At 45.9% G+C, this 141,942-nt stretch overlaps 6 protein-coding genes across 17 annotated transcripts; 2 read left to right on the plus strand and 4 right to left on the minus strand.

The window, feature by feature from the left end:
* Nucleotides 1-690: 690 nt before the first annotated feature.
* On the minus strand, nt 691-20,214 carry NFYA (nuclear transcription factor Y subunit alpha). Of its 7 annotated transcripts, none has more exons than XM_032768464.2 (10): nt 20,089-20,197; nt 15,900-16,021; nt 13,992-14,078; nt 11,417-11,563; nt 8,804-8,935; nt 7,886-7,991; nt 6,516-6,664; nt 5,020-5,193; nt 4,499-4,591; nt 691-2,805 (listed from the first exon to the last, which is right to left on the minus strand). In XM_032768464.2, exons 2-10 carry the CDS (start codon nt 15,972-15,974, stop codon nt 2,752-2,754), a joined length of 1,017 nt encoding a protein of 338 aa, XP_032624355.1. In that variant the 5' UTR covers nt 15,975-16,021; nt 20,089-20,197; the 3' UTR covers nt 691-2,751. The 7 variants fall into 7 exon arrangements, with proteins under 7 accessions (XP_032624355.1, XP_032624338.1, XP_032624349.1 ...); XM_032768447.2 differs by having other exon boundaries at nt 6,516-6,682; nt 13,992-14,075; nt 20,089-20,196; XM_032768458.2 differs by having other exon boundaries at nt 6,516-6,682; nt 13,995-14,078; nt 20,089-20,196.
* A 66-nt stretch (nt 20,215-20,280) lies between these two features.
* OARD1 (O-acyl-ADP-ribose deacylase 1) lies at nt 20,281-29,633 on the plus strand. Of its 5 annotated transcripts, none has more exons than XM_032768522.2 (6): nt 20,281-20,406; nt 21,135-21,203; nt 22,346-22,490; nt 24,074-24,132; nt 25,237-25,349; nt 27,673-29,633. In XM_032768522.2, the coding sequence occupies exons 2-6, from the start codon at nt 21,168-21,170 to the stop codon at nt 27,773-27,775; spliced, it is 456 nt and encodes a 151-aa protein (XP_032624413.1). In that variant the 5' UTR covers nt 20,281-20,406; nt 21,135-21,167; the 3' UTR covers nt 27,776-29,633. The 5 variants fall into 5 exon arrangements, with proteins under 5 accessions (XP_032624413.1, XP_032624404.1, XP_074921016.1 ...); XM_032768513.1 differs by having other exon boundaries at nt 20,402-20,487; XM_075064915.1 differs by lacking the exon at nt 20,281-20,406 and adding an exon at nt 20,473-20,637.
* An 828-nt stretch (nt 29,634-30,461) lies between these two features.
* Nucleotides 30,462-38,966, minus strand: APOBEC2 (apolipoprotein B mRNA editing enzyme catalytic subunit 2). Its single transcript, XM_032768496.2, has 2 exons — nt 38,655-38,966; nt 30,462-31,861 (listed from the first exon to the last, which is right to left on the minus strand). Exons 1-2 carry the CDS (start codon nt 38,780-38,782, stop codon nt 31,324-31,326), a joined length of 666 nt encoding a protein of 221 aa, XP_032624387.1. The 5' UTR covers nt 38,783-38,966; the 3' UTR covers nt 30,462-31,323.
* Nucleotides 38,967-46,265: 7,299 nt separating this feature from the next.
* Nucleotides 46,266-52,288, minus strand: TSPO2 (translocator protein 2). The gene is made up of 4 exons (XM_032768566.2): nt 52,032-52,288; nt 50,222-50,448; nt 49,693-49,831; nt 46,266-49,193 (listed from the first exon to the last, which is right to left on the minus strand). The coding sequence occupies exons 2-4, from the start codon at nt 50,392-50,394 to the stop codon at nt 49,011-49,013; spliced, it is 495 nt and encodes a 164-aa protein (XP_032624457.1). The 5' UTR covers nt 50,395-50,448; nt 52,032-52,288; the 3' UTR covers nt 46,266-49,010.
* A 6,607-nt stretch (nt 52,289-58,895) lies between these two features.
* Nucleotides 58,896-98,547, minus strand: BAK1 (BCL2 antagonist/killer 1). Of its 2 annotated transcripts, XM_075064917.1 has the most exons (9): nt 98,376-98,547; nt 87,120-87,227; nt 73,748-73,883; nt 73,450-73,593; nt 70,123-70,303; nt 66,715-68,288; nt 63,348-66,677; nt 61,111-61,681; nt 58,896-59,068 (listed from the first exon to the last, which is right to left on the minus strand). In XM_075064917.1, exons 2-6 carry the CDS (start codon nt 87,187-87,189, stop codon nt 68,184-68,186), a joined length of 636 nt encoding a protein of 211 aa, XP_074921018.1. In that variant the 5' UTR covers nt 87,190-87,227; nt 98,376-98,547; the 3' UTR covers nt 58,896-59,068; nt 61,111-61,681; nt 63,348-66,677; nt 66,715-68,183. The 2 variants fall into 2 exon arrangements, with proteins under 2 accessions (XP_074921018.1, XP_074921017.1); XM_075064916.1 differs by lacking the exons at nt 58,896-59,068; nt 61,111-61,681 and having other exon boundaries at nt 61,896-66,677.
* Nucleotides 98,548-102,017: 3,470 nt separating this feature from the next.
* Nucleotides 102,018-117,045, plus strand: LOC116818118 (uncharacterized). Its single transcript, XM_032768796.2, has 8 exons — nt 102,018-102,043; nt 103,224-103,736; nt 106,209-106,676; nt 107,412-107,530; nt 108,131-108,225; nt 110,176-110,297; nt 113,540-113,637; nt 116,641-117,045. Exons 1-7 carry the CDS (start codon nt 102,018-102,020, stop codon nt 113,634-113,636), a joined length of 1,440 nt encoding a protein of 479 aa, XP_032624687.1. The 3' UTR covers nt 113,637; nt 116,641-117,045.
* The last annotated feature ends 24,897 nt before the right edge of the window (nt 117,046-141,942 follow it).

Below are 141,942 nucleotides of genomic sequence, written 5' to 3' on the forward strand. Positions count from 1 at the left end.
GCTGTCAAATTGAAATAAATCATTTCCACCTTTTCTGTTTCTCTCTTTGATCCTCTCTCACCTGTTTTTACTATTTTAGGTTTAGTATCCTTTTATCCAAAGGAAAGGCGTCTTCTGGTGGCATTGTTCACCCCTCCCTTACCTCGTTTGCCACTCAATTTTCTTCCTCCAGTTTACACAACTAAATTGTTGCTTTGAGCATTCTTCCTGTTCATGATTTGAGGAGATGGTATAGGGCATATTCTCCAAACAACTGCGCTTGCTGTGGTACTTTAAGACAGACCCGCCCCCCGAAATTTAACTAGCCTTTCCAAATCACCTTCTTCACTACTTCACCCATGAAGACTCTCCTCTCCACTGCTTTCATCAGTCAGGCTCACCCATCACACTTAATTCTGGTGACCCAATAGAGTCTTAAGATTTAAAACACAGAGCATGCAAAAATTGGAAACAGCAGCAGCACCTTAGATGTGCAAAGGGGATCAGCTTAAGTGCGGATGAGGTAAGGGTGGAAATAGGCAGCTAAATATGAAACCTCAGATCCCATTGCCAAATGTCAAAGCCAGGATGATGGACCAAGTTCAGAATCCGATAGTGGCTAACCACAAGGTATTCAACAGATGCCCATATAAAGAAGTCACAAAAAAAGGGATCCTACTAAAAAAAAAAAANCATGTTAAAGTTGGTGGGGAGCGGGAGACATTGAACTAGGCAGGAAAGATGATCATCTTTAATTACAGAATATAGTCTACATGCCCAAGGACAAATCCTAACATAGCAATTCCCTTCCTGTATTTTCATTGGCTGAAATTTGGGAACCTTCCTAGATGGCTGACCCAAGTTGTCCAGTTCTCTTGGCATCTGATCAGGCAGTCTCTCACTCCAGGCTGACTGCTGTCAAATTGAAATAAATCATTTCCACCTTTTCTGTTTCTCTCTTTGATCCTCTCTCACCTGTTTTTACTATTTTAGGTTTAGTATCCTTTTATCCAAAGGAAAGGCGTCTTCTGGTGGCATTGTTCACCCCTCCCTTACCTCGTTTGCCACTCAATTTTCTTCCTCCAGTTTACACAACTAAATTGTTGCTTTGAGCATTCTTCCTGTTCATGATTTGAGGAGATGGTATAGGGCATATTCTCCAAACAACTGCGCTTGCTGTGGTACTTTAAGACAGACCCGCCCCCCGAAATTTAACTAGCCTTTCCAAATCACCTTCTTCACTACTTCACCCATGAAGACTCTCCTCTCCACTGCTTTCATCAGTCAGGCTCACCCATCACACTTAATTCTGGTGACCCAATAGAGTCTTAAGATTTAAAACACAGAGCATGCAAAAATTGGAAACAGCAGCAGCACCTTAGATGTGCAAAGGGGATCAGCTTAAGTGCGGATGAGGTAAGGGTGGAAATAGGCAGCTAAATATGAAACCTCAGATCCCATTGCCAAATGTCAAAGCCAGGATGATGGACCAAGTTCAGAATCCGATAGTGGCTAACCACAAGGTATTCAACAGATGCCCATATAAAGAAGTCACAAAAAAAGGGATCCTACTAAAAAAAAAAAAGGCAAACATTCCTCCTTCCTTCTCTAAGTGCCATGTTTATAAAAGAGGACATTTCATAAAAAGCTTGAAGGGATCATCAATGTTTGCCCTCCCTACATAAATAGTCTTTGAGCTAGACCAGGATGCACCAAACTGAGCTGGCCTCTGCTCCAGTTGTGATGGAGCCATCCTTTGCCTTGAATAAGGTCAAAGCTCTGTACAGAACCATCTGCAATTTAAAACATACTCAGTCAGCCACACTGGGAGATAGTCAATCTCTCCATTCTGAGGTTCCAGATTTCATCTCTTTTGGAGCAACCAAGTTTTCTGCACTGGCAGAGTAAAAACAGACACTGAACTTCTTTTAGAAGAGAATCTCAAACCTTTTTATCATTTTCCCAACAGCCGGACTTCTCCTTTCAATGCATCCACTGCTAGCAACATGCCACCAGCACCAAGGTTGTTTTCCCTACTTAACTCTGAGCTCTGTCAATGAGCCACACCCATCTTACTCCTTGGAACAGATATACAATATTTCAATTCTTGTAAAGGTCTTGCAATATTCACAACAACTTGACAAGATGGTTGAACTTTTCCCAGAATGAGCTTGCTGTTTACTTTTACAGGATGGAGCTTAGAGAATCTCTTTCTGTTCTGTTACACAGTTCCAGAAGGGCAAATGCAACTACACGTGAACAGTTCAGCTGTCAATAAATGAAGTCCAAAGCTGTGAGGAGTGCCTATAAACAACAAAACTCCACTGGGAAATCAAAGCACTGTGGTGTAGCCATGGTAGTTCTAGTTGCTACAAACTGGATTACTCCTCTGTAGAAGGGCCATGGCTCTCTATGGTCTCAGTTAGCCCTGCTTCAGCATGCCAGAGTTATTGCTAATCACTGTGTCAGTTGGCCAACCTTAATTCAAGAAATGTAAAAGGCATGAGCTCTCAGACTTTCAAACCCCTGCACTGAATTACACGGATATACCGAGAAGGTCCCTACAATTTCTATTTGCTGAGTCCACTGCAGTTAAAATCTCAAACAAACCACTTACTGGAAAGGTGGTTTTTGTTGTATAGAAAAGGGTAGGCTAAGATATGGTGATTGTCCATTGTCTCACTGGAAGGTTTGCTTGATACACTGGTAAGATAGGACACGCTTGCAGAGGGACAGGAAACTTGTTCAGTTACTTTTTCCTTCAGACAGTGGTTAGGATACTCTGATCATCTGTGTCATTGCTTCTTCATTTGCCTGAGTTGGATCCTGTAGATACAAAAGACAAACAATAGTGTGACCCTGAAGTATTTTCCTTACAGCAAAGTACTTCTACTACAGCAGCCAATCCTTGAGGGCAAATATCTCCCTTTGTCCAAAAGGAAAAAAATCATATACAAAGAGTTACTGAGCCAGAAAGTCAGCTTAGCATAAACCAGTGTTGTTTCACTGACTTCAGCGGAGCTAACCCAGTTTACACCAGCTGAGGCGCTGGTACATAAAACCTATAGGTTAAGAAACTAACTCTACAAGACTCTTCCAATCAAACAGCACATCTCCGGTAACAAATGCAAGACTACATGATTGGGAAAAGATAAGTAACCTTGGAAGACAAAAGTAGCTTTGCCAAACAACCTTTTATTGCCATAGTTAGACAGGTTTGAGAGCTGCCAATATCTTCAATAATCAAAGCCAAGTAATGCTGTACCTTCAAACTCCTTTAGAAAGCTGGTGAACACAAATGCAGCATGTAGATAGAACAGTGGTTTTCAAACTTTTTCCATTTGTGGACCCCTAAAAAAATGTCAAACGGAGGTGCAGAACCCTTTGGAAATCTTAGTCTGCAGACCCCCAGGGGTCCACGGACCACAGGTTGAAATCCATGGAGTTAGAATGTGGGATTCTAATTCACAGGAACAAGTGAAGTTTTAGTTCCTGGGAGTAAAGAGATAATTTAAGACTCTCCTTCCTTAAGGAATAACAGCTTAAATCATCTCTTTCCTCTCCCTTAAGGAGTATCATCTACAGCCCTTTAAGTTTAAAATGTTGACAGCATTACTCATTCCACCCCAGGAAAATTTATCCTCTCTCTACTACAAACATTTTCCCCACATTTGCAGGGGACACCAGGATAGAAGAGGCATAAATTTACAGATGACAAGAATGCTGTATCACACATCATAGAGAATTATGACTTTTAAACAGTACATTCCAGACTACAGCGCTAAATTAAATGAATTTCAAGCAAACCAGCTCTGTTCTTTGACAACAGCTCACAACTCAAGCCAATCATATACTAGACATAGCTGGGAATCTTTACTTGGGAGGAGTTGATATGGACTAAAGAAAGAAGTATCTTATCCCTAAAGAGAACGGATCTCTTAGGTTAAAGATACACTGCTACCTCAATGTTGTAAAAGGCAACGGTGTTTTCTATCCCATTATATTCACTTCTCTGAAAGCTTCTCCTGGTTCCTTTCACTTCATTTAAAACACTGTGAAATATTAAAGCTACTTTTAAAAATAAAAAGATCCAAGCATGCCCACTTCTGAATTTCAAACTGCGTGTGCTCGCTGACTTTCATCCATCTTTCACTACCATCTTGAGGCAGCAGACAAAGAGGAGCAGCTGACTGCACCTTTCTGTACAGGCAAACAAACAGAGCTATTACATTTCTCTCCATTTATAAAACAAAGCTGAATACAGGTTTATATTAAAATTACTATGGCCTAGCTACTTGAGGGCCTGTTCAATACAGTAAGCAAGGTAGGAGACTTTCCACATAAAGCCTGAAATAAGGGTTGGGGAAAGAGGACAAAGGCCAGGGGCTTAGCCCAACAAGGTCAGGAAAGCTGCAGAAAAATTAGAGCCCTTAAATGTGTTTTTCTGAGGGCTACTAGGAAGGCGTGTGCAAATTTCAGCCACACAAAGAACATAGCTGGAAGCAAAGGTTTTGCTCACCTGCATATCTTTTTCCTTCGGTGAGAAAAAACGTCCACCTTCTCCCCGTTTCCTAGCCATGGCATGACGATGTCTAGACTCATGTAAGTATTTCTGTAACAATAGGAAAAAGAATAGTCACAAGTCATTCGATACTTTCTAGCTCGGTATTATTACTGCAGCTAATTGAGCACTCAGAACCAATTCCTTCTAATGAAAAACAAAGAATGCCTTTGAGGAAAGTCAGCGTACTCGCCAGTTACAATACAACCACATATACTTTCAACAATTAAGAGCCAAGGAAGTAAGTAGGATTTCAACACATGGACTCAAAAATGGCTCCGATGTCTGTCAAAAGATAAAATGTGACGAGAAATACCCATCAGTGAGACAGACATAAGTATGTTGCACAAGGTAGGAAGAAGTCTATTAGAATCAATTCCAATTATCTACATGTCACCCAAAATGTCTTCTATACCATTATAATGCAATGTCCTTCCTCCACACTATGCCTAAAAAGTAACCTTGGGTTATACACTCACTCTCCTCTCTTTGGGGATTTTCCCCTCAGCTTCCAGCTTGGCTCGTGCCTGCCTCCTCTTCAGGATTCGGTGGTACTGCTTGGCATTTACATAGAGGGGCTCCTCTTCAAGCATCTCTGCCCCTGGCAATGGAATCCTCTGAATAGCTGGTACTGATCCAGCCCCTGGTACCATCTGTGTGAAGAAGAACACACTCAGATGCATATGGTTCACAGCAGATGCTACATTCACAAAAGGAGATACAATCAGTCCAAAAATATTAATGCAGAAGTAACTGAAAAGATGTATTGTCTGAACAACTGCGTCTGCTTCCAAGTGATGGAGTATCAAAGTCAACTGCACACAATTCAACAAACTGTCAGTTACATATTGCCAATGTTTCTGATATTTTGTTTGTATAAAAAGCTAAATGTAAATAAATTATATTACTGTGTAAAGTTTCTCTAAACAAATGTTCACTTTTGTATTGATTGTTTTATATCAGACATTTACACGACAATGATATGAAAACCTGTTCAAATTCCTAAATAACCAGATTTAAAAAAGGAAAAAAAAAAAAGCTACACAATACCTAGTGCTCCAAGCAATTGATATTCCTGTACAACGTACTGTATTATATACTCATCTCTTCTACTGGTATTTTGTTAGTGCATGTTCTACTTGTCTATTTCAGTATGTTTATTAAACAGGTGTTATTCATAAAATGTATGCTGCCATCTAATGGAGTTGAACAGTAAAACAAAAGCCAAGAGGGAATCTCAGTACAAATGTAGTGTGAACATGAGCAGAACAAAGCCCTTATTTACCAGAAAAAAACATCTACGGGATACTGACGAATAGCAAGTTTTTGCTTGAACCCTTCAAATTTGTAAGTATCTCTAATAAAAGTTCCTTTAAATTAAAATTTTGAAATTCTTTGAATTTGATAATAAAATTATGGGGGAGAGGAAGCATAACCTATGTAATAACACCCCACAGAGATTAAACCAGGGCTGGTTCTACAGCCAGATGAGTAAGGTGGCCAACTTCTAGGGGACCCCATACCTCTTGTGTGTGTGCACGCGGGCATGCATGCTATCTTCTGATTGGCTGGCTGGCAGTTTTTTGGGGGTTGGCTTTGGGGTTTGTATTTTCTTGTTCAGCCACTCAGGCAGGTGCGGGCAATGAAAATGTTTTCTGCCCTGGCCAACAAAATGGCTAGGACTACTCCTGGATTAAACATTACAATTTATTTATTCCGGTTTTTTAAAGAGAGAGTTATCAGAAAAGGAAGCATGACCTATGTAATAATCTACCACACAAATTCAACAGTACAATTATTTACTCCAATTTTAACTCCATATTAAACCAATAGAAAGTCCTAATTACAACAAATTTCTGAGGAGACTGAACATATTAGGTGAAACTAAAATCTCAAACTGCAGTCTTCAGATAGTAAACTTAAAATAACTTGTAAAAAGTGAAAAAGTGAAAAAATTTGGAAATTTCATACATACCATAACCATTCCACCTGAATTGACCACATTTCCAGCAACTGGTAGCGTCACAGTTACAGTCCCTTGCCCACTGCTAGTTGTATTGGTGTTGGCTCCCGCCTGGACAATTTGTGCTCCTGCCAAACTGGCTGCTGGGATGGTGATCATGCCTGTAACAGGGACTGTAACTTTAAGAAAATAAAACACAAAACAAAAAACAAAAACGCACACAAAGAATGAAGGGAATACAATTAGTCCCACTTCTATTTTCGTTCACTCACTCTTGGATAACATACAAAAGGATGGCAAAAAAAAATGTTACAAGCAACCATTAACCAAATCCCATCATCTGTTCTTAATACACAAATGTACTCAACTTTTCAAAGTGCTCATTTGTCATATACATGGGAATCACAGCCCAAATGCGAAGCCATTTCTCCAAAACCTCGAAAATGAAATGTAAATGCTTGCACTCTCCATTGACTATTTGTCAGGAACCCAAAGCTCGTATTTTATTTAAACATTAAACCTGAAAGTGAAGAACTGATTCTTATTCCGTAATCCCGTTTGCACTTTCCAGACCAAAGAGCTTTTGTCCTATTTGCAGGCACATTTATATTTGCAGATTCCTAGTAACCAACCCTGTAAAAAAGGGATGTGTTGGGGGGTTAATTTATCTGCTTCACTGTGGTCTGGGAAAAAGGATTTCTGTAGCTATTTAAAAAGTTAGTTCTACAAATGTGAATCTATATCAGGGGTAGGCAACCTATGGCACACGAGCCGAAGGTGGCACACAAGCTGATTTTCAGTGGCACTCACACTACCTGGGTCCTGGCCACTGGTCCGGGGGCTCTGCATTTTATTTTAATTTTAAATGAAGCTGTTTAAACATTTTAAAAACTTTATTTACTTTACATACAACAATAATTTAGTTCTGTATTACAGACTTATAGAAAGAGACTTTCTAAAAATGTTAATGTATTACTGGCACACAAAACCTAAAATTAGAGTAAATTAATGAAGACTCGGCACACCGCTTCTGAAAGGTTGCTGATCCCTGATCTATATGATGAATATGAAAAAAATCTCCTGCACTTATTTGTACATTTAAAACTGTTTGTACCTGTACAGCTGTTACAGCACATTGTTACCAGCAATATAAGGCATATCAGAAAAAAACAATCTTACTGATGTCAAGAGTAGTGAAAACCTATAATTCCAGCTCTAAAGACAGACAGAAGGAAGAGTAACAAAAACTTTTGCTCTTCCAATCGTGATGGTGTTCCTCAACACTAAGGTGCCAAGAAGAAATTAAATGATATGCGTCTCTCTGGAAACTTTCAACTATAACTTAAGAGAATGTGCTGTCCTTTATATGCCAAAGTTCATACCTTGTTGAAGAATGGTTCCATCAGCATTAACAGGCTGATAGACAATGGTCTGACCTTCTGCTGTCTGTGCCACCTGCTGCCCTTGAACTGCTATCTGCTGCTGGGTCTAAATGGAACAAAGAACATCAAAAATTACAAACTGCCGAAAAGTTGAAGATTTCCATCCCTGTTAATGTCTATATTGAACCTGAGGACGTGAGTCTCCTTTATTACTAATAGTCAGAATAGAATTGTGCATTTACACGCCAATTTCAATTGGAGATTAAAAGATACTTAAAATATATACAAAACTTTTACTTAAATTTGTTGTAAGGAACAAAAGAACTGGGGAGCTAAATTAAATGACCAAATCCGTAGATACATCAAGCACTTCTCGTAATATTATTGCATAATAGTAGTAGCAACCACAAGTTTTTCAGAGTTCTTCACGAGAGACATCTCAGAGTTTAAAAGCGTCAGTTCTACATACACAAATATGTTTAATATACTGGAAGTATTTTTTTTTTTAAGATCTAGATCTCATATTTCATAAATCGACATGTTAAACGGATACTCAAGTAAGAATAACAAAAAAATTGTTCCTAAATAAATAAGATTTCACAAAAGTTTACATTTAACTATAACTGTTTACAATTTTTTGGGGTGGGGAATGTTAAATTCAACAGTATTTTTCATTTTAAACATTCCCATTCAGGGAATCCCAAATCAATAATGTACAAATAAGAACCAGTTGGTGAAACTAAGTGACACATACAGTTATTCTGCCCCAGCAAAGCGATTTGCAAAAAAGAACAGCATAAAAGCTGATGTGTTACAAATTTATTTATTTTACCATCAGATGGTTCTGGATACTAACTTTCTAACATTTTCTCCCTTATTATAAGCCCATTACAATCCCTTTCATGCTGGTGAAATTACCTGTGTCTGGCCAGCGGTAACTGCAGTCTGTGGCTGCTGAATAATGATCTGCTGGGTTTGACCCTGTTGACCCTGTACCTGCACAGCCTGCCCACCTTGAATCTGAATCTGGCCTGGCTGGACCAACTGAATCTGTGGAAGAAAGAGTCAGAAAGGAACATTAACTAAACCTGTTAGATTCTTCCCTTTGGTCTCAGCATTATCAAAGCATCTTCCAACAGTCATCTACTGCGGCCATTGGGGAAAACCCCCCACTAACTTTCCTCTTTTAATGGAGACAGTTTGTTTTAATTTATTCCTGTCCTGTGACACAGTAATCACTGATGCAAGGGAGGATAAGACTAAGCAGAAAGGAGCAAATATAATACATGCTCATGTCATCATTCCCCATCAGTTTTCCACTGTTTACTAAATACAGCATAATGAGAGAGAGAGAAACACACTAGCCTTGAGCATGAGACTAAGGATAATACTCACCCAAATTACAGGAGGAATGGGACTTCAAGGGTTAATTAAGATAGCTGTAAAGTATCACAAGTGCTAATTATCAAGCACATAAAAAGTACCCTGGTATTTACAAAAGCGTAAGACTAATCTTGCAGAGAAGAGATACTTTCCACACACCCCCACCCCCCACCACTTGGTACACCTCTCAGGATAAATTGGAATACTGTCAGCCCTCATTGCTGAACATTCCAATTACACACTTACGCTATACAGCCTGTATATTAGAAGAAGAATGGTACACTGAGGAATGATAATCATGTTTTCCTAATATATAGTGCCTTTCAGCCAAGTATACTGAACTATTTCACAAGTCACTAAATAAGCCCATCAACACAGCAAGTTAGTGGCACAGCACAGACAAAAATTATTTGACACCAGACACAATCCCTATGCCCTAACCACCAGACCACACATACAGAGGTGAACATCTTTTGCATGAGTTGCTTAACTTTTCCACCCTTTGTTCTTGAGGAACACTTATCAAAGGTTTGCCTAAAACCAAATACTATCTTTTAAATAGACAGTTCTATCCAACGTGTATTACTGAAAAATAATCCTATCCCACCCAGCGCTATTACTCTCTGTGAAGCCAGAGGTTTTAAATTCTCCTCAGGCCTTCATACATTGGAATAACTGAACTTCATGTTAGTCCTGAAGCATTTTCAAGGAATTCCATATTTTTATGGGACAAGCACATAAGCAGGCATGGAACTGCTGTGTGTTACAGCTGCCAAGAACCAGAAAAAGCTCCGGCTGCATTTCAGGTGACTGTGCTGAGTATATCTGCAGCATCCATTGGGAATAAACTTGAAATACAGAATAAGCTTCACTTTAAATATATCGTTGTGACACAGAGGCTCATGGGCTACAGTTGGCAAAGAGTTCACTATCATGTATTAGCAAAGCCTGACAAAATGCACTATACCTAGCACCTGCTTTCACAGTATGTATCCATAAAGAATGGCATGTGAGGTCTCTAATAAAAAGTTTGTGTCATACTGCTCCTCATAACCATTGCATGACATATGTACGAATGATATTTAAGGAGTTGTGTACACATACTGAAAATATGTTTTGAAGTCTGTCACTGATCAAAGAGAAAAATTGGTTTATTCAAGATAGGAAGTAATAGTATCTCTCTGTCAAATATAAATTAACCATTGGAAGCCAACACAATGGAAATGCCTTTTATATATGAAGTTAACAGGGGAATGGAAAGTCAACAGGGACACAAGACACTGAAGACAGAACCACAGGGGGCTGTCCTGTCTCTGGGAGCAGACAATGAACTTTGGGACATACAAAGGAAGGCAAAAAGACTTTATCTTGCACCTGAGGAAGTAAACAGACAGAGCATCTACATTCATGAAAATGGGATCTCAACCAGGCTTGGTTGAAATGCTGCAGAAGACATCTGGGGTGAGAAACTCTCTTAGACAGAACCTTTGCTTGCTAAATTAAGTTTAATCTCTAGTAAATGAGTGATGACTTGGTTTTATACATAATCTGTTTCCATGATGTTTACTCACTATCTCTAAAATTCAATCCTTGATAATAAATTCATGCATTGTCATTGCTACAAATACAACTCCGTGCTGTAGCATTATACAAAGAGCTGACACTGGGTCGAATCATTCAAGCCGTACACAATTGCCTTTCAGGAACAGCTTACCTGGAACAACTATCAGGGTTCAGTGGATAAGGGGCTGCACACTATAGGGGGAACACTTCAAAATGGCTCAGAGATTGGGGTGCACCTATTGTTAACCTGTAAGGCAAAGTAAGGACTGGCATAGCCCTGAGGAAAATATTTAGAGGCTAACAGACTTGAGCCTCAGGTAGCTGACACAAGTTAAGCACATTCAATTCTTCCTCCCACTGGAGGGACAGAGTGTTAACAAGGTGACACTCAGTTCTGGGCACCTCAAGAACTGTCATGGTAGTTCATATAATGCTCACTGGGGCAGATCCTCAGCTGGTATAAGTTGTCATGGCTCCCTTGACTTCAAGTAAGCAATGACAATTTACAGTAGCTTATGATCTTCCCTGTGACAGTCATAGTTCATTCCTTGACCATTATGATTAATGAAATTGGAGCATACTGACCTGCTGCAATCCTTGCGAACCAGAAACTGGGACTTGCATGATGGTCTGACCCTGACCCCCAGGCACAGCTTGCACCATGATCGGCTGGCCAGTTGATGTGATTAGCTGACCTCCGCTTACTTGTACCATTAATGGCTGACCCTGGACCTACAGAACAGAAGAAACAACAAACAGAACAATGAAACAAAGACAGATGATAAAAAACCTCAAGTGAAATTGATAAATATTAATGGCTAAATGTTTATTTCAGTGGAAGGGCCATGAAAACTAAATAATAGTTGCTAAATTGTTTTTATCCACAACTTCCAACAAACAACATTTCTAAACGTGTCTCCATCTTGTGCTGCTGAATTCAGTAAGTTGTCCTTTTCTGCTTCTTCCTAATCAAAACCATAAAGTCCAGATACAATAAAGCATGAACAATATTTACATAGTACATATGGCTCAATTGTCCATACACTAACAGACAGGGATTACCTCTATATACAGCCTGAGAACTGGAACCTTTCAAAAAAGCTCACAATCCACAATAAGTCTTTGAATTTCATTAAGAGACCCAATGCAAATGAGTAAAGGGTCCAATATAAAGCTACCTTGGCAGGTGGGGCTCAAGAAATTACGTTCTCATAGCATCTTAATTTCCAGATGGCTATGGCATGCATTGTTCTTGGAGCATCTTCCTGTGATCATAAAAGGAAGTTGTGCTTGTAACAGCACAAAGTATGGCTCAGAAAGAAAGAGTAGATGAAGTGGACCAACAAGTCTGGAATGGTGAAGGTTTCTAGATCAGACATGAGAGCCCTTACAAATATTCTTTGGGAAGAGGCCTGGGAGAGAAAGGAAGGCAACGGAAAACTCCATTCAACTATGCTTATCTAGCAAGGAAGAAAGCCATCTGCACCAAAATAATAAGCCAGACGAAGAGCTCAATAAAAGCCACATCTTTAGGTCTTAAGCTTGGAGTGGGAGGCAACTGACAACAGGATTATTCTTCACTGCACTTAACACATTTTGTAGAAGGGAAGAAAGAGTATAACAGAGCAATCACTGAACTCCAATTTCAGTTATCATGGAAAATTTAAGGACTTTCAAAGGCCAATGACCGTCACCTCTGACTTCTATCTCCAGATCTCTCATTGTTGACACTTCTATCCTCCCACCTTTCAACTAATTACAGTGCAGGAGACCAATCCGTAACTGAATTATCATCAGTAAAAATGTTATGAAATTATCTAAAATAATAAGGTCCCTTAAAGGAAAAAGGTCCGATTTCTATATGGTGAAATGCATTAGTGGCTTATACAATGACACACACATCAGCAACCCTAGGTATGTATAAGCAGTCAAGCTTCCAGATAGGATACCCTGGCTTCATTAAGTCATCTGATAGTCCTACTACTCAGTCTCTTCCACCCACTCTTCCTACCATATAAAAACCACTTTCAGTAATGAGAAGTGAACAGTATGCATTATAACATAGTGAAAGAGATGCAAGCATGCATACATCAGCCACAAAGCAGCAAAAAGTAATTAGCATGATACACTTAAATTGAAATAAAATGATAATATAAATCCAGGATTTTTGTTAACGTATTTTTAAAATGCAAGCAAGAAAGAAGGGACGAAAAGCAAACTTTTCAGCAACAGAACTGTGATACAATGAAGCTCCAAGCAATTGCCTCCAATTCTACCAGCTCACCCTTTCACATTTTAGCTCACATCAGGAAACCACTGTACATACTTCATTATTCGCAGGACCATTCTGACCATCTAGAACTTTTTTTTCTCTCCAAAGAACAAAGGAAGGTCCCCCTACCCCCACAAAGACCCCAAACATGGGTAGAAAAAGCTGTATCAATCTTGTAACATCTACCATCAAGGTTTTTTTCATCTCTTTAAAGAGCTGCCACACAAACCAATGAGATGAAGCTTGTAAGATGCGGAACATTTCACATGAACAGAAATCAGGGTTTGAAATAACCTGCATCCCTTCCCAACTGGTAGTGAGTTTTGGTAGTAATTAAAACGCAATTTATGGATCTGCTGTGTTGTCACAGTAGAAGTATGCGGTCAGTAAGTATCTCAATCCTATAGTAGGCGAGAAAATCCTCAGTTTTTGTTTCTAGTCAGAAAAAAAAATTATCTCCTCAACCCCACTTTGGCTTCTTTCCACAGAGAAAACACACAAAAAGTCCCACTCAGCACTGAATCTGAAAGGTCTGAATCTCTGAGCTAGGTCCTGTGGTTTCTTTTATCTCTTGTCTGCAAGTTGTAATTTTCTCCTGTTTCATTCCTATTTCCACCAAAATTCATCTTCATAATCACACCAGCAGAGAGTTTTATGAGTGGATCAGGGTTTGGCTGCATGCATTTTAGATCCAACAAACAGCTCTAACCGCTTCATTTGTTTTATTGAATGAAACTGCAATTAACATATGTCCCAGCTGCTACAGACCAATGAAACTGTCACTAATTCAGTCCCTATTTCAAACCCTGGTAGAAACACAGCATTAGAGATGAGGTGATGGGGAAGTTCATGCAGTGCTCACATAAACACAATTAGAGAGATCACCACTACCTGGAGGGTCTGGACTTGCTGGCCTGAGGCGGTTGCCACCTGGGCCTCTGTCTGCAACTGGACAGCAGTGACACCACCCTGCTGCTGGGAACAGGAACAGGAATAGCTTGAAACTTAACAACAAGGAAATGCAGAGCTCAAGGTAAGAGAACCTTACTGATAGGACAGGGAGAACTTCAGTTCTCCTATCACTTGTTCTTGGAACAAAGGAATGCAGAACATGCTCACATTATCTTAGGAAAGGAATATCAGCAAACCTGACGTAGGCTCACCGGCAGGAGTCAGCAACAAACAAAACAACGCAGACAACACTGTCAAGGTATTTTTCAGAATTTGAAGTTCCTATTGTTCTTTAAATTATCCCATGTTTGTTTAAGTGTTTTTCCTTTAATTGCGCATATTTGTTATTACAGAGGTGCGGTTGCTCTGTCAGACCCCGACTGTCAAATAAATGGCTCCGAAGTCCTTTATCCAACAGAAAAGGTACAGCATGGACAGCAGCAAAGTAAGTTTTACATATCCAGCCCATATGCTTGAGGGGCAATCTGAAGAGAATAGGATGAGTCATTAGAGATTAAACTCTCTCTAACCTCTTAGGAGAGATGCCCAAAAATAATCAGTGCCAGTTGCAGTAGTGGTTTGTGAGACATGGACATCCATCCACAGAGAATTAGAGTAAGATTGGACCATTCACATGTTGTTAAAAACAGCATTCAAGGATTCCTTTTCAAAACAACCACCACATATGCAGTACTACATTAACTCTGAAAACCAATACAAGAAATTAAAACTAGGACAAGGTTTGGTCTTACTGCCTTTTGCAGAGTTCCTTTAAAGTGTTACAGGATTACAAAATGTCAATCTACCAATCAAAAGTGTCTGATTTTAGCCATCTATCAGCATCAGACTCATGGTTCTCCATTTTCCACAATTTATTTTCTTTATAACTTAGAGATGGTCTCTGTAAGGGCCACATGCTGTTCCCACTGAAGACAAAGTTAATTTCCACAGTGGAAGTAGGGCCCAGCCTGATGTGTCTGGTATTTACACTGCTTGACAACCAGCAACAAAGTGCTATTTTAAATTAAAGTCTGATTCATATTGTCTCACTCACGTGCATAGCAGAAACAAACTAAAGAGCTCACTTCCACTGTCCCAAACAAAACCAAATAAGGCTTGAAGAACACAGCTAATCCACATAACCAGCTTGAAAATGTATCACAATATGAGGCTAGGTAAAGATAATATTTTAAAAGCACGTCTAACACTTTCATAAAAGCAACTCTACATGCCTGAACATTATTGTACCCAAGCCAGAAGTTTGTCTGAATCATTCCTCCAAAAACTAACAGTCCAGCAAATGACAGACTGATCAGTAGAACGCAAAAGGCCTTTGTTGCAATTACTTTGTTATTGCATTCACCCTGATCTTTCAGTGGGAGCAGAAAAAGTGATTCACATGAACAAGATTGTTAAAGGAAAGCTGGAGAAATTCTCAAAATTTGCTTGAGACCATCTTGTTTCAACCCTCGAAGATAAACAACTGCTTGTGAACATTAAGTGCTGAAATTTACATTTTGTTTCATTTAGGATCTTCATTAAATTTTTATTATTTTTGTTTGTGTCAGAATTAAAGGGTAAAGTCCCTAATCTAATTCAACTTTGCACTGTATGTATCAGTTGTTTCCATTATTTTATTTAATATAGATTAGAAATGCTAATATTCAAGCATACTCCAATGACAGAATGAAACTGCTGATCAAGGGATAAGACAGTCAACCAGCCATGCATCCAGTCAAGCTCACGTAGCATCTTGATGGCCTGGTCGAACCGCAGAAAGCATGATATGCCTTGTGAGCAAAGAGCAGGACCTCTAGCTCACCCTTTAAGATAATTTTTCCATACCTGCTGCTGAATCTGTCCAGCCTGCACAACAATCTGTTCTGTGGAACTGTTGCTGTTTGCAGTGTACTGCTCCATAGTGTCTCAGTTCCAATCTTATGCCCAATGCACCTCAGTCTGGATATCTGAGAAGACAATAAAAAATTCATCATTACTGCTTCAATGGCTCAAGATCAGGATCAATTTACAGAAGCTAGAAAACAAGCCATCTAATGACATTTAGATGACATGCCTTAACAGTCAGAACACCATTGTTTCAAGTAAAGGACCTACTCTGTGTTATTTTCATTTGTAGTAAGAGACCACATATTTTAATGTGAAAATTAAGTATTTTCCTAAAACTCATGTGTAAAAAGAGGCAGCATCGTCCAACAGCGTGGGCACCAGATTGGGATTCAGAACAGGGTTCTATTCCCAGTTCTGCTGCCGATCTTGGGCAAATTATTCCACCCCTCCTGTGCCTCTGTTTCCTCTACCACCATTTGTCTGTCTTGTCAATTTAGATTGTAAACTCTTGGCCAGGGACTGTATCTTACTATGTGTATAGATAGCACTTCATGCTGGGGACTTGATCTCAGCTGGGTCCTCAATGCACTACCACAATACACACTAATTATAAATTAATAAATAAAACACTGCAGTGCTGAAAAGTTCACTGTAAACATCGCCTGAACACCAAGCTACATCTCAAGAATTTCACAGATTTTCAGTTAGACACTGATATAACAAGAGGGACTGAAAAACCCTGTGCTCTTAGGAATGAAGTTTCCCCATTTCTTTTCCTGCTTCTCTTTTAACTTGAAAACAGATGGCTTCTCCCATCTCTCCTTTTCCTGATCCCTCACTCCAATGCACAGGGGAGAAAAGGCTGAAGTAAAACCATTCATTCCACAGCTCTCTTTATTCTCATCTCTATTTCTTCCTTTCCTAGTTGATTAGCAAAGGAGGAATTCTGATCTTCGCTTGTAATGAAGCATTTGTTTTACTCTACCATTGAACAAGTCACTGCTATCCAGGTTCAAAGCCCGCCTAAATTTTTCATCAACTTTAAAAAAAAAAAATAAAGGAATTAGATTTGATATCTGCACAGGATTTAGTCACACCGCCACTGACCTCAACTGGTTGTGTAACGTAAAAGACAAGGTGGGTGACGTAATATCTTTTATTGGACCAACATCGATTGGTGAGAGAGAGAAGCTTTTGAGCTACACCGAGCTCGTCTTTAGGCCTGGAAACTTGTTAGATCCCAGATCTGAAGAAGGAGCTCTATTTAAGCTCAAAAACTTGTCTCTTTCACCAAACAGAAGTTGGTCCAATAAAACATATTAACTCACCCACCTTGTCTCACTAATATCCTAGGACAGACATGGCTACAACATGTGTAATGTGAGTCAGTTAACACTGCACCAACGACTTAAAATGCTGTGATTCCTGGCATTTATGTTTACCTTTGCAACCAAATACGCATTAATTGTTTTGCATTGATCATAAAGACCACTGCAAAAAGGCTTTTCATTGATTTACTCGTCTTTCAAAATAGATTGATTACTTCAAAAGATTGTTAGCTCAGTCAAATGAATATAATCAACATGCGTCAACAAAAAAAACAATGCGCAGTATGCAGCAGACAGACTACATGACCTAAATGTGGTAACGATTTGCTTATTGCCTCTACCAAAAGCTTGGTTTGGAATTAAGAAATACAACTAGCCCTTCTGACCAGAGCAAAAATCTGAGTCATAGCACAGAAAGATACAACATTGTGCTGCAACTGTAACTTTATCTGTCCATGGGCCATTTACAGACAAAGTGGGTGAGGTAATATCTTTTATGTGGCCAACTCTTGCTAGTGAAATAGACAAGCTTTCAAGATACCCAGATCTTCGAGTCAATAGTGTTTTTCATGGCCCAGCACAATAAGAGTGAATTTGGGCACTGATTTCAAAACTAAACATAAACATGGCTGTATTTTAGAAAGCCCAGCAGATAGATATGTTCCCCTTTTAAAGGGTTCAGCTTAATCAGATGACCTCAAGCCATGTGTTTTTCTGATCTCATGAACTAAACAGGGCTAGGCTTAATCAGTATCTTGGATAGGGAACTAAGAAAAATCCAGGACATTGCAGGAAGTGGTGGTGGCAACATGACCAGTGGCACTGTGATGTTAAAGTCCGTTTAAATCTGTCTTCTGCTTAAAATGTAATGCTGAAATCCTGGTTATATGGCCACGAAAAAATCCCATCCCATTTTGCAAGAGTATAATCATTAATACTGATAAAATTAATTCTAGTTGTTAGTTACATTCTAGTAGTTACATTCTGCCTACCAAAAATTCTCCCTCTATTTTCAACTTCATACAGTATTCTTCACTTCTGTACTGAATGCTTGTACTGTATCACATGAAACAGCTCCCACCTTACACCCTTTGATTTCCTCTACTCTACAAACAACCTTTAAGCAGAGACCTATTAGTCATGAATACTCTCTAAGACCCAAATGCGAGGCCCCTTCCTCCACACCTGAAGTTGTGGGAAATTTCTTCTCAATTCAGCTTTTTGGGGGGTCAGAATAAGAGAAGAGAATGAGATTTTAGCCACGCAGGATCATGACTCCATCAATGGCGAGGACAGAAGGTCTACTGAGGAGGAGAAGCAGCAGAGGGAAAAAGACTACTTATTTTTGTTTTTTAAATACAGTTTATTTGTCCATAGACAATCATTTAACATTTTGTTGCCTCATAAGAAGGCACAGAGAGAATTTTCTCAAACCAGAATTTTTAAAAAATAATGATTCTGTATTATGCTGCATGCCCCTCCTTCAAACTGCTGGTCTGACTGGTCACAAATCCTGTATAACTTGAAACTAAGGTACTTTCTGCACTGTAAATAGTTGGTTGGTATAACTATACCAGCAGACCCTCCCAGCATAGATGCAGTTTATGCTGGCAAAAGCATGCTTTTGATGGTATAGTTTATATGCCATTTCTCTGAGTGAAATAAGCTATACTAGCAAAAAAACTTTTTGCCAATATAATGCTAGGATGTTTGCCCATATAAAAATATTGGTTAAAAAAAACCCCAACCACACCTAAGCGATATTACCATACCAGCAAAAGTTTCTAGCATCAACATGGTTTAAGTATAAAAATGAAAGCAGTTATACCCCATCCTGTACTTCAGTAAGAACATACATGACTAATCACATCCAGTCTCCCCAAAGTGCATCAGTGAAAGTCAAAAGAAAGAATTCAGCGAAAAATAACAGCTCAGGAGAGTCATCTTGAGTTACCAAGCAGATACGGAGGCCAGTTTTCATTATTAACCTCATACGGAACCTGCAAGTCCGTGTACGCATCTAGAGATTTTCAGCCCAGTTGAGCTGGACTAGAATGAGCGTTTGATTGTGGTGAGCTGCCGACAGCAGGACTTTCTTAGCTCACAGAGCGCTCAGCGCCGATATGGGGAAGGAAATGGCAGGCAGCCCCTCTGCAGGGAAGGGAGAGACAAACTCCTAACTGCTCACCAGAGCCTTTTTAGTTGCACAGCTGCTCTCCGCGAGGAACGGGGCATGTGGGCAGGGCTGCTCTGTAGGGTCGGGGATGGGGTGCAGACAGGCTCCTAATCCCTGGGGGAGGCGGGATGCACACAGGGTCGTGCCCCTCATACTGGCCACAACTGCACGGGGGGTGGACCTGACCGCTCCCCCCGCCCAGGAGCGGGCTGCAGCCTGCTCAGTAGCTCTCCCCCGCGGGGGCACACGCCACTGGTCTCCGCTCCGCGAAGGGGGAGGATGGGTGGCCCGGGCCCTCGCACACCGCGAGGCCCATGTGCCAGGGAAGCCGGCGTGGCCCGTGCAGTGGCGGCTCCCTTCTCGCTGCACAGAGCTCCCCGAGGCAGAGTCCCCACCCGGCGGAACAGCGCGGAGCGGGCTCGCCTCCCTCTCCCCTCAGGGCAGACCCCCTCCAGCCCGGGCGGCGACCCCAGGCCCTGCTGCGCCTCTGCTGCCCCCCCCGTCCCGGGCCCTCCGCACGCGGCGCGCCAGTCCCAGGCCCAGCAGCCGAGCCCCGTCCCTCCACTCCCCCAGTGCCCGGCCAGCCGGCCCTGCGAGCGGCCTCCTGACTGGTCACTCGGCCCCGCCAATCCCGGCGCTAGGGCCGGCGCTCGGGGGCTCCATATTGGCTGCTCGCACTCACCGTGCCTCGCTCCCCCGGTTCGGGTCCCGCTCTGATTGGCTCCGCCACCGGCCCCCGAAACCCAATCAGCGCCTCCACTCAGCCGCCGCGCAAAATGGCGCCCAACCCTGAACAAAGAGAGGACAGAACTCAGGGCGCATGCGCCGAATAGTTCCGCCCACCGCATCTCTGCAGGACACGCCCACCCGGCCCGACATCGCCGAAGCTTTTACGCAAGCGCTAAAAATACGCTCTCCCCACCCCCAGCCGAGGCCGCCAATAATACGCATGCGCTGACAGACGTTTCTCTAGGTCTTCTGCGCATGAGTTTATTGACAGGTAAGTCTTGATTTGCTTTCCACCGCCGAATGTTCTGGGCTGTTACCATAGAGAGGGTGCTCCGCCACTCAGCCTAGATAGGTAAATGGATGGAGGTTGCCATCTTTGATGTCCTACTAGACTGTACCAATGGAGGTGGGGCTGTTTAGGAACGGGGTTTACTCACGTTGTGGCCTATCGTTTGGACTCAACTGGCAGAGGCGTGTCACGTGCGCGGGGCGGCCTGTGCTGGTGGGGTCCCTCGAGGGTGCGGGGGCCGCGTATAGGGGGTCTGTGGTGGGGCCAGCGCGGGAGGTAGGGATTGTCCCTGGTAGCCCGTCGAGGGCTCCCTCCCCCGAGGGAGGTGGGGGGAGGGCTGTCGAGGGCCGGCCGCGTGGGCTCCCCCCACACTCCCTCCTGCAGTGGCTCCTGTAGGCAGGCTCCCTTGGTTTTTGTCTGCCCTGCGGTGAGCCTTGAGCATGGTAGTTGTGTACGACTCTCTGCCCTGCACCCCAGTGCCACCAGCCTGGGGTCCTTGTACCTTGAGCCTGCTTGACGCAGACTGATTTTTGTGGGGGCGTTCTTCCCTCGGAAATACCTGCTTGCTCCTGCCTAGTGGTACATCCGCTGGGGGAAGTTTGCTTCTTACAGTCCAGGTCTCCCATGTGTCATCCAGCCTAGTTCTGTGTGCTTAGTATCGTTTATCTTGCAAGGCTTAATAATCATGTTTCTTTTCTTTAACCTTGCAGCAGAAGAAATCCTGGAAACAGCCTCACGTTACCATGGCCAGCCCCCCCTCCAGGGATCAGGCAGACAGAGTATGTAGAAAATTAACTGTTTAATGCAGGTTCCTGCTATTAAATACCCCAGTTTTTATCCTAACTCAGGAAGTGACATTTTTCTCTTAATAAAGTTTTCCAATTGGCATATGCTCTAGAGTTGTGTTATAAGAATATTTGGTTCTGGGGCATGGCTGTTTTTGGGAAGGGGTAGTCTGACTACATCAACGGTCAACAGCTGGTAGGTCCCGATCGAATGGTCGATCGTATAGCATCTGATAGTCCATCACAATCTCTGGCTGCTAAAAGTCTGGTGGCGCAGCAGGGCTAAGGCAGGCTTCCTGCCTGTCCCGGTCCTGTGCCGCTCTCGGAAGCCCCCAGCACTCCTCTGTGGCCTGGGCGGGAGTAGGAGGGATGGAAGGAGAGGAGTCTCTGTGCACTACTCCTGTCTGCAGGCACCACCCCTGCAGCTCCCATTGGCAGGAAACAGGGAACTCCCCTGAGGCTCAGGCTTCGGTTCCCCCTCCTAGGGTCGTGTAGTACAGACAAGTCTCATCTTATGTGGGGGTTCTGTTCCGCGGTTAGCTCGTAAAGCGAAAACCATGTATAGTGAAACACTCAGTGAGTTGAATGGCAGGCAGAATCGCCCATGCTACAGATGCAGTTTTTATATTGTTATTTTTCTTTTTTTCCCCTGTTTTTGCTGACTGTGCAAAGCTGAATTCACGCATGTTAAATGCCCCTAAGAAGCGACCTGCCTGTAATTTTTGTTATCAAAAGGGGGACACTGTGCACTGAAATTTGAGAACCACTGTGTATGTCAACCCAAAGCACAGTTTAGCCCAGTGCTGTTTACTTGAATAAATTATTGCCCCGTTCAATACGTTTGCACTAATTTAACCATACCAATCCAATTTTCTTTAATTTAAACTGGTTTTTCATAAAATGAACTGATCACAAATCATGTAGGTTTTGCAAATGACCTATAGGAAAGGCTGTGCAGCACTTAGCTAATCTTCATTCGTTCATTTGTAAACAGTGTCTCAGTCCAGTCCCCTGTCCACTGTACCATCCTGCCTTGGTTAACTCTCTAATTTTTTTTTCTTCCTTATGTGATTCTGCACAGTGAAGGTGGACCAAAGTTGATTTCTCTCATTTAGCTCCTATTTGTTCTTTTTCAGATCAGGTACATAAAAGGGGACCTTTTTACCTGCCCCAGAACGGACTCGTTGGCTCACTGCATCAGTGAGGACTGTCGCATGGGCGCTGGGATAGCTGTCCTATTTAAGAAAAAGTTTGGTGGCATACAGGAGCTGTTGGATCAGCGTGAGTGATGTCTGTGGGGAGGGGAGGCTACTATAGTCCATGTGCAAGCCTGAGCCTCTAGCAGTAGTTGATGTTTACCTAAAGTATTTATATAACACCAGTCACAGTAGTATCTAGGCACTGATTCTAGGACTGACCATACTGGATCTGTATAAATTTGCTGTGAACTATTTGGGGCAGAGACATGATCCACTTCTGCATTTGTACAGTACCTAGCACAGCAAGCCCCTAAGTCTGACCATGGTTTCTGGGGGCTGCCATAGTATAAATAATAATGAGACCTACAACGTTTATGCTCCCTAGTTTGTTTACAGGGAGAATTTTTGTTACTTAATTTCCAGTTAAAGAGGAAACCAGAGAGAAAAGCCAGCTGCCCATGTATGTTGGTATTTAAATTTGACCTGTTTCCATCTCACTAATTAATGGGATTCCAGTGGGATAGAGTTCAAAACTCACTGATATGAATAAGTTATTGTAGAACCTCAGAGATACGTATGCCAGAGTTAGGAACTGCCCAGTCAACCCCACACCCTCATTTGGAACTGGAAGTATGCAATCAGGCAGTAACGGAGACGGAGTGGGAAAGGGCAAGTACAGTACTGTGTTAAACGTAAACTACTGAAAAATAGAGGGAAAGCAGCATTTTTCCTTCTGCTTAGTAAAGTTTAAAAGTTGTTTTAAGTCAGTGTTCAGTTGTAAATTTTTGAAAGCACACCCGCAACATTTTGTTCAGAGTTACAAACATTTCAGAATTGTGAACACCTCGCTTCCTGAGGGGTTCGTAACTCGGAGGTTCTACTATAGTTCACACATCTGCTGCAGCCCTGGTTTAGCAGTAGTCAGTTAACTGCAAGACTGGGTTAGCCCAGCTGCAACACATTCGAAAAAGCAACAGGAGGGCAGCAGCAACAGAAAAAGCTAAAAACTGAGGGCATGTCTAGACTACGCGCCGTATCAGCGCGTTAAAATCGATTGCTTGGGAATCGATATATCGCGTCTGATCTAGAAGGGATATATCGATCCCTGAGCGCGCTTATATCGATTCCGGAACTCCTCCAACCCCAACAGAGTTCTGGAATCGACATGGCGAGTCGCAGACATCGATCCCGCGCGGTGAAGACGGGTGAATAAATCGATTTTAGATATTCGACTTCAGCTATGCTATTCTCGTAGCTGAAATTGCGTATCTAAAATCGATTTTACCGCGTAGTGTAGACCTGGCCTGAGGGCTTATCCACACTATGGTGCTGCAGCTGCAACTGTAGCACCGTAACCTAGATACTTCCTACAGCGATGGAAGGGGGATTTCTGTCACTATACCTAATCTGCCTCTCCAAGAGGTAGACCGAAGATGCTGAGCATTAGGTCAATCTAATTATGGTGCTCAAAGATGTTTTTCCCACACTGAATGACAATGTCTCTGATCTTTTAATTATTTGTAAAAATAGTTTTGGTTTAGAAAATTCTTTATAATATCTGTTAATTCATTTCTAATCTATTCAGCAGGGTTTGGGAGAATCAGCAGTGAATTGTAGAATTTTAAACACAATTAATGTCGATGCTGTGTTTCACTTTTGTTTTAGAGAAGAAGTCTGGAGAGGTGGCTGTTCTGAAAAGAGATGACAGATATATATATTATCTGGTAAGAAAGGGATGAGAGTCAGGCATTCATTATAATTGAGCCCCACTTCATTTGCATTAAATGGAAGAGAGGTTTTTCTCTAGATTCTCAACAGACATCTCAGCCTTTTAAATAAAGACACAGATTATGAGGACAGGCCAAGCTAGATTTTTCTTTCCGAACTAAACTCAGTACAGCTTGCTACCAACAAGTAATTGAAGGACATTTGAATAGCACATTTCATTTGTGTATGTTACTGTCTGACAATTGTTCAGTAGCCTTTATGTGCAGTGTTGAGGTGTGCTGGCAGGGTAGTAGGGAGATTCTTGTGCTGCTGCCATCCTGCAGATCAGTGGCTGGATGGCTCAGTCGCAGGAATGTTGATCTGGTAGCCTTCATAATTTGCTTTAAAATGTAAAAGCATACAAATGGATATACATTTTGATACTTTTTTTGTTAGTTCAGTGAATTAACTGCTAAAATTTACTCTCGAAATCCTGGCTTATGATTTCCCCACCACCACCTCTCTCTCAAACTATTGGTAATTCCCATTGACCCATATCCTGCTGGTCATGTGAAAACTGGGCCCCTTGTTGTTACACTTGTGCTGAAAAAGCCTCCCCTAGCATGCTGCAATGGGAAGAGTCTGCATTTCCACTCCCTGCCTGAAGTATGGTGTTTATGCTTTAAACAGTTTGTTTGAAACAGGAGCTGCTTGTTTTTTTTCAACTGCTTCCTTGAAAGAATTATTCAAAATATGGGTCTACTGTGTGAGACAGATGTAAGCATAACCCCAGCATTTGGTAATGAGAGAGATTGCAGTTTATCTTTTGACAGGAAAATTTTAAAGAAAAAATGTTTCTCCAAACCAGATTATTGCCTTTTAGAAACGCAGTATTTAGTGCCCTGACCTGCTGTGTCATGTGGCACAGAATTGCAACTAAATGTCTAAATGGTAATAGTTGTACATCTTTGTATTGAAATAACTAGTTAAGTCCAGTCACTAAGAGTATACTAAGAGGTAGTTGATTACCAAAATCCAGGCCACAATTTACTAGAGTTAAGGAGAAAATAGCTTGTACCATTGTTGCTAATGCACTGTTGAACTTTTTAATTTGGACACAGATTACGAAGAAGAAAGTCTCCCACAAACCAACATATGAGAATATGCAAAAGAGTTTAGAAGCCATGAAAACTCATTGTTTGAACAACGGGGTTACTGACATTTCCATGCCTAGGTAAGGGAATTGGAGACTAGAAAGTAAACATTTCATTGTCCTTTGGGCGGAATGGATATTTTAGGAAGTGACCATTTACTGTGAAATAAAGGATCAGATGCCCATTCTTAATATTGTTATATTCAGTTTGGGTTGTACAGCTGAAATCTGATCACAAATGTAATGAGTTCTGTGGCCAGCATGTAGGCCTCGTTATTTCCTTATTTTTGACTGCATTAAGTTAATTTCAAATACATGTAGTTAGTGCTGTGTCAAACCGTAACTGCTTGAAATTGCTGAAATATCAAAGTTGCAACATAATGGGGACTGGCTTATCGCACCTTATTCAGCAACATAATTTTGAATGCCTATATATGTCTAGCTAGGACCCAGTCCCATCATTAATTTAAAACAAGCCTGGGACTAAACTAGGATGGAGAGAGAGGGCTTATTTCAGCTTCAATTAGGGTTCAGTTCTCCTGCACATACACTTTACACTAATTTAATAATAGATTGTAAAGGCTGCACGACAATGCGTAGAGATTCCAAGCTCTTTTAAGGGAATCTGGAACTCTGTCCCTTTTTTTTACTTCTGCAGTAAGTAGAGACTGCTGGAGAGCACTGTGCTGTTGGGGCAGCATATGCTGTATTTAGGTTCTTTTGGTACATAAAGATATAATGGAGAATGTGAATTTGTAGTATTCTGAACAGAGCATCTATAACTTACTGAAGTGCTGAATCCTATTGAGGAAATGCTTGATAAGTCTACGCCTCCAAACAGATGATCACTGCAAATGTGGTCTTGTGACTTGTTTAGCACCAAATTTCCTGCTTTTTCACACCGTTCTTGTGAGATCTTTCAAAGGGACCTTAAAATCGTAGTTACATAAACAAGGTTCTAGGCAGTAATTTACTTTCTTATAGTTAACCTTTGGTACAGCATTTTGAAGATGTGCAGTGCCCAGGAACTGTTTTGTGTTATTACTGCTTTTCTCATGTTGTAAGTTGGCTGTCCCACAGAGAGATGCATGAAACAGGTCATCACATACCTTCTCAACAAGGACAAATGCAAAGTGTTCCTTCCGAAGTGGAGTAATCAGTTGCACACATACAAAATGGGAAATGACTGCCTAGGAAAGAGTACTGCGGAAAGGGATTGGGGGGGGGTATTAGTGGACCACAAGCAAGTCAACAGTGTAACATTGTTGCAAAAAAGTGAACATTCTGGGATGTATTAGGAGTGTTGTAAGCAAGACACAAGAAGTAATTCTTCCACTCTACTCTGTGCTGACTAAGCCTCAACTGGAGTATTGTGTCCAGTTATGGGCACAATGTTTCAGGAAAGATGTGGACAAATTGGAGAAAGTCCAGAGCAACAAAAATGATTAAAAGTCTAGAAAACATGACCTATGAGGGAAGATTGAAAAAACTGGGTTTGTTTAGTCTGGAAAAGAGAAGAGTGAGAGGGGACATAAAGTTTTCAAGTACATAAAATGTTGTTGCGAGGAAGAGAGAGAAAAATTGTTCTTAACCTCTGAGGATAGGACAAGAAGCAAATGGGCTTAAATTGCAGCAAGGGAGGTTTAGGTTGGACGTTACGAAAAACCTCTTAACTGTCAGAGTGGTTATGCAGTGGAATAAATTGCCTAGGAAGGTTGTGGAATCTCCATCACAGAAGATTTTTAAGAGCAGGTTAGACAAACGCTTGTCAGGGATGGTCTATATAATACGTAGTCCTGCCATGAGTGCGGGAGGCTGGACTAGATGACCTCCTGAGGTCCTTTCCTGTCCTACGATTCTCAGCCTATCTGAGACAAGTGTGTATTTTGTTTTTTTTTCCCCCTTCACTTGGGCCAATGAGTTGTAATTGGAGTAATTTCACATTCACGTTCTTTTCATAGATTTTTAATAAGAGACCATTCCATCATCTAGCCTGACCTTCTGTATAACTCAGGCCAAAAGAATGTCACCCAATTAGTCATCTATTGTGCCCAATAACTTTTTTGACTAAAGCATATCTTGCTGAAAGGCATCCAGTCTTGACTGGAAGCCATGAAGAGATGGAAAATCCATTTCCCTTGGAAGTTTATTCCAATGAATGACCACTGTCACTTGACACTTTTTTTTTTTAAACACCTTATTTCTAACTCCAACTTCTGTGGGGTTTTAACTTCCATTGGTTCTTGCTATGCCTTAAAAAGTATCCAGTATTTTTCCCTGAGAAGGTACTTACACCCTCTAATCAAGTCCTTTCCCAATCTTTTTGTGCATTTGTTTGTGAGCTGTACAACATACTCAGTCAGAAACAGCTCATCACAGCCACTTTGGTGTCTTTATTTTCCAGGATCGGATGTGGACTTGACCGTCTGGAATGGGATAAGGTTTCAGCGCTACTTGAGGAAGTGTTTGAGGATACGGACATTAAGATCACAGTTTATGCTCTCTGAACAAAGAGACCTTATGGAGATGATTGTTGATTTCCCTTGCTGTAGATTCAAGTGGCTTGGGAATTGATTTAAAGAAGAAGCTGTGTGTGAAGCAGAGCCCATCTCCTCCTCTTTGAGGAATAATTTACCATTAGGTTTTTCCCAATGGCAGACAGTTGCTTCCAGAGAACTGGCTGGTTTGGAATGTGTTGATTAGAGTTCCAGAATGAAGTATCTAGTATAAACCTTCAGGGTTATATATATCCCTCAGGGATCCTTGCCTGTGAGTCACATAGCCAACCATATGATGTCACTGTTCCTCCACCCTTCAGAATACCCATCTGCTCATAAAGAAATATTTTCTTACGGTGGTGGTTTGTGCGCGTGGAAGTTAGAGCTAGTTTGGCATTTTTTTTTAAATATTCCAGATCTTGAATTTAAGAGTTATATGTATCTGTTTAGTGTGTTGTTTCAGATAATGAAGTGAATCATTGTGGAGATCTGCTGTTTAATTTAAAACAGTAGTGTTTAGCTCAGTCATGGAGATTTCCTCTGTTCTTTTAGTTATTAAAAATTAAAGTATTATCTTTTCAAAACATAAGTGAGGTTTCACGCTTTTATCAGGAGTGTCTCTTAAGCATCATGCTATCAAGTCTCAAGTACATGCTTTTTTAACTCTTGCTATTGAACCAGAGCGCAACCCCTCTGTAAACCCAACTATGTTCACATTTCTCTCTGCCTTCTATATGAAGGCTGAACTTCTCAAGGGAACATAAGTGTATGGGGCATAGATTCCTAGGAGGCTCATTTTGCCCCACGTAGTCAGTACAAGTATCAGCATGCAAGTGTTCTGAGAGATGGGCTAGTATGAAGTAAAGTGGGCTTAGCATTAAATGCATGTATAAGTTTTCATGTTTACTCTTCATCTACTGTATTTATAGATTGCTAGTCATTGTGGGGTCTGTGTCATTCTGTTTCTACATCTGGCATTGCTAAACAGCAATGAACAAATCATTAATAAATAGCATATTGAATCTAGCAGGCCAGCAAAAGGAAGTCCATTACTTTGTGGTGGTCAGTAAACTTCAGATGGAACATCTTTTTTTTTTTTTTTCTTCATGTCCTTACAGTAACTTACCAGGTCTCTCTCTGCAGCATTTGGTTCAAAGGTTATAATTCTGCTGATTTTAGAACCTTGTACTGGAGTGCTTTACCATATATACTGTTAGTACTTGTGGTACGTTTTACTTCTGATATTGTCACAGTGACTAATCTGATTTATTTTTAGGATGCCCATTACTATAGTAACTGAGTGCAAGAGTATAGGAATTCGAGCAGAAGGTAGAATCCCTAATATCTTCTTTTTATCCATGTAATATATGTAAACTCTTCTCTATTCAAATGCTACTAACAGCTGGTGTTGTGTGGGATCCTTTGCATAATTGATGGAGTTCTGCAAATCCCCTTCTCTAATCTTTAAAGGCCTCATGTTTTACTCTCCTCCTTTCGGTTCAAAATGATTGAATCTTTCCAGATCATGAATATCACTCTTTAATTTGTTAGAGGGGTTGCAACTGGATGATTCTGTCTTTCCACTCGTATGTATTGGTAACACCTTAAAAACGCAAAGCCAATATGATTTGTTGACTTTCCTTTTGTCCCTTGTAGAGTTGTTTTTGGTGTATAACTGCTGTAACCAAACATGGAAATAACTTTTTAAAGGATTGAGTTCGACAAATAGAAGCTTGGAAAATTGGGTCTTTAAACAAGCATAAATATGTACCAAAAATATGGGCCTGGATTTAGGTTTTTGTATCTTATTTATATTTGTTGTCTAAATCTAGTAACAAATACAAACAGTAAATCAATAGCAACTGTTTTTGTCTGCTCAGCATATTGATGGTTTCTTATCACTATTCATGTCCTGTGTATTGAAGGCTTTGGCTAGGGTTTGGTGCCAGTGGGAGATTGACATGTAAAACTGTTGGCCGTATTTGTCTTTTCTGCCTCTCTTACCTTCCTGTGGTCTGCTGATATTGCTTGGTGCTGTTGATACAGAAAGTACGGTGAGTCAGAAATTTAACTGGAAATGTAAATCCAATTTGATTCAGGATCTTGGCTGACCAGCCTCCCTATGTGCTTTCCACCCATTCTGTATAGGCTTTATCTGGGATGTCACATGCTCAGATTTTTCTCTCTGTTCCCCTCACGCTCATGTTGGCACTTGAAATTTCTTTGTACCTGGGAATTCCCCCTTCCTATTACACTTTTTCTCAAGTGTGAAACACTTCACTGGTGAGTTATAAGGCCATGGTTCTTCCCCATCAGATTAAATGTAGTAGACCCTGTGTGGAGAAGGGGACGGGGGTGGAATCACAGCTGCTGTGAGTTCCTGCAGTGGCTGCCAATTTATTTAGCTCCTTTGCCCCTCCCAGTTTTATAGCATGAGCATCTCATAGGCTAAAGGGAGCAGATAAATACTCGAGGCATTCAGAATGTCACCAGAAGGTTCCAGTATATTGCTTGTAACTGTCTAGAACTGTTAGCCCCAGTTCCCACATTGTTTTGGATTATCTATACATGGTGGAAAATGAATAATTTTGTTTTCTATATACCTATGTGTTTTTGTTTGAAAAAGGTCCTTAGCATTTATAAGAGATACACTTGCTCTATACAGTATCAAATTTGCAGCCTTGATCTAAGGTGAGGTTTTTTTTAATGCTAAAACTGCCCCAGTACATGGGACTGCTCTCTTTCCTGCCCGTCCTCTGAAGTCTACTGCATTCATGTCGTTAAGCACAGCACATAGCCTTCTCCTGTCCTGCTAACAAAGACAGTACATTTATTTTAAAAATTAAAAAAACAAAATGTCTAAATGCTACATGGTAAATGTAGTCTGAGTCCAGGGCTATGTCTGCTAAAGGTTTTTGTTGCATCCTGCCTGACTCAAAGCAGCTCTGAAAAGCTGAAGGCATGTCCCAGATGTCCAAGTCTGTCATGCCTGTCTCTCCTCTGGGTGACAGATCTCTTACAAGCTGGCCCTGGAGAAATGAGAGAGACACGTTACCAGCTTCTGATGTTTCAGGGCTTTGTTGCTCAAAATTAGTTATGGACTCCAATCTTTGTGTATGGCAGAAGGGATGGATGATATACTATAATATACCTCCTTTTGATGTGTTTCTAGGGGACTAGAACCACTACCTCCGCCTCTTTTCAGTTCTGTTAGATGTGCAAACATCACCCACTTAGAAAAGAATGGAACGTTTTTGCTCTATCTAATGACCCTCCCCTTTGTTTCCTAATGAAAAGAGATTTGGGGCGGAGGGGTGAAATTCCTAGAGGTACTGACAAGTCGCTGCGAGGAAGAGAGCTCAGTATGCCTCCACATGCCCTATAGTGGGGAAGATCACACTAATGGATTGCTAGCTGCAGTGGGTAAGGTACTACTATGATCATGTACTGTCAGAGCTAGGCAGAGTTGGAGTCACAGATGAGGAACAGAGATGAGTCTGTCTGCCATTAAAGCAAGAAGCTAAATGAACAAACTGAAATCCTCACTGGCATGGGCCTCAGTGCAGAACCTCTGATAACTTCTCTTCATAATACAGAAAGTTCTCTTGAATGTCCTCCCAGGGCTCAAAGGCCTTTGCCTCTCCTTCTTCCTGCTCTACAAAGTTCTGCCAGATATACTCAAAGTCTTGAGGCTTCATAATCTTCAGTTTGCATCCAGATGTCTTCAGTTTCTTCAGCGCCGCCTGCATCTCCGGCTCCTCCCACATGAAGAGGCGGCTTACCAGGATGGAGAGGCGCAGGTTCTTGTTTTTCTGCAGTATCTGCGCTATCCGGCCAGCACAGGGCACACACGGGCTGGAGGAGACATACCAGGTGACATTGTAGCGCAGGTTGGGATCGCATGTGGGCAAGATGTTATTGAAGAAAGCATCCTCAACATGGGCGGCTGCATGCTCATCCTCCAGATAACCCCGAAAGGTCCCCGACTCTTTGCCTTGGGTCTCCACGACATAACATAGGAATGTCTTGTTCCTGCCTGAGCTGTATTCCACGTTCCTGAACTGGAATTTGAAAAAGAAGGCTGGGAAGCGCTCCCTATGGAGAGGGGAAGAGCAAGAGTTATGCCTCAGTGTTATAACGTATCCTGTAATAACAGTCAGCCTTTCAAGAGCAACTCTCAGCCAAACGTTAGTCAAGCTTCCCACCCTCCCTGCCACCCTGAGAGTGGAAATAGAAGTACCCTGTGACTTGCCCAAGGCTCCTGACCAGTCAGTAGCAGAATGGAATGGAGAATTAGGGCACTGGACAGGAACTCAAGAAGTCCTGGGTTCAGTTCCTCAGCTCAGCTACAGACTTCCTGTGGGATCTTGGGCACCTCACTTAATCTATTGCGTGCCTTGGTTCTTCACCTGCAAACTAGGGACTATACCTCCTACCTCACCTGGGTGCTGTGAAGATTAAAAATTAATTATTGTGAGGTGCTCAGATAGTCTAGTTGTTCAGGCCATATAATTACATAGATAGGAATAGAACCTTGGAGTTCTGGCGCCCAACCCCATATTGTCTCTGCCTGGCTTCTTTGGGTTACGTTTGCTTCATCCATCCACACCCCAAATCTCTGTATATGGGCTATTAGAGTATTTCAAGACTGCTCGGCATAAGCTGTGACTTTCTTGAAGCTACTTTGGCGTGTTACTTGAATGTCTATTTTTTACTGCTGCAGGAAGCAGGAAAATGACTGCCTTGGGCACGGGTCGGCTAGAGCACTTCAGATCTGAGCTGCACGCCTGCCATTCCAATGTGAAGCCCCTTCACAACTCTGCCAGTGCCCTTTAATGGTAGTCTACAGTACCCTTGGGGTCCAGAACTCTGGTCTATCAACTCTCCTCCAGCTAGATTGACTCTCTTCTGAACAGAGGCAGATGACTGGCTAGTACTAGCATATAAATGCAAGCTTCTGCACACACTGATGTAAGTGTACTTCAGTCCTGGCAGTTATCCTGCTGTTCTAGTTCTGGTCCTCTACCATCAATTGTGCTGTGGTTTTGTTGAATATGGATATATAGGTGTATTTCCCCTGCAGTCATTGTGAACTGTTCCTTCCCCCCCATTTCCAAATGAATTTAATCTCACTGATTTGTCACCTCTGCAATGAATTTGCTTGTGGTCTTTTTCCAGAACAGGATGTTCCCTGGATTTGTTTAGGGGAGTTATACTTAGTTCTCTAAAACGCTGCAGCCCTGGTACTTTTGACACTTACCATTTAAGAGGGGAAGGGTGACAGTCAAGATGTGACTGTGACCTCCTGATTGGGACCCCGTTTTGCTAAGGGCTTACATAATCTAGTCAAATGACAGCCCAAACCCTGAATATTTTATATAAGGCTGCAGTTCAAATACTCTAGTTCACATTTCCCAACAGTGCTGCTCTGTGGGTGTTGGCAACAGTGCAAACTCTGCTTATACTAGCTGCAGGGGATTAGGGCACTGTGTTCTCGAATCTTGCTCAGAGCCAGTCTGTGCAACACAGTGGCTAAAATGGGGGTAGCTGCCAATGAGGTGGCTGTTGCAATTGCTGGTGGTACTGCCTCAGCGTGAAGAAAAATAGTAAGGTAGACAAGGCCTCTCTGTTTTGACTGAGGACCAAACAATTCCTACTGGGTTGAAGATGCTTTGGTGACAGGGCAATCATAGAATATTATAAATATAGTACTGCTGATATCCAGTTTGTACCCACCCAGCACAACCTACCCTCCCCTTGTTTCAAAGGTAGGTTTGCAAAGTCACAAGAAATTATTACATTTTTAAATAAATATGTAACGGATATAATAGTCACCTACACATTCATCCCTGATGTAATTCTGCTGACTTCAGAGGAGTTACAGGAGAGGTGAATTGTCTATCTTTTAATCAGTCATTTAATCTGTGAGGGCCAGATCCAAAAGCTCTTAAAGTCAATGCAAAGACTCCTATTGACTTCAGGGTGCATTAAATCAGGGCCTCCAACCAGACCTTACATAAAATCTCTTCCCTATCATCTACTAGGCTGGCTGGGATTACCTGGAATGTTAAAGCAAATCTGTTTTCCTGGCAATGTGGAATATACGCTAGGTCACTTTATTTCCAATAAAGAAGCCTGTAAACAAACCTAAAGAGACTATCCAAGATTGTTAATGCCTGGCTGAGATCTTGGAAACCCTTGCTCATCATGGGTGCGGAGAGTATTAATTAATGAAAAGGGTTTGGTTTAAGCCCATCTCACTCAGAGTGGTGTGGATATTCCAGCACAAGTATGTCATTTAAACATCTGCAGTGGGAGAACTTAAGTGCTTGTCACAGGACTTGCAGTCCCTGTTCTCAGCAATCAAAAACTGTACCAGGTGTCTCTGACCCCCTATGGCTGTGATATCTATTAGCAAGTGATTCAGCAGGAAAAGAGAAAACCACATGTACAGTAAGATTGCACACGCTTTGGACCTGTGCCTGTGTGTGGTCTGAACTTTAAGCATTTCAGACCTCATAATAAAAAGTAATTTTGATACTTTGCATTTCTATAGCATCATTCATCTGAGGAGGTTACCGCACTTTACAAACAATTTGTTAAGCCTCACAATTCATCTCTGAAGTAGCTAAGTAAAGGGGCCTAATGGTAAAGAAGTGGCTGGTTCTCAGGAGACTTGGGTTCTAGTTCTAGCCATGATACTAAGTTGCTGTGTGACAATGAACAAGTTATTAAACCTCTCTAGGCATCAGTTTCCCCGTGTGTAAAATGAGGATGATCCTATGTATCCATTTTTGAATGAAAGGCATATAAATGTTATGCCCATTTTACAGATGGGGAAAGTGAAAGGCTCTTGCTTCAAGGGCACATAGAACGTCAGTGGCTGAACCAACCACTGGAACCCAGGAGCTATGGTCTCTGGTTAAGTAGGGCCTACACAGAAGCAATGTTTCATGCTCTCTTCACTGGCTCTGTAGCAGCCATTCAGTAACAAACTGTGTGGGGCTCATTGCTGACAACGGTGCAAGGACTCTGTAGTGGACCCATACTGCTCTGTCACGACTGGAGCCTACCACAACCAAGGAAAAGGGGAAGGATTTGCCACTTTATGTCTGTACTCTAGGGATTCTTATTTTCTCCCCAGAGAAATGTAGTGTAAATTAATACATAAGTCTGAATCCCATGAAGTTTACACAGCTGGGCTGAAACTGGCTGTAACATTGAGAAAAGGGTTTTAATGTTCTTAAGTGTAAAGAGCGAATCAGGTCACCAGCCCCATTTCCAAAGCACAGACTTCTTGGGGCTGCGGGCAGCAACATCAAACACTTGGCAAGGATCATAAAATGTCCCTAATCCAAGGTCGACAATTGAAATGCTTGAACTGTACACAGTGTAATTGAGCACACACGTTGGGGCTTTGGAGTTGTAAATTCTCTCATTAGCTGGATAACTGGCGCTGTCTGCTGAAATTTTATAAATAACTAGAAAATCCAAACTGGAGTCACATCCAACAAAGACACAGAGAAAGAGATTCCCATCTGCAGTCCCAGGACTTCCAAATACAATATCTTAACATGGGCACTTCTTAAACATTAGGGTAAATTTGGCTGAATTTTTCAGTTTCTTCTTGAGCATCATCTGTGATCTCACTGTTTTCTCCCTTTGCTTTCCCACTTCTCACCCTTAGGATCCCAGCAGAACAATAATAATCCCAAGTAGACATATCTTCTGCTGGACCTAGTCGGATAGCAAAAGGTAGATCTTTGGGCCCAATCCTCAAATAGCACAGTGATCGGTACCTTGAGTTTTATGGTCTTAGCTCAGTTCCTAGTGGATGCACAGTTCCCCGTCCACATCAGAAGTCACTATAACAGCTGGCACCAATTGTTCCATTTGTTGTCAGTCTCAGTACAGAGGCCAAGGAGTGAAAGACCTTTGGTCTCATGATCTCACCCTGAGAGCTGGTCTCCAGAACAGAGATGAGACCCACTGGTGGAGGGGTGTTGGGGAAACTTTCACCACTCTTGTCCAAAGTTTACCCCTCCTGGGGATAGTAATGGACAGAAGATAGTTCCTAAGAAGAGCAATCCAGCTAGGGTTGCCAACCCTGCAGGATTGGCCTGGAGTCTCCTGGAATCGGCATCCCTCTCCCGGTGACTATCGAAAGCAATCCAGGAGATTTTAGTATGATATTTTAAGAAAATGATATTATGTCATGTGGGGGAGGGGGGGAATCTCCCAGAATGGCTTCAGTCAGAGTTGGCAAACCTAAATCGAACACCTCTAACTGGGCCTCTGTAACAGCCAAGCAATGTCACAGAAATCAAAAAGTGTTGAGGCCACAGGGCCAGATTCTGCCTTGCCACACACCTTGCACAATAAGTTCACCAGTGCAAAATGGGTGGAAGTCAGAATGGTAGCATTGTATGTCCACTCAGCATTCACTTTGTGCAGGTGAATATCATGACACTGGGTGGGATTTTCAGAAACACTTTGCACTGGCCCAACTCTACTTTCATTGAAGATAATGGTATTGACTTGAAAATCCTAGCAAGAGGAAGACAGTAGAGAATTGGGTTCCAAATGTGGTGGCCCGCTATTTTTAAACCATCAAAAATGACAGAAGACTTTTAAAAGAGATTGTGAGAACAGAAAACAAAATTATTCTCGGGTGAAATCCAGAGACAAAACAAGTATTAGAATTTGGGGACGGAACAATTTAATGTAATTATTTTTGTCAGACTATCCATTATAGGCAGCAAAGTGACCAGTCAAAATGACATCTTGTTACTCAACATGTTTGCTCGCTGTGTATCTTTGAATCACATCTGCTGATTTTTTGGACCAAAAGCTTTCTCTCACTTTAGCCCTATGTGGAGGCAACACAGCTAGGGAGGAGAGAGCTGGAGTGTATCCTGCCTTATGCATCATCATCAGAATTGCCAGCTGAGTTCCAATTGTAGAATCTTTCCTAATAGTGATGATGTAACAGGCAGAAGGGCCACAGCTGGATTTTCAGTTCCTGGACTGAAGTCTGTGTTAAAGGCTGCTGGAAAACAATCACATTTTAGTTTATTAATTGAGCACGTAGGCTTGGCAACCTTGGGAGAGAATAAATACAGAGCTCGACCATAACATTTTTATAATGGCATGTTTCTGGTTAAGCCACACTTTAAATTATGTATGGTTACATCTAGACAGTACAGTGACTAGCATATTAGAAATGCTTAGGGATGGTAGATTAGACAGACAGATTTTCCTAGCCACGCCTTTCCCTCATATATTGTTAACATATAATCATTTGTCCATTGATTAATCATCATTCCATGCTTGTATTAGCTGTATGATTTATTGTATTGGGATCTTATAAGGATCCTCTTGTAGGCTGTGCTTTTCAGAAGGGCTCAACACTCAGAACGTGAGCCAGATTTCCCATGGAGCTCATCACCCATTTACACTCCTAAATAAGTGACCAGATTTCTAAAAGACCCCCACATCCAACATGCTGAGCTGTTTGGAAAATCTGGCCCTCAGTATCCCAGTGGGAGCTGCTGAATCAGGGCTTTAATTTGTGCCAGGCTGAGCCCCAGCATCACTAGGCTGGGCAGTTCAGAATCATGCCACCTCTGGGCTTGCTGCATCAGTTATGAATGTAAAAAAATGGCTTGAGTCTCGGCACCTCTTTCATTACAAATTAAGCACTGTGCTGAGTACTTTTGAAAACTGACTGATGATCTGGTAGCTAAATGTGAACTGGGCTCTTTTGACAGTCTGGCCCCAGGGGTGGGTGCTAAGCCCTAGAAATTCTGCCCCCGAGCTCATTTGAAAATCTAGCCTATATGATCCATACCGCAGGCACAACACAGCAGTGGGTATTTTTCAGGGCTGATTCTAGGGTCCCATTACTGGGGGAACAGGAGGGTATTCTGGGTCCCTATTTAAAAAAACAAACCACCTTCCAGTAGTCATGGGGCTCGGTGGATTTTAAAAGTTTAAAAAGTAAAATTTGGCTACTGTGCCAGTATTTTGCTGTGATTTATAATTTATTTAAAGAATGAAGGCTCTCCAATCTGTGGCTGTTTTACTGCTTAACACTGTATAACTTTGTGCATATTTTGACCTTTCTGACAATAATTTGGAGCCCTTGAAGATTGTTTGGGGTGGGTGGGTGTTGGGGGAGCTCTCACCACTGTTATCCAGAATCTACCACTCCTGTGGATACTAATGGACGGAGAATAGTCCCCAAGAAGGGCAATCCAGAGCCTCTGACTGGGCCTCCGTAACAACCGCGCTACTCCGTTAAAGTAAATAGTCTCCTTTGTTTACCCTTCTCTACCCGCACCATTAGCTCTGGGGATGGTATTTTCCCTAACCCAGCAACAGAGGAACTTGCAAACAAGACCCCTTCAATAAATCAATATTTCAGTATTCTTCAAGGGCCCAATTCTTCCACCCTTACACCAAGTACCTTACTTGATGAGTGATCCCACTGAAACCAGTGGGACTACTTGCATGTTTAGTGACTTGTCAGCATTAGCAAGAGATAATTGATAGAATCAGCCCCATAAATGGATTCAGTGAGTTACAAGCTGATTTGGATCCATCCTACACCTAAGCAGTGAAACTGTCTTCACCAAGCAACTTCACCCTAGCTACAAGTTCAGCTGTAGGAAGAATTGCAATGTGCACAATATAAACGAAATTCAAAAAATTCCTTTCCAAACTTGCACTGGCCCCCGATTTCATCCTTATTTCACCAACATTAAAACTTCAGGCAGAGACCTCACCCTGGACAGACTGTGTGAGAAGCTAAGTGAAAATGAGTTATCCTGGCTTTCTTTACTCGCTGCCTCTTTAAAACTAAACTCTGTGCACTGATCTCGCTTACCCTCCCACGATTTCAAAGGGCGGCAGTTTCTCCAGCTCCTTCTTCTTCTTCTCTTCAGACTCCTCTGCATTTTCAGGCTGCTCCTCACCAGTCTGGGTGTCGCTGGGCTTCTCCTGGTTTTCAGCCATCCTCTCGGGTGCTGGTGCACCAGGTTCAGACTGCGAGGAAAGAGAGGGAGCAATTTTTTGAGACCAGTTCAGGGATCAGAGATGGCAGAGAGAGAGAAAAAAGGGAATTGGGAGTTCCAGTCCTAGAAGCAGTTGTCGGGAGCTAAATATGGAACAATGCTGCAGTGACACTGACTGGATGGGGTGGTAGAATGATCCGACAACTCTCAGATATCATCACCCTTCCTCGCTTTTGTGAAGGCCTTTTATCAATCTCTCTCACTCCCCTTTTGCCTTTAAAACAAACTGAGGAATTCACTGTGGGCGGGTTAGGGCATGGCTGGAAAACCCAGGAAGCAGAAGTCACCTGTTTATCCACAAGCAGGACAGAAAACTGGCAGGCTGCAGGACTGGCCACTTCCCTGCCTGCCCTGATTTGCGCACATTCTATCATCCTGCCTTTGACGAACCACGCTTCTACAGTGGGCAGGAAGGAACAGGAAGAGTCCTCGATTTGTTTTATTTAATGATCACCCTGGATAATGGATGGGGCTGAGCCACGCTTCAATGAGGCCCCCGGCAGACATTACAACTGGAGCCCTCCCAAGAACCTGAAAATTACACCCTCTGCAAATCATGCTTCTGTGGAGTGCGCACTGAAAGACAGGGATCCAACAGGGGCGAAATCCTAGTCCCACCAAAGCCAACGGCACAATCCCCACTGATGTCAAAGAGTCCAGAATTTCACCCCAGGTGTATTAAAGTCAGCTGAGTACAGTTACACAGCAAGGAAATATTTGGGGTGTGGGGCTGTGACAAATTACACCAGCTCAGGGATCTGGTCCTTGTTCCCTACATTTCTCTCTCCTTAGACTGTAAACTACTTGGGGCAGGTACCGTTCCTTCTTGGATTCATGGAAATCACTGCAAAAAATTATAAATAATAATTAAAAGACTCTTGCTTCTCAGTTATTCCTTGGTTTGTTTACACTACCTTTGCAGTTGCTGTGGGTGCAAACACTGGATCAGTAATTGTGTCGATTGGAAGGCAGTCTAGAGACTGGAAGTGGGAGCCTATGGTGGGGTTGAGGATCAGGTTGGAGTTTGCATGTGGGGCCAGGAGGTTGTACAGTAGTAAGATCAGGAGTAAGTAGCAGTGGGATTGGGAAGTGAGGTCTAGGACTGACATGTGCAGTGTGTGGAAGGTAGAGTATGGAATTGTTCAGGAGAAGTTCTGAGGTGGTGTTTACTGTATTTTGCCTGAACCAGGTTAGCATGGAATCCAGCTATCCTAAAAAGGCCATGTAGAATAGCATTAGGGGGTCTATAAAGTTTTTATCGATAAAGGTTTGGGATGTTTGTATTGCTCTGCAAAAGTGGGGAACCCAGGGCTTGTTTGGGTTTCTTGTGACCTCTAGAAAGGTTTATTTTTTAGTGTTGAGGATGACATGAAATGTTTCCAAATTTCACAAAAACATCTCATACTGAATTTAAAGGGAAAATGGATGCAAATTCCAGGTGCTTCTAACTTAATGGAGTTTCCTGCCATGCCTCTAGGTTGAAAATAAATAAGAAGCATGTAGCTGCTCTGAATTCACATTTTACTCCTTCAAAACCAATTGGAAATCAAACCTCCAGCATCTTGACTGATGTGCTAAAGGTAGAACCCATGATGACTGAGATTCAGCCAACCAAGTTATTAAATATTAGCTCTGTATTCAAGGAGTAAGTACGGTAAGTTTGGGGAGGATACAATATATTCTTCATACATATCAAAGAGGCTGAATTTCTGTTTTCAGTGCAAAACTTAATTCAGCTTTAACTACAGTGTTGCATTCAGTGCCTCTATAATTTTATAGTGCCCCGCATCATGACGGATTTGGACCATTCACACTTGTTCAGTTGTACAGTTATTTTTTCTTATTGCATATTGTTCGGGTTTTGTCCCTTTACTAACAATGATCTTTCCTTTCTATAGCATCTCAAAGAATCCCAAGGGTCTTCCCACCTTCCCAATGCTGCACCACTGAAATGCAGCTACTTCTGGGGCAGAGAACAGCAACCACCCTGCTGCACCAACACTGTTTGCTGAAACTTGGTGAGTCGTAATTGTTTATTTGATGACTAACACTTCTGGAGTGGATTGTATTGTGACAACAGGACAGTAAGGGATTTGAGAAGTTCTGAGACAGTCTGTCCACGGGATATATATAATTTCTCCTATGCTTTTAAAGCTTGGAATACTTTCCTTGGCTGGCGGGTAGAGTATTGTTTTTCCTTTTGACTGGTAACTATGTTCAAATTCCAGATCCCTTGTCTGGTCATTCTCACCTTTGACATTTTGGGGAGTGATTTTGGGGATGGGAATCCTCAGCTGATGAGTGACTGTTCTTTTCTTTTCTCCTCCCATCCACTAAAAAAAAAAATCCCATCCTCTCTTGTATCCCCTGATCCACTGTCTCTATTTCTGGAAGCTCTCAACAGCTAGATTAATCATGGTGCCACTACTCTTGCAGCCGTTAGCTTTCACTGGCCAAGCCAAACTGCAGAGATCAATGCGAGCTTTCAGCTAATCTCCAGAATGTGCTGCTGAGAGTCTGGTTCCATCCAGCCTTTCCCCAGCTGCTGTGCAGTTCCATCTAGGGCAGTGCACTATGTATTCACAACCCCCACCAGTCTGTGCTTGGGCCAAATATGTAAAAGAATGCCAGAGAGATGCTGTCAGTCTGACATTTGCATTAGAACTGTAGGGGGAAAAGTGTCCATCAGTTTGATCCAGGCTTTTTGACCAACTGATAGCTCCCAAAAAGGGTGTGTGTACGTGTGTATGGGTACATGCCTAGTGACTGCACATAGTAATGTCGTGCACTGCACAGCAATTTATTTTTCCTTCAGCTAGTCAAGAGAGGGAGACTTGGGCCTGGGTCCAGCAGAGATGCCATATGTGCAGTTATTGTCATTACAGTCTGGGGTAACAGGGAACACTGCAGGTCAAGGAGGAGGCACACAGGCAGAGCTGTGGGGAGTAGAGGCCAGGACAGGGAATGGTTGCTGGAAGGTTGTAAGATGGGACACTAAAGTGACATCCAGTTCTGGATAGCAACTAGAGATTTGATCCTTTTGGCTTTTGTGGGTTTTGTCTCAGACTTTTAGAGCTTTGCCATTAACTTCAATGGGAGCAAGATCAGTCCCTTAAATTCATCTGTGACAAACAAAATTCTTTATCTTTTTTTCCCATGTATTCAGATCTCATGTGGGGAAAAAATAATAAAACACACCCAAACCCTTTGACTTTTCTCCCATTCAGATCCTTTGTCAGTAGCCTTCTAATCATAAACATTTATTTTCTGAGGTTAAAATGTGTGCACTTGGCTTTTATCCTGTGGTGAGCACACAGGGGGCATCAGCTACCCATGCTGAAGCCTCCATTCCAGAGGGATCCTCGCAAAGGGTCAATTAACCTACCCGTGAGCAGAGGGTTATCCATTTGCATTATTAGGAGTCAGGTGCTAAGGTGCCGTGTTTGCAAGAATTGCAAGAGAGCAAAGGAGCCATATGTCAGATCAGACCATTGGTCCATAACTCCTGTATCCTATCTCTGGCAGTGGCCAACATCTGATGTTTAAGAGGTAAACAGCTTCCCCCTCCACACACATAATGCAGCTGGCCAGTTGTGCAATGCTATACAACTTCCTTCCTGACTCCAAACCAGGGATCAGCTTATGCCCTGAAGCATGAGATTTGGTTGCTAAAATTTTAGTTGCATAATTACAAATCTATTTTTAATCTGATCATAACATTATCCAGCATTTTGAAGTGGGATTCAGGAGTCTGGGAATGCAGTAGAAGATACCTGGGTGCAAAGAGGAATCTTGCTAGAGAGTTCATTGTATTCCTAGGCCAGAGAACATTTTTTGGCCAGATCCAAGAGTGAAATAAGACACTGGCTGTATTAGTCATAGCTGGGACATGCTCTTTATTCCAAGGTGACAGCTGATGGCAGTAACAAAACATCTCCCTGGATACATTGTTTGGCAGTCATCCTCCTCCTATTTTTCCAGCTGTAACTACCGTTACTCGATAAATAAATAACCCCCCCACTGACAGTGATGTGCAGAGATAGCTTTTCTTCTCTCAGCCGCCTTGGCCCATCAGCTGCTGTTCCCTCCCCTCTGTGGGACCATGTCTCATATTGCAAAGATTTCTGTGGGGTCCTTGTCATAGATATAGTCGAAAGGTAGGGACAGGTAGAGAGATTTGGGGGAAAGAGAACAGAGTGTTTCCCCCATAAAACCTTTTAGCTTTGTGCAAGAAGCTGGCCCCAGTGCATTTCTTTGTCTCCATACCAGACAACTGGTGTTAATTGTCTCCCTGGTTGACAATCACAGGAGAGAAGCCAAGATTTGAATCTAATCTTATCTATTGTCATTTTGATATCGTGCCTATCACCATGTTATCTAGGCATTATATAAAAATGATAGATAGAAAATAGATAGATAGATAGATGATAGCAGAGAGCTTGCACTGGTGTTGTTAATGCTGTACTTGTTGGACCATGTTCTGCTGTCAAGTAGGAAGATGGAACTCCCTGTAGTTTCAAAGAATGTTGCACCCATGTAGCTGAGAGCAGAATTTGATCCTTTCTACAGATGCATAGATAAGAGTACTTCAATCTCCAGGGATGTCTATTCCATTGCAGGCTTGGAAGGATTAATTTTTGATTGGTTAACACCAATTTCACTATATACACACAAACCAATTAAAAAATTGTCATCAATAATCATTGAAATTTACAGATCAACAGAGTAAGAAAAATGCTGCTTGAGATCTTATTAGTTTAAGGATATTTGTAAGTTTTGACATGTGACGGTGACAATTTGTGTCCGACCTTCCCTCCCCATTTTCTGACTCCCCCAATAATTTCCCACAACTGTGAAAATTGAAATTCATAAATATTTAAAAAATGCTTAAAACCCAGACATTTGTGCAGCTGTGAAAATGTAAATTGATAAAAACTGAAAAAAAATGCTTCGAAATAAACATTGATATTATCCCATTAGAATTATAAAACAATAAAATAAATGTTGGGCCAAGCCTATATATAGGTTTTATATCGCAATCATCACGGTGTACATGAGCATCGTCCAGCAGGGCACTGAACAGTGCCACTACCATTTCTCATCTTCTTTTGTCCTCTCCCCAGGGGAAGAAGTGTGTGCAATGGGTGGAGAATTTTTTTATATATATAAAATACACACACACACACACACACACGTGTTACTCTGTGTTTAGAGAAGTCAAGGTCAAAGAAGTGCTCCTTGCACTTGGAGGAGAAGCTGATGGGGTTTGTCTTGGTCCTTAGTTTCTATGCTTATGTCAATATAACTTATGTCGCTCACGGCTGTGAAAAAGCCAACCCCCCAAGTGACACCAGCCTAAGAGCTGTCCAGACCAGTGCTATGTCAGTGGAAGACGCTGTCTCGCTGATACAGCTTCTACCTTTCATGGAGGTGAAGTAATTATGCCGATGGGAGAGCTCTCTCCCAACAGCGTAGACCGTCTTCACCAGACTAGCCCTCAGTCTTGGGTTGCTCCCTCTAGTGGGCCAGCTGCCTCTCATGTGCTCCCTCCTGGCCTAGGGTCCTTCTACAAACATTCTGCCTCAGTTTTCCCTCTTAGACTGTTCAAGAAACTGAAAACCACTTTTGTCCATTCCCATCCCTTCTTGGGTTGTGCTTTATTAAATTAGCAAACATTAAAATAAAGTTTCAAAGTCCATCCAAAAAGTCCATACAAACAAAAGTTTCTTATGATTCCATGATTCTTCTTCCTAGGCCTTCCTGCCTGGTGTCTTTCCTGCTATGGCAGGCCACTTCCAGGCCCTTCCTGGCTGGTGTCTCAGTTCTGACACTCACGCCTAGCAATCTCTAATCCCTGAGTATTTCCCCCTTCATTGCAGCTTTTTGCTACTCTTTATAGGACAATCACCCAGTTGTGGCTCACTCTGTAATCAGGGATGACTAGCTCCAGCCCTCCAGTCCTTCAAGACCGAGCCACCTGGTTACAGTCCTCGAGAAAGCTCTTTCTTCTGCCCTGCAAGCGTTACCCTCATGTCAGAGTTCCGAAGTGTCATGTAATACCTTTCACCAGTGGAAAGGAGGGATGGATCAAGGTGAGGAAACAAAGTACAGGGCCAAATTTTCAAAAATAGCCACTGATTTCAGGTACCTTGATTGTAAATGCTCATTTCACCATGGCCCTGGCTTTCAGAGGTGCTGAGCACCTGCAGCTCCTACTCACTTTAGTTGGCGTCGTGGGAACTCAGTACTTCTGAAAATCAGGCTCAAGATGGGCACCCAAAAACAGAGGTGCCCAAAATTAGATGGCCCTTTGGAAATTTTGGGCCATAGTGAATTAAAGACGTAGAAACCCATACCAGTGTCTCCCAGGGAGGAAAAGACAGTCCCTGCTGTATCTGAGGTGTGGTCTCCTCCATAAGCATCTCACAGCCAGCCATCTGGCCCCATCCTATTGGCATATCACCTCTTTCCCTCCCTGTGGAAGGCGAGATTATCATATCAGTTTGAGCAGGGGCTGAGCAGTTTCATTTGCTCTCTGTGTGCTAACTCCATAGAACATCTGCTCCCGGAGGTTTTGCCCCGAAGGAACTGACTTGCTAGATTATAGTAAAGCTATGAAAAAAAATAGTCACCAAGAAACCCAATGTTGATCTCAATGCAGGATTCACTGAATGGAATTCTCTGGCCTGTGTTATGCAGGAGGTCAGACTACATCAGTGGCTCTCAACCTTTCCAGACTACTGTACCCCCTTTTAGGACTCTGATTTGCCTTGTGTACCCCTAAGTTTCACCTCACTTAAAAACTACTTGCTTGCAAAATCAGACAAAAAAATACAAAAGTGCCACAGCCATTATTACGGAAAAATTGCTGGCTTCTTCATTTTTACCATATAATTATAAAACAAATCAGGTTGAATACAAATATTGTACTCCTGTTTCAATGTATAGTATATACAGCAGTATAAACAAGTAATTGTCTGTGTGAAATTTTAGTTTGTACTAACTTTGCTAGTGCTTTTTATGTAGCCTGTTGTAAAGCTAGGCAAATATCTAGATGAGTTGATGTACCCCCTGGAAGACTTCTGCGTATCCCTAGTTGAGAACCACTGGACTAGATGATCAGAATAGGCCCTTCTGACTTGAAAATCGAGAACTGTATCGAGTCCATCCACTGTTAGCTTGCACTGGTGTTGTTAATGCTGTACTTGTTGGACCATGTTCTGCTCTCAGGTAGGAGGATGCAACCTGTGCACTGAGGAGCTTTTTTCCATGAGGTTCAGTGGGTTCCTTGGAGCCTTTCATAGAACTAGTGCCTAATGCCGTTTCCCCTTCCATCTGAGTTCCGTGTGAAAGCCGCAGGCTCTAGCCAGGGTCTCTGGAACCTTTCCCAGCCCTTTTGCAAACCCAGAACCACCAACAATGGATTTCTTTTTGGAAACAAAAAGTCTTGGTTTTATTAAAAGCAAATACAATGTCTCTACATCTGCTGTTCAAACTACACTACCCCAAATAACGCCCTTCATCCCTACAATCAGCTGCCAGTAAAAGATCCATTAAAGAGTTACATACATTGTTTTTATTTCATAAAAAAATAGTCAATCCTCTCTCTAAACAGGGCATATCTAATGCAGAAGGAAGGATCAGAATGGGGGAGGTTGGAATGGAGCTTCCTCTCATAGGGTTGCCAACCCTCCAGGATTGTTCTGGTTTCTCCAGGAATTAAAGATAAATCTTCAGTTAAAGATTATGTCATGTGATGAAACCTCCAGGAATACATCCTACCAAAACTGGCAACCCTGTGCTCTACAGGTGCGTCTACACTGCAATTAGACCCCCACGGCTGGCCCGTGCCTGCTGACTCGGGCTCACAGGGCTTAGGCTAAGGGGCTATTTAATGGCAGTGTGGTTCATTCCCCCTTCCCACCTCGCTGGGTCCTAGACCCCAGGCTCTAGCCCATGCCCAAATGTCTACACCACAGTTAAGCAGCCCCTTAGCCTGAGCCTTGCGAGGCTGAGTCAGCTGGCACAGGCCAGCTAGGGGTGTCAAATTGCAGTGTAGACACCCTCTGAGACGCATGGATTACTGTGTATCATTGCTCTGGAATATTAAGCACATTGTCATCTTCCCTGCCTATTTTGCCCCTTTAAAAAACAAAGCAACTCCTTATCCCCCTCCCTCCCTTCCTTAGGTTAAAACTAGTATAGGCTATGTCTATAATTCACCATAATGTGTGAAAGGAGACAGTGTGGCAGCATTCAGGAAAACATTCTTATTCAGGAAACTTGTTAAGTACCTTCTTAGCTTTAAGCACATGCTGATGTCCCATTGAAGTCCTGAATCAGGGCCAGAAGCCTGAACATTTTGAATTTCTTATCTTCTGGGAGGAAGGATTGTCCAGTGGTTAGAGCATTGGCCCAGGAGTTGAGAATTGTCTTTGCTCTGCTTTTTGACCTTGGGCACATCACTTTGGCCTAGTATTGTTATCCTGGCAAATTCTTGTAGTATAGATGCTGTTTATACTTGCAAAGGAGTGCTTTTGTTGCTATAGCTTGATTCCCAAAGCAAAAAACTTCAATCAGCAAAAGCTTTTTGGTTGGGATAACTACATCCACATTAGGGCTTTTGCCAATATAGAAATGGTGTTTAAAAAAAGAAAAATCACACCCCTAACTCACATTGCTTTACCATCAAAACTTTCTAGTGTAAATCTGGCCTAAGTCTCTCTGTGCCTCAGTTTCCTTGTCTGTACAATAGGGATAATAGCATTGTCCTACTTCACAGGGAGTTTATGAGCATAAAAAGTGCGAGGGGCTCACATGCTGTGGTAATGGGGGTCTGGTAAGCACTTTAGACAGTGGATTTGTCCAGGACCTTTTTGGTTAGTCTGTGGAGGCACAACCTCCTCAGCATTACGGGCCCTGGACTGCAAGCACTCTCTCACGTGAGCAGTCCTTATGGGCCTATTTGTTCCATAAATTAGGCCCCGCTTCCACTAACCTGGAAAATGCCAAAGTGGTATTGGGTAAAGTGATATTGCCTGGGATTTTAAATGAGTCAAGCTAGGGTGATCAGACAGCAAGTATGAAAAATTGGGATGGGGATGGGGGTGGGGGGAGGTGTAAAAGGAGCCTATATAAGAAAAAGACCCAAAAATCAGGACTGTCCCTATAAAATCGGGACATCTGGTGACCCTAAGTTAGGTGCCCAATTCCCACTGAATTTCAGTGGGATTTAGGCATCTAACTCCCTTGTGCACCTTTGAAAATCCCAGCTGTTGTCCGGTAGTTTAAAGCACAACATTTAGAGGGGTTGGTTTGAAGGTTTTACAAAGCATATTATAAATGTTTCAGTACATGTTTTGTGGGATGTTTTATTTCAGTGAATGCAGAGGGGGGAGGGTTTGTGGGGAGGGTATTTTGGAGGTGGAACATATAAACATTTCCCTTCAGTATAGTTATTTGCACTCCAGTCATTGCAGCATTGTACAGGGGCATGAAAACCAAGAAGCACAAATAGACTAAAAGCAGAAAATGAACCTGACCATTTTCATTTTACAGGCAGAGAGAATGGCAATTAATGAGCAAGCAGGCTAGATGGTGAGAAGTTAATGGCTAATGGTAAAAAGTCCAAACTGAGTCTTATGCAAAAATTAAACAGCAGAAATGGCAAAAAGCCATTACGTTTGTAAAAATTGTCCTGTTTTAATCATCTCAGGTGTTTTTCGTCACACAAGTGAGAATTTTTTTTAATGTATGCGAGCAAATTCTGATCTCAGTTGCACTGATATAAATCCAGAATAACTCCATTGTCTTCAGTGGAGTGACTCTGAATTTATAGTGGCATAACAGAGCAGAAATTGGCCTATGAGATTTAAGCTGTTAGTGTCCCTTTAAGGCCACCATAGAGCTGTAACCCCCAAACCCCAGCACTGTTGAAGAAAAAGAGAGGCAGGGGTTCTCAGGTTAAAGGTATATGGTAGCCTTAAAGGGACATCCCATTGCATTGTGCAAACTTTTCCCTATCTGCCCTATGCAAATAAGATGTATGTTCAGGTGCCCATCTTAATAAAATTAACCACCTCCAGGCTGTCAGCTCTTGGTTCACCACATCACATCAGGATGGGTTGGTGTCATAGAATGACCTTATTTCACCAGCTCCTCTTTTTGTCTTAGTCACTCTTTCCTTTTTCCTCCTCAGGATTGTCCCTCCAGATGCAGAAGGTGAGAGAAGAAGCCAAGGTCAGCCAGGCCAGGTAAGGCACCATTAGCATTGTCGCCGTCTTGTTAATGGGGTACCAAGAGTACATGGTGCCAAGCACCAGGCCATATAGGCACATGATGTCCACCAGAGCCTGAAGAAAAGAGAGGGAAATGATTGAGGCATCTACTGCTGGGATCATATTCTCCCTATGCATTGTAAGAGTAACTTATCGAAGGCAATCCAGTGAGAGTAGGGCTGTTAATGCTCTCCTGTTGACAGTGTATTTCATAGCCTGATAAGACATCCATGAATAGCATGGCCCCCTTGAAGTTCATGGCCCTGCTTCTGGTTGGACCACGGTGTGACACTCAACGAGGCTTATCTCTCGCCATAAATTCTTAACAGAAAGATGCAGCAGCCAGAACACTGGCTCCCTAACTGCCCTGCTTTTTGGGTCAGGAATGCGAGGGACTGATAACACTGGTTAGAATCAAGTGTGGTGTGAACAGACGCTGAGCTCTGCTAAGACGCCTTTACTATTGACACAGGGTACAGCACTACCTGTTGCTGGCTGTGGACCCTCCGAAAGGCGCCAAACCGGTGGTGCAGAGACACAGACAACACAAGACAAATATGCACAGACACATTACCAGTTTTAGCTTATGAGCGCCAAAGAATAGGGGAGTCCAAGCCCAGTTCAAGGCAAGCTGAGCCCCATAGAGGCCCAGCGGGATGACGGCTTTGCTGTTGAAGCCCCCTAAGTCATTCCACACCAAGTATGAAGCGTAACTGTGAAGAGGAGAATCACAATTAACATTTTGCTGTCCCACCTGGCTTCTCTCCAAGATGCTGTGGGATCAGGCACTATTCTACCAGGTGGCACCGGTTTTTGCTCCACAATGGGACCCTGATCTTATCTCATTGTGAGCCTCAGTGCAAAATAAACCCAGTGTAGACAAAGTCCCTGGCAAAAAAAAAAGTTCCAGGTGGAGCTGATGAACTCAGCTTAGTACCCAGTGGGATGTTATGTTCGTCTTCTGAAAATAAACGTCCCCTTCCTGCCCACTTTGTCCATAAGAAGAAAAGCTCCAAACTGAGCAGTGGAGAAGAGTGAAGTGACGTCTCCCCTAGAGATAAAGACCCACAGAAGCAGAGAAGGGGTGGTACTCGGAACCTTACCCCATGCCTGTGTACAGGGTAGTCCACATTATGGGGAACATTTTGTTGGGTGGATGCCAAGAGGGTTTCTTCAGGCTTTCGAACCAAGTAGGCACTTCCTTCCATGTCAAGAACCAGCCAAGAAATCCCCCGATATGAGGCAAGGCAGAGAACCCAACAGCATGAGCCCACATCCTTCCTTATTGGATTGAACTGGACTTTGGGTCGTTGGTCCTGACCTTTTGTGGCTAAAAAGCAATAAGTGAGCATCATTTCCAAAGTCATTGGTTATATCCATATTGACCAAGACCTTCCAGGTCTTTGCCTTACTCTAATTGCCTGGAGGTCTTTTTGGCAAAGTGGCTACCCCCCATCCCCACTCGCTGTCATTGCATTGGCTGCTGCAATTTCATTATTCACCTAACGTGGCTGCATTGAAACCATCCTTAGAAGACGAGACTGAAGTCACTTTTCTCAGTGCTTGTCCAAATGTCACAGCTCACAGCGCGTGCAACCTCTCCTACATGTATGCTGCTAGACCTCTCAATGCAACTATTATCTCTCTGCTCCATGCTCCTCTCAGTGGGGAAAAACAGGCAGTTTGTCGTGGGACCCCCATTTTCTTCTCTCTTCAGCTTATCTCGCACCATATATTTATATTTTAAATAAACATCTGTAGTGAGCATTTTTTCATCGCAATATTTCAAAGTGCCTTACTAACATTATTTAATCCTTCCTGCACTCTTGGAAAGCAGAAAGGGGTAAACCGAGGCACAGAGGGGTTTATTGACTTGTCTAGATCAGTGATTCCATTCCAGATCCAGGCACAGAACCAAGGAATGCCGAGTCTCAATCCCCTGTCCTAGGCATTACATACTCCCTCCCTTTTTAAAGACAGTCGCACAGTCTTTAAATGACTATGGGCAAGTTGTATCAGGGATGAGTGGCCTCCAGTCCTCAACATGCTTCTTACCTTCTGGGGCAGATTGAGATGTGCCCGTCTAGCCTCTCAGTGGACCAACCCTTTCTTTTTAGATCCATTCATAACTTTAAACCCAGTCTCATTAATCTGCGGGAACATGTGGGCTGTTCTTCCTGACAGTAAAAGATCATACTGATCACGCTCGGCATCACTGTGGGAGTCTGAGCAAAAGACTTCGAAAAGGTGATTGTCTTTGGCAATGTAAGGGGCAGGGGGAGAGGTTCAGAATACATCTTTCAGGAAAAAAAGTCCCTGGGCAGGGGTGCTGGAACAGTTTCTATCGTGGGGGTGCTGATAATGGAAACCATGTATTTGGTGTTTGTTATTAGTACTTCAAGGCAGGGGGTGTGGCAGCACCCCTTGCACCCGTAGTTGCAGCACCACTGTCCCTGGGAATCCATCTATTCTGTTACTTTGCACTTTTCGGGGGACATAGATCAGGAGAAAAGAACTAACCTGAATAGTCTTCTGTGTTTTGGATTTTGATCCAGAATTAATGCTGACAGCCCATACTAATTATTACTATTAGGCAAGAAAAGGTCACCTTTAGAAACCTAGAGCCAGCAAACCAGCCTTGCTCTGAGCAAAACAAGAAGAGTCAATCCTAATTTAAAATTATATAAGGGCACAGGCTGCATTTCAGTTTCTGCTCAGCAGAGCAAATTGTTACTGCCAGGGTTTGCAAAACAAACAAACAAACAGATGCTGGAAATGCTAGGCTACTTTGTTACAGATTGCTGAAGTAACTAAGGGGTGAAACAGACACTTCATTGTCATAGCATTCTAATTTGGAACATAGCAACTGATACTGACAAGGCTAAATCTATAGGAACAGCAGCCTTCACTCACCTTCTCCCAGTTGATTTCCCCGCTTCACCAGGAAAACCCAAGAAGCAAACAGATTTCTGAGGCCAGCCTCTGGCTCTGTTCCTGCTTCTACACAGTAAAGAAATTGTCATCTGAGTTACCTTGAAGTAGCAGAGAAAGGGACGTGTTTGTGGAGCCTGTAGTCTAGAAGAATTACTGAAGATCCCTTTAGTGGTGTTTGTGTAACTGTCTGCAGAGGGCGGATCCAACCTGTCTAATTCACACATTCACGCAGTATGTGAGACTCTACATCTCTGCTTTATGCGTGGAGGGAATCCCTCTGTGAGTCAGTGTGTGTGTGTGTGTGTGTGTGTGTGTGAGAGAGAGAGAGAGGGAGAGAATGTGTGTTCTGTTTGTGTATGTGGTGTGAATGCATTGTGTATAAGAGACCATGTGTTGAGTATTTGAATGTGTGTGAATGGTGTATATATAAGTGTCTGTACGTGTACGAGTGTGTATGTGTATATGAGTGTTATGTGAAGAACTTGTGTGTAGGTGAGAATGTGTCCTGCATGTGGGGTTGTGTAATTGTGTGCTAGTGCATTAATGACAGCGACAGATGGCCTGATCCTCATCTGATGTAAATTGGAGTAACTCTATGGATATCAATAGAGGTATGCTGATTTACACTAGTTCAGAAGCTGGCCCAGTGCAAATACGTCTTCTCTGTGTGCAACAGTGTATGAGTGAGAAAGAGAACATGCTCTCTCTGTGTGAATGGGTGTCTGCAATTTTGATCATCCATGTGGTGCATATCAGAACATTTATTAACCAGAAGCTCTCTATGATCTCCCGTTCACTTCCCTCTTAGCCAAAATTGGCAAAAGCCTCTTGAATCTAAAGTAAAGACATTACAAATGCATGTTAAATGGCAGACGGACGGCAGGACAGACCTAGAAATCAATTTCCATTAAGAGGCTGTCTACAAGGGATGGAGAATTAAACACTAATTCACTTTTGCTATGGGTCATTACCTGAATTTCATGGTCTGAAGCAAGGCTGATGTCCCTTGGGGGAGTGTAATATTTCCATTATAACACAGACCCAGTCAGATCCTTTAATTTTATTGCGCTCAGAAAGAGCAGAAAAAAATTACTGTTTTGTGAAGAGTGGGGAGAAACCCAGATTCTTAGAGTACGTCTACACTGCAATAAAAAACCCGCCACAGTGAGTGCTTGGCTACACTTGAGAGTTACAGCGCTGGTGGTGGCTTTAGAGCGCTGTAACTTACTCCTCGTCCACGCTGGCAAGGCACATACAGCGCTGTCTCTCCCTGGCTACAGCGCTGGTTGTACTCCACATGGACGAGAGGAATAAAGAGAACAGGGCTGGTGCTGCAGCGCTGGAGTGTCAGTGTAAACAGTGATTAATCTTACTATGCTGTAACTGACCTCCGGAATTTTTCCATAATGCTTTTAACTAAAGAACTCTCTTTGTTTTGTTGTGAACTCAGGGCTCCCGGAGCTGCTTATCTAAAAAACAAACACAGCAATTGTTTGCTCCAGCAGAGGCAGGCAGGGAATGTCCAGAGTTAGTGTTTGCTGAGGAGAGAAACAGCGTGGCTGGTGGGGGAGGGAGTCCATCGGAGCAGCTGCTTATCTGGTCTGAAGGCTATTTGCATTTAAGAGTGAATGAGAGAGGGGTGGGGGAAGTGGTCAGAATTTGCAAGGCAGGGAGATGACACAGTGTCAGCTCCAAAAATCCACTCTGTCTCTCTCTCCCCCAAGCTCCCTGTCACACTCCATCCTACCCCCTCTTTTGAAAAGCACTTGCAGCCACTTGAACGCTGGGATAGCTGCACATAATGCATCACTCCCAACACCGCTGCAAATGCTGCAAATGTGGCTTTCCCTACACAGCTGTACGAAGACAGCTTTAACTCCCAGCGCTGTACAGCTGCAAGTGTAGCCAAACCCTCAGTCTCAAAGACCAGGTCAGATGACTCAGGCTTATGAGGCTCAGGCTGCATGGCTAAAAATAGCTGTGTAGATGTTCAGGCTTGGGCTGGAGTCTGGGTTTTGAAACCCTCTCCACTCGCAGGGACTCAGAGCCCGGGCTCCAGCCTGAGACCAAATGTCTGCATTGCAATTTGATAGCCCTGGAGCCCAAGCCCCATGAATCTGAGTCAGCAGACCTGGGCCAGAGGCGGCCGCACCTCGGGCCTTTTATCTCAGTGTAGTCATTTCCTTAGCTGCTGTAAATCAGCGTAGCTCCATTAAGGGTTGTGTTTCTGTAGTGTAATTATCACTAAAATAAGAGATACAACACATGCATTAATTGAACAATAGCCATTTGCACCTCATTTTGGAGCCCACCCCTCTGAAAACCTTGCAAATGGAAAAGCCCATCATTCAACAATGCTGCTATTGTGCATGACAGAGCAGTTTCTAGTGTGATCAGCTGGTTGGCTGCTGATGTTCCACTGGAATAGTAATAATGCAGAGCACTGACTAATGCTTCCTTCATGACTACATTGGGAAGTAACCTGTCAACAATTTTTAGCTGCTAGTATTTCCTTTCCATGGACAGGGTGCAAAAAGATCACTGTTCAGAATAATTCTCTGCTTGATGGATTTCTGTATAACCCAGATCAGGGGCAGGCAACCTATGGCATGGATGCCAAAGGTGGCACGCGAGCTGATTTTCAGTGGCACTCACACTGCCTGGGTCCTGGCCACTGGTCCGGGGAGGCTCTGCATTTTAATTTAATTTTAAATGAAGCTTCTTAAACATTTTAAAAACCTTAGTTACTTTACAGACAACAATAGTTTAGTTATATATTATAGACTTATAGAAAGAGACCTTTGAAAAATGTTAAAATGTATTACTGGCACCCGAAACCTTAAATCAGAGTGACTAAATGAGACTCGGCACATCACTTCTGAAAGATTGCCAACCCCTGACCCAGATCATACCTAGGCCTGGTCTGTCAAATTCCTAGCCCACTTTACAGATTAGGATGCTAGTGAAATTAAATATTTGATCTAAAAAATTAATGGCCCTCTATAACTGGCTATGGAGAATTTCCCTGTGTAGGCACATAGCTGGCGTAATGGCACTATGCGACTCACCCAGCAGCTGCCCATGGAGGGGTCATTTTGGGGACATTTCTATAGAAAAGGAGCATGCACTGCCACACTCCAGCTACCTCTGACTCCTGAAATAGCCCCTAGGATCCACAGGCAGCTGGGTAGACATAAGGACAGCCCCTGAGACTGCTTTGTCTTCATCAGGGATTGGGCCAATCCCAGAATCAGAGCAAATTTCAAGCAATTATTAGGCAATTTTTCCAGAGGGGGAATTGTGAATTTGTAAAATACAAGTGTAACACATCCTGCCACAATGTAGTGCTGTCTCCTTTCATAGAGGTTTATGATCCCATTACTGGGTTTGTGCTAACAGAGTTGGATCTTTTAGCTCAGGCAGGACATGTTCATGCTTTTAGACCCAGACCTCCAAGGTTCAATCCCCATCCAGGAGCATCGGATCATGTTACACGGGTATTCACCTTGACTATCTGATACAAAGAGTTATGCGCATCCAGTCAAAAAAGATGAAGACACCATGTAACCGATGCATCCATTCAAAATGTTCTAAATTTTAAATGCTCCCAAGAAGCCACCTGCAAATCAGCAACACAGCAAGAATTAGTCAGGGACACTGTTCAAAGAATGATAAATAAATCTGAGAAAAACATGATCTGCTTTATGGATGATTCATTAGGAGGAAAAGCAAAATTGGTCTCATAAATAATCTTTTAAGAATTATTCTCCCAGCTCTATTACTAATGCACTGTTGCTATAGGGTACATTAGGGATCTTTACTGTGAATCATTGAGGAATGCAATAGTCCCATTTCTGCTGAGAGATCAAAGACCATTTATCTCAGCGCTCCCAGTTCCCAGGGGATCATAGGTATCAGAGATAGGAAAGAAGTATGAGGTTGGTGAATCCATTGATGTGCATGAGAGAGGGAGCAGGTACTAGATATTACACTGAATCTCAGCCAAAAGGCTGGGGGTTTTCCAGGCAGGTGACAAAACTACAAGTGTCAAGCAAAGAAAACTCATCCTATTGCTATTAAATAAAATAATGATGACAATAAAAATCAGTGCAGCATCCTTGGCTCATGTCAGCTCTTGTTTCACTTCCCAGTAACTAACCAGAAAAGCCCACAGACTTTGACCTGTGACAGTGCCTAGATAGGAATGGCTGGGGGCTGAGAAGAGCACATTTCCAAATGTCATGCCCAGGGAGTATCTTTCCACGCACCTCACTGGGTCTTTGGAACAACCAGAGAAGGGACAAGTGTAAGAAAATTCTGGCCATGATTTACATGGAGCCTGGTGCTGGCTAAGAAAGGACTTTGAGAGCCAGGTCCTCAGCTGGTGTAAATCAGCGTAACTCTACTGAAGTCAATGGAGTTGCATAGGTTTACACAAGTTGAGGATCTGGCCTCAAGAGCATAGTGAGTGCTGTGTGGATACTCAAGCACAATCAGTCGTGCTCAGAGTCACGCACCTCACTGTCAAGTCTCAGTGCTTTGATTCAAGGAACCTAGGGACAAAACAGGGCTTTTACTAGTGGAAGTCATGTCGTGATGCTACGCATCATGCTGCATCAGCGTCATTTAGAGCTTGACTGTAACCACTTTGCCCATTGCTGCCAGTCCATTCCTCACCTCCACATTTGGCACAGATTTTGTTTCCGGAGGAAGCAGGTAGCCTCCAGTCTGCAGCAGTTTGCCTGACTCTGTGGTTTCTGTCAGTGTAACTGTTCTTGGCCATTTCTCATTCAGAACAGCCTGTGGAATTAAAAGTCTCTCTGAAGGGTAGAGTCTAGTGGTTAAAACAGGGGGCACTGGAAAACCAGACTCCTGGGTTCACGTCCTGGCTGTATTATTACCGGTACTGCCGTAATGCTCAGGGCCCCTAGTAAACGGACCAGAACACCATTGTGCCAGGCGCTGCACAGTAGAACCTCAGAGTTACGAACACCTTGGGAATGGAGGTTGTTTGCAACTCTGAAATGTTCATACCTGTGAACAAGATGTTCTGGTTGTTCTTTCAGAAGTTTACAACATTGACTTAACACAGCTTTGAAACTTTACTATGCAGAAGAAAAATGCTGCATTTAACCATCGTAATTTAAATGAAAGAAGCACAGAAAGTTTTCTTACCACTTCAAATCTTTTTTTAAACTTCCACTTTACTTTTTTAGTAATTTACATTTAACACCGTACTGTAGTGTGTGTGTGTGTGTGTGTGTGTGTGTGTGTGTGTGTGTGTGTGTGTGTGTGTGTGTGTGTGTGTGTGTGTGTGTGTGTGTGTGTGTGTGTGTGTGTGTGTGTGTGTGTGTGTGTGTGTGTGTTTGCTGCTCCCTGATTGTGAGGTGCGTGGTTGAGTGGTCTCTTCGTAACTTTGAGGTTCTGCTGTATAAACACAGTCCCTGCCCCAGGGGTCTAGGAGCATTATGTAGTGGTTATAGCACGAGACTGTGAGTCAGAGGACTGGTTTTATTCCCATCTCTCTCATGGACTCCCTTTGTGACTTTGGGCAAATCACATTTCTTCTCTGTGCCTCAGTTTCACCCGCTTCAAAATGGGTGCAATAAGTACCCACTTCCCAGAGGGTTGCCATGGCTAACTAATGAATGGCTGTAGGATGAAAGGTATTACAGAAGGGCAAAGTATTTAATTTTTGCTAAGCAAGGAAAAAAGGAAACAGGCTCAGGTTTCTTTTCTTTATTATGATGAATGTTAACTGTTTAGTTGGGATTTTATTGAGAGCATCGTTTTTTCTGAACTGCTGTTTTGACGTCTGTTTATTTTCTTTCCATCTGAGCCCAGCACTGACCAATGAAGTCATTGTTACAATGCACACATAGTGTAAGTTCTATACTTTGGTCTAAATATCTACTCTTCCTGCTTAATCCAGTTACCTACCTAATCTAGCTACTTAACCTAACTACCTACTTCTTCTGTTTACGCATCTCCTCTATCTGCCTGCCCGTGTACATACGCAATCCAGCACCCGCTTACCCAAACTGTCTACTGAACCTAGCTACCTACTTAATCTGTTTAACCTAATTTAATCTAGCTACCTAGCTATTATGTCTACATGCCTCTTTACACAACCCCAACTAATCCCTGCCTACCTACCCGCTTAACCTATCTACCTACTTAATCTACTTCCCTGCCTACCTTTATTCCTAATTATCTATTTATTTCCGGGTTTAATACTATTTACCTACCTGCTCTGTCTACATAACCTATCTAGCTAATCTACCTACCTAATCTATTCTAGGCATTTATAATGTGTCCATCACTGTAGCATCTAGACAGCAATATCTGTATGTGCCAATCTAAGTTATACCTGAAGCACTGCGTACTTTCTCCCTGCTGCCCCATGCCACTGTCCAGCATTAACCAGCCTGAAATCATTTCTCTGTGCTAATGAGCGTTAAGCTGCAGTTTTTCCTTTTGCATAGCACATCTGACCTGCTGAGACCCAAAGATGCCATTTCCAGCGAGAGATGAGTCTGAGCAGCAGTAGTTCAGATCTGGGATCCAAACAGCCTCAAAACTCAAGGCGGGTCAGATCCAGAGGTTTAGTTTGGCCCATGATAGAGCTAAGGCACCAGTCACAACACCCAGATCTGGGTTCAGACTTGCCCAGCATTCATGGTTCTTGGATCTTGAATTCTGGCCCAGGCCACTGTCTGTTTAAATTATCAAAAAAAAAATCTTTAAAATTATATGGCCTTTTATTTCTGTTGGTAACTTAATTAGGAGCAAGAGAAGAAACCCAAGCCAGTGTTAGAAGCAGGAGGCAGGATGGATTACAGAGACAGTTGACTTTTTTATTAGGGCCATTTATCTTTTGTAAAATTTAACCTTCCCCTGAACAAAAAGTGAGTGGTGGCAGGGTAGCATGTGTATACTAAACATGTCAGCTAAGTCAGTCGTTCAGAATGAGATTGCATGACCAGGAATGCATTATAACCTCACTTGGGCTTGGTCTACACTACGCGTTTAAACCGATTTTAACTGCATTAAACTGATTTAACGATGTACCCGTCCACACTACGAGGCCCTTTACATCGATATAAAGGGCTCTTTAAATTGGTTTCATGTACTGCTTCCCCAAACGATGAGGGTAGCATAAACATTGGTATTACCATATCGATTAGAGTGGTGGCCGCAAATAACGATTGGCCTCCGCGGTACCACAGTGCACCACTTGACCGGCTCTGGCAACCAGCAATCTGAACTCGGATGCAGTGCCAGGTAAACCGAAACCCGCGAATTTGGATTTTTCATTTCCTTTTGCCACAGGTCTGATCACACGGTGGATCGGTCCAAATCCAAAAGACTCCAGCACTGCCCGTTCGGGAGATCTGGATCTGACTGTTGTCGTGTGTATGGTAACAAATCTGGTTATCACAGCTCGTCAGAAGACGAAATGCCAAGGTTTGCAGAAAAAAAATTCCAGCTAACAGTGCTGCCGTGACAGGCAACGGGAACAGAGACTAAATGGAACTCTCATAGGGAGGAGGGAGAGGCGTACTGAGGACTCCAGTATACCACATCCACAGCAGTCTCCGAAAGCATGTGCATCTGGCTGAGCTCCCAATGCCTGTAGGGTCAAACACATGTCCGGCGTTGGTTCAGGAAGTATCTCGTCAATTTACTCCCTCACTTGAAAGAAAAGGGAAGAAATAGTTTCTTGACTTCTTTCAATGGTCCCCTATTCTACTGAACTGCTGCTGTGATGCACTGTGCACGCACATGAAGAGCAGTATCCCACTCCTCTCCCTTCCCGTGTAGCAGAACGGTACAATAGACTGATAGCCCATCACACATCACCCGGTGAAGTGCTCCGGCTGGCCTCAGTGATGCTGGCCGCGTTGCTGGGTTAAAAAGACTCCCGCATCCGCAGTAGAGATACAGAATGCGGAACGTTCATCAACATAGCAACTGGGGCTGAGCCCATCACCCCCCCCTTTCCTGGTGTAAAGAAAAATGTGTACTTGCCTGACACTCATAGGTAGTGGCATGCTGGGCTCCTCTAACCCCGCACGCTTAAGTCCTGCAATGACTGCATAGCCGGGGGCTCCTCTCCCCTCATTTTATCACTAACAAGTCACTGTTTTTATTCCGCATTCTTATAACTCATGACACAACATGGGGGGGACTCTGCCACGGTAGCCAGGAAAGTTGGGGGAAGAAGGAAGCAATGGGTGAGTTGTTGCAGTGAGACTCCCCGTGATGGGCTGTGGCTCATATTTCTGCGGGATCTGACAAGAGCACTGTGCTCTGATACACTGGTTCTCTAGTCACTTGCCCATTCTGCAGGGAATGACTCATTCTTAGAAACATAAAGGAGGGATTGATTCGGGGGTCATTCCCAGTTTTGCTTTTGCGCCCCCACGATTCTTCAGTGGGGGACCCGATGATACAGCAGACAGTTACAGAGGAACAGATAACCGTCATCTCATTGCCAATTCAAGGAAGCAGCAGACAGTAGCAGAAGCAACTGATAACCGTCTGCTGCTATCATGCAAAAGCAAATGAATGGCTGCTGGTGTAGGCTGGAGTGATCCCGTCTGTCCGCAGCAATCCAGTTACACATACGGTGAACTGTAAAAAAAAAAAAAGTACTGAACGGGCTCCATGGTTGCCATGCTATGGTGTCTGCCAGGGCAATCCAGGGAAAAAGGGCGTGAAATGATTGTCTGCCATTGCTTTCCCGGAAGGAATGAGTGACAACGTTTATCCAGAACTAGCCGCGACAATGATTTTTGCCCCATCAGCCACTGGGCTCTCAACCCAGAATTCTAAAGGGCGGGGGAGACTGCGGGAACTATGGGATAGCTATGGAATAGCTACCCACAGTGCAACGCTCCAGAAATCGATGCTAGCCTCAGACCATGGACGCACACCGTCGAATTAATGAGCTTAGTGTGGCTGCGTGCACTCAACTTTATACAATCTGTTTTATAAAACCGGTTTATGTAAAATCGGAATAATCCCATAGTGTAGACGTACCCTTGGGTTTCACTGTTGGCAGCTCTGCAATAAAGGTATTTGTAGAAGATGGGACCAGGGGCTGGGGGATATGGTTTCTGTGGTTTAATTTACCACTGTTAGTGGGGAGGAGTCTGAGCCCCACTTCTCTGCACCAGCAGTTGTTAAATGGAGCCCAGAGCCCCGATTCCCAGAGATTCTTTCTGTGCTTCACCGACAGAGGGGACTGGCTTTCTCACCTGTCGTACCGCCTCACACTCTGTTCCTTCAGCAGCACCCAGTCTTTATCCCCTACTTTTATTACAGGGTTTCCAGAGGTAGGATCCCTAAACCCAGGCCCCAGTAATATGTCTCAGTGGAGGTTGGAGTGAACAGGCTTTGATGCTACAGTGATGGGTGCTATAGAAAACCCAGAGACAGAGAGAGACCCTTGCAGTGTCCTAGGGGCAGGTGGCCCACATCCAGTTCACAAGCTGCAACTGCCTTGCTCAACCAGGAATCCTTAGGCCTTCATAGGCTTGGCTAGGTCAGGCTTGCAACCATGATGAATTCCTCCTCAGCGCACCCCCAGGGAGGGAGGGAGAATCATTATCTCCTGTCTACAGCTGGAACAACAAGCGGAGAGATTAAAGGAGAATCTGTAGGAGAGTAGGGAACTGAACCTGAGTCACAGGCTAACACCCTAACCACAAGGGCATCCCTCCTCCCACTCTGTGGCAAGAGCTGCAGAAGTGGAATAGAACTCCTCCAAGAAAAGCCTCAGTATACATATGTACATATGAGATGCATGCACACACACCAGTATAAGGGAGAGAGAACTGCAAGTGCATATAACTTTTATTTTGGGAAAAAAAACATTTTTTTTAAGGACTATTTGCAAGGAAATAGTTTTCCAGGAAAACAACCCAGTGCGTTCCAGACACCTCTTGCCCCTGAGCTATTATTAAAGATGGTTTACATACATGGGAGGGATCAAAAGGAGATGACCCATGTCTTCTTCAGGGGTACAACCACCACCATACTGAGAGAAGATACTGCAAGCCCCTCGTCATTTGAGGCGGCATGATGTGTGTCTTACTGCTCCCCATGTACTGTGTCCCCATGTCCCCTCACTGGAGGTCCCCTGCTGCCCCCAGTCATATTGGGGCAGTCAGGAATCACTGGAGGGCTCTGAGGAAGTGATCTATGGAACAACAGGCTTTCCGGAAAACTTTAATAAAGCAAAACAGAGTCGGATAATAGCTACAGTATGGCTTTCAAGTATACATGTAACCCCTCCCCCCATCCCTCACGCATAAAGTTTCACAGAGGGCTGCCACCAGTCTTGATTGTCAAGGGACAAGTCCCCCTCTAGGACAATGTTGAGCCCTTCTCTGCTTTGCAAGCCAGACGGGCAGGACATTACAAGCTTCCTCCTGAAATCCGTCTGTCACCACACTTGCCCCCATTCTCGGCTGTCCGGAATTGGGGAGGTGGCTGCAAGGAATGGGTGAGTTAGGCATGATTCTGTAGCTCAAACTAATGCCCTTGAACTCCTGACCCTCTTCACACATCACACTGAATGCTCTGATTTCGGTTTCACCTCTCCCTGCTTTTCTATTTTTGTTTCCACTCCAATCAAGAATTCAGATGCCTAGTGCCACTCCGTTCCCTTAAGACCCTTCCTCGGGAGACCTCAGCAGCCACAGAGCCACATCAGGGACAGGAAAGGGAAGTGAGGCAAGCATGGTAGCTCTGACAATCCCCAGCTGATGTTTGGCCTCTAGGGGACCAGAGCCAGCTGGCAGGGTCTGGGGGGGTGCTGCTGTAAACTGCTCTGGGACCAAGACAGAGAATCAGGGAGCTATAACTGGCTTCCTGCCAGCTACCTGTCTGCTGCCACTGAGACTTACCACTTATGCTGGGCCCTGTGATGGCTGGACATTCAGCTGGAAGGGGTGACAGATGGGAACCCTGTGGGGATGCCGTACTAAGGAGTCCATTAGAGCACAGCCCCCTGGGAGAATCAACCCCTGCCTAACCCCCAACAGTCAGTAAAATCTCATGGTCCCTGGTACCAACAGTTGGGGCTAGAACTGAAGCTGGGAAGCAGGGATTGTTCCTCATCCACATCCCTCACTTCAGTCTATCTCCTAGTCAAATACCTTTCCCCTCTATAGCTGGCTGCCAGTTCAGAACCTGAACAACACCCAGCAATCTGTATTAATCCCTCCCCTCCCACTCCCGTGTAAGAACTAGATCACTGCCAAACATTCCTCTTCCAGCACCCACCTGTCTCCTCCTGAGCATCTCACTCGGATCCGCAATTCTGTCTGTCCCCACTGTGGGGGACGAGCATGCCATACTAGGTGTCACTTTTGTAGTGGTTTGGCCACAGCTCCCCACAAGTTAGTACCATGTGCCTAGGAGTATTACAGTAGGACTCGGCAGGGAAACCCCTGCTGTTCAGTGCTGCAAACACCCACGTTTTCTTAACAGGAACAAGGAGGAGTTACAAGGCAGGCTGTTAGCCTCTAGCGTACACTCTGTTAAGGACTCCAGTCAACTTCATCACCACACGCCACAGGCATCTTTACACGCTGGGTGCTTTCACCGCAGTTTGGTGGTTTGGGATTATTATGAGGACTGTAACCTAGTTCCCCCTTCATAGGGCTTTCATTTCCTTAAAGCAAAGAGGGCTCCTTCCAAGAAAAAAAAAGGGGGGGTGCGAAATTGGTGGCATTGCTTAACCCAGAGACTGAAATGCTCTGTGCACAGCACAGGCAGCCAGGGGTGTCATTTGCTGTGGGGCAAGCGGGGCAGTTGCCTCCCCTCCCCCAGATTTTTCATAGGTCTATGCTTTTGGGGACAGGGCTGGGAATGGGCAAGGAAAGCCTTTTCTCCTTGGCCCTGCAGGTTCGACACCAGCGCGGAGGAGAGAGAGAACACACACACCAATCCTCCCAGCTTTGCAGGCTAGAATATAATCACATATAATGTTCTATATGTCGACACAACTTTGCTCCACCGCCTGCCTCTTCCCCCCAACAGTTTTCTGAAATAACACCCCTGCAGACAGCCCCACTTCAAGCTTCTTCTGCTGACACAGCTAATAAGGGCCAATGGTGGTGGAGATTAAGGTAGATACCCGTCCACAGCTCTCTGGACTGAGCTCACCCACTTGTTCTACACAGATTTTTTGGTCCTCTCTCTCCTCCGCGCTGGTGTCGAACCTGCAGGGCCAAGGAGAAAAGGCTTTCCTTGCCCATTCCCAGCCCTGTCCCCAAAAGCATCCAGTCCCTCCCTGACCAGCAGCCCAATTAAAAACAGATGAAAACGACAGCTCAGAACACAGACCCTAAGGCAGCTCCTAATGAGTGCTGGGTTTAACAGATGAAACGTGGGGCCAGCTGGACCAATGTAAGATACTGTTAAAAATCACACAGCAGCCTTCCCCACTGGATTCTATCCCTTTTTCAAGGTAGGTTCCAAATAGACAAACTTAAGATATCCCTCCTCCACTCCTCTCCTCAGTGCCTCTGGTAGCTATCTACTTGTGCAACAGTGCCAGCCAGAGACTGAATACAGTACTGCAGATCAGTAATTCATTTAGCAGCTCCTTGCCCTATTTGTCTCATCTCCCAGTTCAAACCTGCCTTTTGTCCACTTAGAAATTAGTGCTAGCAACAGGGATGATTTTCTAGTAAGGTTACGGGGGTAACAAGCAAATGCCCCCATATGGTCCTTGCAGTGGGTTGAGTTTGACGGTGCCCTGTTGAATATTTTTGGAGGTGGCAGAGAATAAAAGCGGTAAACAAAGCAAAGGTTCAAGTTTTAAAGATTCCCTTCTTGGGTCCCATATCACTGACTCCACTGGGACTTGATCACTTACCATAAAGCATCTTATTAAAAAAAAAAATCTACTAGCCTTGAATCTGGTTCCTGGGAAATTGGTTGAAACAAAAAAACAAATAATTCACACATCTGGCAGATTCATAGATTGCAAGGGCAGAAAGGATCACTGCAGTCATCTTGTCTGACCTCCTGAATAGCCCAGGCCACAGAACTTCTCCAAAATAATTTCTAGAGCAGATAGTCTAGAAAAAAACATCAAATCATGATTAAAAATGGTCATTGATGGAGAATCCAGCATGGCCCTTGGTAAACTGTTCTGGATCAAAATGATAAGTCAGCATGGTTCTTACAAAGGAAAATCATGTCTCACTAATCTTCAAGAGTGCTTGGAACATATCAGTAGAGCCTGTTGTCATAATTTATTTAGACTTTCCAAAGGCCTCTGACAAGGTCTTGCACAAGAGGCTATTAAAGAAACTAATTAGTCATGAAGAATCCCTGGCATGGGTCAACAAGATTAACAGCAGATGCCTCAAGGTGCTGTACTAGGTCTGGAGTTCAGTGTCAACTGGAAGAGAGGGTGAGCACTGCAGTGGCAAAATTTGCAGATAATACCCAGTTATTTAGGTTTGGCGAGACCAGAGAGAAAACCGAAGAACTCCAGAGGGACCTAATCAAGCCAGATGAACTGGCAACATGATGGGAAGTGATGCTTAGTGTTGATCACTGCAAGGTAATGCACACTGAAGGGGGGAGGGGAAAGAGCTCATACAGCGTACAGGGTTCCAAATTAACTGTATCAACTCAGGAGACGGGCCTGGATGTCACAGCTCAGTGAGACCTTCACTCAGTATGTAGCTGGTGAAAAACAGTGAACAAGATGGCAGGATGTATAAGGAGTCAGATGCAGCACGCTACGGAAAATATTCTAATGTTTTTAAAAATCTGTGGTTTGCGGATACTGTGTGTAGTACCGGGAACCCCATTTCCAAAAGGATATTGCATAACAAGAGGAGGTTCAGAGACAGGTGAAGAGAATGGTCAAGGGCCTGGAAGAACACTCATATGAGGGGAAGTTTGCTACCACTTTACCTTAGAAAGGAGAAAAATAGAAGAGGACAAGTATATCAAATAATGAATGGTCTAGAGAAGGGGAGCTAACGTTCTCCTTTCCTGAGCAAGGAGACATTCAATCAACAAAAGCTGGGTCATTCTAACCAATAAGAGGAAATGCCATATAGACTATAATTAGATAGAGGAACCAGTGCAGATGTTGCTGAGGATTAGCATTTAGCAGGATTCAAAGAGGGCGTGGGAATTTAGATGGATAACAGGAATAGCCCGAATTACCACATTTAATGCTAATACAAATTTCAGAAGGGATATTAAACATCATGCTTCAGGGTTAAAGCCAATCTCTTAACTATTAGGGATTAGGATGAGGCCTTCATGGGGGCAGATTACCCACGTTTTCCTACAGTGGGCTTCTTTCACTTTCTTCTGAAGCACCAGGCCACAGTCTGAGCCAGGTTACCAGACTAGACAAGGCACGGGTCTGATGCACTCTGGCAATCCCTACGAGATCCACCACTGCAACTGCCTAGAAGAGTAATCACAGCATCCCTTTACCAGCCACCCCAGCTGCCTTCTCCCATCCTACTCCAGTAAGCTGTGCACTGCAGCCAGCAAAGGTTCACGACACAGGCAAGAACGGAAAAATCCCTGATAACGCTTGAGATACTTTTAGTCTTAGTGCTGATGGTGCTTCTATCCAGTCTCCAGGATAAAATTAAGTAGCTTTGGCCCTAGCTACAGTAGCCTTTAGACAGGAGCCATGTCCTCAGTTTCAGGGCACTGAAGCCATATATTAGCTGATAACTGGCTCTCCCACTCTCCTTTGACCAGAAGATAGTTTGGCTCCCTCCCCACTGGCTGGCCAAACAGTGCTAGAAACGGAGTTAGCAGGAATTGGGTCTAAACCCAGTCTGAGGCCCAGGTGGACACAGCCTAAATCCAGTCACAGTTTGCAAGCTTTACACAGTAACCTGAAGTGGGAAGCACAGATGAACCCAAGCCTCAGATCCAGATTTAGAAACTCCACGCTCACTGCACAAAAGCTCAGGGGATTTCAAAGCGGGGGCTCTGCTTTGCCGTCACTCTGAATAACTGCCAACAGGGAGCGGTTTACAATCTCCAATCATGGACAGAAATACAGGAGTCAAGTGAGAGGGGCCCTGCCAGACAGATTCTCCATAGAAAGGTTTGTGGATGAAGACCATCATCTGCTGGGCCTGTAAGCCAAACACTGCAGACTTGGGATGGTGCATCACAACCCAAAACATTCACTCTTGATTTACCCCAGGATTTTTAACTGACCATATTTTAGTGTTTGAAAACCAGCCGTTCCCTTATACACCTGCTGCCACCCTGAAGTTCAGGCTTCTGTGTTCCCCTAGGAAGGGCTGGCAACCAGGACCACTAGCACAGTTCTAGGATGCTGCTCTGTTTAGGTGTCTGCGATGTCCCTGGGAGGAAAAGCAGATCTCCAAATTCAGATCCTGACAGGATCAGTCTGTCATTTTGTCTGGGGGCAACTGGATTTCTAGTCATGATTGTCACATGCCAAACAGTGTATTTGTTTAGAGGTGGACACAGATGTTCTTTTAAAGTAACCGGAAAACTAAGAATCTGGGCTTGGTAGGCTGGAAGCAAGAGAAGGTAAGAGCAAACCCCCCTGGACTCTCCAGCACTGGCTGACCCCCTCCAATGACTTACAAGCAGAGACTAACAGCTGTGGCTATAATCCTGTTATGCGAAGGCAGGAGAGATCTGGGCTGAGATCCATTAGAGGATGTTCTGTGCCTTTCCCTGGGAGGGCTCTTGAGAATGCCACTGAGTGGATGCAGGAGACACGTGCATTACTTTAACAACATTTGTTCCTCTAATGGGGCTTCTCCACTTCCTGTACAGTGCAGGAGCCTGTAACCCTCGCCTATCGCTGCATGCTGGGAATGTCATCGTGCTGATGTTCCTGACTGCTGCCCCACTCCCCCAAAATCCCCCCATTAACGCCTCTCTGTGTAGTCCTTGGCAGTCTCCCCACGGATGGCAGTCTCTCCGTGGATGGTGCTATCTCCGAAGAGGAGTCATCATTTCCAAACTACTCTCTTGTTTGTTCCCTGAGCCCCTCTCTCTCAGTAAATGTCTTTATGACAGAGTGGAATATTGAGAGAGAGAGTTTGGCCAGATCGCCGGCCTCGGCCTCAACTCCAGTCATGGGCTGAAGAAGCGTCGTACCACCAAATGACCCAGCAGGACCACGACCAACACCCCCATCATGTACAATACGTAAACGTTATCCAACTCCAGTGCTGCCACCTAGAAGGAGAGAGAATTGGCAGGTGAAAGACACAGCAACAGGATGATCCAATTGCACTAGTGTTTCTGGCATGCCTGGTACTCAGACATCACCTGGGTTGCTTTTTGGACAAACTTGGCAGCACTGGATTCATTAAAATATGCTCATGCTCCACTCTGCAAATGAATGAGTCAGATTCTGATCCCCCTTTACACCATGGTAAACCCACAGAAACTTCAGATCTTCATCATCAGTGAATAAGCGTTTTCATCCATCAGCCAGCTCTAGGGTACACATAATAGGCATGCCTGCTGCAGCTAAGGGGTCCCATCAGCCCTTTACTTTCAGTACAGCAATTTCGATATAAAAACATAAGAACGGCCAGACTGGCTCAGACCAATGGTCCCTCTAGCCCAGTATTCTGTCTTGTGACAGTGGCCAGTGCCAGATGCTTCAGAAGGACTGAACAGAACAGGTAGTGATCCATCGCCTGTCATCCACTCCCAGCTTCTGGCAGTCAGAGCTAGGGACATCCAGAGCATGGGGTTGCATCCCTGACCATCTTGGCTAATAGCCACTGATGGATCTATCCTCTATGAACTTATATAATTTTTTTTTGAGCCCCATTATAGTTTTGGCCTTCACAAAATCCCCCTGGCAAGGAATTCCACAGATGGACTGTGCATGATGTGAAGAAGTACTTCCTTTTGTTTGTGTTAAAACTGCTGCCCACTAATTTCATTTCCACCTTCTCATAACACAAGAATTAGATTCTCTGTTTCTTCTGTTACAAGAAGGGGTAAATAACACGTCCCTATTCACTTCCTCCACACCATCCATGATTTTTACAGGCCTCTATCATATCCCCCCGCCCTTCCCCCCCCATGGGACAGTTCAACCTCATCTTTTTATACCNGCAGCTGTCTCTTTTACAAGCTGAAAAGTCCCTGTTTTTTTAATCTCTCCTCATATGTTAGTTGCCCTTCTCTGTACCTTTTCCAATTCTAATATGTCTTTTTTGAAATGGGGTGACCAGAACCCCATGCTGGTGTGAGTGAACCACAGATTTATATAGTGGCATTATGATATTTTCCGTCTTATTATCTATCCCTTTCCTAAGGGGATATGGCTCTCATCTCTTCTGTTATCGGACACTCACTAACATGGCAGGAGAAGGACCTCACCCAGAGCTACACTTTCTACGCTGCCCTCAAATTTGGAGTGCCTCATTTTTCAGATGTCCAGCTTTAAACAACCAGGGCCTGATTTGCTGAGCACACTCAACTCCCACCGGAGAGAACAGGAGCTGTGGGCGCCTAGACTTCCTGAGAACTGAGTTGCTTGTACACACAGGGAGGGTGCTTAGGGTACTAGATCTGGGCTGGGGAAACCCCGGTTCAATTCCCTGCTCTGCCACAGGCTCCCTATGTGACCTTAGGCAAGTCGTTTAGCCTCTCTGTGCCTCAGTTTCCCACCCGTACACTGGAGATAATACCACTGGCCTGCTACACAGAGGTCTTGCAAAGGTAAATATGGAAAAGTTTGTGAGGTGCCCAAATATCATGGAGATGGAGGCCATGTAAGTACCTTAGATGAATAGATACTGGTGTTTAAGTGTGGATTAAGTACCTAATTTTAGGTTCCAAGTTTGAACATTTTGGCCTAACTCCTGGCTGCATTCTGATGCCTCCCACTCTGCGTCATAGCACCCCCAACTGGTCAGAGCTCAGCTGCAAGCTCCTCTGACCCAATTTGACCAGCAACACTGCTCACAAGCCGACCTAAGTGAGGAATCGTGCTGACCCGAGCCCGGCTCAGCTGCCCTCCAGAGAAAAAAAAGCCAGGCTCACTTACCCATCCTCCTTGGTCGGCGATCCACTGGGCGATGCGGTTGCGGAGCACGAATTCTGCCACGTAGCGAGCAATGCTCCGGAGGAAGCCGGTCACCCCGTGCTGGTACACATGAATCGCCATCCGGTAACCGAACCCCAGCAGCGCAATCACCCTGCCCCAGTTAATGCCGCTGTCAAACAAGCTGTAACAGAACCAAACCTCCCGGTTAAAAAAAAAAACACACAACACGCTGGTTCTGGTGCTCTGCCGCCCCCTGTTGGGCTGCTCCGTCCACTCACATTACCCTGCAGCTGGTGGACAGGGGTTCACAGGTGTATCCTATGCACCCCCGGAGCACTCTCAGCCCCCAAGCTACATCCTACCCTGACAAATTTAGTAACAGCTTATTGGTGAAAAACAAACACAACTAACTGCACAGTTCTGCTCTCCCACACGCTCAACCACAACCACTAACAGTTTGTGCTCTGTGAGCTGTAGCTATCCTGGAAGGAACACACTCGCCCGGGGCTTTATCTATGCAACAGAGATTTGCAGGTTTAAACAAGACTGGCCCAGGCATATTAGGACATGATTTTTTCTTCGCCTGGATGCATGAAAATTAAATACCTCCCACAGGGCTGGATTCTGATCTCACTTTAGCCTGCCAGCTCTTTAGGGCAAGGATGGACTTCCAACATATATCTGTGCAGCATCAACCCAACAGGGTCCCAGTCCTGATCTGAGCTTCCAGGTGCATACAAACAACAGCTGTTTACATGGGGTTTTGCACCAGTGTCACTATACTAAGTTACTCCTGATTTACACAAGAGTATGTGGGACGAGAATCAGGCCCCGGGTTTTAACCTGGGTGTCTGTCATGGCTATTTCTGTTCGCACCACTGCAGAGAAACTGTTCTAATGCAGGTATCTGTCCTGCCCCACAGCATAAAGATGAGGATCTTCATAGTGCAGATGGGGGCCTTCCAGAGCATCATGGAAAGAGACGAGTTAGTGGAGACGGAGGAAGAAACAACACTGAAAAGGCAGGATGGAGAGTGAGTGACAGAGGTTAATTTACCTGTTTTCTGTGCGTTAACCGCCTCAGGATGGCAAAGCGTGGCTTCCCGAAGAAAGGGAACAGGAAGAAAGGACAGAAGAGACAGTTAGGCAATGTACAGCGTGTGCCCGGGGGCAAGGCGAGGAGAGGAGTATTGGCGTGGAGCCTGTCAGTGTCGAGAAGCTGCCTCCCCTTCCCAGCATTGCCGTGACACAGAGCTAGCATTTGTACAAGGCCTGGCCTAACAAGGGAGGAAATGGATAGGGAATTAGACTGGGCCTCAAGGTTTAATCCCCAGCTCATCCTGAGGCAAAGTGCTTCACCTTCTCTGTGCCTCTGATCCCCAGTTGTGAAAGAGAGCTAAGCTTTCCCCGCATCACAGGGGGCCTGCAGGGATAGAATCCATTGGTGGTTGTGAGGTGCTCAGATACCGTGGTGATGAAGGGCATGAGAGTACTCAGACAGAATGAGGCCTCTAGGGGCTATCACACAATTGGGGAGATAGCCGAGGGGCAAGTGGGAAGCGAACCAGTGTCTCCTCAGGGGCCTTTGGGTTCACCAGACATGCCTGCTGTCTTCCCCTTCACCAGGGGATAAGCCACCTTACCTGTGGCCAGGCAAGCAGTAGCAGCAGAGGGGTGAAGTGCTTTCCTCTATCTCCTCTCTGATATGGGAGGGACAGCTAAAGGGCACATGGGGCCACTGGACTGTATGAAATTCAGCACTCTAGGAAGCTGCCCTGATCCCCCTGCATCTCTGCAGCCACTTCAACACAGCATGCATTAGTCAACGTGCCAAGCCCGTCGGGCTGCTCTTGAAATCGGAAGGTTTCTGGACACCACTAGTCCATTGCTCTGTTTTAGACACAGATAGCAGTCTTCTCCCCTGCGTCCAAGCTATTCTCAGTGCAAAGGGCACCAGGAAACCGATGAGAGAGTCTATTAGGGTGACCAGATGTCCCAATTGTATAGGGACAGTCCCAATTTTAGGGTCTTTTTCTTATATAGGCTCCTATTACCCCCCACCCCATCCCAATTTTTCACACTTGCTGTCTGGTCACCCTAGAGTCTATGCCAGTCCCAGTGTGAATTACAGCAGCCTGGGAGACTGAGGACTGGTGTAACAAAGTGGAGCTCTGCCCTTCCCCCTTCTCGGGGGTGGAACATGCCCAGCCCAGGAGCCAGGACCATCAGCTTTATGCCAGCTCAGAGTTCACACAGGGATGGTCAGTTACAGCCAGAATCCAGTCCCTTTTGCATAGCCCAAGGAGCTGGGAGGATCACATGGGAAGATCTAGCCCTGTGCGTTTTCTGCACTACCAGAACAGGCTCCCTCTCCACCCACTGACCTCTAAAAAAGACTCTCCTCCCACTGCGAAGAGCAACCTAGATGATCAGAGTCCCAACTCCTCAGACTCTTTGCTTTCACTTTTTACCCCCCACATCCACTCCCAGCCCCGCAACAACCGGGCAGGAGGACTATGAAGTAACGAGATCTGCGTGGTACCTAAGATCAAAGGCTAGAATGAGCTGGTTCAAGGTGTCTGATTGTCAGAGGCACTGAGGCCCTGCAGGGCCCACTGCCTGAAGCTGTGTTTGCTTAGCACCGACTGGAAATCAGGCCCTGCGCTTTTAACCGTCAAGCCTTTCTGATTGTGAAGAAAAACTTTCCCAGTGGGGGCTGACGCAGCACTGCCCAAGAATGAAACAGTGACTATATTCCCCTCTTGTGCTAGTTTTACACCAGTGTAACTCCAGACATCAGTAAAATCCCTCCTGATGTCACAGAGAGGAGAGTCAAGCCCCACAGCTTTGCCAGCTCAACTAGTGTTTAGTTGTCATGATAAGGCTTGAGAGTGATGGGGCAGATTTTCACCACAGGAGGCCAGCAGGCCATCCATCCTTCTGCATATGCTCACTAGCATGTGCAAGGACTGCCAGTTCATTTTCAAATGGGACCAAAGACCCATTTACACACTGCCAACATCTGACATGGATGTATGATGACAGGCACAAAAGCAGAGAGGCGGAAAATGCAGGCATATTTCAGACACTGCTTCATGAAATGCCAGCCTTCCATTGTGAAGTAGTTCACGGCTGATACCAGCTTCTCCGGGACTGTGGGCTGGGGTTAGCGGGGAATTTGGGTGCCAGCTATCCTGGTATTGTGAGCAGAGCTTGGGTAAAACAATGCCAATTTTCTCTCCTCTGATTTTCACCCTGCTTGCCAGTCGGACCCTCTCTGCGACATCACCAGCATTCCTTAGGAGTGCTGGGAGCTGGCTGCCTTACCTGGAGGCTATCTTAGTGAAGTACTCGTAGGCATTGTCCTTCGTGGGCTGCAGGGTCTTCAGCATGTTCTGGAACTCTGCGTCATACCGCATGTTGATGTCATCTCCAATGATGGCCAGGCGCCTGCCCACCTGGTTACTGGTGCTGCCAAGAGGATGGAAAGTATTAGAGATGGGCCCAACTTCCATGCAGGCCCAGGAGGATGAAGGGTCAGGCCACAAATAGGGTGTGAATCCCACCCTGAACATAGATTGTGTTGGGTGATGTACGATTCAGTCAGTAATGGGAAGAGCTTTACCTGCCCGGCTCCTGCTGGATCTCTGCAATCTCGGGGTCCATCGGCACCTCCCCTCCGCCCTCTTCCCTCTCCTGCTGGTAGCGGTGGAAGGCATAGCTCCGGAACACCTCCTCGGTCTCCTGGGCCACCTGATCTTCTGAGGGGGAGACAATGATTGGCAGGGTCAGGCAGGCAGCTCCTCTGGAGTGCACAGGAGTGAGGAAACTCCTCCTTATCCTCATGCTCTTATAACGTTGGGGAAACTGCGGCCTCTCCCATAACCTTTGAGACCGTGTGTCCCCATGGCACTAACCCCTGCGCTGCTGCATTCTTTGTCGTTCTGATGGACCAAATGACCACCATGCTCCTTAGATAGCAAGGCCTTCACACCAGGGACTGGCTCTGCAGATTGGTCTGCACGGATCTGCTGTGATTTGGGGGCTCTAGAAACCAGCAGAAGAGTCCTCTGAGGTTGAAGCACTGTCAGATGCCATGTGAAACACCTGGGCTTGCCCTCTATGCAGAGCTGCACCAGTGTGATTAAATTAAACCAGTGCCAAAGGCGGTCTGGGTGCCCTTATTCTGGCCTGACCTAGTGTTGTTTCAGTTCAGCTGAAGTCAATTAGAAAGGGGTTTAAAATTAACTGAGATTATAATACTCAGATATGCTTTTCATCTCTATCTCTCACACAGAGGTCAGTATCATCATCTCCGTTTTACAGATGGGAAAACTGAAGCACAGAGTAGGGATGTCACTTGCCCAGGTTCACCCAGCAGGCCACTGTCTCCTGAGTCCCTGTCCAGTGCTCTCTCCACTGCCCCACACTGCCTCCCATAATAAAGCCACTCAAACTGAAATAAGCATTTCCACACACGACTATGTACCGATATAACTAAATCAGTTTAACTAAACCAGTGCAATTTTTTAGTTAGATACAGCCGTAGGAACAAGCCTCGCTACAGGATCAAATGAGAGCTGAACTTGGACCTTGGAGGAAGCATATCAGTGGCAAATAGGGTAAGAAAATTAGAGATGTTCAAGACAAAACAAGTCAAGGGCTAACTGGGAGACCCTTTAAAAACACAAGGATTCCCATATCAGAGATACAACCACAGAGCATGGGGCTCCCAGCCCAAGTTCCATGCAGAGAGCACGCTCCAGAAGGAGAGGAATTCAAACAGATGTGATGCAGTCACATCTTGGATAGCCTCTGTTTTTTGGAAGCTCGACTTGAGACTTGGATTTTTCAGAAGTGCTGAGAACCCACAGCTCGTTCGCACTGATTTCAACTGCAGCTGCAGGCGCTCAGCACCTCTGAAAAACCAAGCCCCAACGTGTCCAAAATCAGGCACTGGAAAAAGCCCTAGAGGCTGCCAAAAAAATCAGTGGTCAACTTCAAAGGTGTTAGCTTCATGTTTTATTGCTTTTAAACAAATATGCACCCACACAAACAAACCAGAGCAAACTTTCTTATGAGTGGCTTTCTAAAAATGAGGTGTACAGGAGAATTTTTATCCCCGAGAAGCAATGCCAATTCTCATGATTTTATCACAGGTTTCACAATAGTTGATGTCATTCTTAAAGACCCAGCAGCTGGAGTCAGGTGATTATGTACAAAAAAAATAGTTTCTGGCCTTTGTGTTTGTGGAGAAAACTTGAAAATGCAGATTCCTAACCATTTCAGAGAGTTAGTCAGATAATTTATGGCCAAATGGGAATGCTAGATCATGCAGTCTGATCTCCTTTGTAGCACAGGCCACCAACACACCCTGCACCCGCACACTGACCAGACAACTGAAATGAGACCAAAGTATTACAGCTCCCAGGAGACCAGACTATTAATGAGCCACAGGCAGAGAACAGGAGGGACAGAGGTATATCAATGCCCAAGGCCTCGACAAAGGCAAAGAAAGATTGAGAGATGCCCAGATAATCCTGGCATGTGACCTGTGCCCCAAGTGAAAAAAAAAAAACAACCCAAGTTCACTGCCAAGGTGACCTGGGGAGAAATTCCTTCCTGACCCCACATATGGCAATCGGTTAGACCCTGAGCACATGAGCAAGAACCAGCCAGCCAAGCACCCGAGACAGAGGATGCTCAGTGCCACCTCAGAACTGTGGCTCTTCCAGTCCAATGTCCCATCTCCAGCTGTGCCTCAAAGGAGCGGGGGGAACCCTCCCAGAATACACGAGTGTGGGGAGCAAAATCCCTTCCTGACCCCTGCTGGTGTCTGCCTGAAAATCTGAAGCATGAACTTTCAGGAACATAAGAAATAAACTAGAAGTGAGCCCGATGGCTGCTGAGTGCTCCCCCCATTGTCACAAACAATCCCATCCTAAAATCGTGCTCAAATTTGTTTAGCTTTCTCTTGAAACAAATTAAATTGTTTGGCCCCTCCTCCTTCCCCCTCCCCACTAACTCCTAGTGGAAGCCTGTCCCAGAACCTCACCCCTCTGATGGTTAGAAACCTTCTTCTAATTCCCAGCCTCAGTTTGCTCATGGCCTGTTTATGTCCACTTGTTCTTGTCCCAAAAACGTCCTTCCGCTTAAATAACTGCACCCTCCCTGGTATTCATAGAGAGTAATCCTAGCCCCATCACCTGCTTTATTGCTACATTAAACAAGCCAAGCTCTTCCAGTCTCCTCTCATAAACTAAGCCCTCCATTCCCCGATCATCCTAGTAGCTCTTCTTTGCACCTGTTCCGGTTTGAATTCATCTTTCTTGCACCCGAACTGTAAGCAAGATTCCAGATGAGGTCTTACCAGTGCCTCCTACAAGGGCATGAATCCTTCTCTTCATATAGCTTACGGTCCGAAAGGACCATTAGATCACCTAGCCTGACCTGCATGTCACAGGCCATTGCATTTCACCCAGGTATTGCTGTAAAGAGCCCAATAACGAGTTAAATTAAAACATTTCAGTCCTCTGAAGTCTAAACCATTATGTGCCACCACCAGAGAACAGGAAAGACTGAGGTGCATCGATATAGCAGCCCATTGTAATGGCACGGAATAGATTAGGTGAGATGAGTCAAGTTCAAACACCAGAAGGCAAATGAAAAGAATTCAATATTGATTAGTTTTAAAAATCTCATTCTGTGATTTTTTTTTTGGAGGGCAGCGGCCTAGCACAATTGGGTCCGGGTCCAGGACTAAGACTTCATGCCAATAATAATTTTTGAACACTCGAGGTTGGCGCTACTGCCCATGTATATGCCTTGTTGTTTGTAAGTGCGAATGTCTCAACATGAATTGTTACTGGAATCATAGACGGCCATAAATATCTGACAAGTGGGAGCCAACCCATCAACCCAGCTCGGCATCTCTCTGCAGCCACTGCAGTATTGTTCTCTACAAGGTATTTCCTAACAATACGTCTGGTCTAGTTATAAATAGCCCAAGCGATGGGGCTGCCACTGCTTTCCCTGCAAGGATTCTTGTACAGCTGTATAGATCCGCCGGGTGAGTGTGGACAACGAAGGCTTGCCTAAGCCATTTTTGTGCCATCCCTTCCTATTGATTGCTTGCTATTTGAGCTCACTTACAGCAGTTTGTCTGACAGCTACAAATGTCATCTGGGTTTCTGTGTCCTTTGCGTGACCTGGTGACGACAAACGGAAGAAAGCCGTGCTCTCACACAGCATTGCTTCAGATGCTTTAACCACTCAATTCCACACACATACTCACACCATGTGGATTCAGCAGCATTCCTAGCATCAAACCAGGGACAAAGAATGTTTCCTTTCTATGCCTGAAATGTCTATCTGGAGCACTTGAGCCTTGATCCCTCTGCACAGAGGTGAATTTTAGCATGACTTCAGGCTAGTCGCTTGACTCCCAAAGCCCCAGAGAACTGGGCTGCTGCAAAACAGGAACCTCGCTAAAACCCAGGTGATGCATCTGAAGCAGAGCTGCCCTGCAGAAAGGCTGCTGCTCGCCTTTCCAGACATCCCTACCCCTGCTCTGCACCAGCGGGTATCCAAACCCTCTGCTTTGATAACAAAGACAGAGGAGAGATAAGTCACTAGTACAGCAGGATGGGTCTGAGGCTCAGCTGTAGGTAGGGGGCAGGGGGTGTTTTGGATAAGCCTGTGATTGTTTCTGGACACAGCCGCTTCTTCTCCAGAGTCACGATTGTAAACAGCTCTGGGCTTGGAACGTCAGGTATTCTGGGCTCAACGCATAACATGCAGAACAGTAATGTCACCTGGCTGACTGTGCGAGGAAAAAACAAAGCAGGCCCCCACACACGCTCAGGAAGTGAGCCAGAAGAGTAAAGATGGCTGGATCCATGGAACAAAGGCTGGGATAGAGTTTCCCTGCTGTTATTATGGTGGTGCAGACAGGCATTCTCGACATTGGTGGCTCCCATGCTGGAAGGAAAAATCTAGTGGACACGAGGCCTGTGTTAGGGCTTGTCTCCATTTGGAAATTTACCATAACAGCTATTCCAGAATCAGAATGTCCACATGTAGGGAATCCCCAGCTAAGCATGGCAGCTCTTAAGAACCAATGGTAATAGACACCTTATAACTCCCAGTATTACATAGATCAGGGTCCTATGGTTGACCCCAACCAGCTAATTTGTGTTAAGTTACAAATTGCCTTGTCTATACTACGGTTAAACATGTTAAACAGCACACCTTGCCTAGTGAAGACAAAGGTATTGGCTTAATTAAGACTATTCACCTGCTTAAATATAAAATACATGGATAAGCATTTGTAGGAACAGAGTCTAAATGCCAACACAAGGTGCAAAGCAGTGGAGTACGGGGCCCATATACATTTAAACTCAGGTCTGGGCATGGGCCATTCATATGCATTTCAGAGGTGCCAAGCACTTGCAGTTCCCATTGACTTCAGGCAGATTTGTGGGTCCTTAGCAAGCCTGAGAAATCAAGCCAAGATCACTCCAATAACACAATTATGGCTAGGAAATAGATAACTGGGTAATTGACAAACGGATAGATGGATGCAGACAGTGAGTCAGAGACACTGTGAGGTTACACAAAATTTAGGGACGGAGGGGATGATAAACACACACCCCCCAACCCTCCCCGCCGATACTTTCTGAGGTTGTTTTTAACTTAGCGAGAACAGATTTATTTGGATGTAAACAATTCCCGGACTGTGGCAACGCGGAAGGCAAGGGTGTAGTGCTGGCCAAAGGGGAACCACAAAACGAAACTGACTGACTCACAGTTTCAATGAAACACAGAAGAGTAAATAAACAGCATGAAAAACAAAGAGGAGATAGGCTGAAAAAAAACAAACAAAAAAACAAAAACCACTTTCTGTTTTAAAAACCTCGGATGTTATTACTAGTAAAACAGGGGCAGAAGTATTCTGGGACAGGGCCCGTCTTTTTGTTCTGTGTTTGTACAGCCACTAGCACAAGGGGGTCCTAGTCCAGGACTGAGGTCCTAGGTGATCCAACAATATAAATAATAATCTTTTTGAAATATATATTTTTCAAATGCTACCTGACATCAGTGTAACACCAGCAGGTCTATAATTGAGAAATCTCCTCAACACTTAAAAAAAAAAAAAAGATATGCTGCGTCATGACCAACTCCCAGTACATTCTGCGTCAGATTCTTGGCATGCAGTTGCTCTGCACAGCATACTGCTTAGAGGGGGATTGTGCAAGGTGGCTTAGAGCTCAGCTCCCCTTTGGCTCTGCACTAGAAGGGGATAGTGCAATGTGCTTTACTTCAGCTGGTTACCTGTGGATCAAACTGCAGCCAGGGATCAGTGTGGCGTGGGGGCATCTTGGCCACATCCCTTTCCCGGTAGCCAAGCCCCCTTTTCCCTGCTATGCCAGCAGTGGGGAGAGGGAGCATCATAAAAGCCCCTACCGTGGCTCTACACCCCCCCCCCCACCTTGCACCAGGGTGATCCTCTGGGGCAGCTTCAAGGATACAGTCTCCCTGCAGAGTGGTGCAAAACAGATGCTCTGCAAGGAAGAATCGACCCCGTTGTCTTTTAGGTTATGTCTACACGACAGACCAGACAGCGGCACAACTGTACCACTGCAGCTGAGCCACTGTAAGGTCCCCCGTGTAGCTGCTCTACGCCGGCAGGAGAAGGCTCTCCCGATGGCATAATTAAACCACCCCCAACGAGCAGCAGTAGCGATGTCGGCGGGTGAGCATCTCCTACCCACATGACGCTGTCCATGCCGGTGCTTTTGTCGGTGAAACTTATGGCGGCCGGGTGTGTGTGTGGTTTTTTCACAGCCTTGACCTACAAAAGTGCTAGTGTAGACAGAGCCTCAGATTGTTAACTCCTCAGGGCAATGACCTCATCTGGTATGGCCCCAAGAACGCCATCAGCATTTAAACAGTGATAATGAATGACCTACTCCGAGGGTGTCTTTTCAAATGTTGGGAGACATCAGTCAAGAACAGCCCTAATGCACTAAAAGGTGCATTTGTTTATACAAAGGCTGTTATCAGAGGGCACCTACAAACCAAACAGTACCTGCTGCAGCTTCTCGCCTCCCCCCCACCCCCGACAATGGATGCATGGAGGCAACACAATCAGGACTAGGACTCAGGAGCACTTGGTTTGATTCTCAACTCTGCCAGTAGCCTACAGGGTGGCCCTGGGAAAGTCACCCCACCGCTCCATGCCTCAGTTTCCCCGTCGTTAAATTGGGGACAATGATGCTGACCTCCTTTGTGCTTTGAGAGCTACTGATGAAAAGTGCTATGCATTATTATTAATAACCCTGGTTTAAGCAAAATCAGAAGTGGACCAGCAGTTTCATTCGACATCATGTCAAATACATCTCAGGGGGGTACCGAGTAAGAATCTGGCAGCTATACAGTGGAAGGGGTTTCCCTTTCAATGTACTACATGGAATGGTCTCTTCTGGCCTAGCTATGTTAGTGAGCGAATGCCAAATTGTCTTTGACACAAGGGGAAATTTCCCCTGAATGCTGGCTCTCCCTTGGTGGTGCAGCAGAAGTTGGGACAATATTTGCTGCGTCTTGATTTCTTTAAATCATCGCTGTGATTTTCAAACTCCGCTTTTTAGAAATCTGCGCAACACCAAGGGAACTAGATAGCTCAGGGGGCTGGAAATGTAATGTGGAGGTGAAAGATTGACACTAGCCCACATCAACAGTAATTTAAAGTAGCTGCCAACTGATAGATGTGCGATGGTCTACGTGAAATGAATTTGGTGGGTCTCAGTTCAGTTCTCAGTGGACAAGCATCCCTATCATAAAACCCACCACCCACTAGGGGAACTAGTTGAGTCCTGATCAGGGGCAATTTCAGCAGAGGTCAAGGATTGAATAAGCCATGGGGACTGATCCATCTTCTCACCCTAGAGGAGATTCCTCTAGGCCAGAGTCATGGTGGCATGGCAATGGGGGACAATCTTGCACAAGGGATGACTGGAGTTCATCCTTCTCCAGAGCTGTCAGGCTGGCACAGAACTGCACAGCGAGGAGTAAGCAAAGCCCTGGGGCTGCAGTCCGAAGGCTCACCTTACTCTGCTCAACATTTGATTTCAGTTTTGGGTGGATATTTTTCAGTCCTCACGCGGCCTCTGACTCAGTGGCCTCAGTGACTCAGGCAGGCCTCAGCGACTCAGGCAGGTCACTTCCTTGCGCTGAGGTAGGTGCTAAGCGTTTACTCATTTGCCTCTGCCAGTGAGTTCACCGCAGAACAAACCGACACAGGAAACAGCATGCATTAATATTGCTGCAAAGCGCTTGGACGTAGAGTAGGGTGCACAGCCTGGGGGAGGGGGGAAATTGGTTGTATTACTGCACGGTAGTAGATGGGCCCCGTAAATCTTGCCTGGACATGCTCTTCCCCTATTGACAGGACAGAAATAACTTGCTTTCTTGTGCCTCAGAGAGCTGGGAGGCGAGGGGAAGGGATAGCTAGCTCCACAGTGCTGACACTTTGGCCAGATCTCTCTCCTTTGCCCAGCAACAGCCCTCCATCCACTCCAGAGAGTGCTGCAAGAGAGCACCATGCAGCGACCTATTTTGCTATCCTTCACAGGCTAAGAGAAAGAAGGGACCATCAGATGGCTCATAAATAAGGCTGTGAGTCAGTTACAGAAGTCACGGATTCCATGACTTTCCAGGAACTCCATGACCGCTGCAGCGACCAGTGTGGCTGACCCCAGGGCTGTCCCGGGGCCAGCCACCCTGGGGCCAGCCGCTGGGGCAGCTGGAGTGGTCCTGGAGGCTGCCTGAGCAGTGGTCTCTGGGATACTCGGAATAGCGGGCGGCCAAGGGTAATAATCCCCCACCGCCAGAGCAGGGGCCAGCTGTTGGTCCCCGGGACCCTCCTGAGCAGTTAAGATTTAGTCAGGGATATTTATAGTAAAAGTCATGGACTGGTCACAGGCTGTGAATTTTTGTTTATAGCCCATGGCTTGTCCATGACTTTTATTAAAAATACCATGACTAAATCTTAGCCTTACGCACAAGCAGGATCACCGCCCTGAAGCTGGTTTCCACAGCATGGTCACATGAAGGATGGATATTGGGGGTATTTTCCAACCACTTGTAAATGGTCTTTCTAGACCCAGGTATGACAAGAGTAGGCTTCAACCACCACAACTGAAGCATCAGGTCTTGGCTATTCCTGGAGGTAGGATGCCAGACTAGATAAGAATAGCCCCTTCCATACAAGGATCCCAAAAGGTGTTACAGACATTCATGATTTATGCCTCACCTTTCCCAATGGTTTGCATATTACTTTCATTTTACAGATGGGAAAACTGAGGCACAAAGAGGTCAAGTGATTTGCCTAAGGCCATACAGCAATTTGGTAGCAAAGCTATGGCCACAACCCAGAAGTCCTAACTCTCAGCCCTGTGCTGTACCCACAACAAGGTGCTTCCAGGTGGATCTATGGCTGATCAGATCTCTGATCAATCATTCCAACCTCTGAGGAAAAACGTTTAATTATACTGACCGTTGGCTGGCGTTTTCGCCTTTGCAAGGACCCTAGTTCATTCCCAAACTCTGTGTCCCACCCGGCAGCAACAAGCAGTGCAAGCTTAGCCTGTCTCACAGTCACAAAAATGACCAGATAGGAACAGACCTAGCCAGCCTGGCCTCTTCCTGCATTTTCCGTTGTTTTCTATAGGAGCCAACAGCTTTCATTAAAAAAGTACCCAGCTCCTATTCCCACCTCCTTCCATGGTGGGGCGTCCTGTGAATCGGGGAACAGTATATAGTTTAGACTGGACTTTTTCTGCCCTGTGCTGCTCGCTCCAACCCGCTCCCTCCCCCTTAGCTTCACACCACACCTGCCCCTCTTACCCTCTTTTCCCCTGCCCTATCCTCTTTACCCCTTTCCCTTCCTTTTCTTTCCATTTAGCTGATCTCCTCCTAAGTATCCCCCCACTCCAATGGAATTAACATGCTATTTGCTGCCATCACATGGTTCTCTCTGCTTGTGTGTTCTGCCTGTTCGCCCACCTGTCTGTTGTGTCTGCTTAGACTGTAAACCACACAGAACAGGGACTGTCTACTACTCTGTTTCTAGAGCTCCTAGCACAATGGGACCCCCCTGTTCTTGGCTGGCCCTTAGGCACTAGCATAATAAACATGATTAATAGTAATATTCATGACCTAGTCACCCAGCCTCCCTCTAGCTAAGTTATAGCTGTATCTACAGAAAAGCCATCTCTAGCCCCAATTGCTCTAACAAGGCGCTAATGTCAAAGGCTCTCTGGATACATTTAAATGCAGATTTGACAAACACCTCTGGTCAAGGGGAAAAGCCACCCCTTGCACAGAGCTGTGACTTGTTCAGGGCCCCACAGGGATTTGGTAGCGTCGTGGTTTAATCCCTAGACACCAGTGCCTCCCTAGACCTTAACTATTGATATAGATTGCTGCACCAACTGCATATTATGGGCTGCTGTGGTGCTCCCATCCCCAAAATCTAAGATGATACTTTAGCCATGGGACTGCAGAAGCCCTTTGAGCCAAGGTCAGAGCTTTGATCTTCCACAATGCTGCCTGACGGTGCATCAACTGAATTGATTCATTTTAGGGTATATTCCCCATTTCATTTGACTTCCCATGGGTTATATCTATGGAGTATAAATATAACTTGGTGGGAAAATCCTACAGAACATCCTATTTTGTGTGTCAGCAATCTGATTTGCAGGGCTGGAAGAAACAGATAGAAAATCCTGTTTGGGTTTTGGTCCCAAGCCTATAGAATTCAGGAGAATATTAACCCTGAGTTGAACACCAGGTCATCATCTCTTTCTGCAGGTGGCCTTGTAAATGGGGAAGTCATTGAGTCATTGCAAGTCTGACAACAATGCCACGATAACAACTATTTATACAGATCATTTCACACTCAGTGCAAGGTCCTATTGCCAAAACTTAAAAAGCATATAAATGAAGGACCCAATCCTGCAATCATTATTATATGTATACTACTGAGATAGTATTAAAATAGACAGACATAAATTAGGAACTTCTGACAGTTTGAGATTAAACAATTCCCACTTTGTCTAGATGGGGTCCAGCAAATTGCATAGCTGATAATGATATTTACCTTCCTTGGTAAAGTGCTTTGAGAACTCCATATAGGAGCTTTCCATATAGGAGCTAAATAATACTATACAAACAACGTTTTCTTCAATCATTTCCTTAGGGGAATTGAAAGAAAAGAGAGGAGAGAAAAAAGACATGAGAGTAAGAAGAGTGCACATATAATCCTCCCAAGGCCAAAAAGAACTTAGTGCTAGTTCATCTATCTAAGTCACTATTACCATAATATCTGGGCACCTCACAGTTTTTACTATATTTATCCTAGCAACAGCCCTCTGAGGTAGGCAAGTGCTACTGTGACCACGTCTTCACTACCCGCCGTATTGGCGGGTAGCAATTGATTGCTCGGGGATCAATATATCACGTCTCATCTAGACTTGATATATCGATCCCCAAACGCGCTTATATCGATTCCGGAACTCCACCAACCCGAATGGAGTTGCAGAATCGACAGGGGGAGCTGCGGACATCGATCCCGCGCCGTGAGGACGGTGAGTAATTCGATCTTAGATACTTCAACTTCAGCTATATTATTCACGTAGCTGAAGTTGCGTATCTAAGATCAATTTCCCCCCATAGTGTAGACCAGCCCTGTGTTAGGTATTACCCGATTATGACACAGAGGGACAAGATACTTTTCAAAAAGTCCAGGGAGAGCAGGCAATGAAATCTAGGTCTCCGGACTCCTAGATTAATGCCTTAGGGCTTGGCTACATTGGCACTTTACAGCGCTGCAACTTTCGCGCTCAGGGGTGTGAAAAAACACCCCCCTGAGCGCTGCAAGATGCAGCGCTGTAAAGTGTCAGTGTAATCAGGGCGGCAGCGCTGGGAGCGCGGCTCCCAGTGCTGCACGCTACACCCATAAGGGATGTGGTTTACAAGCAGCGCTGGGAGACCTCTCTCCGAGTGCTGTGCCTCTGACTATACTCACACTTCAAAGCGCTGCCGTGGCAGCGCTCCCACAGCGCTGCCAGGGCAGCGCTTTGAAATTTCTAATGTAGCCATACCCTTAATCACTGGACCATTCCTCTTCCCTGGTACAATATCTTGCTCCCATTTACACAGGATCCTTTCCATATTTCCTAGCTTGTTTCTCTTCTGTAGTGAATTCAGTTCTTTTGCCTTTTTTTAAGCAACCAGTGATGCTTTAACAACATAAGGGACATGCCAGGAGCAACCCAGGATAGGTAAAGATGGTGGAGCCCTGTTCATGCCCTAAGAGACATTTGGTAGTGCAGGAATAATTCAGAATGATCCTCTGGGGGGAGAATTATATTTTTCCTGAGCAGCAGATAAATCCCTTAGCTCCTTACCAACAGCAAAAGAAAAATGGACAAAGAATCATGAGGAAAATCAGAACCCAGAGAATTTAATCAAACCAGTCGCTAAAGGTTTCATTCACCCAGCAACCCTACAGCATGTCTCTGAGGGAGACACACAGCTCCATTTCCACGGATATCAATGCAATTTTCGCCTGAGACAGGAACTTAGGTTAACTTCAAACACTAAGTGATATCTGGATGTACATAGAGACAGAGCTTCCGCTTGACTTCACTGGGAGCAGAGCAAGGCCAAAACTGAATCCCACTGAGAGAGAGAGATAGTGTGTGTGCGTGCGTGCATGCATGCGCGCACAGCCTGATTCTACAATTGTTCCTCAAGCAAAATCCCATGGGCTTCAGTGCAGGCTCTGCATAAGGACTGCCCTGATTTTATTTTATTTTAATATCTTACAAGCTTCGGTAAGGCAGGGACTGTCTTATTATGTATTTGTCCAGCACACAGAACAATGGGGTTCTGAACCTAGCTGGGCCTCCAGATGCTACCGCAATGCAAATACTAATATAATCGTGACAGTGAAACAGCTCTGTGCTGGCTGTGAACTGCATAAACAGTCAGGTGTCATTACTGAAGTGGTGTTATTGACAGAGGTGCAGTGACTCATGCACATGTACAAGTCTACCTGTAAAACAGGTTAAAGAGTCACCTATGTTTAAAAGGTTGCAGCGCAGAAGAATTCTGTCCATTTGGGATAGAAACGAGGAGCAGATCCTTTCGATTTGTTTTGGACTTTGTTCTCAGAACATTTTCAATGTTTTGCCCCATAAATCTGCTATTGTGGATGTGACAAGCCGCATTTTGGAAAATCATCAGGGTTCAATTTTACCCAACAGTTACATTCTCAGATTCAACTCAACTGCGCTGCCATTAAGCATTGCCTGGCCTGGCTTGGGTCTCTTTAACATGGAGTACATTTGCCTACATGGATGGGAAGAGATAATGGCAAGGAAGCTAGGCAAGTGCTGTGCAAGCTTCCCACCCGTCACTCTGCCATTGCACCTCAATCCTCTGTGTCCCAGTGCTATTGCAGTCTTCCCCCTCTCACCCTTTCCCCCGACCCCGAACTCCACCAATGCACTTCAATCCTGACCTGCTGCAACTCCCTTTGCCATTCCAGACCTGGACTCCCTCTTCCATACACATATACACTGCTCTGCCAGTGCATCTCACTTCTGTCCTGCAGCCCTCTGGTATTCCAGACCTGGGCGGGCGACAGGCAGACAGAGCCACACACACGCACGCTCCACCAGTGCACCTCAGTCCTGATCTGCAGCACTAGATACTAACTCAGTGCTGAGCATCTCCTGAGCAAAGACTTGACCGGTGTTGCCACAGACTTGAAACCAAGTCCCCAGAGATTAAATCTTGACCGACCCATGTACCTCTCCCCCTCCCCTTTTTAAAGGAACCGGACAGGATACAAGAATTATAATCAAAACAGAAAGGAATTTAAAAGAGAGATACGTTAAACCCCAGTTTGTAATAAGAAACCTTGTTACCTGAATTGAGCCTCTCGCTGGTCCTGCGCTGATGACGGTCTGGTGGGTCGCTGCTGTTCCCAGAGGCCATGGCGAAGGGGAGCTTGAGGAGAGGGGATCAGCTTTACCCTGCAGAGGGAGAAACAGGGGTAGTAGGCAGGGTGAACTGGGCAGGATACTGAACCAGATTGCTCAGTGAAGGGCTCTGGGGAGCTGCAAGCTGTGACCAGTCTGGTGATCCCAGAGGAGACAACTGGAGACTCAAGGTCTGTTCTTTGGCCTTGGATCCTTACGCACCTCCAGGGACAGTCTTAGGCCCCAAGATAATTCTATAATTCACCTAGAGTTTCTCCTCTGAGCACTTTGCCTCCTGGCTTTCTTTATCTCTGCACATCTGACAGCCTCCTGGCTCCTCCCTTCCCTATCCCACTCTCAAATCCCCACCCACGCCAAGGTTCCTCGATCTCTCTGGCTGGATAGCATTAGTTCCCTAAAACACATCCTCAGGCTCCTCCTCCATCTACAGGATCACTCTCACACCCAGGAGGGCTGCAGGACAGAATTGAGATGCACTGGCAGAGCAGTGTATGTGTGTATGGGGGAGAGAGTCCAGGTCTGGAATACCAGAGGGCTGCAGGACAGAGTGAGAGTCTGGCAGCTCTCCCTACCTGGCCTTGTCTCACGAGGAAAATTTATCACGCTCAGGACAATGAGGTCCCCCTAGCACTCTTATGAAGCACCTCATGACCACACACAAAGGTGCTCCTCCACGAGCTTATGCTCACCCGATACCATCTGGACTGAACTTGCCTTCAGCGAGGCTAGTTACCATTCCAGTCTGTACCATTTAGTCCCAGTGTGGATGAAGATCAATGGTGTTGTACCACAACTGGTTTCAATAGTCCTACTTCTAGCGCACTGGTGACCTTTCAAAATCTGCTGCAAAACATTGCTTTTGGAGAGCAGCGCCGCAGAAACTGGGGGACAGTTTGCCAGAAGGCACTGCAACCGTGACGATTTAGAGCGGTGCGAACGCAGATGCACAGCAAGCTCTTAAAATGGTTCCACAAAACCAGCTCGGATGCACTGAACTGGTGTAGTGTAGAGATGGCCATTGTATCCCCAGGAGAGGTTTTGAACTGTTTTCATCTCTCAAGTGCACCCAAACAGTATGCCTATTCTGGGTCTTATTAGTTCCCCATTTCTGTTTATTCCAGAGCTACTATTTCCTCCTGTTCGTCATCTCCAGATCCCCTTAAAAAATAACTATGATTCAGAATTCATTAGAACCCAAATCCCCGAACACCCAGTCATCCTAAACCCAGGCCCAAATTTTACAGCTAGTGCAAATCTCTAACCACAATGCTTAGCATGTATACAGCTCTTTATCAATACTTCATGAACCTGCCTGCCAGGGGGGTATTCGCTCAGCTTTTGCAGTGGGAGAAACTGAGTCACAGGGAGCGCTTGCCTGAACTTGCATGATGAGTCGATTTCAGGGCTGGGAAGAAAACACAGCTAGTTCCTAGTCATCTGCTCAGTGCAGGGATTCCCAAACTGTGGTCCATATACCACTGGTGGCATGTGAGCTTGTTGGAAGTGGTACATTGTATCAGGTTTGTCAGTCCCTGGAAGCGGTACTGGGACAGAGCCAGAGGCCTGTTCCATGGCATGGCCCCCTTTAGGCAAGATATTCAGGGGAGTGGCAGACTAATGGGGGGGGAGGTGTTGATCAGGTGTCCACCTCCTTAACATGATAAAACCCAGGTGTTAGGTGACCTCCAGGAGGAGAGAGGCAGTCGGCCTGAAGAGGAGAATTACAGGGGAGCATCAGGTCAGGAGAGAGGCTCCCTGAGACGAGAACTAGAACAGAACAGAGACTAGTGGGCTGGGGAAGCCTGCCTGAGTCACAGCCCACCCCAAGGAGGCAGGTTGTGGAATTCCTTAACCAAGAGGAAAGAGTTGTGAGTTCACAGCAGAAGGCCTGTAGGAAAGATTCTTCTAAGAGGCCAGGGTGTTTAGTGGGACTGGCAAAGCTCCTTGGGCAGGGAACTGGGAGTCTTCCTAAGATTCCCCCAGCTCCCTAGCTCCCCTCTGAGGCTTTGTCTACACTGGCACTTTGTTGGCAAAACTTTTGTCGTTCAGGGGTGTTTAAAAAAACATCCTCCCCAGAACGACAAAAGTTTTACCGACGAAAAGCGCCCTTGTTCATTGGCAGGAGCACTCTCCTGCCAACACAGGTGCTCACTCTCGTGGGGGTGTGTGTGGAAGTGTTTTGTCAGCAGCTAGCTCTCTCCTGCCAACAAACAGCAGCTACACTGCGAGCCTTTTAGCAGCAGAGCCATGTCACTAAAAGCCTCGTAGTGTAGCCATGGCTTAAGCCTTCCCTGCCCATTTATTTACACACACACACACACACTCTCTCTCTCACCTGACCCTAGGGTGACCAGATAGAAAGTGTGAAAAATCGGTACAGGGGGTAGGGAGTAAAAGGCACCTATATAAGAAAAAGCCCCAAATATTGGGACTGTCCCTATAAAATCGGGACATCTGGTCACCCTACCTGACCCTAACCTCATTAGACCTGGGCAAGAAGTGTTTTTTCCATCTTTCCAGGATTTCAAAACTTCCTCCAGACAAACTGAACTTGTTTGCAAAATAATAAATACAGTATATAAATAAAAATGACTCACCTGCCCTAAAACAGCCAACAGCATAGTGGTTAGGGCACTCACTGGGCCATGGGCAATCCTAGTTCAAGTCTGTGATTCCCCACCTCCATCCTCCTCTCACCCCTGCTCCCTAATTTTATCAGAAATTCCATCCTGGACCTAGAAACTTCTAAATTGCTGTGACAAGTCTTGGGTTTGACACATTTTTGGTAGAAAATGTCACAACATTTCGGTGAAAAACCCCCAACCTGTCAAAACCTTACATCCTCTAACCCTCCCAAAGGGACTCCCCTAGCCAAACTCCTGTCTCTTCTAATTCCCCCAGGCAGATCTTCACCAGCCACATACAAAACTTATTTGACTAGGTGTCTCTAAATATCTTAATTAACCCTATTAACACCTAAACCAAGAGGGCACAAAAAGGATAAATGTGCACATGGTACTTCAAACATCAGTTCTTCACGAAGGTGTCATGTGAACAATAAAGTCTGAACTACAGCACTGGTACACACTTCTGGGCTAGATTCTCAGTGGTAAATCAGAGTTCCAGTGTTGTCAATGGAGCTACCGAGGCATCTTTAAGGTGCCACCGGACTCCTCGTTGTTTTTGTGGCTACAGACTAACACAGCTACCCCCTGATACTTGAGGCATACAGTAGCTGAAGAGAAACATTTGGGAAGGCAGTGTGGCCTAGTGTAAGTTGTATCTAAATTAATAATATATTGGTTCTTTCTGTCTGGTATTGGTTAGCCATGTTAAATTAAGTTATTTAGTTTTGGTTGGTGCCCTTAAACAGGTTGGATAACGATGCACTGCCACAATAGACGCCGCGCAGTGTAGCAGTTCAGGGCTATGATCTAGTTTTCCAACCCTTACAGAGGCAGAAGTCCAACAATAGTCCATCATTCACCTCAACGAGGTGGCAATGCGGGGTGGGGGTGGAACTAAGGGAATGCAAAGCTTACTTATCAACAGGGCTTAGGAAATTGCTAATGCTCATTTGCATCTCAATGCTCAGAAGACAATGCCAGCTGACAGGGACTCCTTGCTAGGTGCCTTGGGAACAAACAGGAGGTTTGGACTGTGCTGGTAGGTAAAGGTCTTTCCTATACTCCATCCCCATCCCCTTCTCCGCTACCCCCTCCACCTCAACTTCAAATGTGCAGTGAGGGTGGTTCAGTTGTGACCCATGGGTTCCTCTTGCAGCATGGCTCCAAGAGGGCTAGGGAGAAGGGAAAGGCTGCATAGGGCAGTGGCTCTCAAACTTTTGTACTGGTGACCCCTTTCACACAGCAAGCCTGAGTGCGACCCTCCCCCTTATACATTAAAAACACTTTTTAAATATATTTAACACCATCATAAATGCTGGAGGCAAAGCGGGGTTTGGGGTGGAGGCTGACAGCTCGCGACCCCCCCATGTAATAACCATGCGACCCCCTGAGGGGTCCCGCCCCCCAGTTTGAGAACTCCTGGTATAGGGGATGGGAGGGTTAGAGCTGGGGTTCAGAGTACAGCATGGAAAGAGAGCTAGCCTCACACCCCCACATGAGGGCTAGTCTCCCTAACCCTCTGCCAGCTGGCTGCAATCCTCAATGACTAACCTCCCCCTGCTGGTTTCTGCTCTGGAGCTTGGGTGGAAATGAAGCAGGCTGCCTTCCAATTTACGGTCCCCATCTTCTGAGTGAGGAAAACCCTCAGTGACCTCCCTCACACCCCAGCCAGTTCTACGGAGGTTTATAAGGGCTTTAATAGAGCTTTTTCATGTGAAGGGCTCAAAATGGTTCACAAGGGCACATGAGAATCATTTCCCCCCTTTTATAGATGGGGAAGCATAGGCACAGAGACTGGAAGTGATTTGCCCAAGGTCACAGAGTGGGTCTGGTAGAATGAGGAATAGAAGCCAGCAGTCCTGACTCCCTGGCTCTAGTCTAGACCAGCAGTTGCCAACCAGGGGTAAGCGCACCCCTGGGGGTACTCAGAGGTCTTCCGGGGGTACATCAACTCACCCAGGTACTTGCCTAGTTTTACAACAAGCTACAGAAAAAGCCCTAGTGAAGTCAGTACAAAGGAAAATTTCATACAGGCAATGAGTTGTTTATCCTGCTCTATATGTGCTATACACTGAAATATAAGTGCAATATTTATATTCCAAGTGGTTTATTTTACAATTATATGGTACACAGGAGAAAGGCAGCAATGTTGCAGTACGAGAGGCTGTGACACTTTTGTATCTTTATGTCTGATTTTGTAAGCGAGTAGTTTCTAAGTGAGGTGAAACCTGGGGACACACAAGACAAATCAGCCTCCTGAAAGAGGGACAGTCGTCTGGGAAGGCTGACAGCCACTAGTCCAGACCTTGCTCCTTCCCCTCCTGGAAAAGGGCAGGAAGGAGAACTTCCTGCATGGGTCTCAGCTAACACTGCTCCCTGAATGGGTAACTTGTTTCATCTCTCCAAACAGAGTTAGCTTAGGGCAGGTCTACGCTTAACACGCGACACTGCTGCAACTGCATCGCTGTAGCGCTTGAATGAAGCCACACTACGCTGACGGGAGAGAGTTCTGCCATTGGTGTAGTTAATCCACCTCTGCGCAAGGAGCTAGCTGTGTGGGCGGGAGATCTGCCACCGACACCGCACTGTCTACGCTGCTGCTTAGGTGGGGATAATGGCATAGCTCAAGGGGTGCGGATTTTTCACATCCCCAAGCGACATAGTTATACCAAAGTAATTCTATAGTGTAGACCTGCCCTCAGTGCTAATGGGGGACACATCCTGATGGACTTCGAGAGTGAAAAACCCCCGGCTGGGCTGCAGCTTCTGCCTGCCCCTTGGCAGACTGCTGCTGAGCAAGCGCTGAGTGTCTGGGCAATTCTACCATGCTGGTATCGACGGACACTCTCTTCTATTCCTCCCATTGATTCATGCATCATTAGTTGCTGCTTGGATGCTGCTCCAAAACATGCACCCCCTGAAGGGCCTCAGTTTAAAGCAGTGATACTCGGACGTTAGTGGTTCAGGAGCCAAATTAGCGATCAATGTTACCCAAAAGAGCCACAGTATTGTGAATTCATTGTTTCTTTTACTATAGTACTGTATATCCATATCTAAACAGTATGACGGGAAATAGTTATATATAATTCTCACAGCAAAATGACTGACAATATTATTACACCTTTACCCCAATATAACGTTGTCCTCGGGAGCACAAAATCTTACCGTGTTATAGGTGAAATTGCATTATATCGAACTTGCTTTGATCCACCAGAGTGCAGAGCCCCACGCACCCCTCTCTGAGCACTGCTTTACCGTGTTATATCCAAATTCATGTTGTATCGGGTCATGTTATATCAGAGTAGAGGTGTATTTCATCAATTGCAATTGGTTAACAACATAGTAAAAGGATCCTGATTGGTTAATCATTAAATCACTAGGTGTTTTAATATCATGTGCTGCAAAGAGCTGCGGGAGACGCATTAAAGAACCACATGAGGCCTGCGAGCCTCATTCGGAGTCTCACTGGTTTAAAGGTTCCATAGGTCACAGGATACATGAAACACCCAGTGCACAGGAGAGGCAGGGAGGAGGCCGGGTACACTGGACAAAGCACAGAACTAGGAGACTTATGTTCTATCCCACACTCAGCCACAGATTCCCCATCTGTAAAAACTGATAATGAAACTGACCTCCTTTGTGCATTGTTTTGAGATCTGTACTAGCAGTTTAGATCCAATTGCAGAATGGGAAAAAAACTTCCTAACTGTCAGGGTGGTTAAGCACTGGAATAAATTGCCTAGGGAGGTTGTGGAATCTCCATCATTGGAGGTTTTTAAGAGCAGATTGTCAGGGATGGTCTAGATAATACTTAATCCTACCTTGAGTACAGAGGACTGGACTAGAAGACCTCTCAAGGTCCCTTCCAGTCCAATGATTCTATGGGGAGACGGAGATTGTAAGGGCTTGTGTACATGAGAAACTGAGCAGTAAAACCAGGCCAGTTTAATTACACCGCTATAGTTATATTGGTAATTCCCCAGTGGACTCTCTAATTCCAGAGTAATTATGTGTCTTTTTCCGGTATAGCTTAAGCTGCTTCCAAAGCAACATAAGTTAAATCACAAAAAGCCACTCTTATTCCAGAATTTGACTGTCGCCATGGGGAGTTTTGCCAGTATAACTATAGGGGTGTAAATTCACACCGTATCTTACACGGGTATAACTTCCCGTGTAGATATGCTCTAAATTCCCTGCTCCATGTAGCAGAGATCAGCTCTCCCTTTATGAACAAAGCACACCCTTAATGCTCAATACATGATCATACTATAGCTTGATAGGAGAGCGGAATTTTACCTGGAGTTTATAAAGCACGTTGGCACCTGTGTGATGACCAGGGCTTCTTAAAACCAAGTTTAATATTAAACAGGAACAAAAACTGAGGGGAAATTCCTCAACCATCTTTTTGCTCTGTGTTTGTCCCGCACTTAGCAGAATGGGGTTCTAGACCATGACTCAGCCTTCTAGGGACCCTGTGGTAATTAAAATAGCAGGACATGGAAAAAACAAAGGACCAGATCATCAGCTGGTACAAATCTATGTAGGCCAACTGAAGTCAATAATTGAACCCAATCGACACCCAATGGTTTAACTTTAAATATAGACTCATAGAAAAGCAGAGCTGGAGTCACTCTGGTTCAGGTGCAAGGGTAGGGGAGAACACAGAGCTGGTTGGTGGATCTGGCCATATTCGAAGAGTGACCCACCACTGGTAACACCTGCAGCTTGCTTGGTGCAGGTCTTAACCGTAGATTCTAGCCCAGTCCTGAACACTCGTCATCCTTGTCCACCCTTGCAGCTCAGTTGTGTTTAATATCGGTCCAGCTGCACTCATTGCCAACACCCACTACTGGCAAGGGGGAATTCTTCTAGCGTAGAGTAGGTTTCTGCATCTGAAAGATTCCTAGTCTCAGCTTATCCTCGCTGATGCTATTTCTGCATTCATGACGCAGTTGTTTGCTCTTATTTTTCATGTTTACCCTTTGCAAAACCTATAAGGAAGTGAGCCCTTTTTGTCAGGCTGGTTCCTCTTCTGCTTATCATTTCTAAGAAGGGAACATTTCAGTTTCTTTTCTTTTTCTCCCTTGGCTTTCTCCCATCACATCACATTTCTTACGCAGATCTCTTCTCTACCACAATAAAGTCATTCACGGTTGTGTAAGTCACATTCCTCAAACTCATTGGGAACTACCAACTGCCTCTCATACTTTCGAAACAACAATCCACAGCCAACTGCTGCTAATATGCATCTTCCCCAGCGGCAACAAAGAGGGATGAACTAAGATCCGAACAAAATCTTAGGCTGACCAGGGTTCCAAGCACCAAAAGAGCCTCCTCTCCTCCCAAGTTTGATTTCCAAGCTAATCTGGAGTCGGACCAATCTAATGGGGACCAATCCCGATGGCCCTGAGAAAGAGTAGAGGAGGACCATCCCTTGTCAAGAGGTCCCTGGGCTCCCGGAAACAAGAGCTTCAGACACCTTGTGGCCCAAAGAGTATGGCCAGGAACGAGTTGGGGGAGGGAGGCCTGAGAGTACAATTCCCCCAGCATCCATGGGCGCCAGGTTTGTATAATTTTTGGTGGGGCCCAGAAGCAGAGCCATCCCATCCATGGGACTGATTGGGGCAACACCCCCAGCCCAGGCCCTGCGCTTTGGTGGGCCCTGTGCTTCAGGGAGATGCAAGGTACAGGGTGGCCTGGAGGGTTAGCGGGGGGCCTGGAACCAGCAGCAGCAAGTGACTCAGCCTCAGCCCACCCTGCCCCACTAGCTCTCAGTATTGCTCGGTGAATGGGAGTGGAAGCCGGACAGAAGCAAGGCAGGGGGAGGGGTTTGGCAAAAGGAGTGGAATGGGGGCAGGGAAGAGGGGTCAGGCTGGGGCTGGGTCGCTTGCTGCTGCTGGCACCAGGCCCCCTGTTAATCTCCCAGGCTGCCCTGGACCCCATATCCCCCTGAAGCAGGGGGCCCCCCAAAGCGCAGGACCTGGGGTGGTTGCCCTGGTCCATCCTATGGATGGGACGGCTCTGATTAACTATAAGCCTAAACATTGGTGGAGCCGGACCCACATTCCTGAATATTGGTGGAGCACGGGCACCACGGGCCCATATAACTCGCCACCTATTCCAGCATCCCCAGGATTTTGGTTTGCTAGGAGCTGTGTTTAGCCTTCACTTACTACCGAGGTATTAATTACCTCCCATCTCACCCACCCCTTACTTTCACGAAAGGTTAAAGCCACAGTGACATGTGGGCGTAGCAGCACCTCAGAGATGGCAAAGCAGCTTATCTTTATTGGTGAGTAAAACAGACCTTTGCCTTGAGTGCATTTCCACTCCCACTCCTCCACTTTGTGTAAAGGTTTCGGTGAGTTTCCTGTTCTTCCTGGATCGCATGTCCCTCGCTTGCCTCCCCATCCACCAAACCCATTCAGGACCTTTCCCCTAGACCAAATCCCGGCTGAGGCTTCCCCACCCACCTCAATGAAAGGTGATGTGGAAATTCAGCCATTGGCCCTGCACTGAGGAGAAAGGCCAGCATGGCGGCTGGAAACCATTGCATATCACGAGTAAGGAGGGGATCCGCAGAAGCACAGAAGGGGAAGGAGAGGCAGAGAGACTTTATGAATAGCAGCTGCTGCTCTGAACAGAAGCCGGCTCACCCTCTTCTGTGGGAGCAACAAAAATGCCATTGGTGCGTCGTACAGTCTGATGGTTTTTCAGGAAGTGTGCACATATCTGTCGAAGAAAACATGTTCTAGGCAAGACCCTTAGCCCACAGAAAGGAACTTGGGGCAGATTCCACCATTGGATGCATAGTAGACAGGAGGGTAACTGAACACTTGCTGTGTGTGTGTGTGTGTGTGTGTGTGTGTGTGTGTGACATTGGATGCATAGTAGACAGGAGGGTAACTGCACACTTGCTGTGTGTGTGTGTGTGTGTGTGTGTCTCTCTCTCTCTCTCTCTCTCTCACCCTAGGCCTTGGGGCAATGCTGCATTACAAATGAATACTCCTACTGCTATTATCATCCTGGGAAGCACAACTCACAGCCACAGGGTTGGCAAACTAGGCTCACCAGTCTCCACAGCTCCTGACCGCAGACATGGATGCATAGGACAAATAGAGACCGCTGCTGGCCCACGTGCTGAAATGATTCATTAATTTCACAACTATACACGTCACTGGTTATATCTGGTAACTCAGCATGGGAAGACAGTGCCCGCGGCTACAGAGACACAGAGAGTCAGGGGACTGCAGATTTCTGCAGCATTAACCCAGAAACGCATCCCAGTCCAAATTCAAAAATCCTTTGGGTGTATTTAAGCCTTTAATCCACCTTTATTTACTTGTTTTATAAGAAAGCACTGCAGGGCTGTCCTGATTTCCTGCTGTAGATTGTCATGTTTTGGCATGACTATAAAACACTGGAGAATATATTTTAACAACAGGGTTCCACATCCCCTCTTTCAGCAGTCAACTTACAGTGAAATTGTTGGCCCTGATCCTGCAAACACTTATTCAAACCTTTAACAGTAAGCGCTTGAATGGTATTAACTCATCTGCTCATATGCCTAATTCACGCACATGCAGTTGGTATTTTGTTAACCTCTGAGGCTAGGACAAGAAGCAATGGGCCTGAATTGCAGCAAGGGCAGTTTAGGTTGGACATTAGGCAAAACTTCCTAACTGTCAAGGTGGTTAAGCACTGGAATAAATTGCCTAGGGAGGCAGTGGAATCCCCATCCTTGGAGCATTTTAAGAACGAGTTAGGCAAACACCTGTCAGGAATGGTCTAATTATTACCTACTCTTGCCTTGAGTGCAGGGGACTGGACTAGATGATTTCTCGAGGTCGCTTCCAGTGCTACACTTCTATGATTCCATGACCAGGGCCCTTGATTGTCCTGACCCGTTACACAGGACTATACATTCCCAAGCACTTTCTAGCTAACCCTCACAACGCCAGGGCATTAGCCCCATTTTATAGGTGGGGAAATGGAGGCTGGGAGACTCACCCACGGTGACACACTATCCCTGCGGTGTACCTGTTCCAGACCCTTGTGCTAATCACTTCTCCTGCACACCCCCAAACAAAACCAACATGACAGCAATGCCCCCAGAGCTGTCACTGGCCTGAGTGGCACCCCGACGGTGGAGCCCTGCACCCTTGCCACGCAAGCTCCTAGGCACCAGTGGCTGGATCCCTACAGATCGCAGCTGTTGCTTTATTCCTGTGTCGTCCCGCCGGTAAAACAGGCCAATCCTCCGCTCCCGGGCCCCAGCCCCATCCCGGTAGCTCCGGTGTCCTAACCCCAGCGCCCGAGCCAGGCCCGGCGCCCTCCCAGCGCAGCAACTCCCTGCCCGGGCCGGGGCTCTCCGAGCAGCGGGCGGCCCAGGGCAGCTCCTGTAGCCCCACTGGCTTCCCCCGGGGACGCGCCGGGCCACCCGGCAGCTGGCTGGACCCTTCCCTTCCCCTTTGTCCAGCGTGCGGCTGGGATGCTGCATCCCGGGGCGCTGGGCTGGGAGAGGGGAGGAAGCGTCCGCAAGGTTCGTACTCACCCTCTGCCGCCTCCCGTCTGCACCGGGGCTTTACAGCGCTCGGGGTAGGGGGTGCGGCTGGAGCTGCCCCTGCGCCCTAGTTCATCATCCCCGGCTTCCTCGCCTGCTCCTGCATCGGCTTCCTTACCCTAGGAGTGGGGGATGCCGATTGCATGCGAAAGGAAGGAGTGGAGATAACGAATTGACCATAGATGCAAATAGGGAGACAGCTTCAGCTCCCTCTAGAGGCTCCTTCCAGCCCAAGCTGCTCACGGTGTCTTTCTAAAGCTCCTTCCACCGCGGCTGGATGCTGGGGCCACGCGGATTTGCGGTATGTGACATGTGAAGGGGGCTGAATCAGCCACTACCTTCCCAGGAGGACCCTTTCTGGGAAATAGCTTTCTTCCGGGAAAAGCAAACACAAGGGTGTCATGCATCAAGACACCATAAGCAATTCTTTTGCTCTACTCTGTGCTGATTAGGCCTCCGCTGGAGGATTGTGTCCATTTCTGGGTGCCACATTTCAGGAAGGATGTGGACAAATTGGAGAAAGTCCAGAGGAGAGCAACAAAAACGATTAAAGGGCTAGAAAATGCGACCTACAAGGAAAGAGCAAAAAAAAATAGGGTTTGTTTGGTTTGGAGAGGAGGAGACTGAGGGGGGACCTGGTAACCCTTTTCATGTAAAAGGTTGTTCCAAGGAGGAAGGTGAAAAATTGTTCTCATTAATCTCTGAGGACAGGACAAGAAGCAATCGGTTTAAATTGCAACAAGGGAGGTTTAGGTTGGACATTAGGAAAAACTTCCTTGCCTAGGGAGGTTGTGGATTCTCTGTCATTGGAGGTTTTTAAGAGCGGGTTAGAGCAGCGGTTCTCTGAGTCAGGACCCAAAATTGAGTTGCAACCCCATTTTTAACGGGGTGGACAGGGCCAGTATTAGACTTGCTAGGACCCAGGGCTGAAGCTGAAACCCAAGCTCCACCTCCCCCCAGGGTGGCGGGGCTTGGTCTGCAGCCCCCACCCCCAGGGGCATGTCATAACTGTGTGGTCAAAAGGGGCTCACGGAGCAATGAAGTTGGGGAACCCCTGGGTTAGACAAACACCTGTCAGGAAGGTCTAGTTATTACTTAGGCTACCTCTACACATACAGCATTGCAGTAGCAAGGGATGAAGATGCTCTATGCCGACAGGAGAGCTCTCCCATCAGCATAAAGAAACCACTTGCACAGACAGCAGAAGTTATGGTGGCCGGAGAAGATCCCCTGCCAACATAGCACTGAGCACATGAGTGCTTATGTCAGTGTAATTTATGTGACTCGGAGGGTGGTTTATTCACACCCCTGAGCAATATAAATTATGCCAACAGAGGCTGTAATGTAGACATAGCCTACATCCTGCCTTGAGTGCAGGGGTCTGCATTAGATGACTTACTGAGTCATTCCAGTCCTATACTTCTGTGATTCCTATCTTGGCTCCGCATGGGCTTCCTGGGACCACCCTTTCCTCGGGGTGCGAAAGCGTGCTAATGGACAAGAATGCAAGTAACTGGAGGAGGTGAGAAGAAAAGGGGAACGGGACAGCACCAGTGAAAGAGTGACCCCAGCTGCGGATGTGGAGGAGGTAGAGAATAGAAGAGCAGAGAGTAGGGGAGTTGAAATCTTGGAGGATGAGTTTGCTGTGAAGCTGAGGAATATTAGGAAGCTGTTGAACAGGACAGAGTTTGGGGAGTGATATGGTTGCTAGACTTTTTCCCACTATATATTTGTAGGCACCTAGCATAACAGAGCCCTGATCAGGGTTGGGGCCTCTAGGTCAGTGGTTCTCAAGCAGGGGTACACGCATGCCCCTTCCAGGGGGTACATCAACTCGTCTAGATATTTGCCTAGTTTTATAACATGCTAGAGAAACAGCACTAGCAAAGTCAGGACAAACTAAAATTTCATACAGACAATGATTCGTTTATACTGCTCTATATACTATACACTGAAATGTAAGTATAATATTTATATTCCAAATTATTTGTTTTATAATTATATGGTAAAAATGAGAAAGGCAGCGATTTTTCAGTACTAGTGTGCTGTGACCCTTTTGTATTTTTATGTCTGATTTTGTAAACAAGGACTGTAGTTTTTAAATGAGGTGAAAGAAATCAGACTCTCGAAAGGGATACAGCAGTCTGGAAAGGTTGAGAGCCACTGTTTTAGGTGCTACCTCAATACAAATAGCTAATAGCTAAAAGCCTGTACAGTGGCTGTGACAGGGCAACTTCCTGCAGTAACTTGGGGAGACCATATTGTATTAAGTGTATGAGTGGTTTACGTATCATGGTGGGCCACAGCTGCCCCACCAAGTGAAAACAGTAGGGGATGATTCAGGCAAATCACTGAGATTTCAACACCCCAGAAAGGTACTTTCTCCTAAGAAGCCTCATATATTCTGGTTCAAACTGGGTTCTCCAGGGACCACCAGGTAAAGAAAGGACTTTTGGGTAAATAGCCTGAGCTTAAACTAACCTAGGGCTTCATTCTGGTTCCTGATCTAAAGAATGAGACGAACTTCTAACCACAGGGAAAACCCATTTGTGGGGTTTGAAGGACTGACTCCCACCACCAGGGCCCTTGGTTGGATTTGGGGCTGATCTCTGGTAGGCTTTTAGCACGCGTGTAGCTTCTTCTCTTGTTTTTAGATGTGTTTTCTGTAATGCGTCCACCTTAACAACAAATGTGTTTATAAAGAAGGAGCTGTGTGGTACCTTGTAACTGCAGGCAATACATTGGTCACAGGAACGCACAGGTGCTGGCCTCTTTCAGCAGACTGGCTTGCTGGGGATATTACACTGTAGAAGACAGGGACCTGTGCAGCCTTAAAAACCCAGGTCCGGAGGGAGTGAGACACAGGTCCCTGTCCAACAGGGGTAATGGCTGAGAGTCAGAAACCTTTAACTCAATGCCCTCGAGAGGGGTCACAGAAGGAAAATATAGGGGTAGTTAGCCTGAAACGGTGATAGTGTTATGGGTGTAGTCCATAAAATCGTGTGTGTGTTTGTGAAAAAGCAAGGCAAAGCTGAAAATGGCTGAGAACTTAAAGATTGGATGGCAACAGACTGCAAACGCCAGCAATGATTGAACCTGGTGACATTCTGTACAAAAAGAGCTCTCAGCCACGCTTATTGCTTCCCACCCTTCATACTGACTGAGACCTTCTAGGCTCCAGAATGATATCAAGGGTTATTGTGTGTGCTGGCTCTGTGGGTGTGTTGATCGGTATGTGGGTTGGGTTGTGCTGGAAGAGTTGTATGGATTTGTGCAGGTGGCAAATGAGGGATGTGTGCTGGAGGCAGGGGCTATGAGTATTTGGGAGGGTGTCTGCTGGTTGTGGTGTGGTGTGGGAGGTTGTGTTGACTTGCTTCTGGGGGTGTTGTGCTGGGAAATTTGTGCTCATTTGGGCAGTTGGCAGCTGGGTGCACGGGTATGGCTTAAGGCCAAGTAATCCACCCTCTGTGCATTCTTCCTCATACAACCATTGAATTGTTGCATGCAAATTAGCTGTAGAGTAAGGGTGACCAGTTGTTACCTTTGTACAATTGTCTCTAGATGTCTTGGCATGTTATAGATACATGCATTACTGTAGCCGTATGCCGCACAGGTGTAATTCATAACGTCAGAATGGCTGTGAACTTAAATACTGGATGGTAACGGACCGTGGAAACCAGGGATGATTGAACGTAGTGATATGCTAAGGAAAAAGAGCTCTCAGCCATGCTTGTAGCTGCTTCCTGCACTTCTCACTGATCCAACAGACGTTTGAGGCTTCAGATTGACACACAGAGCAACACTCCTAGAATCGTCTACAGAGAAAGGAAATAAATGGAGGGCAAAACTAGAGTAATAAGTCACTTTGGGGGAGATTTTGCCAAGAGCTCAGGTCAGATTTCCACCCGCAATAGGGGCTAGATCTTCACCCAGAAGCTTCCTTTTGTTACACTAGATTGCTAGATGTTTTTGGTTCCTAAATGAGAGCTGAGCCCTTTTGAAAATTCTAGCCATAAGGGCTGGGGGGAGAGAGAATAAATTAATAAAAATCTAGCAAAAAAAAAAATCAAAAATACCAACTCTAGCCCAAGGAGCAGTTTCACCGCAAAAGGAAGCAGTCCAAGAAAGTCCATGGAATCTACTAGGGATTTCACTATTAATTTTACATAGACAGTGCGTGGAGGAGCAGTATGAACAGTGACAAATAATAATAACTGATTCCTGTATATTATTATTGTTTATTACAGTCACACCAAGGAACCCCAGTCATGGCTCAGGACCCCATTGTGCGAGGTACTGTACAGACACAGAATAAAAAGACAGTCCCTGCCCTTACAATCTAAGCAGGGCTGGCTCCAGGGGTTTTGCCGCCCCAAGCGGTGGGAAAAAAAAACAACAAAAAAAGCCATGATCACAGTTGGCAGCAGCTCCACTGTGCCACTTTCTTTTTCGGCAGCAATTCGGTAGCAGGTCCTTCCCTCCAAGAGGGAGTGAGGGACCAGCCGCCGAATTGCCACCGAAGGGTCCGACGTGCCGCCCCTTCCCCTTGGCCCGCCCCAAGCACCTGCTTGCTGAGCTGGTGCCTGGAGCCGGCCCTGAATTTAAGTGAATAATAGTCATTACCTATAGATTAGCTGCATCCCTCCCCTCCCCCATGAAACTCTAGAACTCCTGGGAACTGTTGCCAGGGAGAGGGGGAAGGGGGGATGTTTGAATTTGAATCCTTGGTTCTAAACTGTTGAGAAACCTCAGCCCAGCTGCCTTTGTGATCCCCCCAGATCTCCTCAGCCTGGGGCTGAGAGAAATGCATCCTCTGACCATTCCCCCTGTTTCCAGCAGGCTCTCGCTACTCCAGCTCTTCAGGAATCTCTTTGGGCTCAGGCAGAGCGCGCAGGAGGGCCCAGAAACCAGAGCGGACGCACAAGAGCAGGGGAACATCGGGGACCTAGAAGAAAACAGCTCCCTGGTGGCTGCTGGGGCTGAGTCTGAGACCGGTGAGCCAGCAGGCAAAGAGCTAACGGGCGACCACCCGACTGATGAGTCCTGTGGAGATGCAACGGTCGACCGCATGGGGGAGATCCTTGGAGAGCTGAAGGATATCAGTCTTGGGGGCACCCCTTCCAGCCATGGCAGGAGATCCCCTCCTATGCTGGACCCCACTGGCATGGAGATGGGAGACTCTGGTGACTGGGCCTTGTCAGACCTCTCTGAGAGCTGTAGCTGCATTGACACCAGTGTGGAGCAGGAGGAGAAGCAGAGCATGGAAAGTGGAGCAACAGGAGAGCCACGTTGGCAATGCTCTGATACAGGAGATGCAGGAGGAGCATCTGCTGAGAGATGGCCCCTGGGGAGGTAAGGCATTGATGACACAGATGGCTGATGGGAGGCAGGGAGTAGGGATGGGGCGGCAGATCACACAGTAGTGAATGAAAGACTCTGAAGCACTATGGGCAAAGTATCAGAGGGGTAGCCGTGTTAGTCTTGATCTGTAAAAGCAGCAAAGAATCCTGTGGCACCTTATAGACTAACGGACGTTTTGGAGCATGAGCTTTCGTGGGTGAATACCCACTTCGTCGGATGGGCAAAGTGTAACTCCAGTGGTGTGAGTGGACCGAATCCAACCACTTCTGTTTGTGATTAGTCATAAGAATATTCAAGGTCATGCGGAGCAACTTTGCCACAGCTACTTCCTGGGCACTAGTGCCATGTAATAGCATTGCATTAACATGTTGATTTAAGTGTTCAGTGAGTTCACTTTCTATTTCCTGGTTTCAAAGGTTTGAGTGCAGCTGACCTTGACGTGCTGGAAGGGCACAAGGCAACTCCAAGCAATCTTATTTCTGCATGAACCAGTTTGTTGTCTGTGGCTCAGTCTAGCTAATGGCAGATCTGAGTTTTAGGCCTGAATTTTTTTCCTCTTAAAACGGCCCATCGCTGCATTAACACTGGTGCTGCCCTGCTAGTGGGCACTGGCTGGTGGTGTCTAACCACTCTGCTGTCCAGACCTGCTCTGAGCAGCTATGCTAGCATCTCCACCACTGAAGCAAGGGGGACAGATGTTAAGATAAATACCAGTCTAGATACAGCCTTATAGAAAACATACTTATTGCTCAGTTACAATCCTACGTTTCTCTTGTGCGGCTGTCCTTAATCCAGTTCAGTGGCTGGAAGCAAGGAGGAGAACTCACATCAACTGATCAGCCAGCTCTTCATGGGCCATTAGAACCTGCTCCTTGGTCCACAGGAGAGTTGTGAGAGACTCTGCTCTAAGCCTATGAGCTTCCCAGTAATTCCACCCCGGGGGGGAAGCTACGATTCAAACAAGCGTCTCCTCTCACTAGTAACATGATACATCTGCAAATGGGTGTAGCTGGAGTGTGTGTCAGGGAGAGGCGGGGAAAGAGAGAGGTATCCAGGACGAGAGGAAATGGATTTAGAAGTGTTAAGTATGAAGGGGGGAGAGGTACTAATACCACTGGGAGATGGTGTTAACAGCTGAAGATAATTGAGATCATCAGGTCTTTGAGATCCCATCTCTTCTGTATGACTGTGAAGGGGGATCCACATACAATGCAATGCTCTGCTGACATGGTGAAGGCCCAGTCTGGTCATGCAGTGCGATGGGACTGAACTCTGCTGGAGCTCAGCAACATCCAAGGCAGTTGCATGATTCAGGAACTTGGTGCTAATGCGGCTTGGTCTTATCTTCATAGCACGACTGAGCTGTCTTTTAACTGCCTCAGAGCAGTTCCGTATTGTAACAGAGATCCACCATGCACCCTGGCCCTGGTTCTCCATTGCCCTGGCTTTGCAGAGGCACGTATCCCAATGCAAAGAGGGTGGCAGATGCTCCCAGATCAGAATGGCAGTGTTTCATACCCACTGTGGACTGGTGTAAATGGTGGGGTGTGGGACTGTGGAGAATAAGGGTCCCTGATTGTCATGATGCAGAGGGGACCTTAGAGATGATGTGGAAAAATGTCACCCTGCAAAAAGCAGCCTGCACAACAACTGAGACTAAGACCAAGTCTCCATTAGAAAAGGTTTGCTGGTGTAGCTACACTGACGAGCATTCCTAGTGTAGATGCAATTCATACTAGCAAAAAAATCACAAACCCTACCCACCGTTTCTCCTCCTATGCTGGATCCCGGTGGCTTGGAGATGGGAGACTCTGGTGGTTTTGTCGGCACTGCTGTGAGCCAATGTGAACCAGCAAATGTTTCTAATGTTGACCTGGCCAAACTCATCAGTGAAACTGTAAAACCATCGGAAATGGACTACTTTCTTTGTTTTCTTATTATTGTTGCAAGGAATGAATTATCTCCCAGTGGCCAGTGGAGTTGCTTCCTTTTAGACTATTTGCTCTAACAATACCTACAGCAAAAGTAATATTTTTAGCTTCCTTATTTAACCAGTATCCCTTTTTAGAGCAATTTGCCCACATATCTACTGACCTTTCTTTTCCTTCCATCTTGTAAGAGTTCAAAGTGAAGAGCCTTCAAATCAATGCCAGATGATGGGTGGGGAGGGGGAATTCCAATAAATAAGTCATCTTGTTATGACTGGATGTTTCATGAGTGCCCACCATTTCTCTGGTTGCTCCATTCTTGCACAGCATCTCAGCTCGATTGGCCTTCCGCCTCCCCCGCAGAACTCTGGAACTCCTGGGCAGTTCTGAATTCTGGAGGTGGCCATATTTCAATTTGAATCCCTGGTTCTAAACTGTTGAGAAACCTCAGCCCAGCTGTCGGGGTGCCCTCACCAGATCCCCTCCTGCAAAGGCTGCGAGAGATGTATACTCTGACCGTTGCCCTTGTTTCCAGCAGGCCCTCGCTGTTCCAGCTTGTTAGGAACCTCTTTGGGCTCAGGCAGAGCGTGCAGGAGGGCCCAGAAACCAGAGCAGATGCACAAGAGAGCGAGGACTTCAGGGACCTAGAAGAAAACAGCTCCCTGGAGCCTGCTGGGGCTGAATCTGAGACCAGCGAGCCAGAGGTCAAAGAGCTAACGGGCGACCACACAACTGAAGAGCCCCATGGAGATGCAACAAGCGACCGCATGGAGGAGATCCTTGGAGAACTGAAGAGTATCAGTCTTGGGGGTGCCCCTTCCAGCCATGGCAGGAGATTCCCTCCTATAGTGGACCCCAGTGGCATGAAGATAGGAGACTCCGGTGGCTTTGTCAACACTGCTGTGGACAAAGATAAAACAGCCCAGAATCCGTGCAGCGGAATCTCTGGCAGGGAGGCAGAGAGGGTGGGAGAAGCGTCTGGTGACACAGGAACATGGGGAAAGTGAGTTTGATTGTTAGCGACATAAGGTCGGATCCTGGCCTCACTGAGATAGGTGGCCAAACTCCCAGTCCCCTTCCCACATAGATCTGGGGAACCATTAAATTGGACAAGCATTCAACCTTTAGATAGTGGAGAGGGTTGTGGGTTGCCTCGGGGTACATATGAATTTGTTGTGGACCCTATTGACAACTGGAAGCCTGTCGGATCCTGGGCAATGGTCTCTTTATAGGGGGCCACTAGTTTGGGCTTTACAGAAGATCACTAAGCAAGCAGAATCTTATTTGCTCTTCACCCACTGCAATAGGCTGTCAGCTCCAGCACAGACTAGCTGGGCTATAGAAATATCCTGAGATGTACAGTCACCGGGCTCCACTCCTGACATTGTAAGTGAAAGGCCCGGTTCTGCTTCCAGCTATGCCAGTGTAAATGTGGAGTAACTCCATTGTAAATCTGGACTAACACCACTGATGTTCATGGAGTTGCTTTGCACTTAGCCTGGTGTACATGAGTGATCGGCGTTGTGGCCCCTTCCAGTCCTTGGCCTCTTTAGGTCAAGGCCTTCAACAATTGGGACAATCAGTGCTGGTTGTGCTGGTGTTTTAAATGTGATCCACCTCTTCACTTTGAACTGGGCGAAGGCCTTGTTCTCGTGGTTGGAGTGAGTGAGCATGTGGTCACTTGAGTGCCGTCCTGTTCATGAGCACCCAACCATGCGTAACTGTGTTCTGGGTTCAGGGCTGGGACCTCCCAGGTTCTGCATGCTGACAACGAAGGAATCACACTGACTGCAGGACCCCTGGCAATGACCCCCAAGGATTTCCATGCCAAGAAGAAGCGAGAGCGCCTCCTGAAAGGTGAGGAATGGTAGAGAGGCTGCAGGGAAAGGGAATCCCTCCTGATCCATTTGGAAATTACATCTCTTGAGAATTGTCAGGTATTCTGGTAGGTAGATGAGGTTTCCAGATACCTCTGTCTATTCCTTCATATCCATGCTGATCCCTGAATCTTGAGAACTCAGTTACTGTAGGCACTCTGTGCTGTATTGGGAAAGTCTCTGGGCTCAGTCCAATGGACATGGAGACCTGGTCTCAGCATTGAGGAGGAGAAGCCACTGTGGCTGGGTCAGAAGCAGAGTAGAAGCCCTTTCCATAGCCATGAAGAGTCCAGCTGAGACTTTGATCTGAATACATTTATGATCCTTATCACCACAGTACATGGCCATCTTTATAACTCATTTTAGTTAATTTTATATGTCATCCGTTTAAATACGTGGAGTTGAGCTCTCCACTGGCCTAACACCGTTCACTTCACTGGAGACATGCCAGCAAAGGGGTTGGCCCTTGGTCAAGTACTGTATCTGGGACATGTATTACCCTCCATATAGGACAGCGTAAGGATATACGATGAGACTGCTCAGAGGATTCACTGCTTTATTTGTGGGGTTTTGTAAACAGAGGATCTAAATGGAGGATCTCCGAAGGCAGAGCTGTCTCCATGGAACAAACTCATCAACATGTACAAGCAGGGACGGAAGCTTCCTGTTCCTAAGGTTGGTTATATAATACAGAGCAGTGGGCTAAACTAGCTGTGAGGTACTTTCACTTTTACTTTACAAGCAGGGATAAATGATCACTCGTATGGAAAAGGGACTGTTAAAAGGACAGCCTGGGGTTCTCCTTTATTCCCTCGTGCTGATCCCAGATATCATTTCCTCTGCTTCCAAATTCAAATCAGTGATTTTTACATTATATTTTCACAACTGCTAATGCTATAAACCCAACTGGGATCAGATAATCCTGCTGGATCCTCTCTGCCTCTTTCATCCTTGCCCCTAACTGAGATTCTGCTCTCAGGACCTAGCAATATTTCTAGATTATGCCCCTGACGTTCCTGCTAGAGATGACCTAAAGCCTCTGCTGGGTTATGTAACTGCAAGATGAGTGGTCCTCACAACACAGCTGGCCTCCCTGATTGCAAGAGGGAGGTGCCTTGAAAAAATGAATGCTAAAACTGAAGTAGTGCAGTGTAGTGGTTAGAGTAGGGAACTGGTATTCAGGGCTTTTGGGTTTTATTCTCAGATCTGGTACTGACCCTCGATGACCATGGTCATTTAACTTCTCAAGGCATCTGTAAGATAAAGATACATATATACATACATATATTCCAAACAGTGCAAGGGGAGACACAACAACTCAATCTGATCCTTCTCTGAGGCCTTCAGTTCAAAGGGTGGCCAAATTCATAGCACTGGACGCTGTACAGTTCCCACCATTCGGCATTATCTCCATTAAATGTCATTGCAAGGCAGTTTGAGTGACACTAAAAGGGGTTCTGAGATGGAGACGAGTGGTTTGGTCTCACCCAGACAGACTATAACCCAGATAGCCCCATTTCTCTACTGCAAGGAGTGCTACATTTGACCCTCAAGGCCCCACTCTTTCTCAGACACTCAAATATGCACTTCTCTGTCTGACTAGATTTCTAGGTGCTATCTGTCTTCAGCACTTGTATGGCCCCTTTATCACAGTATCTAGGCACCTCACAGCACCCCTGTAAGGCAGAGCAGTGCTACTACTCCCTTTTTATAGGTGGGAAACTGAGGCACAGAGAGATGAAGTGACTTGGCCAGGGTCATAGAAGAAGTCTGTAGCAGAACGGGGACTTAAACCCAGGTCTCTTCAGTCCTGGGTCAGTTCTCTAGACACTGGACCATCCATTCTTTGCTGCTGCTTTTCTCAATACAGTCTGCAGTACAATATTTTTGTTCAGCCAAGAGACTTTGTCACTTTAAAGCTGACACAGGAACTGGTAGAGCTTCAGGAAGCAAACTCAGGGTAGCTGAGGAGTTAGCAATTCAGTAAAGCAATTGTGTTTGAGTGTTTCTCTGCCTGGGTGTGGAAATGTCATAGCATTTGGGTACAAGACAATGAAGTCAGGCCCCTTCTCTGCTGCAGTGCAAGTTGTATTAAGACACCATCTTCAAGAAATGAGCTGTTGTCCATTGCCACACTGCATGGACAGGGGCAAGGTTTTTAAAATGGTCCAGAGAAAATGTCATAGATCAAAGGATTTTTTACAGGTTTCCCCTGCCCACATCAGCCTGCAGAACCACCTTACGGGGGTCTGAAACTGTTTGACAAACTGGGGGAGGTAGGAATTTCCAGTGGTGAGAACAGGGGACTGGGAGTCAGAAGACATGGCTTCTGGTCTAAGCTCTGTCACTGCCGCTGTGTGTAATGCTGGGCAAGTCATTTCCCCCCCATCTGTGCCTCAGTTTCCCCATCGGTAACAGAGATAATAATATATTCTACAAGATAAAATATATTGAGATCCTTTGATAGGAATCTCAGTATAGAAAGACAATGTGTTTCAAGATCAGCTCCTGAAAATAGTTTCCTGACTTGATCCAAACTGCAGTGTAGAGAGTGCCTTGATACAATTCCCTTTTCTCTATTCTCACCTGTCCTCAACCTCCATTTTCCTGCACTTCCACCTCCAGGAAAACCCAGTGCAGCTGGAAATGGAAGAGGGATCCACTCTGAATCTAACTGTTTATGAATTTGCAACACCCGAGCCTTGTCTCATCTCCTCAAAATCCTCCAGTACTGCCCTGATCTACAGGTGAGATCCACGATGCTCTTCAATAAAGAAAGCAAGCATAAACACAACCCCAATCAGACACTGTCCAAATTCTGTCTAGTTTCACAAAGTCGAACCGTATTTAAGGATTTTTTCAGGACAAGCAATGCACTTACCTGTGCAGTTGAGAGAGTGTGCTGAACTGGAAGCCGAAGTATGGTTATACTTTCTCTGACCACTAGATAGCACCATCTGACTTAAAAAAAACATCCAGAGATGGGCTAGAAATGTCTTTAGTACAGATGAGTGGTGTAAATTTGAACAGGTTCCATTAGAGAGGGGAAAATTGATCTTCAAACTCACAAGGGCCAAATAATCTATTTCCTAAAATAGGCTGAATAAATATTTCCCCATGTACATTAGTGAATAAGCTATCCTGGTGTTCAAAAACACTGAGTACAAGACACTGTGATATAAAACATTGTGATGCTGGCCTGGCTAGCTGTTTGGAATTTGTTGTTGACAACAGGGCTAAAGGGAAATCGCAAACTGAGAGTAGTAGGGATCCTGATGCAGTCATGAGCAGTTCCCATTCCATCCAGTAGAGGGCAGCAGTTTACACACACACTCACCCGCACACACTTATCTCTATGGCAAGGGTGGCCAACCTGGGGCTCCAGAGCCACATGCGACTTTTAGAAATTAATATGTGTGGCTCCTTGTACAGGCACCAACTCCAGGGCTTTAGCTACAGGCACCAACTTTCCAGTGTGCCGGGGGTGCTCACTGCTAAACCCCTGGCTCTGCCACAGGCCCTGCCCCTACTCCACCCCTTCCCATGCCGTTCCTTGAGCCTGTTGTGCCCTCGCTCCTCCCCCTCTCCCCCCGAGCCTCCTACACGCCACAAAACAGCTGATCGGGAGGTGCGGGGAAGGAGGGGGAGACACTGATCGGTGGGGCTGCCGGTGGGTGGGAGGCGCTGGGAGCAGGGCGGGGAAGCTGATGGGGGACTGCTGACATATTACTGTGGCTCTTTGGCAATGTACGTTGGTAAATTCTGGCTCCTTCTCAGGCTCAGGTTGGCCACCCCTGCTCTATGGGAAGCAACCTAGAGGTAAATATGTGAAAATTTCTCTGCAGCTTCCCATATCACTCTGAGCTATAATAAAAACACTGATCTCATACAGTGGGCAGCACATTAACCATGTGCTTCTGTTTTGGGGCTGGAAATGCCTCTGTTCTGTGTCTGTACAGTGGGGTCCTGGTTTGTTACTGGGGCTCTAGGGGCTACCGCAGCACAAATAATAAAATAGTTAAGATGTTATTGCAAAAAAGCCAGTGCTTTACGAGGCTGCACATGTATAATTCCCCTTTACCATCAGCCTTGGTCAGACCACATGTATTTCTGTCCTGTGCAGGGTGCTTCTTGATAAGGATTCATTTCAGATAATGGGTGAGGCAGAACAGACTCTAGCTCACTTTCCTATAACTGTGTCTGCAGGAGGAAGACAGTTTGTGTCAGTCAAGTCACATGATCTGACTTGATGATGCACAGGGAGTTGATACCATTATTAAGAAGGTGCCATTTTTAAAGTCACTGATGACAAGTGCTTTAGGAGGAGTCCGGGTGTATGTCATTCCCAGATCTCCAGCTCTGAAATGAACTGATCGGTATTAGACATCCAAAATATATAAACCATGACCTCATGCACATCCTGGCATTCTAAGCAGAGAGGCCAAGGAATGAGTGGGCCAGGGAGGGCAAAATCCCCTTTTTTTGTCGATGGTGGGAATCTCAAAGCTGAAGTTATAATTACTGTGCTGTATCTAGGTTCTGGCTGAAGAGAGGAAATCAGTCTCCAGGCCCAGCACTTTTCACTTACACTAAATTTGCCTAATCAGTTAAAAACAGAACAGACCCAGGCCTCCCTCCTGTAATAGCTGCAGTACGGTGTGCTACATTAGTAAGTGATCTCTTTGCCCATGTCCAAAGAATCCATCCGAAGCCAGGCTGTGCTTTTCAGGCCTTTGGAGAGCATCTGGTTAGAACAAAAGAATTTATAAATACGCTTTGTGATATTCTGTTGTACAAACAAGGGAACAAAGCGGGGGTGTCTGCTGCCACGTGCATCTATTGTGTGGCAGCTAAAGCCATGTACATTCCAAGTGTCCAAGTCCTGTAGAAGGTCTTTGTACAGCCACACAACAACTGGGGCTGGAAAAGGCCTGCTGGATCATTTATCCATCTCCTTTCCCCTCACCTCCCAATGCAAAATTGTTTGCTATAGTCCATTCCCCAGGGCTTTTGTCTGTTTTGAAATGTCCCAAATATGGGTCTCCCACCCCTTACTTTGAGGGATGAATCTAACATCTAATGGAGCTTCCTTTAAATCAAGCTAAAGCACGAACTGCTACGTCTTTGTGGGCTGAGAATGAGAAGGCTGATTTGGGAACCACATAAAACTGCTCCCTAGACTCCTGCAGACACACAAACAGAACTCTAGGCTCCTCAGCATAGGCAGCCTTCGGGGAGATGTCCTACAGGCCAGTAATTTGGGAATCTCTTTACTGGGCTAACGACCCATTAGCTCCTGACTGCCCTTGCTGATGCAAGCAAGGTAGTTAGTGCCTTCAATTGCTCTCAGGCTGTGGGACAGTCTGACCTTACTGTTTAGTAGGCGTATTGTCTGTTAAGTGTTGTTTTATCTATGGCCATTATCAGAGAGCTGGAGCCTGCCCAGACACTGACTCTAGGGAGCTTGTTTCTAGGTCTGCTAGCTGGCAGCAAGATTATAAAGTCTGAAGGTGTAGAATGGGTATGGGAATTACCCACTTGTCAAAAGAGGAGAAACATACCAATACACAGACAATGGGCCCAATTCCGTTCTGAGTTACAGCAGTGCACATCTGGAGTAACTCGCTGGACTGCAGTGGAGAGATTCTGGTTCTCACTGCTCAAGATCAGAATTTGGCTCTGTGCCTCTTCTATTTAGCACATTCAATAGCTGTTGTGTTTATTGCTGGAGGCAGCATGTTCTAATGACTGGGAGGGGGGATAGAGTCAGGAATCCTGGGTTCTAATCCCAACTCTGCTGAGTCACTTTCTTTTAACCTTGTCTGTAAACAGGGGATAACATTTAGTTTGCAGAGGATTTGTGAGACTTCATCCACTAAGTGTTTGGACAATGCTAGATAAATGCAAAGCATTATTCCTATTTTCTTTAGAACGTGTAGGGTAAATTCCAGTGATTGTCTCTCTTGATGCACTTATTTCTCCAATCCAGGTTTCCTGATGGCAGCGCTGGGGAAGCTGTTGGTCACTTCGGGAGAGCCCAGGTAGACCTGAGAACAAATGGACTGGGAGCTCCTGAAGAAGACTGAGGTCAGTCAGGAACAGAAGGGCATTCTGGACTGAGTCACTGAGTTACAGCCCCCAGGAGCTCTGTGAGATTGTACGCTGGTGCCCTACACATTCCCTTTTCTCACGGGGCTGATATTTGTCAATCCAAGGTACACTCTGGTGGCAAACGGCTCTTCTGTATGTGGCATTTTGAGCGTTCAAAATGCCAGCCCCACGCCTAGATCTCATAGGCTGGGTCTACACTGCACATTGCTGGCAGCATGGTGTAAGTTACGTGTGGCTACACACCGCAGTGAAAAGCAGGCTGCGTCCGCACTGTGGAGTGTGACTATATGCATCAGTGAAAGGCTCTGGCAGAGGCGAGACAGTGGGAAAAGGCTTCTTTCCCCTCCGCCTCCCCTCTGCCAGAGCCTTTCCCCACTGTGGGAGCCTTTTCCTGCAGTGGGGGCAGACTCCGGCAGCAGGGAGGCCGCAGGATGCTACGCTACTAAATATAGCAGTGTAGATGGGGGAAGCACTGCTTGGCTTGTAGAGGGCTGCATAGGGTACATACCGTAAGGTTCAGGCATGTCTTTACTCACCTAAGCCGTGCTGTTGAGAGCCATGCTGGGGAGCTGCTGAGGTGTTACTCTGCATGCTGCCACAAGGAATGTTCAGGGAGACGCACTTTTAGAGTTTAAGGGCGGAAGAAACCATTAGATCATCTAGTCTGACCTCTTCAGGCCATTGTATTGCACCGGTTACCCCAGGGAAGCCCCAAAACTTGGGTTAAACTAAAGCATTTCAGTCCTCAGCAGACTGCATTGTTGCATGCAACAGGCAGAGGAGAGGAGAGAGAGAGGTGCTACCAGTGGAATGGTGAGGGATTGATTAGGTGGTATTGCCCAGATGGCATATGCTTTTCTGGTTACATCAGCTGATGAGGAGGCAGGACTCCTGGGTTCTATTCCTGCCTCTGCTGCTGTTGACTGTGTGACCAAGACTGAGTCGTGATGGCCAAGGCTTTCGAAAAAGGGAACCTTGAGTTGGGCTGTAATTGCATACTTAGGCACCCAAGTAAATGAGCTGATTTTCAATGGTGCTGAACGCCCAGAAGCTCCCACTGAAGTCCATAGGAGCTCAACACTTTTGAAAATCAGGCCACTTATTTAGGTGACTAAGTGTTGAACTCAGGAGCCTAAGTTTAGGCCTCCATTTATTAAAATCTTGACCTCAACCACCCATGCCTCAGTTTCCCCATCTTTCCAATGGGATATATAACAGTTGTTCTTGTTAGGCGTGTTGCTGGAGTTAGTGCAGTGTTTATAAAACACCTAGAGATCCTGAGAGGAAGTTCAGCATGCTATAAAATGATTGGTGAAAGAAAGCAGCAGTCCCCAGGAGGAGGAAGTGCGGTGAGTTTTCAAACATCAGTCTAAAAACAGCACCGTGCTTCTGGTTCAATATCACTCCAATAGCCCGAGTCCAGCGCTGGGACAAGACCGGAGCAGGTAGGGATCAACAAGCTCCCTTACAAACCGAGTACGGCTGGGAGTGGGAACAAAGCTACTTCTTCCCTACCCCACATGGGAAAAGCCCATCTAGAATGCAGTAAAGCATAGGGCAGCACTCTGTGAAGCAGCTAAGCTCCTGTGCCCACTGCTGGGCCCTGTGCGGGTGGGTGGGTGTGGAATTCTTTGGAGGATTTTGTTTTTCCATCAAAGTGCAATTGTTTGTCTTTTCTCTGGTAGCTGCGCTAGGGGGGAGGGGAAGTGCCCAATTATCATTTTAAAAACCTAGTGCGGAGGTGGCTGCTTTGCCTTGTCTCATCCAGAAAGTGGCATTTAGGTTTTTTCCCGCACACGAGCCTTGATGCAGCTGGCTCGCTGTGTGATGCACAGGCAGCAGCAGTTTGCATAAGAGCTTGTGATGGCACCTGGGGACTTACTGCTAAGGATGATTATAGCTCTGTCTGCCCCTCCCCTGCCTCAGCCAATCAATGCTCTTCCTCCCCCCACATCTAAACTGTGTTCCAGGAGTGCGGGTGTGATCCTGACGCTGTGCGCAGCCACAGCACCTGTCCTCTGAGGCTCTCAAAGTGCTCTGTACGTAGTAATTAAGCCAGTGAAGTAGATAGGTGTGATCCTCATTTGCAGATGGTAAACTGAGGCACGGAGGTTAAGGGCTGGGTTTCCAGGGGCCCAGAAGCCAGCAGGGACCCGCCAGTGTTGGCATATCTGAAAGAGAGACCATGTAGCACCTACGGCAACAAACAGTCAGTGGGTCTAGAACCCAGAGCCCTTCCATGCTCGTTTTCACCATCAAGGGCGGAGCTGGGAGCAAGTGCAGGAGGGGGTGAGCATGAGCACCAGACCAACCAGAGGGAGAGGAACCCTTTGGCCTTGTCAATGCTAGTAACTGTCCAGCCCATTGTTCAGCACTGATGCTAGCAGTGGGACATGCCAGTGAAGTCCAGGCTCCACACGCTTTTCTGGCCACAGTCTCAGGGCCCAGTGCTGGGAATGCCTGAGCCCAGTCTACACTGATACTCATGCCCCTGCTCATAACAGCTTCTGAAGCGAAATGGCAATGAATGGAGGGGGAAGTGAAGAGCCACAGGGAAGGGGAGCAACTCTTCAGCTGGGGGCTGGAACGAGCTGGAGGCAGTGAGGTTCAGGGGAGCTGGTCCACACGGCTGGACATGGAAAGGAGAAGGCTATTGCACGATTGTGGGAGGGGAGTGTGGAGGCCATTGGTGGGTGAGCAGAAGGGGAAAGGGAGAAACTACAGATTCGTAGACTTCCAGGCCAGAAAGAACTAGTGTGACCATCTCAGCTGACCTCCTGTAAACTATAGAACCTGCTTCAGTAGAGACTGACCATCCCTATTTATACACATGAGACTGGCCCTAGGAGAAGGAGTCACTTCTCAGTTCCCTTGTGTGCCAGGAGCTGGTGGGATTGGACAGCAGGCTTAGCTATTGGTCAGACAGCTCTGCATTTGCCAGTGTGATTCGGTAACACACTTTCTCTCTGCCCTGGCCAGAGCCTGCTCCTAGAAGAGATGGGACAGTGGCCCCAAGACCAAGCTTATGTTTTGATCACGGTGAGTCTGCAAGCCCCCTTCATCTAGCAGATGAAGATGAAGAAAGAAGATTGAGACCTGTTCTTTGGTCCCCACCAGGCTGGTGTCTGGGACAAGGCCTGTTAGCTGCAAGCTTGTTCCTGTTTCCTCTTTCAGTGTCTATGCCTTCCCCCTTTGAATGTTTATCTCCTTGATTTCTCCCATCTCTGCCACCTGAGGGATGATCCCATCTGTACTAGGCTGGAATCCACTGTATTTTAAGAGTAAGTGTTTTACGTTGATTGATTGTTCTCAGGTCCCTCTAAACTCACAAACTCCTCCCTGCTTATTAAATGGAGTTCTGTGTTGAATTAATTTCCTTCTTGTTTTTTTTTTTTTTCCTGGTTCTTTGTATACTCTGCGCTCAAAAAATCATTTAGAAAATTGCAGAGAGCATAAAGATAGACAAATCTCTCCTGCCTTCCCCACTCATGGCCAAGTTTAGAGAGGAGAAAGATCTGTTGTTAGGTTATCAGGTCCACTTCCTCACCAAAGCAGGATTGACTAGAGATACAGAGCATCTTCCATTCACTTTGAGAGAGAGAAAGACAGGGAACTCCTCTGTTTGCTTTGAGGGATCTCCCCCAATTGCAGAGTGAGAAATGAGATCTCCTCTTCCCTGACTCTGTCACTCACTGAAGAGAGAGGTATCCCACCTCCTCCATTTGCTGATGGGTAGCCCGGGTATCAGGGAATGACAGAAATCCATCCCTCTTGTTATGGGGACCCCTGCTCTGTGCTGGTGTGGAGTCACTGCACCATCAGCAGTGTGCCATCATTGCCAGTCAGACGCCTTTATGCACAGGCCACTGTGACTAATGGTGTCAACAGACCGCAAGCCTGGGAGGTGGCAGCTGACCTCGCTTCATCCTGCACTTCCACCCCATGTTTTAGCAGCGCTGGGTGCTTCAACCAGTGACCTCAGGCAAGTGTTCTCCAAACTCTGCCTCAGACTCCTAATTGGGCCAATCTCTGACTCTTCCGGACAGGCTGCATGAACTCAGCTGCAGCAGCTGTTGGCAGCCCAAAGCCCGTGCTAATCTGGGAATTCTATGACAGGAAGCACACGCCCAGCCAACCTGCCAGAAGACAAAGCCTGCAATGTACACATCAGCTCCCAGGGGTGTTCCTGTGCAGAGCTGCGGCTATTTTTGAACATTTCCCAGCCCTAGTGCCATGCTGGTTTATTTCCAGGGGCTCCATGGAGGCTAGGGTACGAGGCAAGCATGCACCTGCTTTTGCCACATAGCTATGAATGCAGGACTGTTGTGCTTCGGCATGGACAAGGCACCCAGATGGCTCTCCATTTCTATCAACCCCTGCCCCTAAAACAGGACCCCATATATTCTATGATGCTGCTGAATTTTCCACAGACACCCTCCCTCACTGCAGAATCATGCTCCACCATCTAAACTTTAAATGGTTTCAAAATATCTTACTTAGTTGTTAGGGCCACAAGGAACCTTCTAAATGTGCATGTGTCATAGCTTTCCTACTCAGATTTGAACCTTAGCGTTCATAAACTGAGAAGCTAGCATGAACCCTCTAAGCTTAATTACCAGCTTAGATCTGATATCGTGCACTACCAAAAATCCAGGGTTTGGCTTCCCTTCTCCACAACAACTCTCCCTGGGACCCCCAAGACTAAGAGCCCTGAGTCTCACAACAAAGGGAAGATAACCATCCACTTCATCGCATCTTTATCTATCCCAGATTTCACCCTGGGTATAACCAGGATGATTTCCCTGCTTCAATCCCTTGAAAACAAAAACTGAAGACAATTACCTGCACCTCTGTCTTTACTCCTCCCAGTCTTTCCTCTGAGAGACGACAGTAATTCTGGTCAGAGATTCTATCTCCTTGCCACTCACCACTAAAAAAGAAAGTCAATCAAGTTTTAAAAAAAGAAAGCTTTATATAAAAAGAAGAAAACACATGAACATGATCTATGTATTCAAGGTGACAATACAGAGGGCCTATGCTAAAAGAAATATGCATAAACAGTCTTATTTCAAAAAGGATCAACATTTAAACAATTCCAGCAAACTACCACAGTAACTACAAAAAAACAATATATCAGTATTGTTTCTTTCTACCCATGTTTGTATCTCGACACTTTGGAAACTGACAGACTTAGAGAGCTTGAAGATAGAAAGACCCCTCTCATAGCCGAGAGACAGACAAAAGACACAGACCCAAACATTCCATCCCTGAGCTTTGAAAAATCCGGTTTCCTGATTGGTCCTCTGATCAGGTGTTTGGTTCCCTTTGTTAACCCTTTACAGGTGAAAGAAACATTAACCCTTAGCTGTCTATTTATGACAGCATGTCATTCCTGAACCTGGCGACAGCCTGAAACAATAGCTTTGAGAGGTATGAACTATCCCCGTTCATCTCCAGGGGACGTTTACTCCAAAACCAAGGACAGCAGTTTAAATGGCAACCTGGTTCATTATTTCACTGCCGCTCATTTCTGCAGAACTATCCAGCCAGCATGGAACATCCCATGTTCCCAGCCTGCCTCTTGGGGTGCCAAAAGCCCCAGGTAACATCTACCCACCTGTCAGAACCTCCAGCCAATGCTTCCAGAGCAGTTACGCGCCATCAGTGCAACAATCCGCAGCGCATGGAAAACTAGCGATTGAAGGATAGAGATAAGAAATTGAATTTGACAGAAACATAAGTCACTTCTACCCTGCTTGTACTTTGGGCCGGTGAACACCCCCAGTTTGTAATTGACCTGGACTTCCAGCGTGCTGCACCAGAGTGCTAGAGAATCCAGGTGCAGGATGCTGCAGTGACCACAGGCCCTTAACCCTAAGGTAACCTTTAGGGAGCGACACTGTGTGCTCCCACAATGCTTTCTCCGGGATACAGCTGGGTTTAAGGCCTGGCCTAGCTTTATCTCCAAGGAATCCACCTCCCGTGTTGTGAAACCATTTTGTGGCCAACCTGGCTATTTGGTTGGAGGCAGAAGTGTAACATCCTCCAAGATCCACACTGACCCTTCTGTCTTGGAGAGGCACTTCGCTGGACCCAAGAGCCCTCTGTGCACAGAAGGATGGGGCTGGGATTCATTACTGCAGCAATAGCTCTCTTACTGTCAAGTGGTAAATGCAGTGGTAATTAAATGGGAGCCTAAGGTGATCGTCTAGGATTGACAGCAAAGGGAAACGGGATGGCTTCATGGAATCCATCTGGAGGAAACTCTGGTGTTTACGTTGTATGACTGTGACTTCTAGCTCAGGCTTATGCAATGAATAGAGCATTCCCTCAGGAGCATCTCAGGGCTGGGAAGTGAAGCTCTGGGTACGTCTACCCTGCAGGATTATTCCAATTTTACATAAACCGGTTTTGTAAAACAGATTGTATAAAGTCGAGTGCACGTGGCCACACTAAGCACATTAATTCGGTGGTGTGCGTCCATGGCCCGAGGCTAGCATCGATTTCTGGAGCGTTGCACTGTGCGTAGCTATTCCGTAGCTATCCCATAGTTCCCGCAGTCTCCCCCGCCCCTTGGAATTCTGGGTTGAGATCCCCATGCCTGACGGGGCAAAAATCATTGTCGTGGGTGGTTCTGGGTAAATGTCATCAGTCATTCCTTCCTCTGGGAAAGCAACGGCAGACAATCATTTCACGCCCTTTTTCCCTGGATTGCCCTGGCAGACGCCATAGGACGGCAACCATGGAGCCATTCAGCTTTTTTTTTACAGTCACCGTATGTGTACTGGATGCCGCTGACAGAGGCGATACTGCAGCGCTACACAGCAGCATTCATTTGCCTTTGCATGACAGCAGAGACAGTTATCAGTTGTTCTGTACCGTCTGCTGCTCCACTGTAAATTGGCAATGAGATGACGGTTATCTGTCGTTACTGTACTGCTGCTGCTGTCGGGTGCCTGCTTGAGTCGGCCGGTGCGCAAAGACAAAAAATGGGAATGAACTACTGAGTCATCCTCCTTTAGTATCTAAAAATAAGAGTCAGTGGCTGCTAGAATATTTGGTGGGCAGTTTACTGGAACCAGTTTGTACCAGAGAGAAAGCTGTCGATGTCAGGATCCCACAGAAATGATGAGCTGCATGCCAATTCAGGGATGTCCCTCAACAACCGCGCACCTGTTTTGCTTCCCTCGTCCCCTAAACTTCCTGGGCTACCATGGCAGTGGTCCTCCCATTTGTGTGATGAAGTTATAAAGACATGCAGGAATAAGAACAGTACTTATATTGAGATAACCTGAGCGGGAAGGCCGCCCTCCAGCTGCTATGATAGTCCAGGCAGGACATTAACGGTGCTAAGGGAGAGGACCCAGCCCTCCCGCTGTATGATAGTCCAGGCAGCGATATTAAGGTGGGTGTAGGGGAGAGGAGCCCCAGCATCCGCTGGATATGGATAGTCCAGGCAGTAACAGAATCTTTTCTTTGACATCAAAAGTGGGGGGGGGCTGTATATTTGATCTGCAGCCTCAGTTGCCCATGATGACGGATCGGTTATCAGCTCATTCTGCTCAACCATCGATTACCAGGAATTGACCAAAAGTCAATTCCTATTTTTACCCTGCTCCCCTGCCGGCCACCTGAGGCAGCCAGGAGCACTCACAGGCTAGACCAGGATGCTTATCAGTCCCTGACTGCACTGTACGTCTGCACAGGGAGGGGAGGAGAGAGGATGCGCTGTTTAACTGCTGCAGCACCGTGTGTCTACAGCAGCATTGCATAACTTATAGGGTGTACATATAAAAAGTCCAAGAAAATGATTTTTCCTCCTTTGTCTATCACGGAGGGGGGAGGGGTGGTAAATTGCGAAAGATCAGACCTGAAACCCACCCGGACAATGTGTTTGACCCACAGACACTGGGAGCCAAGAATGCAAAAGATTTTTCAGGGACTGTGGGATAGCTGGAGTCCTCGGTACTCCTTCCGTCATGAGCATCCATTTAATTCTTTGGCTTTCCATTATGCTTATCACACAGCACTGTGCTGTGATTCTGTATCATAGCCTGGAGATTTTTTCAAATGCTTTGGCATTTCTCTTCCTGTAACGGAGCTCTGATGGAACAGATTTGTCTCCCCATACAGTGATCAGATCCAGTATCTCCCATACTGTCCATGCTGGAGCTCTTTTTGGATTTGGGACTGCATCACCACCCGTGCTGATCAGACCTCCACGCTGGACAGACAGGAAATGAAATTCAAAAGTTCGCGGGGCTTTTCCCGTCTACCTGGCCACTGCATCCGAGTTCAGATTGCTATCCAGAGTGGTCACACTGGAGCACTGTGGGATACCGCCCAGAGGCCAATACTGTCGATTTGCGGCCACACTAACCCTAATCCAATATGGTAATAGTGATTTCAGCGCTACTCCTCTCGTCAGGGAGGAGTACAGAAACCGATTTAAAGAGCCCTTTATATCGATATAAAGGGCCTCATTGTGTGGACGGGTGCAGCGTTAAATCGGTTTAATGCTGCTAAAATCGGTTTAAACGCGTAGTGTAGACCAGGCCTCTGTGCTTACCTGAAGGTCCTGTCCTGATCTTTACTTATGCGGCAGTAAATCTGGAGTAGCTCCAATCCAGGAAGTGAAGTTAGTTTGAATTTACATTTGCCTAACCAAGACCAGAATAGATGGAGTTTTAATAGTAATACCTCGCTTGCCCAAGGTCACTCAGCAGGGCCCATGGACAGGGGCGGCTCTATGGTTTTTGCCGCCCCAAGCACAGCAGTCAGGCACCTTCGGAGATGTTTCTGAGGGAGGTCTGCTGGTCCCACGGATTCGGCAGCAGTTCTGTGGGTGATCTGCCGGTACTACGCCTTTGGCATACTCACCGCCGAATTGCCACCGAAGCCGTGGGACCAGTGGACCTCCCACAGAAACGCCACCGAAGGCTGCCTGACTGCTGCCCTCACAGCGACTGGCAGCCCACCCCTTGCAGCTTGCCACCCCAGACATGTGCTTGCTGCGCTGGTGTCTGGAGCCGCCCCTGCCCATGGCAGAGCCAGAAATAGACCTCAGGTTTCCTGAATTCCTGTCCAGTCTTCTATCTCAAACTGCCTTTTAGCCTGACATAAGGCCCACCTCTGTGGTCCTTACCTGGGCATAACTCTCCTTGCCTTCAGCAAGCCTTTAGCAAAGTCTCACAAGAGGCTATTGAAGGAGTCAAAGCACCACAGGTGAAAAGCAAAGCACCATCATTGATTAGAAAATGTCTAAAGACTGCATTGGAATAACACTTGTCAGGACAAAAGCTGGCTTCCACTCTTGGGCCGATGAAGTTTGGTATATCTGTTAATGGCCTGGATAAGGGGCGAGCAGTGAGATGGCAGAGTTTGGAAAGGACACGCTGTTATGTAGATCAAAGCCAGAGGAGCCAGCAAGGAAAGTCCAAAGGTCTAAATAAAGCCAAGTGAATGGACAAGCTGATGGCAGATGCGTGGTAAAGCAGATTGCAGGGAACAACTTGAGTTCATTACCACAAGATGTCATTGAGGCTAAGAGCTCAAAAAAGGATTGGACATTTATATGGCCAATGAGAACAGTCCTGGCTATCTTACATGGGTTTAAATTTATAAAGGGTAGATGCATTTATAACAGAAAGGCAGTGTTGCTTAGTGGCTTCAGTACCAGACTAGGATTTGGGAGACTTTTGTTCTATTTCTGTGGCTTACTTGCTGGAAGGTTATAGGCAAGTCACTTCCCTGATCTGTGCTTCAGTTTCCCCACCTGTGAAATGCGAATATTGACACTGAGCTCCTTTGAAAAGTGCTTTGGGAGCTACTGACAAAAAGTGCTAGGTAAGAGCTAGGGATTATTCCAGATCCTCCTGCATTGAGATATAAACCAACAAGAAAGATTTTCCTGTGAACAGATTCCTCTATAATGATTCACTACAGGGGTTCATGCACCTTCCTGTGAAGCAGATGCTGTTGGTCGCTCTCAGATGGGATGCTGGACTAGATGGACCTCGGGTCTGATCCATTCCTGATGGGAATCTTTCCTGAGTAAAGACAGTAGGATTTGACCCATGAACTTTACAATATAATACCTTGCTCTGATCACTAGATCTCCCAGTGCTTTACAAAGTATCATTAATCCCATTTCACAGATAGAGAAACTGGGGCACTGAGGGGATGGTCACTTGCACAAGGTCACCCAGCAGGCCCAGACCAAGACAGACTTGGGAACTGATTCCAAATCAAGTGCGCTAGCCACTAGGTCATACTCCCTTCCAGTGAAATTTAGACTTTGAAAGGAATGGTTGTGGAATGCAATTCTCCATTTAACAATCCCTTCTGCACGCTGTCCACCCGAGAGTCTGAAGGCGCTTGTCATTAACAAAGTGGTGAGAATGTTTGCTTTGCAAGTAATTGTGTGTCAACTAGTATGAATGTCAAGGTTTGGCACTCTTGAGCCACATGTTCTTATGGGTGTTAATTGGAAGTAAATGTACTGAGTTACTCCGAATTATTCCCCCATGAGTAAGATCAGAATGTGGTCCATCTACTTCACAAGAAGCTGTAAGATCACATAGCAATCCTACATTCCGTAAAATTTATTTGAAGAACTTGTTGTTTACAAACATACATGTGACACTTGAGAGCAAATCTGGGACATGAACAAATGCTGTGTAATATACAGCCCTCTGTAAACCTCATTTGTTCCATGTGTTGACATAACTAGATTATCAAATGCTGGAGCACATAAAGCACATGTAACATCTTATTGAGAAGATCCATGCTCCAGTGGTAGGTGCCACCCTGAGACATAGGAGAACTGGGTTTAAGTCCCTTTACTACCATAGACTTCTTGCATGATCTAATGTCATGAAACACTCAGTCTCTTTGGCCAGGTCCTCAAAAGTACATAGATACCTAACTCCCATTGAATTCATCAAAATACCTGTGTGTCCCTGGAATGTGTCAGGGTTCAGTCCAGACCAGTGAGGAGTTGTCACCCCTGCCACTCTCAGGGCGTCTTAAGTGTTATTCTGCTGCCGCTCATAGTCCTGACACATGCAGCCACATACAAGTCACATGCTGGCTTGCACCGCCTAGTTACATTTTGCAAAGTGACCCCAATACCTGCCTCTTCCAAATTTTCCCCAAACTGTCTCCCTGCAGAATTCAGCCCTCTCACTGAACGCTCAGAAGTCCATTACTCTTTTAAAGAGACAAAGTAATAAACTGCAGTGTATTAGCTGGGGTTTGACAAACATTCTTATTTCAATCACAGCACTGGATTGGTTTATAGTGTAAAAAATAAAACAAGTTGTATTAAACAAAAAGTTAAGTGATACCAAGTATAAGGAGTAAGGATACAAATGGTCACAAAGAAAAGTAAAAGTAAGTATCTAAGACTAAAACCTAATGTCAGCCAGTTACAATCTTTGCTTATGCAGGTTTCTCATCTATATTCGATTCCCAGATGTTTCAGCCCCATTGGTTGAAGGACCCAACGTTCTGTGATTTCAAGACCTCTGGCCTCTTGAATCCCCCAAGTGATGGACCTTCATGGGGTTCTCTTCCCTGTCTAAAAGCAGCAGAGAATCCTGTGGCACCTTATAGACTAACAGGCGTTTTGGAGCGTGAGCTTTCGTGGGTGAATACCCACTTCTTCAGACGCAGGTAGTGGAAATTTCCAGGGGCAGGTATATATATGCTAGCAAGCAAGCTAGAGATAACGAGGTTAGTTCAATCAGGGAGGGTGAGGCCCTGTTCTAGCAGTAAGAGTGTGAAAACCAAGGGAGGAGAAACTGGTTCTGTAATTGGCAAGCCATTCAACAGTCTTGTTTAGTCCAGAGCTGATGGTGTCCAAAATTTGCAGAGAACTGAAGCCTCAGCAAGTTCTCTTGAAAGTCTGGTCCCTTGAAGTTTTTTGCTGCAGGATGGCCACTTAAGGGTCTGCTAAGTGTGGCCAGGGAGTTTGAAGTGCTCCTCCTACAGGTTTTTGTATATTGCCAATTCCTGATATCTGATTGTGTCATTATCCTTTCCCGTAGTGACTTCAAGTTTGGCAGGATGACATAGCAGAGGGGCATTGTCTTGCATAATGAATGGCGTATATTAACTTGGTGGACATGCAGGTGAATGAAGCAGTGTGGTGTGGCGATCCTGGTTAGGTCCTGTGGATGGTGTCGCCTGGTGTGTTTGGCAGTGCATCGAGGTTTGTTGGCAATGGATTGGTTTCCTGAGCTAGAGTTAGTATGTACGGTGTGCCAGTTGCTGGTGAGAATACATTTCAGGTTGGCAGGCACTGTCTGTGGGCAAGGATCGGTCTGCCACCCAAGACCCGGGAAAGTGTGGGATCATTGTCCAGGATGGGTTGTAGATTCCCTGATGATGCGTTGGAGGGTTTAGCTGGGGATGTATGTGATGGCCAGTGGAGCCTGTTGGTTCTTTCTGGGTTTGTCTTGCAGTAGAAGGCTTCTGGTACACGTCTGGCTCTGTTGATCTGTTTTCCTGTTTTCCTCAGTGCGGTAGTGTAAAGTTTGTGAAAATGCTTGTGGGGAGAATTTTGTAGGTGTTGGTCCTCTGGTCTGAGGGGTTAGAGCAGATGCGGTTGTACCTCAGTGCTTGGCTGTAGACAATGATCGTGTTGATGTGCCCGGGATGGAAGCTGGAGGGCATGAAGGTAGCGTAGCGGTCCGGTTAGGATTTTCGATAAGGGTAGTGTTAATGTGACCATCACTTATTGCAACGTGGTGTCTAGAAAGTGGACCTCCCGTGTAATTGGTCCAGGCTGAGGTTGATGGTGGGGTGGGAAGTGTTGAAATCGTGGTGAATTTTTCTAAAAAGTCTCCTTCCCTGGGTCCAGATGATGAAGATTCATCAATGTAAGCGTAGGTAGAGAAGGGCGTGAGTGGACGAGAGCTGAGGAAGTGTGTTCCAGGTCAGCCATAAAATATTGGCGTATGTGGGGCCATGCGGGTGCCCATAGCATGCCACTGATCTGGAGGTAATGTTGTCCATCAAAACTTGAAATAGTTGTGTGGTGAGGATAAAAAGGCACAGAGCTCAGCACAGTTGTGCTGTGGCATCATCAGGGATACTGTTCCTAACAGCTTGTATTCCATCTGTGTGTGGGATGTTTGTGTAGAGAGCCTCTACATCCATGGTGGCTAGGATGGTGTTTTCTTCCCTGTCTGTTTATATTCCAGTCAACCTTTGTAATGTATTTTTTGAAAAGCCAGCCCAGACCAAGCTTCTCTCTCCTGCTGGGGTGTAGATGCCCTGCTGTCGCCCCAAAGCTCATTGGCCCTGGTTCAAGAGGTAGGAAGGCTCCTAGGGGTGCAGTCTCCATCCCCTTATATTCAACTGGGGCTTCCATTGTTTCGATTCCTCTCAGCTTAATTGACATTGGAGACAGGTAAATAGCTGCCTTTACTCCTGTCTGGGAGAAACTGCTCTCTGTGTATGGTCACAGACTTTAAAGCATAATATCAGTGAGTAGCCATAATTCATAGTGTTAATGCAGACATTTCACAATGATATTTAATTCCCAGTGTGTCACATAAAAGACATTACAGAATACATTTGCATAATACAGTAACATTGTATAGAATTAGTTGATACAACTGCTTATCAGTTGCGGTCCAGACCCCTCAGTTTAAATAGCTAAGAGGCTATCTCCCCCATTCATTAGTTTGATGGCTTTGTTTAGCTTGTTTATAAATGTACCTTCATTGTGACTTCATTGATGACCAGGCTGGTACAGACAAGCAAATACACATTTCTTTGTCCAGGGCAGACTGGGCTTATTCATTGCTCACCAAGCACATTTTAAGAACATAATTCTAACAGGTATTTATAACTCTGTGCACACCCCCTACATATACCATGCAAGAATATTAATAATCAGTGAGTTATTAGTTTTCAAGTGCTATATTACTGGACCTTTTGGGGATATACTATGACAACAGTGTGTTAGGTGTGATGAGTATATCAAGCCCCACAAGAATTGCTGACACAGAGTAGTAAACCACCAATGGACCTCTGTGTCACAGCCTCACACAAGAACAAATTTTCAACAGCTGAGGATCTGGCCCAATATTTTCCAGTAACATTCCTGCTTTTCTATATGTACATCCCAGATTTCCTCTTTCCAAGGCATTTGTGCAGAAATAAAATCTTCAGATTCAGTTCAGATGTGCACCTGATGATGTCACAACCTTGATCGGTAGCATGACAACTGGCTGCTGTGGAACTGGATGTAATTTAACCAACAAAGGATTCTTAGGAAAATCATGGAGAAAATAATGAGCAGATGCACTGTTGAGAAAAAGATCCTGTTTTCAGACAAATCCTTCATGTCGTGCTTGAAATGAAAAGTCATGCAAATGCTGGAGGCAAGCTACAAAAGAAAACAGACATTGTTCAGTAAGAGCGGAAGAGCTCAGTTCGTCTACATAAGTGAGCTTGTAAAATATGCACCATGGCCCTTCTAGAGGCTTGTCCACATGGGATAATAGCCTACTACTGCAGCAGGCTAATGACACTACTTCTTTAGAGCAAAAAGCAGAAGTATGTGCTTTCATGCTAAAGGCACTGAATTCAAACCCTGTTGTGGTGGGGCACATTACACTAACACACTCTATTTTATTCCAAATTTCAATCCACACCTCCACCAACAAGATATTGATTGATAACATCCACAAGAGGCAAAAGCATGACAGCACCAGAATGTTCCCATTGGCTGAACATATCCTGAGGGCCGGACATTTGCGTCTAGCAACTTCAGAGAGCTGCGTATGCAGGCCACTTGGGTAATAAGAGGAGGATGGGAAACAGAAATGAAGTTTAATCCTTGGAGGGCTGAGTCTGAGCCATCTCAATTCCAGCCGATTAGCGTCTCACTTCCTATCATTTGGCATCAGTCCTGGCTGTCTTCCTGCTCCACCCCTGAACAAAAGGAGAGTCTTCCTTTCTCTTCCCAGATGAACGCCTTGGATTCTCCTAGTGTGGGATCTTGCAAACATAACTCCTATGCCCCTAGGTGGGTCATCAGAAACAGGGATCAAACCTGGGAACTCTGGATCTCAATGTCTGAGCTGCTACTGCCTGAACTGAAAGAGCCAGCTCTTAGGCTGGGTCTGCACTCATGGCAGCATGCACAGTGCAGGTATGACACATATAGCTCCATGTCACAGTGAAGGCTGGCTGTGTCCACACTTGTCATTGTGCAGAGCAGCTACACTGCCAGAGCCTTTCCTTGCTGTAGTGAAAGGCTCTGGTAGGTGGAAGGCAGTGGGGAAAGGATCTGGCAGTGGTGAGAACTTCTTGGGCATGTAGAGAGCCCTTCTAGGATATATACTCTGGGGGTACAGCCATGTAGGACACTTTACTCAGCTAAGCCATGCTTCACCATCTACACTGCTGTTTATACTCGTGTTAGCTGGGCATGCAGTGTCTGTATTCTAATGCCACAGTAATTGTAGCTGTTCCTTTAACCATGATTCTGGCAGGTACATCAACCGCCATGTGGCTTAGCCACCACTAGAGGGGGACAGAGTGCCATGCCAAGTAGGTATAGCCTACATAAACTAAGCAAGATTGGGTCTGCTCCATATTTGCATGGGAGATGGCCAAGGAAAATCCAATGTGCTGCTACCGTGCGTGTTTAAAGCCCTAACAACATCTTTTCTATATTCCTGACCAGAACTGTGGAACAACCAAAGGACCAGCCCCCTGAAAATCCATCCCAGGTTTTATAATGAGCGCAGTGCAGGATGGGAGAGGACCGTGGGAATTTAATCATTGCCAGATGCATGGCCAAGCAGTCGGACAGGATCAATGAACCTCAGTTATTCACCTCTCAATCCATATTTTTACACTGCATTCATCACCCTAGCAGAACACCTGCTGTGGTCTAATGATACCTTACCAGCAAGTGCTGTGGCTTGGATTGGAGCAGCTCCCAGTAATCTGAGACACAACTGTGTTGTCTCTCTGAATTAATAATGAACTAATGTCCCAGCACAGCGCTAGGGTTTGCGGTGCTACCAGAGGCCTTCAGATGAGATGTTAATGGTAGCCCTGACTGCTTGGACCCATTAGAGAGAACATGGTGCTTTACAACTTGGTGTGATTCATGTCCCAGTTTGATATTCCAGTTGGGGCAATTGCATTCTGCCACCACACAGCCTGACACCAATAACCATGCTTCACTTCCTGTCCTAAAGAGTTGTGAGTGCTCCTGGATACCTTTCAAACAGCTGATGACCTCTACCCAGCTGAGGCCAGATTTTCAGAAGCTCGGCAATCCACAATTAGAGCCAGCTTTTCTAAACAATGTTCTGCACCCAGCATGCTGGGCACCGAGCCCTTCTGAGAAGTCTGCCCAAACTGCTGTACCTTAATGGTAAGTGAAGGGATCCTTATCTAGTGTTGTTTTGAAAATGCTTTTGGATCTGGTGGGCTGGAAGGTGCTGTATAATATATAACATTAATCCATTACCCACAATCCAGTTTTAAAAGCCATCCATGGTTCTTTAAATAAAAAACTCCATATTTCCTTTTCTAATAGCCTCTGAAACGTGCATGGGAAGCTTCTGTTCCTTCTGTTAGCTTGGGACTGCCTCCTGTGGTTTACAACAGTGATATTCAGACCTCAGTGGTTCAGGAGCCAAATTAGAGATCAACATTATCCCCAAAGAGCCACAGTCGTGTAAATTCACTGTTTCATTTACTCTATTATTCTCACAGCAAATTGACTGACCAGGTTATTATTTTATCAATTGCAGCGAATTAATAACATAGTTAAAGCATCCTGATTGGTTAATCATTAAATCACAGTGTTTTAATATCATGTGCTGCAAAGAGCCGCAGGAGACTCATGAGCCTCAGTTTGAGTATTGCTGGTTTATAGCATCTTCAGAACTTCCTTTGATTGACACATGGGTCAGTAAACAATCGCTCTCTCCTCCTATTCCATGCTGGGCTCTAGGGCTGATTAGCGACTCAGCAGTTGGGGAATAATAGCATGGCTAACTGTTCCTTATGCATTAAGCTGGGTTTTAAAAAAATGTTCATAGGATTCTTTTATGGGGAGTTAGATTACAAGCTGGAGCCAGGGCATAGACATCAAGACTCCTGAGTTCTATTGTCAGCCTGATTGTGATGACAAGCAGTGCCTCCGTTTACCTGTTGGTACAAGGATACATACTGTTAGGCATAGGTGCTGGAACTGGGGGTGTGCTGGCTTGAAGTAGTCATTACAACACAAATACATGGTTTCTGCCTTCAGTACTTCCCCTCACCCCATTCAAATGGTTCCAGCATCACTGCGCTCAGAGATGCTGGGAGGCTTAGATAACTGGAAAGCACTGGAAGACCTTTGAACAAAAGAGGTTATCACTGTGTGGACACAGTAGTGCCAAGCCATGAGTCAGACCCCAACAAATAATGAGATTGATTTAAAATCATAAGACTGAAAAAATAATAATTTTGAGGTTCTTTTAGTTCCCCTTATTGTTTTTGAACCTTTAAATTACACTTGGGGCCTTTAAGCTTTTCTCTACAGCCACAAGGACTCTAGAAAATGAAAGTCAAGGCTCACTCCTAATCACTGGGCTCTAGGAGGCAGTGCTTTAAAAACAACAACAAAAATCACGAGAGTGATTAAATCACCAGAGTTGGCAACATCAGGGCTTCTCTGCTTGGGGACTGGATATGGATCAGTTTGGTTTCCAGTTCACAGCTTGGCCATACAACAGCCTGGTCCAACTAGGAGATAGGAGTGTAGGATTAAGAGCACCTGTGCTTGATTAACTTGCATTCTCATTATAAAGCAGGCAGGTTGCCAGCTTGAGCTGAAGGGGATTCTGAGCTCATATCTTTGTGTCTGCTAAGCTGAGTTTTAAGCACCCTCAAGCCTGGATTAGAGGTTCTTTGTGGACAGAAACAGGGGGGAAGGAGCAACTGTGGGCTATAGTCCACGTTAATGTTGCAGTGAAGATATACCTTAGGAGGCAGGGCATAGCCCTTAGCACCAACAAAGCTAGCATCTCCCTTGCTAATTTATGAAACATGCATTGCCATGGTACAGCATGATGTCTGCTATCAAGTGGGGCAGATGCGGAGCAGGGGCCACCACAGCTCTGAGCTAGGATCTCCACACTTCCCCTTTCCTCAAGTTCTCCTGCTTCTCTCTTTTTTGAACAGGCTCCAGGTAGGAAAAAGAGCCCCTGAGTACATTGACTCAGCCCTGCTTAATTAGATATGATGAGGCCTTTAAAGTAGTCCATCTGTCATTCTGCATGAAAGGGTAGGGGCTACTTCCTATGGGAGCCAGCTGTGGGGCTTTGTCTCACTAGCCAGCAGCCTATGCCACCTGCTGTCAAGAAAATGCAACAAGTAAGTGCTCTGACTCAAGGCTAGCCTGGTTACACAGCATGGACTCCCTGCCCCAGAGAGATGAACAGGTGAGACCCACTGAGCTAATGTGCACAGCTGTGAGTACTTTGATCCCTCAGCCTGCTCCCTTTGTGGGGTTCAGACCATTGCAGGGTTTTGGGGTATGCATGCCCTTGCTAAATGGCTGATGCACATATGTGTGGGGGAAGTGTTTATCTGGGGCAGAGGTCTGAGCAGCATTTGTGCTTCAATATTGCATGTGGTGCTTTGAAAACTGACTCCCTACCCTACTTATTTAACTTGTGTGTAGGGCTGGGCTCTGATGTGTCTTGATGTTTTTCTAACCAGAGCCTGAGCAATAAACAGCATGGGATTCTCCTCAAGGTGACCTCAGAAGGGTGGATGTAAATGCACCAGCTCCTTTTATGAAGGACTATCAGTGCATTGTTCTAATGCTCTCTATTCCTTACTGCAAATGGCCAAATCTTTTCCCATGCTTTCCAAAGTAAGGAGCCACTCATGAGGAGAGGATGATGATCCCCAGGTGGCTGCTATGGAAGACAGGGACTGATATTTAGTGGCCTGCTGCAGAGATTCTTGTCCTAGACCCATTAATAACAGGACAGAGAGAAGGTCCTGGCTTGTACTGGCCAATAATTCACCTCTCAGGGGCTGCTGTGTGCATTTTGTTATTGGCCTGAGGAATAGCTCAGTGGCTTGAGCACTGGCCTGCTAAACCAAGGGTTGTGAGTTCCATCCTTCAGGGGACCACTTAGGGATATGGGGCAAAAATCAGTACTTGGGCCTGCTAGTGAACATAGGGGGCTGGACCCAATGACTTTTCAAGGTCCCTTCCTGTTCATAGGTGTATCTCCAATTAATTTTCCACAAGCTAAATACGAGTCAACAGTGTGATGCTGTTGCCAAAAAAGCGAATGTGATTCTGGGATGCAATAACAGGTGTGTTGTGAGCAAGACACAAGAAGTCATTCTTCCACTCTACTCTGTGCTGGTTAGGCCTCAACTGGAGTATTGTGTCCAGTTTCTGGGCACCGCATTTCAAGAAAGTATGTGGAGAAATTGGAGAGGGTCCAAAGAAGAGCAACAAGAATAATTAAAGGTCTTGAGAACATGACCTACGAAGGAAGGCTGAAAGAATTGGGTTTGTTTAGTCTGGAAAAGAGAAGACTCAGAGGGGACATGATAGCAGTTTTTAGGTATCTAAAAGGATGTCATAAGGAGGAGGGAGAAAACTTGTTCATCTTGGCCTCTAAGGCTAGAACAAAAAGCAATGGGCTTAAACTGAAGCAAGGGAGGTTTAGGTTGGACATTAGGAAAAAGTTCCTAACTGTCAGAGTGCTTAAACACTGGAATAAATTGCATAGGGAGGTTGTGGAATCTCCATCTCTGGAGCTACTTAAGAGTAGGTTAGATAAATGTCTATCAGGGATGGTCTAGACAGTATTTGGTCCTGCCGTGAGCGCAGGGGACTGGGCTCAATGACCTCTCGAGGTCCCTTCCAGTCCTAGAATCTATGAATATCTATGCATGTCTGACTGTAGCACCATGTGAATCTTATGCAGGGTTCTCCCTGCCAGCAGGTGCAGGATCTTCACAGTCTCTTGCTCCTTGGTAACAGTTTGTGCCCTTTTGGAAGTACCCTAGGTGATCATAAATTGACCGCAGTGGGAATTAACAATATGTACAGTATGTCATGCTCTGCATGTTCAAAGTCTTGTGCAAGACCAAGTTAATTAGTCCTCACAACCTCCTTGTGAGGTGAGTGGTGTTAGCCTAGTTTTATCATTGGGGAAACTGAGGCACAAAATGAAGAGATTGGGGTATGGCCTGACAGAGCTGGGACTAGAAGTCAGGTCTGTCTGACTCCTAGCCCTGTGCCTGTTCCTTCAGACCATGCTGTGGGAGCTCAGCAGGGTGAGGTCAGGCTCCAGGGGGTCCCCAAGAATCATGCAGGTGGGATGCAGTGTTCCAAAAGTGCTACTGGGGTCCAGCTAGGGTCCCATGAAATCCTGTGGCAAAACTCCTCCAGCCACACTAGCACCAGGATCTCTTCCTAAGGCCTTGTCTACATGGGAGATTTGTCCCATGTCAGCTGTCAGAGTGGGTGCATTTATAATGAAAGAGGTCCAGGGGCTCAAGCAAATTTTTTTTTTTTTTTTTTAAACTTTCATATCTGAGGCAGAAAGCCCGGAGGCGCCGGGGCTCTGAACGGCCGGGCCTGGAGGTACCGGGGTTCTGACCTAACACAAATGAAGCCCTGGGTTGCAGTGACACACACCCCTGTGGTAGACCAAGCAAGCCATGACTCAGCAGAGTGGCTACCCCTGATGGAAATGGCAGTGAGTTCTTCTGATGCAAGCGTCCTTGTTTGCACTGGTGAGATGGAGGCATATCCCCAGAGTATGCAAGGCCTGTGGATAACTCCTATGCCTCTCAATCCCACTTATCAGTATACAACTCCTACGCAGTGAGCCAATGCTCCTTTTTCCCCTGGTGTGACTCCAGTTTATACAGAGCCGCTCTGTGGAGCCCAATGCCATAAAACAGCTGCATCAGCCCATTCCCACAGTGCATTTCCTTTCATCCCCACATCAAAGAGGCTCATAAAATTGATCCCAAATGCAAACCTTGGAGGCCATGCTTCCCAGGGGGCTACTTAACCACCCTTGTTCCTGGCACCTTGCTGCCTGGGGAAAGCTCAGCTGAGAGGCAATATCTCTTTCCTTGAGCTCCCACATCTTACCTGCTTTCCCCAGGGAGTGAGTGAGTGGCTCAGCCTGTTGGGGGGAAGCCTGGCCCTCGGCCCATGGAGCAGTAACCCAAGCTACTCAGTAGCAGAGCATGTGGTTATACCAAGGCTGTAATTTAAAGTTTGTTTGGCAGTCACAAGTATAAAAAGTTACCAGAAGAAGGGATGAATCTAAAACTGGCTATTCTAGCTGAAGTTTTAAGGCCAGAGAGAAGGGAGGAAACTGAGACCTCCCAGGGCTTGTCCACGCTTGAAATGCTATCCCTGCAGCACGTCAGTGTAGAGCAGAGGTTGGCAACCTTTCAGGAGTGGTGTGCCGAGTCTTCATTTATTCACTCTAATTTAAGGTTTTGGGTGCCAGTAATACATTTTAACATTTTTAGAAGGTCTCTTTCTATAAGTCTATAATATATAACTAAACTATTGTTGTCTGTAAAGTAAATAAGGTTTTTAAAATGTTTAAGAAGCTTCATTTAAAATTAAATTAAAATGCAGAGCCCCCTGGACCAGTGGCCAGGACCTGGGCAGCGTGAGTGCCACTGAAAATCAGCAGGTGTGCCATAGGTTGCCTGTCCCTGGTGTAGATTCTACCTATGCTGATAGGAGGGATTCTTGCATCAGCATAGGTCAGGGGTTGGCAACCTTTGGCACACCGCTCACCAGGGTAAGCACCCTGGCCGGCCAGACCAGTTTGTTTACCTGCCGCGTCAGCAGGTTGGGCCGATTGCAGCTCCCACTGGCCATGGTTCGCCACTCCAGGCCAATGGGGGCGGCGGGAAGTGCAGCAGGTTGAGGGATGTACTGGCTGCGGCTTCCCACCGCCCCCATTGGCCTGGGACAGTGAACCGCAGCCAGTGGGAGCCACGATCGGCCGAACCTGCCGACGTGCAGGTAAACAAACTGGCCCGGCCTGCCAGGGTGCATACCCTGGCGGGCTGGTGCCAGAGGTTGCCGACCCCTCGCATAGGTAATCCACCTCAGTGTGGATTTTTCACACCCCTGAGTGATAGAGTTAAGCAGACTTAATTTTCTAGTGTAGACCAGGCCTTCGCTTTCCCTCTTTTCTTAGGTGTGGTCTACATTAGAAAATTAGGTCGGTTAAAGGACGTTGGTCAGGGTGTGAAAAATTCACACCCTTGAGCGGTGTAGTTAAACTGACCTAACCCCCAGTATAGCCAGCAGAAGAACTCAGAACAGCCCCTTCCTGAGCTCTGAAGCCATGAGATTGGAACGCGTGCTTTCACTGGAACTCTCCCACCTGTTATGGTGCCCATGACCTGCACTTAGCACTTTGAGTGTACTTCCCATCCACTCCTTCGATAAGAAGCGTTTTCATTGCTGTACGCTGAGTGCAGTCCAGGCAATGGGGCCAGTGTTGGCCCCTGGGATATAGAGGAAATGCTAATTGACTCAGTAATCAATCTCTCTGTGCACATGGGAGAGCTGTTGAGAGAAGCAGTGTTTTACCCTCCAAGCTGGCTCTGTTCAGTGTGGCACTCTGTCATTTTCTTCTTGGGAATAAATTATGTTGATCTAGAAATGGCAGGTTTTCAAGAGAGCTCAGCTTCCACCTAGGCTCCATAATAAGTGGCCAAGTTGACAGCAATGCTCAGCTTGTTGAGAACTGGGCACTTCTGAAAATCTGGCCATAAATGTCTAATGAGTATAAAACCATCAGGTTTCAGGGCATGAGCCGACTGCCTGGGGTGAGGAAGACGCGCTCTTTCTGAGCAGGTTGTTATGTAATTTTCAAGCTTGCAGGTATCTTGCCTTCTAGTGAAGCATCTGATCCTGTCAGCCATCAGGGACAGGATACGGGCCTATATGGACCCCTGGTCTGATCAAGAATGGCAGTTCTTCTGTTACTACCACTGTCATTTTATATTTGCATTACAAGAGCACCCCACAGGCCCCAGACAAGCCTGGGCACTGTGCAGTCTCTGCCTCGAAGGGCTTGTAGTCTGAAGACAAATGACTTGTGAAGAGTGAGAGGAGAGGGTACAATCAAACCCATGCAGTTCTTACCTGTGTGCTTGCAATCTGTGTGTGTGGTGGGAGAGCTGGGGTGGGGTGGGGGACGTGTCACTGGAGGACAGGAGGTGGTGGTAGAAGAAGCAGTGGAAATATGGGGGTGGGATGGAGGTAGGATATGCAGAGGCTGACAAAGAAGAGGATGTGGAAGAGAAGGAAGGGGGACAGGGAGGGCTCAGGGTTGTTAAAGGGAGATCTTGATTAGCGTACAGGTCCATGAATGTAAAGCAAATACATTAAATGAGGAGCCAGTCAAGTAATTGGTGAATCAATTAAACAGGAGCCAACGAAATGGCCAGTGATGAACAAATCAGGCAGTTAGGTGCAGAGTAGTTAGGCATGTCCACATTGGCCCTGGCCCTGCTGCTGGCAATCAGACCAGGCAATTAATCCATAGTGCTCTGCTGACTGTCATCTAGTGGAAGAAGTGTGCTGAGAAGAAAGTTACCAGGGGAAGTGTCAACAGGGGGGTCGGCAGGCTGAGGGGTGAAAGGTGGGTGGAGGGGCAAAGAGAGGAGGATTGAGTGCTTTCCCTTGTCATCCTGTCCCTGCTACTGGCTGCTCCCTGCTTAATAGGGGAAGGGCATATGTCAGTTCTCCACCCCATTGGAGAGCTCAGATTGTATTCACCTACCTAGGAAGTTACACGCACAAGCAAATCGTTCTTGGATGTGTTTGCTTTTGATAACAATGCTACCAAATTTACATGCCGATTACGTGTGGCTGCCCAGCTCCGGGCAAGCTGCCCGCAAGGCCTTGGTGGTTCCAAGCCTCGAATTCCCTGGTCCAATCACCAGACCCGGCCCAGCCAGAGAGTGAGAGAACCTCTGTGCCAAAAGAAGCTGGCTATGATTTCCGATAGCCGCTTTTTAATGCTTCCCCCAGCCTCATCCCTTTCCACCCAGCTGCGGCGCCCGTCCCAGGGCTGGCCCAGTGTCACTAATGGCAGCTGCTAATTGGGGTTTCGTTTTGTTTTTTCTTTTGTTCCATACTATATTTAATTTCCCACTATTATTTTGCCCCTTTTAATCATACAAAAGCCTAAATTTCCCCAGGGAAGGTTATTGGCTCAACTATGGAAATTTACCTGCAACTCGCATAGAGCTAAGCCAACAGGGGATTGAGTATATTTTTAAACCCAAGTACAAAATGTCATCAGTACTGAATTCAATTAACCCTTCACAGCGTGGGAAGATGAGAATTGTGGTTCATGGTTTCTCTTCTTCTGCTCACCAGTAGCTAGACTTCATAAACACAGCTCTTCCCCCTCTCATAATTTCCTCACTTGGCCTGACCACCTTCCTCCCCAGGGCTGATCCACCTCTCCTGATTGCAGCTAGATCATCTGGTTCCCAGCTTCCGGGCACATGTTCCCAGCCAAGCTACGTTCTGGACATGGTGTTTGTAAACTGCCAAAGGGAATGAAGGGTGGGAAAGGGTGTGTGTGTGTGTGTGTGTGTGTGTGTGTGACATGCTTGTATAGTGTATGTATTATGCCCCCTCCAGTAGCTAGTCTGCTCAGAGCATAACAGCTTTCTGTGGCCACCTTATGGAATTACTCCTTTAACTCAAGTGGCAGAGGTCTGTGTTCTGGTGGTGAGGTTTGCACCCTGCTGATGACTAGTGGGAGGGGCTATTGCTTATGGCCATAGAGATCAGTGCAAAATCGGGATAGTTCAGGGGCTGGTCCCGACAAAAGTTCTGAGCAGCAGATGAGTGGCAGGGCTGGATAATCTTCCTGGATTCCTGACAAAGCATCCTCTATCTGCAGTATCCCTAAAACACAAGCATCCACCAGCTGGAAACAGCCATAAATTAAGAAATGGACCTGTTGGAAGCTTGAGGGACTTTCTGGGTGAAACTGACAGGAGAAAAGAACTTGAATAAGAGAGCAGTGTGCTTTGCCAGGAAATGTGTGTTTTCCCCTGTACCATACCGATATCTGGGTCTGAACTAGCATTCCATCTCTGCCAGCCTGACTTCTTCTCCTGCCTTAACCAGCTGATCAGATGACTTTGTCCCCCAGGATATTTCATCAGGGTATGTTGCCATGCAAAGGACCCCTTAGGATGCTACAAATACTACATTATGAGTGAGTAGAAGAAACAGATGGGATGGTTGGGAGGAAAGTGGCCTTTGTTTAGATGATTAATCAAGTGACCACAGGGGATTATTAAACTCCGCACAAGGAAACATTGATGATTTCCCCCCCACCCCTGCCCTTTTTTTAAAAGGAAAATTATATTTGGTTTCTCCAGTGTGCAGCATTGTAGAAGTTCAGATCAGCCCCCTTGATGGGATGGCTAGCAGGGATCACACCTGCAACCTTCAGCATTGGCAGTAGCAATTCCATTAGATGGAAGTTGCACTGGGCTTTTATCCTCTATACTGGAGCAGCCCACTAGAGGGATGCAATGCACTTTGCCAGGAGATTTCATGGCCCATTTACGTGTGTTCATGTCCACAATAGATCTGCTGCAACAGATTTCTTGGATCTTTCCTATCCTCCCCTCCCATCTTCCTCCACTCCAGCCGGGCCACCTCTTTGTCTCTTCACATAGCATCACTACTGATGGCGCAAGAGCCTTCTTCCATGCAGCTCCTCAGTGTGTGCAACAGCCTTCCCTGATTCTTTCTCTCTCACTGTCTCTCCTAATTCCCAGGTGGGATCAGAAGGGAATGAGGCTAAAATAAACCTCTGGATCCAAGTAGCTATGAACTTTGGGCCAGTCTGGATCTGTCTCTTCTCCCACCCTCCACTGTTCTCTGAGAAGTGTTTTGGGGTGGGCGGGCAGACACTGCTTGCTTGAAAGCTGCCACACAGAGCCCTGCCTGACTTCACTGTATGTCTGGGCAGCAGCTGAGCTCAGAACGTAGCCAAAGCCAGTGGGGTGGGAGAGAAACTTGTCTCGCGGCCGAAGAATCCCGCTTTTATGTGCTCTTATTGCCAGAGAATTCCTTCCTCTCTGACTCTGATATGGATACAAGGGCCTCAGTGTCTCTTCCTGAAACAAAGGAGGCTGCAGTTACTTTCTATTTCCTATTGTGAGCTGCTTGGCTCTTCCAGTGCCCAGCAGTTGCTGGCTGAGTGACTTCAAGTTATTTGTTATACATTCAGCCCTGACTTATTGCACCAGATGGCTAGAGCCAGGGCATTGGCCTGTGTGCTGAATTGTCCCAGGCGAGCTTAGGAAGACCTTATACCTCAGGTGGGCACTTATACCCGCTATACCACCTCCTAGCACGTCTGCACTGGCTCGGTCTCATCTGTGATCCCTTTGGAGTGGCTAGTGGCCCAGGTGATGTTATCGGGGAGCAGTCTCTGCACAAGTCCTGTTCAGAGGTTGCAGTTTGTTCCTGTTCTCTGTGAGGGCCGGCACATTATGGACTGGACTAGGGATCTCCTGAGCTAAAAGCATGAGCTGCTCCTGCTTGAGATAAAGAGTCAAGGCTCCAGAGCTGGGGCTATTGCTGACTCCTGCCCTCAGAGGGCTGAGCACAGATGAGGAGCTGTAACACACGCTGACTAGGGGAAAGGTTATTTGGCCCCAATCACCCCACTCCCCCTTTGGTCTCTAGAGGTATGTCTACACTGCAGCTGGGAGCAAACCCCCCAGCCGGGGTAGACACTCATCCTAGCTCACTAGAATTAGACATATGGATGGTGGCAGAGCTGAGGCTAGCTAGCAGTCCAGGGGGTGGGCTTGACAGCCTGAGCCACAATGTCTGTGCTGCTGTTTTCAGTGCATTAGCTCAAGCAGAGCTAGCAGGAATCTGTCTGGGCTGGGCAGCTCCATCCCTGCTGCAGCTTTGACATACCCAACTAGCTCCTTTGCTTTCCCCTGTAAAGCTATAGATCCATCTACTGATCATCTCTTTCCTGAGCACCACACACTGGCTCTCACGTACGTGCTAGTTTACAGATGGGGAAACTGAGGCACAGAACAGGAAGTGACTTGCTTGTATGAGGTCACATAGCAAGTCAGCAGCAGAGCCCAGGCTAGAACCCTGTGACCCACACCCTAGCTGCGTGGCCACAGTATTTTTACCTCAGCCTTTTCCTCCTCATCTCCACCCCTTTACCTGTGGAGGAGCTCTCAGCCCGGCCCTGGCTTCCCTTTGGCTCTAGGTGTTAAGGGCACAATGGCTTTGGATGACAAATACCCATTTTGGTTATTTAGTGCCGTGAAGGACCATTTCCAACAGGCCTCCCCTTGCCCTAAGGGCTCATGTTAAGGTATCGCCATGTGGTCTGGAATGCAGTTTTGTTCCATATTCAAAGACCCACCTCTGCTAGGCAACCCACTTTCACTGTCCCTTCAGACAGGTCGCCCCTTGTCATGTTCCCATCCTACAGCCTTGCCCCACCAGTGAGTGCTTCCCCCTTGTTCCCTCCCTGGCTCTTTGCTCCTGCTGCTTTGACTACACAGTGCAGCCCATCACGAACTGGAGGCAATGGACAGCCTGGCTGTGGTCCCAGGCCTTTAAAAGATTTTTAGCTCCAAAGTGGTCCTCCATGGCCACCTCTTCCCCTCGCCTGCGTGGGAACATGTTGGATGAAAAGTGTCTGTGGCTGAGTCCATGCAGATGCTGGCGGCAGGAGCAGGGAAGGCGCCTGGCTACACAAGACAGTGGTGTGAAAAGTGACCAGCTTAGCAGGGCATGCGGGTGGGCGGAGAGAAGCCTCTGCCAAAGGAGCCTCTGGGGTGCTGGGCGAGGTGGGAAGGACCCGGTGCTGAAGCAGCAGCCCATGGAGGGGTGGATTGCACCACAGGAAAGGAATGTGTCTGCAACCGTGCCAGTCATGGAGACCACACCTTGGAGCTGGGGGAGCTGGGGGATGACTCTGCTGTTACTGCACTGAGTCACCAGCCTCGCATCCACAGCCGTTTCCTTTCCGAGAGGGAGAAACTCAGTGCTATTTATCATGTGGCTTAAAGGGGGAGGAAGGAAACTCTTATTTATAACTGCCCTATCTCCCCCAGCCATAGGGCCTGGGGCCCAAAGAATGGCAGGAGTGGGGAGAGAGCACTGCTGGCAGCAGGAAGGCAGGCAGGGCATCCCGTGGTGTCCTGTGC

The sequence above is a fragment of the Chelonoidis abingdonii genome, chromosome 4 (genome assembly GCF_003597395.2).
Source record: "Chelonoidis abingdonii isolate Lonesome George chromosome 4, CheloAbing_2.0, whole genome shotgun sequence".
Taxonomy (NCBI): domain Eukaryota; kingdom Metazoa; phylum Chordata; order Testudines; family Testudinidae; genus Chelonoidis; species Chelonoidis abingdonii.

Excerpts from the sequence above, each read along its gene's own strand:
- NFYA (XM_032768438.2), bottom strand. The coding sequence starts at position 15,974 with ATGGAGCAGTACACTGCAAACAGCAACAGTTCCACAGAACAGATTGTT. Across the intron at positions 6,683-7,885 it reads TGGAACCATTCTTCAACAAG|TTACAGTCCCTGTTACAGGC; the intron begins GTATGAACTTTG and ends ATTTTCTTAAAG. Across the intron at positions 4,592-5,019 it reads AAATCCCCAAAGAGAGGAGA|AAATACTTACATGAGTCTAG; the intron begins GTGAGTGTATAA and ends CTATTGTTACAG.
- OARD1 (XM_075064915.1), top strand. The coding sequence starts at position 20,536 with ATGGAGGTGGGGCTGTTTAGGAACGGGGTTTACTCACGTTGTGGCCTA. Across the intron at positions 22,491-24,073 it reads ACAGGAGCTGTTGGATCAGC|AGAAGAAGTCTGGAGAGGTG; the intron begins GTGAGTGATGTC and ends CTTTTGTTTTAG. Across the intron at positions 24,133-25,236 it reads ACAGATATATATATTATCTG|ATTACGAAGAAGAAAGTCTC; the intron begins GTAAGAAAGGGA and ends ATTTGGACACAG.
- APOBEC2 (XM_032768496.2), bottom strand. The coding sequence starts at position 38,782 with ATGGCTGAAAACCAGGAGAAGCCCAGCGACACCCAGACTGGTGAGGAG. Across the intron at positions 31,862-38,654 it reads CCCTTTGAAATCGTGGGAGG|GGAGCGCTTCCCAGCCTTCT; the intron begins GTAAGCGAGATC and ends CCCTCTCCATAG.
- TSPO2 (XM_032768566.2), bottom strand. The coding sequence starts at position 50,394 with ATGTGGGCTCATGCTGTTGGGTTCTCTGCCTTGCCTCATATCGGGGGA. Across the intron at positions 49,832-50,221 it reads ACCCTGTACACAGGCATGGG|TTACGCTTCATACTTGGTGT; the intron begins GTAAGGTTCCGA and ends TCCTCTTCACAG. Across the intron at positions 49,194-49,692 it reads GCGCTCATAAGCTAAAACTG|GCTCTGGTGGACATCATGTG; the intron begins GTAATGTGTCTG and ends TCTTTTCTTCAG.
- BAK1 (XM_075064917.1), bottom strand. The coding sequence starts at position 87,189 with ATGGCCTCTGGGAACAGCAGCGACCCACCAGACCGTCATCAGCGCAGG. Across the intron at positions 73,594-73,747 it reads ATCCAGCAGGAGCCGGGCAG|CACCAGTAACCAGGTGGGCA; the intron begins GTAAAGCTCTTC and ends TCCTCTTGGCAG. Across the intron at positions 70,304-73,449 it reads TTCACTAAGATAGCCTCCAG|CTTGTTTGACAGCGGCATTA; the intron begins GTAAGGCAGCCA and ends GTTCTGTTACAG.
- LOC116818118 (XM_032768796.2), top strand. The coding sequence starts at position 102,018 with ATGGCTGTGAACTTAAATACTGGATG. Across the intron at positions 102,044-103,223 it reads GTGAACTTAAATACTGGATG|GCTCTCGCTACTCCAGCTCT; the intron begins GTAACGGACCGT and ends TGTTTCCAGCAG. Across the intron at positions 110,298-113,539 it reads AGTACTGCCCTGATCTACAG|GTTTCCTGATGGCAGCGCTG; the intron begins GTGAGATCCACG and ends TCTCCAATCCAG.